Source organism: Girardinichthys multiradiatus, chromosome 20, assembly GCF_021462225.1.
Source record: "Girardinichthys multiradiatus isolate DD_20200921_A chromosome 20, DD_fGirMul_XY1, whole genome shotgun sequence".
NCBI classification, from domain to species: Eukaryota; Metazoa; Chordata; class Actinopteri; order Cyprinodontiformes; family Goodeidae; genus Girardinichthys; species Girardinichthys multiradiatus.
The window spans coordinates 31,038,420-31,182,098 of NC_061812.1; the positions used below are offsets into that span (position 1 = coordinate 31,038,420).

Below are 143,679 nucleotides of genomic sequence, written 5' to 3' on the forward strand. Positions count from 1 at the left end.
AATCTAGTTGCTAAGGTAGACTTTGTGTTTTATTTAAAGCATTTCTCAATTTTATTCTCTCTGCTTCTCTCAATTCGTTCTTTCCATAAAAATGTGGTGGAAAAAATTAGCATTTTAGAGGTTTGCTCAGGAATAAAAAGACAAAACATTAAACCTGTTTTTTTTTCCCAGTTTCATTTACTGTTTTTGCAACAATAAGCTACATTTAGACTAAAAGGGTTTGGGTGTAGTGTATTTCTTTGATACTTATCCATATCTGGAAAACAATAAAAGTAAACTCCATAATTTAAGAATGTGATAACGTTACTGAGATAAAGTTTCCAAGAAAGAAAGAAACAACAGGAAATACACCTCCTGTATTTGTTTATTGCTCTTTCATAGGGTGCCTTTATAAAAATGATGGCAAACAACCTGAGAGATTGCAACGATAACACCGCTTGAGAAGGCTAAAATGCTAAAGAGACCTTCATCTTCGATGGGGAGGAAAAAGAAAACAAAAAACAGGTAAACAAGCTGAGAAGATTGTTATAACTTTGATAGGGCACAAAGCTGCCATCATAACTCTCATCTTAAAATAAAAGGTCATATAAACAGGCCCTGTGTCACAGTATTAAAAACAGACATATTTTTGTTTAAGATTAACTCCTTGCAGGGCACCAAAGTCAGGGTGTAAATAAGGCACAGAGGTGTTAAATTGATAGAAAGGATCAAAATGAAACTTGATCAACAAATCAATACTTCCGGTTTCAAGTCAGACAATATATTTTATCCTGATAAAGCAGGTAACAAACCTCCATATAACATGACTTTGGACTCTAATGCAGTTTTTGCTTCACAGCATCCATATGGCAGTTTGTCCCACAGTTCCTACAAATGTAAATACTTAAACCATGATTTTAAAAAATGCAGCTCTAAAACTTAAATGTTCTGTAAGTGTTCAAATGGCTGCGCTCTAATAAAAGCCAGCCTGAAAGCTTCAAATTGTCGATCCTTAGTGAATGTGAACAGATTCTGTAGCAAAGAAGCCCAGTATGATGAGTCAGGCTTACTGGTCAACCCCGACTGCTCTTTTGGTTCGTTTCCGTGGCGATGTTTTTGGCGAAGGCTCTGGAAAATCAGAAGTAAATATCAAACTTACATAGAATCAAGTTACTGTTTTTAAACTTAAAAAAAAAAAAAACTACAGGAAAACTAATGTAACATAGCTGAAACTGATGCTGTGTATTATTATTTATTGCATATATAATAAAATGCAACATACTCATGGCATTAAGAGTCTCCTGAGGAATCCAGCTGATGTCTACATCGTTTACTCCAGTGGTACCCTTCTCTATTTTCACAGAAATCCTTTTCCTCTGCAGAAAACAAAGTGAAAAATATAATATTTTTTTAAAGAGGCCCTGCAAAAGCACTCATACAGCTTGAACTTCAATGTGTTTTACTGGGATTTGTAGACCAAAATAACATACTGCATGGTTGTGAAAATACAGGACAATCAGCGGTTTTATAGATGTTTTTTTTCAAATAAAAACTGGAAAAGTGGGGCACGCAGCCACTTTACTCTGATACCACTGAATAAAATGCAGCATAACCAATTATCATCAGAATTATCTCCATAAAATTCCAGATGTTCTGGGAAGGCCTCGGAAGTTTGTTAAAGAACATCAGTGAAGAAACAGCATCATGGAGACCAAGATACACAACAGAGGTCAGACATTTAGTTGTGCAGAAGCTTAAAGCAGTTAGGGATATAAAACAATATCTTAATATTTTTACATATCACAGAGCACTGTTCCATCGTCAAAGCAAGAGAACAGCATGGCACAACTGCAAACCTAACAAGATATATAGGGCTGTCCAGCTAAACTGATAGTCTAGGAAAGAAAAACATTACTAAAAGAAGCAGCCAAGAGGCACATGCTAACACTGGAGGAGCTGTAGAGATCTAAAGCTCAGGTGAGAGAACAACATTTATGTAAGAATGGTAAGAAGAAAGCAATTGTTGAACAACAATCCTAAGAAGTTCCATTTGCAGTTTGCAACAGTCATGTAGGACAACGTTTCTTAGTCCAGGTCCTTAGGGCCCACTCTTCTGCATGTTTTTCATGTGTATCTGCACCAGCACACCAAATTCAAATGACTGCATTCCCTCCTCAGCATGTTGCTGTGCTGCAGAAGCCTATTAATCACCTATTTATTTAAGTCACCTGTGTGGCAGCAGGGACACAACCACAAAATATGCTGGACAGCACCACTGATGTAGGAGACACAGCAAACATGTGGTGCTCTGATCAGGAGAGACCAAATTTTAACTTTCTGGCGTATATATAAAATACTACATGTGCATGGTGGTGGCAGCATCATGCTATGGAGATGCTTCCCCAAAAAACATTTATTGCATTTTCACACATAGAAGCAAGGGGGACTTCCTCATCACATCTACATCTGTAGATCAAGTTCATGTGAAGATGCATTCATCCACAAAATAGTGCAAATTACTAAACAAATGCATACCGTCCTGGTTTCCAGAACCTGATACATCCCAAAGAGTAGCAGGGCCACCAGTCCACCCAGGAACACGTACATGAACATTCTGCAAACACAAAACAAAATCACATCTTCCCCCTAATGAGTTACAGGCACACAGGAGCACAAAAAAGCCCGCATTAAAGAGCTGGTTGTTGTTCCATCGACAAACTCGGCAGGCAAATTATACTTTTTCAGTGAGACTTAAGGAAGGTGTGCACTTTGTTTGCTCATCTAGTTTCCCGCAGGCAGTTTGTGCTTCGTGCAGCAACTTAACACAGACATATCATCTCTTTGTGTAATTTTCACACTATTTTGACAGGTTGCTACAAGCCTTTTAAATATTCTGGAGGAGCTGGTGCTGTGAAGAAGAGCTGAAAGAACAAATAAGGGGAAGCTTGGAAAAATACTGTGATTCTAAATAATTTATGCAGAGCTGAGTTGCACAAACTGATTTAATTGCATTCATTTGTTCACTCACAAGGATGCAGGAATTTAAGGGTAGTGCAATTGCTTGTGGTCTTCCTTGTATTTCTGCACTTTGCAAACTTTGCAGAAGCACAGCAACACACCTTATCTACATGTTCAAAGTATGTCAGCGACAGGATATGACAGACATGTTAGTGAAAGGTCTTACGTTTCTCCATCAAGTCCCTCTTCCCGCTCCGTTATGGTGACTGTCTGGTTGTAAATGGCTGACTGGAAGATGTTGCCCTGAATAAAGACAAATGTTTGAAAGGAAATGCACGTCTGGTGTTGTCGGTATCAATTCAAACCCATCGAAGGATAAATCTTTCAAAGACAGCTCTTGATGTTACAGTTAACTAGGGATGCACGATATATCGCCAATAGCATCGGTATCGACAGATGTTAGTCGGTTTTTAACATATAGGTATCGGCCCATTAAGTAAAACTGGGCCGATATTAACAAGCAGTGCTTATTTGCATCATGTCGTGTTTGTGTGTGTGGGAGGGGGCTGGGAGGTGGTTGGCCATGTGGCATCGGTTTAAGCATGTACTTCGGTGAGAGTGATGCAACGCAACATTGTGGGGTCAATTTTTAATTGGTCTCGAAAGAGTAGGGAGACATAATAATATCTGTAAATACTGGCTCAGATTTTTTATTTTATTGGTGGATCCCTACAGTTAACCATAAATAAATTGTTGAAACAATGAAGTAGAACACATCCTGGCTGTTAAGCCCTGCTTTTTACAACATTTATACATTATTAGTAATCAGTTCATCGTGATTTTACATATTATACAGTCCTATATGGAGGGACAAAAGTGCCCCAGTAAAATAAATAACTTTTCATATAAAAATATTTTGATAGTTTATATAGAACTGTAATAAATATTTAAAATAAATAATTTCCTAAAAACATGTATGTAAACATGTAAAAGTATTAATCACAATCCAAAAATTTTATGAATTAATCCACAATTAATTTGAAGATTTCAATTTATTAAATGTTTTAAAGCATTCATAAAAATATAAGCATTCTTTAACGTATTTTAAATGTCCTTTGCAATAGTTTAGCCTAAAATAATATAAAACATCACTACAACTCATCAAATAGACTAACATCTGATTGGTCATTGGCACAGCAGTTGAACTGCTAACCAATCACCTTTACTGTAACAGTATTAGCCCTGCTGACTGACTTTGATAGGAGAGGCTGGCGGTGGTAATAAAGTCATGATGCAGCAACAGGATGATAAAGTAGCTAAATAAATATTTAAAAAATTGTTTCCAATTTTAAAATATAATGAATTAACATTTCCTCTCACCTCAGAATCCAGATAGTTAAGGAGGATGACCAGACCAAACGGCCGGCCGGCCATGGCCTGAGCTGGGATAAACGAGTACTCAAAGGAGGCCTGAGCCTGGGGCTGGACTACAGTGTTCAGGGGCAATGCTGTGAACTAGAAATGCACAAAGGATTAGGCAATCATTCATTGGCTATGATTAAAGAAATTCAATGCTGAATGTGTATTTTTTTTTTTTTTATCTTGGTATTCTAATAAAACAAAGCTCAACTAAAATACAGTGTAACCGTTAAATGAAACTTAATATGTTCATTATTGTGATACATTTACAAGTGTTGGACTTTTTGTAAAACTCAGGGAGATATTTTAGACACAATATATAAATATGTGATGATTATTCTACACGTCACTTACATTCTGAATGTAGAACTGAAAATCTTGGGGATAACGGAAAGAAGCCTCCAGGGACTGAACTGTGAAAGTCTGAACTCCTTTATTGGTGAAACCCACGAGAAACCTCACAATTTCATTGGCTGGAAACTCTGAATACATCACAAATACAAAGCCACTTCTTTTACCTTCCAATTTCATCACTTTACGAGTCATTTGTACAATATTTTATTTTATATTTTACTATAAAATTTGTAAAAAATACCCCACAACTTTAAATTTTTGAACAACCTTCGCCTGTGATGAAGACGATGATAGTGTCGGCATCAGAGTGTGAAGTTACAAGTTTTTCAGCCGCTTCATCCAAGTCATCTTCACCTCCGTCCTGATGGTGAACACAGAACCACCTCGTAACAGCGTGTACATTTCTGCAGCATGATCACAGACACTCTACTTACCGGGTTTTGTATCTGATCTTCTACAAGCATCTCGTCATCATCTTCCTCCTCGTCTACTGCAGCATCTGCGTCCTCGGCTGAGTCTGATTCTGCATAGACTGGGCCTGCAAGACATAAAGCAGCAAGAGGCTGGAATCGGAGGAAGGCTCCAGCTGGTTAAGCTTAGAAAGATGTGTTTTGGTATTCATCTAAAATATTAAATTATGCAAAATCCTGGTTAATAACAGATGATAAGAATATAATTTTTCAACTAACATGATTTTTACTTCAATAGAAGATTCTTTGTATTTATTTGTGAAATAATAAATGTTATTTATTTATTTCTTCATACAGAAAAAAGTGAAACCTGTAAGTTATTGCTTCAGTGTATATGAACTAAACATGGTGTCCATATTTTTAGCATAGTTTTGGTTGGGTCCAAAAGTAATTGACCTATGATTTAAAGTCATATTAATCATAATCGTGAAATAATTTACACAATCTGTTTGAAGCACCGAGGAATGCAGGTAGCCCCCTCCCCTATCTGCTGCTGTGCACTGCCAGTCAGCTTGCTAAAAGACATCCACAATACTTTTCCCTCACTTAAAAGAACAAATCTGATTTTTTGAAAATATTTTCAGAATAATCTCATACATGCCTAAGTTTATCTGGAAGAATCCAACTCTTTATTTGTGGCGAAGAGTTCAAACACTCTACAGAATGCAGATTTCATGTTTTATACAAAAATAAAACTATTGGAAAAGTTACACTATTCTAAATTGAGTGTTATACTGTGTTATTCACTGTTTATGCACCTGATACAATCTGCCGCGGTGAAATGAACGGCAGCAGAGCATTACAAGTCAAAACCAGAACATGGGTCAGTGAACGGAGAAAGAAACAAAGTGAGATTCCCTTCTTATCTATGGTGACGTGTCCCAGCAGGAGGGAGCTGCTGCCGGCTGCTGTTTCTAGCCCAGACCGCTAAATAAGCCTGGACAAAAATCCAGAAACATGAAGTACCACACAAAATAACTTTATTATAGGTTTCTTTTTACAAATATTTATAAGCGGTGATCATTTTCATTCAAATCGATCACAGATAAGTTGCGTTATAATATTGCTGTAATGGATTGATATAAAATACGCGCACATTTAGTAGTGGGAATAATTCATGCTGAGGAGTTTAGTGGCTGTGCCACGTCAATATGGACTCATTGCGTTTTTTGTTAACAGCGAACAAAAAGCGAGGAGAAAAGCGAAACTCTGCTTTATAGAGTGACTAAACACTTACCGACAGATATTAACCCACAGGGGAAGGCCAGCAAGAAAAGCAGCAGGAGTTTTGATCCGAAACCAAACATTTTTGCAGACTTGAAAGCTGACGTTTATAACACATCAGCGTCTGGGAGAAGAGAGGGCAGCGGGAGAGCAGGAGGTGGGAGAAAAAGAGCTGGACACGCCTCTAGAAGGCGTGTGATGCATTCAAAGGCAACTCCGAAATGGGATATACCATTTTCTTAATAATGTAATAATAAACATCTGTGATTGTTTGTGAATTCAATGTTTAAACGAATAATAATAAAAAAAGAAAATACAAACATAATAATATGCGTAAAACGATTAAACGATCTTATTTATATTCACTCATCCATTGTCTATACCCGCTTATTGTAGCAGGGTCGCGGATGGTGGTATAGGTGGTAATGGAAGAGGGGAAGGGTCCCCCCTGGACAGGTCGCCAGTCCATCACAAGACAAAACAAAGACACACATGACAAACAACCAAGCATCACTTTCTAATACACATGTTTATGAAAAGGCCTTATCATTCAGTCTGGGAACACAAGCAGAGAAATTTACATTTTACATTTTCATTAACAAAATAAAAATGAATAAATGTTTAGATTGCGCTGGTGAATAAGAAACACATTGCTCGGATTAAACATTTGGACTCGTTTTTACATATTCTGATAGGTATCAACAGCAGGACTGAATATGGCCATAATCCTAACATAAACATAAACATCCTAATGTTTGCTTGAATTCATGAAGCACCACAGAGGTAATTGTGATGTTTGTATTTAGGTCCTGGTAATGGTTCTTAGTTTGGACAACTGATGACTTGCACAAACACACAAAGATATGATTGGAGGCCTAAATTAGATTTATTTGATTATAGTCACCTGAAAACTCAGGTTTAATTTTGTTCCTAACTTGCAAAGACCATCATTAAAACTTACACTTACAGCTTATAACAGTTTCAGTCCACACTGGGATTTACTTCAGCACAGTCTCCTTGAAGCTAAATTTAATTGTGGTTTACCATATAGTGGAGTTCTGCTGGGAACGTTTGGCGGAGCCCTCGGCCAGGGATCTATTCAACTCCCACTTTTGGCAGATTTTTTACCAGATTCTCGGGGAGGTCAGAGACATACACTCCAAGTGGACTATGTTCTCTGCTTCTATTGTCGATGCTGCCGCCCATAGCTGTGGCCGTAAGGTCTGTGGTGCCTGTCGCAGAGGCAATCCTCGGACCCGGTGGTGGACACTGGCAGTAAGGGATGCCGTCAAGCTGAAGAAGGAGTCCTATCGCCTGTGGTTGGCTTGTGAGACTACTGAGGCGGCCAATGTTCATGCCAATGATGACTGTAGGTAGAGTTCTGACCAACACCGTATGAAATGTTAAAATACATCAGCGTCATCTCAAGTAAAGGTGCCAAACCAGTAATGCCACAGGAACATCGCTGTCCTAGAAACTTATATGTGGGGGCACATGTGTAACTCTAATAATTCAGTCATTTGAAATGGACATTGTACTCGTCTAAATTCTTAATGCCCACACATCCCCAATAGACTGTTATTTTCTGTCAAATTAAATTTTTTCTTAAGACTTAAAAGTTCACATCATCTGAGTCAACTGTTAGCCACGATTATTCAAAGAAGACTACATATTATTGAGTAAATCGAAAAAAACTATATAAATAAGAAAATGCACCATATTCCATTGTGTAGCCAAAAGTAATGTTTTATCTTGCTATGTTATTTTGCAGTAATTTACTGCCACATTAACATGTGTATGTACTGTACAGGCAATATGCATTTCAGAAGATGCTTCCAGAGATTCTCAGGCCTGACTGTCTATCTTGCCTGTTGTTCCTTTGATGCTCTCAGAGTCTAAAAAAAGCTTGTGGTTTTCTGCAAAAGCACACATCCTGTGACAGCCCTTTGAGAAAAAAAAAATAACACAGACGAGCCTCCTGCGAACCATCAGAGTGTGCAGGCTGAAGCATGCTTCACACTCTGTAGAGTTGTTCAGCTAAAGTAAGAATCAGTATAAAGAGTTGGAAGTTTAATTTTAAAGCATTTTATATCATGGTAGAACCTGGAAATCAGACACAAGCATCGGGTAAGTCTTGAAAGAAGAAAGTCAAATTAGTTGCAAAAGAGTGAACAGGAGATTCAAAAGATGAGTTTGATATTTAGGTTTAAAATTTCAACATAAAGATATTTAGTAATTATGCACATAATTTAAGAGACAGATTTATTTCTAAGGAATTCAATGCTAAAGGTAGAGAACTGTAGACTACATTGCGTTCTGCAGCAGGTATAGTCATAACATTTTGAGTGAACTTTTTATGTGTTAACCACCTACTTTACTTTTAAAAGTACATCAATAGCTCTACTGTTTTTAAAAGCTGTCTAATTTAATTGTTTTTTTAATGTCTCAAACCTCTCCAGTGTTACCAAATCTGAAATTGCCTAAACAGGAATCTCCACCAAACTTTGAGCCAAACATGCAACCACCTGCCAGTATTTTTATTGTGCAACTATTAGATTAAAGTTGTTTTATAATGCATTTAACATAATTTGTTATATGAAGGCAATTTTAACATAGTTCAGTTCGTTTTGTAGGTTTTATATCAAATATGTTGGTATTTTTTTTGTTCTGACACTGCATAGGGTTGTTTACAAATAAACTGTTTCCAAAAAAACAGAAAATAATGCAGGAAGTCTAAAAGTGAGTGAATATATTACCTCACAGCGACTGCGCTCTTATATAGTTTTTTTTCCTATGTTTGGTCATTTTAGTCAAAATAAACAGGCACTCAAATACAATTAATTAGTGAAGATTATTTGACCTGAACAATTACATAACCATCCTTCAAGCAGTTTAATTTATGTGTAAATGCTACACAGGTTATTTTAGGATTGATGTTGAAGTTTTATTTTTTACTCATATGGCAATCCAGAGGTGCTGTGGTGAAGCACCTTCAGCACCTTTGGATCTAATGAGTGCTTTTAGCTGTAACAAGGTCTAGACTGCTCCACAGAGGTGAAGGTGCCTTTGCAGCCTTAACTTCTAAACTTTGGACCGAACTGTCCCCACATATCAGACAGGTTTCAGCTCTCAGCGTTTTTAGGCCTCATTTTAAAACACATCTGCGCTCATTGACCTTCAATACAACATTAGAGTTGACGTTTTCATTTGGTTTAATATTTAATTGGTTTTATTTTTTATAGTTTATGTATATTTTGTGTTGTTATTCTTCGATTTTATGCATGCACCTCGGCCAATGCAGCAGTTGCTTTTATATGTTTTAGTAAACATGAAACAAAAATAAAAATAAGAGAAGCAGACTGATATAGATGTAACATTTCTTATTTATTACACATTTGCGTTTACGTAGTTGGTAAAAATGTTGCTAAATGCACACAGACACGTACGCAGCTCTCCCACACTGGTGACATTTTACATGAAAGGTCATGTCTGCATTGCAGTACATCTACAAGACAATCCGATGCATCTAGGGTTTATAAAGCACACAACGGAAATGTTTAAAATCATGGCAATCCTGTTATCACGTGAAAAAAAACTTTTAGTTTCCTATGACAGCAAACACTGACATACTGTTACTTTAGAACCTGTGTTGTAGGTTCTCATGATTATTTACAGCATCAAATTAACCTTTAACTAACAACATAATGCGGTCTAGATCGGCTTGTAGTTGTTTATTAGCTTAGTGGTCATGAAAGAGGTCACGTCCTACTCTGAAAACCAAATACTTTACTACACTCAGAAAGATAAACACGATCGATATATTATTTACTTTCCATTTTTGCCACACTGTGTAGCAAAGCAAGGCCAGAATAACTATTTTCCAATAGACTAACAAGAATTAATGTTTAATAATTTTTTGAGGGACTCTTTCACATCCATTCTTCCTGCCAAAAAGCTCTTAGCTCTGCAAGATTCATGAGTTCCCCTGCACACACCACTCTTTTGAGATCTGTTTTTTTACAGTTTTAATGATATGTGGGTCATGGGAAAACCTTCAGAAAGTTTTTTTCTGTCAAGGCCCTCCGCTGTTTATTTTATAGCACATGTAGTAATCAATATTGTGTTTAAACCTTTTTGTGAAGAGCTTTTTACAGATAATGGTAGTAACATAGCGACTATTAAAAACGTACGTTCTATCTTATTCAGGCTGAACCCTGAGTAAAGTAGTCTTTTGGACTGTAAAAGATTGAGTTTACAGCTTTTGCTAACTCCTCATGATAAATGGTATACTTTTGCAAACCAGAAAAACTAAAAGGTTTGAATTTCACATAATATAATTTTAATATATATGAAAATATAATCAACACATGACAATAAGGTAAATTGAAGCTTAATATGCATGAAATATTTTTAACCTCCCATTTTTCCACACTTAAAATAACTGTCATGTAATGCAGTAGTGTTGCAGAACAAAAAGGGTATTGACTTAGGGCAGTAAATGTCGGAGCAATTAACAACACAAACCTTTTCGAATGGTTTTTGATGTAGGAAATAAATTAAACATGCTTTGGTGAATTTTCTTTCCTGCAACACCTAAAAAAAAAAGTTGCTTGCACATCCATGCTTGCAAAAATCTCTGTGAAACCACATCTTCTGATGACATCCAGTCAGAGCTGTGATCTAAACCATGTTGTCAGGATGCAAACTGAGTGCATGACGTTTGTCGTAGTGTTGCTTCTTTTCATGCAGTATTTATTCATCTGTGTCCTGAGGCTTACTTCGAAATGTTTAGAAGGATTTATATATTATACTACAAATATAGTTTTAAAGTCATTTTTAGAATGTAGGATAAATAATTAATGCAAAAGCAAATTAGACTGAGAAACATTAGAATCCGATTCATGTCAGCTTCACAGTGCAAGATAATGTGTCATAGCTGAGTTGTTTCATACTTTGCATGCTGCCCAGGCATACTTTATGCATTATAATAAATGTGTGTATTGGGGATTCTTTTCTTTTTGTTTTAAATGATATGTTCCCTCTACACATAATGTCATTCTTTCTAAAATTTTCGAAAATAGACTTCGGTTGATGGTGTGATGCAGTTGTGGTGAACACTACGACCTCACTGAGCAGAGTGGGTATTTCTTTGTGGTGGCGCAGTTGGTAGCACTGTTGCCTTGCAGCAAGAAGGTCCTGGGTTTGATTCCCGGCCTGGGGTCTTTCTGCATGGAGTTTGCATGTTCTCCCCATGCATGCGTGGGTTCTCACCGGGTACTCCGGCTTCCTCCCACAGTCCAAAGACATGCCTGTTAGGTTAATTGGTAACTCTAAATTGCCCTTAGGTGTATGAATGACTGTGTACGTGGTTGTTTGTGTGTTGCCCTGCGATGGACTGGCGACCTGTCCAGGATGTACCCCGCCTCTCGCCCATAAACTGCTGGAGATAGGCACCAGCTCCCCTGCGACCCACTATGGAATAAGTGGTAGAAAATGACTCTGACTTTATGTTCTGCCTGTGTGTCTTACAGGGTCTCCTATTGCACCAACTTCTCCGAGCGGTCCAAATACGTTGGGTAAATATAACAACTATATACACATATTCAGGGTACATATAGTGGATGGTAAAATGGATGATTTTGCTCCATAATAGCTAATTGTTGTTACTTCAGCCTAAAATTATAATATGTCAAATAAAACAGTAATTTATAGCTGTTGCACTTTTCAGATTTTGTCTCATTGCAATCGCAAACTTCAATGGTTTATTGGGATTTTGTGTGCCGAAACAACATATTGTGGTGCACAATTGTAAATCAGAAGTAAAGTTTTAAACATTTTGTAATCTCTTGTAAGCTAAAAATGAAGGTGTGCTTTTGTTCTTAGCTCACTTTAGACTTCTGAACACACCATCTCCGCTACAAACGTGGTGGGGGAAGCATTATGCTGTGGGAACCCTTTTCTTTAGCATCTACAGAAAAACTGTTAGATGCTGAAAAAAACTTTAGACTGTGGTTGAGGTCCATCTAGAAGTGTAAAGCTGGTAAAGAAATAGCGCAAAAGACTTGTGGCCATAACTGTGTGATAGTGCAAAGCATTGACATAAAGCATTGATATATGCTATATATATATATATATATATATATATATATATATATATATATATATACACAAATGGCGAGGTTCTGTTAATATATTCAGGTCATGACCTCAAGCAGACACTGGGAGCTGCGATAGAGTGGCTGGGATGAGAGTCAGTTCCTCTAGGTCTGAGGCCATGGTTCTTAACTGGGAAATGGTGTCTTGCTTTCTTCAGGTTGGGGTTGTCTTTACCTGAAGCGGAGGAGTTTAGATATCTTGGTAACTTGTTCATGAGTGATGGTAAATTGCCGCGGGAGATGGACAGACAGACTTTGTCTGTAGTTATGACAGTATTGCTCCAGTCTGTACTGGAGGAAGAGCTGAGCCAATAAACATAGCTCTCAAATTACTGGTCCGTCTACATTTTGACTCTCACATATCCATCATCTCATCTTGAACGTGAAGAAAACAAAGGAGATGATTGCAGATTTTAAGAGAAACAAGTATGGGTCAAACACAATTTGCATCATAGGAGGAGTAGAGGTGGTTAAGGAGTGTCAATAGCTCAGTGTTCACCTGAACAACAGACTGGAGTGGCAATACAGCTGTGAAGCTGTCTACAAGAAAGGACAGAGCAGACTTTCTTCTTGAGGAAGCTTAGGACCTTCTGTGTTTGCAGCAAGATGCTGCAAGTTTTCTGTAAGTCTGCTGTGGAGAGTGTGATCTCTTCTACCATCATCTGCTGCGGTAGCATCATCAAAGCCAGGGACTAAAAAAGCTCAACAAACTAATAAAGAAGGCTGGCTCTGTTCTGGGGGCTCCTCTAGAGCCTCTGGAGATCATTGTGCAAAGAAGGATTCTTCATAAAATGAAGAACATTATGGAGAACCCTGAGGATCCTCTTCATGGGACTGTTGTACAACAACAGAGTGTCTTCAGTCAGAGGCTTCTTCAGATCTGCTGTAAGACGGAGCGCTACAGGAGATCATTCCTGCCCACAGCCATCATTATCTACAACGTCTCTTTGAAGAAACCTGTATAATATGATCTACAACAACATTTAATTTCCCTTTGGGATTAATGAAGTATTTTTGAATATGAATTAAATTGATTACCTCATGATCATGAGGTGAGCAGCTGCGTCATCAGTGGGAGGCTTAGAACAGAGCTGCTGCTCCTCCACATCAAAAGAATTCCGTTGAGGGTGTTTGGGAATGTGATCAAGATGCCTGCTGGGCACCTCCTGGACCAGGAACCCCTGCAACCTGATTGTAGATGAGTAGAAGACAATGGATGGATGTATGGATTAAAAAAATGTGAACATCATCAATCCTTTTCCTTCATTACAATTATGCACTACCTTCTCTTGGTCTATCACATAAAATCCCAGTTAAGTACTTTGAAGTTTGTCATTGTAATGTGCTAAATGTGAAAATATTGGATATGTTTGCAGGGTAAAGATTTTGCTAGGATTTCGTTCCTTACAGTTGTGCATCTACTTTTCCACAGAGGATGAATGGTTGAAAACACAAGCAAACTTGATCGTCCTCAGTACAGTGCTGGTAATCTCACTACTGCTAAACTTGTTTTGGTGTTTGTCAAAGGTCTGCTCAGGTAATCATATAATTTTTTCTTTCATATTTTTTCATACATATAAGGAAAAGAGAATTCTTGTACATAATGGTGAATGTATGATTATTCATGTTGCAACAGGAAAAGGAAGATATCAGTGCAGGAAAAAACAAAGGTATGTAGCTCATGTTGTATGGAAGCAAATTAAGTCACGATGTTTTTCTTTCCTCTGATTAAACAAGAAAAAAACTCACGGCCAGTTTTCATCTTTTATTGTGAAATTCAAGTCGGAGTTCAAGACAGATGGAGGACAATCCAATTTATGGAAATTTAAGCTACATGGATGCAAGTAGGTACTCTGTGTGTCTTTGTGCGTGTGTTAACATGTTGGAAGGTACATTTGTACAGTTAGCTGCATCAACTATGATGTTGTCGTCCACAGGTGTAGGTGTGTACACAGACGCTGCTACTCTTCACCCATCATTGAGCTCTTCATCTTTAAGGAATCCTCAGAGGGTCAATCCTGACTCACAGGTAGAGCCTTTAGGTTCTCAACTAATCAAAGTATTTATCAACCAAATACTGATTTTTTTGTTTTTGTTTTTTTGTCTCTTTCCAGTCCAAAAATCAGGAATGCTATGCTAACCTAACCCTGAAGGCTCCCAGGCCACAGTCTGGGCGCATCTCTCCAAAGATCCAGCTTGCCGTTATGGGACATTCAGAGGAGTCAGAGGAGCCAGAAGAAGCAGAGACAGAAGATCCTGTTAACACAGACGATGCTGTCTCCACCATGTCTGATCTGTATGCCTCTGTGCAAACTCAGCGAGCAAAATTGGTGGACGCTGAGGACGGTGAAGACTATGCAAACCATCTCTAAGGCAAACAGATCTGTTGATACTCAGACGATGATGGAGGATCTCAAAGGCTTGACCTGCCACCACGGGAGGGCACTATTTGTCATTGAATTGAACTGAGAGCTTGTGTGTAGCTACATCTCTCTAAGTGTTATTCAGCTTCAGTCAATCTCAGGACACATGGGCAGACAGGTCATTACAATTCAATCCAGTACAATTTAATTATAATGCATTTCAAGGAGATTTATGATAAAAAGTCAGAATTATAAAAAATTTAGCTATCTAATAAAACCAGCAGGTTGAACTGAAACAAAGAGAAATATTATATGGATCTATTATTTCAGTACATGTATAATTGTATTAATTTCATTAAGAGTAGAATAACCTTTGAGTGAAACTAATCACTTCTTAATGATCATTACTTTAATAACAGTTTCTATGAGAATAACACCTGTAAATACAAATTCTTTGTGTACTTTTGGTAAATTGTTGGTTCAATAAAATGATATATTTTAAACTAAATGATTTGATTATTTAAGAGTGTGACAAACAGCGACAACCAACAGCAATGAAGACATTCATAAATTAGCAATAAAAATAAAAGGTTGTAACTGATAAACACAACAATCTTTTTTTGGCACAAGAGCAAAGAAACGTTTTGAAATTTTTCTATGTTAGAAAAATGTCAGGTAAACTTAACCTTGCCAATTACTTGAAGCAAACAAAATACTTACTAACAAACTAACTAACCACAACATCCCATAACCATAAACTACCATAAGAACACTGTCCTACCTTGACCTCTCATAATGGATGGATGGAGACCAGCAGAGGAAAATACATTCAGAGCTTTTACTAAAGACAAAGGACAAGAAAAGCAATATGAAAAATCCTGCAAAGAAAGAAAACCTTTTATTTAAAGCCATTTAAAGGAAACGCAGGCCAGATTCTACTACACACAGGGGTAGTTTGGGTTTATCAACACTGAAGCATCAAGGTGTCAGCACAGTGTGACTTTACAAACTGTACATAGGTGTACGTTTGACCATGATAGCTCCTTTCTCATAGCTTGTTGATCAGTCTATTTGCAGTTAAAATAACCATCTTATTACTGTCGGACATTAAATCCGACCGAACTTTCCTTTTTTGCCATAATTATTTTTTTGCCAACTGCCAGAATTATGAGGGAGAAAAATACTTTTTCAAATATTTGTTTCTTACATTCTGAAGTTTACGCTTCTGATAGGTTAATACAGAACATATGAGTTAAATGGAGGCACACCTGTGGATGAATTTTAAGGCAACACCTCAAATGATTGCTTGTGTGACATCGTGGGAAAGTCATCAGAAATGTGAAACATTGGTATTAACCCCAGAACAAAAGCGAAGAGCCAGATTAGAGTTTACAAAAAGTCACTCATGGACAAACACATGCAATTTTGGAGCTTGTTGAAGGATTCCCAAGGCTTAAAAGAGAACTCTACTAAATACTATCTAAATGTATGTAAACCTTTGAATGAAGTGTTAAAAATGATCTCTCTCCTTATTCTGAAATTTAGCAAATATAAATAAGGAAATCTAATAAATATTAGGGATCCTATACTAAAACAAGAACATTTTTGTCAGAGTTAATGTGTTTCTTTTTAGACAGTGTATGCAAATATTTGCTTGTTGCAAATGTCTTAATGTTTTTATAAGGTGGGTGTCCAAACTGAAAATGCTTCCATGCAATCAGGTGAGTGTACAGTGCTCTCGGATAAAATGTGAAGATTCTGATAAAAATAAATTTTTCAACACTAATTTTTAGGTAAAACCAAAAAACTTAATTTCAAAAGCATCAAAACAGTGAATGAACACATATGGCATTATGTAGCAAACAAAAAACATTGTAAAAAAAACTTTAAATATGTTTTATATTTTAGATTCCTTATAGTAGCCACTCTTTGCTGTGATGACAGAAATATTAACCTTTGGTTGTCTCTCAGTGAACCTCTGGGAAGTTCTTTCAAGACTCTTTGGAAAACCATTTCAGTGTTCTCCCTGCAGATGTGTGGGTCCTCACCAGGTACTCTGGCTTCCTCCCATAGTCCAAAAAAAAAGATTGTTAGGTTAACTGGTCTCTCTAAATTGCCCTTAGGTGTGAATGAGTGCGCATGGTTGTTTGTCCTGTATATCTCTGTGTTGCCCTGCGATGGATTGGCGACCTGTCCGGGGTGTACCCTGCCTCCCGCCTGTAGACTGCTGAAGATAGGCACCAGCTCCCCGATGACCCACTATAGAATAAGCCGTAAAGAAGATGAATGAATGAAAGAATATCTATCTCTATCTCTCTCTCTCTCTCTCTCTATCTCTCTCTCTCTCTCTCTATATATATATATATATATATTTTTCTTCAACAAAATGTATTATCTTTAAAGATATTTTGAATTGTGTATCAAAGATTCAGAGCAGTGAACCTGACTGCAAGGAGTCTCACAGGACTGCTTGCTCCTGTTGTGAATATTCTTTTATTTATTATATATGCTTGGAGTAAGAGGACAAACTGATTATAGTTACGGTACTCTGAGAGATCTCTCATTTAATTGGTTTCTCTCCAGGTTCTGAGTGTTATGATTCTGGCCCGTCTGCCTGCTCTGCTCTCACTCATGCCATCAACTCATCTGCTTCACCTGTCTGCTGCTGCGCTGCTGCGCAATCACCGTCATGCCACACACCTGTGGAGCTGCAGTTATATACAGCCCTCTGACAGGCAGACGGTGCCAGATTTTCGAGAACATTTGTGAGTAGTTATCCAGCGTTTCTTCCTGACTGATCTTGTTCTCTGACCTTGCCTCGCCTCACGAATTTGGCCTTCCTGCCTGCCCCTTGTCTGACGCCTCTAGCCCTGGAACTCGACTCTGTTTCTGTCCCTGGATTTACGCCCCAGCCAAGCCAATGGTTTATTCAGCCTGAACCCGCCTGGCTCTCAAGTCCGCCTGGAATTATTGTCAAGAGGACAATCGCAGCTCTCTGTGTTCCGGTCACAGCTTCAGCTGATTCCCCTGAGGATTTGGATCAGTCGGCAATCCGACTTCAGTCTGTTGGATTCTTCCTCATTAACTGTCTGGATCTCATCCTCTTCTGGATTCTGCGCCTCATTCCCAGACTGAGAAGTGATTCGTTGAAGCTGACTGTTGCTCTCCTGGTTTCTGATCCTGAGTTACTGAATAAACCTTTTTAACTTTTCACTTTGTGTTTGGCTGAATTTGGGTTCTGTTTCAGGCCGTGATACTGAGCAAGAAACTTGAGTCTGATGTCTCTTAAGCAACTGTAGGTAGTGTTGCTGTATCCATGATTAAAATAAATACAATTGTCCCAGTAAAAGCAACAAATATCATAATGCTACATTTTGATTTGTGTAGTTATTAACTGTGCTGAGGATGTGTAACTCCATGTCTTGATGAAATCTGCTGGGCGTCATTAAATAAATGACATTTTAGCAATTGGCATTTTACACTAAATTTAAATATCTGGAATCAATCTGGACAATATGTCCTTGAACTGAAGTGTTGGAGAAGAAAGCTGATGTGATATTTGCTCTGTACAAAGAAATTGAAATGAGCAGAACTGTTCCTTCTGCACATTAAGATATCGCTAAGGAACTTTGCTACTAATTGTTATATTTATGAAAAATAAAGCCAAAGACTCAAAGAAAAGCTGCAGATTTTCTAAAATCAACATTGAAGTGAGTATGAGTTAAAAATTGCTGAGTTTCAAACTTGTGCAACAAGTGTGGCATGATATATATAAATTAATTGGTGTCTTTAGACTCATTTGTGAGTTGCCGGAATGTTTGTTTAAAACTCATTTCCATTATATATACAAGTCGATCAAATATCTTTAATTTTTTCTTTGAGTTATTGTGGGATCCAAATGCTGCAATACTGCAGAATAAAGACTCACTGGGGACAAAAGTTGGATTAATTGAAATACAAAGTTGGCAAGGCATGATTTCGACAGAGTTACAAAGATGCAAAACTGACAAAAACTGCATGGCTGAAAAACACTGCTGAAATCAAGTTAAGAAAAACATGGAAAACTTTCATTTATAACCATCTGAGTTTTGTTTCTGTTGGCATTACTTCCTCTCGGTAACCAGCTATCTTTGTATTTATTTGCTTCACTAGCTGGTTACCGAGAGGAAGTAATGCAAACAGAAACAAAACACAGATGGTTATAAATGAAAGTTTTTAACATAATTTAAAACCAACACCAACTTATAAACATAAGTACAAACTGAAAACCATTTAAGTACAAATATCCAGTTCCATCACTTTTATCAGTCCCACCTTTGCTGCATAGCAAATGTAAGTGCAACTAATATAAAAGAAAATTATGTCAACGTTATATTTGCATCAAAATCTTTCTGTAAGAAAATATGCCACAAACATCAGATTTGGATGTTCAAAGTTTCTGTTTTTTCTGTTCCATCAAAGCTTTTGACGGTCTAAAGGACCTCTGCACTGTCAATCACTCAGAATATTAAGACACATAACCCATTTCCCCTTGTGAGGACCGGTCCAAATGTCCACATAATGTTGGTGTTTTGTCAGGGACAGACAAAAGTTAGAATTAGAATTACCTCTTATGACTTGGGCCAAGCATTTTGAGTGTCCTCCCACAAGCTTTTCACAATAATTTGCTGGAATTACGGCCCATTCATCTTGGCAGAACTGGTGTAACTGAGTCAGGTGTGTGGGCCACCTTGTTAGTGTCAATATCAATTTGAAAGACCCATCTGTGCCTTCCTTGGAGTAAGAGGACAAACTGATTATAGTTACTCTGAGAGATTTCTCATTTTAATTGGAAGTTTATTTATTTGAAAGTTGTTGCTTTAAAATACAACGATGTTAAATAGAGGTGTGCCTGTTCTTGTCAGACTGTGGGATTTTTTAACAGGCAATTTATAGAAATAGGCTAAATAGTTTCAACTGTAAAATACTTAAGAATCGCCGTCCCAGAGAAGTAGTGTTGCAGTAGTTTAGCAGTAACACTTTTAGCCCAGCAGGTGTCCATAGTGCATCTAATAGCTGGTTAGCACATTAAACTTAAAGAAGAAGTGTTCTCCCGTCATGCATTGCTCTGCCAACGTATGCAAACAGGAACATGGCCATCGGTTTTTAACGTCGGTGTTTTTTAATTGTCTCCTCTGAGAGCTTCACGCAGCCTGTGACAGTCCGTGAAACTGTCACGGAAGGAAGCCCACGGTAGAGTCCAGCAGCGGAGCGTTCAGACTCTGAAAGCGGCGTCGTGGTTGTTGTTCATCAAAACCCAGTCAGGTAACGGCCGGTTAGCTCAGTGCTAGCACAGAAAAAAAAAAAGATACAGTCAGTAAGAATAATGTAATTGTTATGGCGTTCATTTGGAAATTCGACTTTTTTACTGTTATCCGGTAAATGACACATGAAACGCACATCCATGTTCTCCTTCGAAACCAGAAGAGATGGTCTTAAATGGGACGAATATAGTTTCCCCCCTCTTAAATAAGAGCCTTGACACGACTACATAATTGATTTCCACGTCATGACCCGAAAACCAGTTCCCACACATTCCTGTATATGCCTATTATTTTTTCCACCATAAAAAGGAAGTTATAAACTGACACTGACGTTTAGGTGTCGAGTAGTTTGGATTGACAAGAGTGCCAATGAAAATAAAAATATTGTGTTCAATAGAAAAGCCACATTGTTGTTGCCTTTATACTGCAGCTTACACTGATTCAGTTGTGTGTTTGATAATGATTAAATTTCAGCTGAAAGCTCCAAACAATCCGCAGCTGTTTTCTAAAACGTTTTGATTGAGTTGCACCATTCAGGCGTTTCCTGGCTGGCACCAATTTCTTTGAAGTCTAAATAAAAATGGAAAGTAAATAAAAAAAAAAGGATTAAAATAAGTCAGCCAGACAAAAATTATACGTTTTAAATAATCAACTTTGCCTCAAAAGTCTTGTCTCACATCTAGTTTTTAGTTTTACCATTTTAGGAAGTACAACATATAACCTTTCTCAGAAGACATGAGGAGCCTGCAGGGCCTGTGAGGTAAAAGGACATCAGTTAAATGGGTTTTATTGCTTTTAAAAAGCAATAAAAGCAGATTAAAAGTATTATTAATTTCTAAAATGCACTGGTAACCATTATGCCAAATTAATTTCATCTGATATTTTCAGGTAAAGTTTTTGGTACAATTTTAAAGTAATCACTGACTCAGACATAGAATGTTTATCTTATTTAGTTGAAAATGAATTTAGGTTAAAAAAACAGTTTGACTTATTTAAGTAAGAAAATGTAGATGTAAGCAATAAAGTTAAAGGAAAAACTACTGCCAAAAGCCAACATTTACAGGAAAACCTGTACATTTTGTTAATATAAACTCCTGGTTCACAAACTAGTTTTAGGCCAAGCCAGTCTGTAAAGAAGAAATACACACATGGAAAATACAGAAAGGAAAATGGTTTAGGTTTGGTAGCACAAAAAACAAGAAATAACAATTATGCACAATCCTTTTCCAAATTTCCCAGTTTTCATGGGTTAATATCGCCAATATGTGAACTAGTTTATGTCTTTTGATGCGCTTTGCCAAAGCAATAACATTCTTAGGAACCACCATCTCTGAGGACCTGAGATGGTCTTCACACATAGACACTGTACGGAAGAAGGCCCAGCAGAGACTGTTCTTCCTGAGGCAACTTAAAGAAGTACAACCTTCCACAGGAGCTTCTGGTCATCTTCTACACTGCCATCATTCAGTCTGTCCTGTCTTCATCCATCTCAGTGTGGTTTGGTTCATCCACCAACCAGGACAGGTCCAGACTGCAATGAACAATCAGGTCTGCAGAGAGAATCATCAGGGCTGACCTTCCCTCCATCCAGGACTTATACAGGTCTATAGTCAGGAAAAGAGCTGCTAAAATCTCTGCAGACCCCACACACCCTGCACATAAACTGTTCAGAGCTTTACCTTCAGGCTGCCGTTACAGAGTACTGTTTACTAAAACCAGCCGCCACAGAGACAGTTTCTTCCCCCAGGCTGTTTCTCTGATGAACATTTAATAGAGTACAAAACAACTGCATACTGAAGTTGCAAATGTACCTTTGTATATGTATATTTGTATATATGTATATTTAAGGACATAAAGATATATGCATAATATATCTTATAACGGATTAAAAAAAACCAAAAGAAAACCCAGAGAGCAAAGTGTAACGGAGTCAAATTCCTTGTTTGTATGTGCGAACTTGGCAATAAAGCTGATTCTGATTCTGATTAAAGAAGACTTTTCTTCACCCTTTTACTATTCATAAGATGGGGATGAAACAAATAATTACAACTCAGTTTGTTTAAAGAAGTACAACTATATGAAAGCTCAATATTTTTGCAGTATTTCTTTGCTGCATAGAATCACTTTTCTCACTTTTGATAGTATTCAACATTTGTTTTAGTCTAAAAGATCTACTAGGCACAATGCTGCAGCATATCTTATTAAATTACTTTTTATTTGCTAAAGAAACACTGATTTGCTTCCCTTTTTTGTCCATAGCAATTTTGTTTTGCACTTTTTTTTTTGCAAATGACCAAGACATGTAGGCATACAGAATGAAATCTCCTGTAGGAATAAGTATTACTAATAAGTTTAAAATGTCTATGAAATGCGTCTGATATTGGCACACTCCAGAGTTTCAGTTGATGTCATTTTCTTTTAGCTCCAAATATAAACCTATTTAGATCAGAATAATCAGGAAATTGTCCTAACCCTGCAGTGTCTATTCAGAAAAAATATCTTAATTGGATAAATGATAGAAGACTGTAAACATGCTCGTATAAAGTCTGAAGAAACCGCAGCATTGTGTAACAGTAGTGTGTTTATAGATCTCCTGACACGTGAAGCAGCTAAAAGGGAAAAACCCCTTATAAAATAGTGTTTCAGCTAGCTTACTGTATACCTGAGCAGGAGTCCCACGGTCTTTTTAAGTTTTTGATGTGGGCTTGTGGTTTGTAATGTGGGCTACTCAAAACATATTCAGTAGTGCATTAGGTGAAGTGTTTCTGATATGCTACGCCTCTGGGGCCTTATTGAATTTATAAACATAAAAGCAAAAGAACCATTTCCAATTTTTCCCCCAATGGGTAAAATTTTTGAGTATCAGGAGCAAAGTGACATGCAAATAAAAAACAAATGATTCACACATTAATAACAATGACCATAGAATTAGAGTTCATCAACTATACTGTAGATTTGTGACAAAGATACAAAGTAAAAAACTAGAATAGAAGTGTAACTGTACAAACTTATATTTATTTTCTATATTTGTGTATATATAGGTTATTTATAAGACATTGGAGAGGGCAACAGGAATGTAAACAGTTTATTTTTTCAGTTGGGAGCCGTGCTGGTTGTGCAGCTGCTTGAAGGAAAGACCTATGATATCGTTCCTTAGTGCACTGTCACTGAAAGACCTTTTAAATATATAAAATATTACTTAATATCCAAAAACTGATTGTTTAATAAATGTTAAATGGGTTAAACTTATATAGCGCCTTTCCAGTCATACTGACCACTCAAAGCGCTTTACACTAGAGCCACAGTCCCCCAATCGCATCGACAAATGTCCACAGATTCATATACCGAAACGCGGATCGGTAGGCAACTTAAAGTTAAGTGCCTTGCCCAGAGGAACATCGACATGTGGCAGGAGGAAGCTGCCACATGTCGATACCACAGCTTATGGAATGCAGGGCGACTACTCTTCCCACTGAGCCACAGTCGCTCCGTGGGAAGAGTGACTGTGGGGTGTCCTCATTTTTTTTTTCTGTGAATCCAAATTTGAGCAACTACATGAAATCAATACAAGACTTAGAAAATGGAATGGAATATCCTTATTTTATCACAAATGGAATATGGGCTAATGTGGTTAAAAACTTCATTTGGTTATTTTTTTCTTTATGTGTTGTTTACCTTTGGCCTTAAAAGTAACTTTAAGAATCTGACTGAAAATCTGTGAACGGTGTGAGGTTTTCCTGACACCAATTTATCCTGTTTTAGAGGACTTTCATATAAGTTGCTCAGGTTCTGTGTTCTGCTTCCAGAACCATTGATGTCTGTTGTTACAACTAAATGAATTTACATTGCAGAATCAGTGTGTGCTATTTAGGTGGTTGGAGCCAAAATGACAAATTTAGACAATTAAGAAGAAGGTAGTGAAAGTACAGTATTTTTTACAATGCACATTGTATCCATCACTTCTCTACGTTTCCCTACAGTTGGATAAACTAGCTGCTTTTTTGCAAGTGTGTACTGGAACAGAGTAGTGTCTTTTACTTTTTAAATTTAAATATTTGTTTTACGTTTGGCAAACATGTAAGACAGAGGGGATTTTGAATCTTAAGCACAGTATGTTTGGGTATGTATTAAATATAAGTTGTGCTGGACCAAATTGGTAAGAAATTAGCAAAATGATTAAAAACTGTTTAGAAATGTTTAGGCTAAATATTCTGTATATGATGAGTTTTCTAAGAAAAACATAACAAAAATGAAATCATGATTAGAGATGCGAGAGGCTTTTCCTCGCTGATACTCATTTCCAGTTTTCTTTGAGGTCTAACATGCAGATTCCAGTTTTTGACAATAAATTTTTTTTCTAAGGACTAAAACGCATAAGTGATACAGTGTGATGCAGGTTATACAAGAGAATTTGTATAAATGAAGGGATTGCAAGATTATCCTAATTTATGCATCAAAGCAAATGTCCCTAACCTTCATCTGATTTGAACTTAATAAAGGGACATCAATATTCACAGTTGGTTGATGCATGTATAGACTGAAGATGTTGGGAGTTCTTATTTTTTATGCATTTTAATGAAGAAATGATCAGAGCAGTCCAACCCAAAACTGGTCAATTCTGATCCCTACTGGATTTATAGATCTGTCTGGATATGTGATATGTGTTTATCATTCGATCGCCCCCTAGACCCCTCACTTTGTGCCACTTGGACTTATCCAAAGAGAGGGAAACAAACACATATCCAGATTTTGTCATTGGTCTGCATGTTGACAACTGTATATCGATAACTCCATGGTTCTGTTGGAGTGATTGGCTGCCTGTGGGCGGATTCTCGCGGTGACTCTTCCCCAACATGCCAGAAAGCTCTCAGCTTGCTTCCTACTCCTCTTGAAATAGACCTAGAGGCAGTGTCTGTACCATTGTAGCTCGCGGAGGAGCCTAAACTCTCCAAGCTGCTTTCTTGCCCTAAGGATATTATGAACCTACTCCCTCATAGCCGCTACCAGTTTCTGGCTCTTCCTCATTAGCAAAGGAATGGCAGGAAGATGCATTCTGTGTCCAAGTCTGCAGCTGAGAAAGCTAGTTATTTCCTGGCTGTCATTTTATTTAGCACTATAATTTGATTTGATTAATGCGTGTTTGAGCAGTGTTCCTCATGACTGCGTAGGCCATAATATTTCTATACTAAAAGTCTTTCTTTCTTGGTCTTATGTAACATTCTAATGCTCTGGGAACCGAAGTTTGGGTTTTCCTTAGCTATAAACATTAAACAGGATCAGAAATAAATGCATGAAATATGACTGTTTATTGAATCTATATATTAAAAATGTAAATTATCTTTTCAATGAAATGCTAATTCATTAAAATGCACTTTTAATGTTTTAATGTTGGTAACGTACATTAACTGAACATCAATGGTATTGATGACATTTTCTTAGATATGGATAATGACTAATGTACCGAAATAATGGTTCTAATTTCATATTTATTGCAATGAAGATCTGTGAAAACTTCCTTTCAGTGTGTGAACATGGCGAGTCCAAGGACCAGAAGAGTTCTGAAGGAAGTGAGAACCCAAGATGAGAATAATGTAAGTCCTCCCCCATTGGTGTATTTATGTGATTTGATTTCATCCAAGAAAAAAATCTCATCTTACCTTCCTGGAAACAAAATGCAATTTACAAAGAAGCTTGTATTTGTGAAGCCTTCAGTGATGATCCTTTCAGCAGTGCTCAAATAAGCCAAAAGTCATTTTAGATGGTCGATATTTGGTTGGCCCACATCTTTGGCAGAGATCTTTTTTCCAGGGATAAAATATTACCTTTGAACTTAGTACAAACCAAGAAGACTTTTATTGCAATCAGTGTTTATTCTGAAATACAAATAGTTGAGTATCCATATTTGAATGCAATATTTTCTGCAAACTAGCTTCTAAAAAAAGCTAATGCACAGTGTCAGGTTATATAATTACCACCTTTATTGATTTTTCCAATGACTGTTTTCTTCGCAGCTTTGTTTTGAGTGTGGGGCCTTTAACCCTCAGTGGGTTAGTGTCACATATGGCATTTGGATCTGCCTTGAGTGTTCTGGAAAGCACAGGGGGCTGGGAGTGCACCTGAGGTAAGAGGGCTAGAATACATCATGGTTTTGTTAAAATGATTAATCTTTAAAATCTGCCTTGCTCACATCAGATCCTTTGTGATTTTCTTGGTTTTTCAGTGTTTGCTGCCAAAGCATATTGTTATAATTAGTCTTTGATTTGTCTCCTGTCCTCAGTTTTGTGCGCTCGGTCACCATGGACAAGTGGAAAGACCTTGAGCTGGAGAAAATGAAAGCTGGTGGAAATGGAAAATTCCACCTGTTTCTAGAACTGCAAGATGATTATGACCCGAACTGGACCTTACAGGAGAAGTACAACAGCAGAGCCGCTGCACTCTTCAGAGACAAGGTGAGCTACACACACCCAGAGTTTTATGACTGGAATGTAATGGATCTGATCTGGAAAGGAAAGGAAACAGCATCCTGTTGCACTTTTTTCTAGCGTTGGACCCAAATTCTACAACAAAAGTGATATTTAATATTTGTTTGATGGAAATAAAACTGTAAATATTAACTGAAGACAAATGTCATTAAAGGTCAAACTTGTCAACATTCTACATTACTTGTTTTATAAATTCAGTGTATTGCAAAAATACACTGAATGAAAATGGTCCCATTTTTTCTAATTACTACCACACACTTTGTTGTATTGTTGGATTGTACATGATTAACCAACACAAAGTAGGACATAGATGTAGAGTGAAAAAAAGGCTCCACTGTTTAAAAAAAAGAGAACATTTAAAGTATGTTGTGCATCTGTGTTCAGCCCCCTTTAATCTGATACCTCTAAAAAAAATCAAGTTCAACAATACTCTATTGCAGAGAAGAAGTTTAAAGCATCCAGTAAATCTAATCTTTAGTTATCTTGCAAGGAAGAATGGGCAAAAACTTTACTGTACAAAGCTGGTAGAGACATACACAAGACTTACTCGATGATTCTATGAAGTGTTGACTCAGTGGAGCTAAATTCAATACAATTTTACGCCAGACATTTTAATAAATTTTTTTTATTATGCATACTTTGTCACCTTGTGTTGATTTGTCCCAAAAAATTTCTCTGAAGTACATTAAAGTTTGTGGTTGTAACATAACAAAATAACATGATAATAATAATTTAATGGATAATACTTTTGTAAGGGACTATAAATAAAGTAATTTTTTCTTTTGCTCCGAAGAGTTCACTCTTGATTTACTATTTTAGGTAGCAACATTAGCTGAAGGGAAGGAGTGGTCCATTGATACATCCTCCGCCAGAAACTGGACTCCTCCTCAGCCAAAGTCAAGCCTTTCATCCTCTCACCGGTAATTTAATTGGAGGATTTGAACACATCAATGCTGGTTGTGATTGACACAGACCAGCCATTAAATGTGTGAGTATGTACTGTTTAAATCCAGATCTGGAGGTTCAGGACAGAATCCAGTCAGTTCTAACGACAAAGCTTTCGAGGATTGGTTAAGTGACGATGTCAACTCTTATCAAAGGTAAGATTTTCTTCTGTCATTAAATCCTTATTTGTTGTGCATCTGAAGTTATGTGTTGGTAATTTATGTAACATGGCTTTCATTGTTCTTCAGTGGGGGAGGCTACAGTGGGAACCAAGAGAATCGTTATGTTGGCTTTGGCAACACAGTAACCCCGGAGAAGAAGGATGATGACTTCTTGAACAATGCAATGTCTTCAATTTACTCCGTAAGTCATCGTACATCATTTTTAAATTTGTCTTTTTCCAGGCTGTACTATTATTCATAATTTATGTATTTGCTCCCATTTAATGTGGATTGTTGCTGTGTTTTGCAGGGCTGGAGCAGTTTTACTGTTGGTGCCACCAAAATTGCTTCAATTGCCAAAGATAATGTAATTGAAAATGTTTTGTTACGTTGGGACTTAGAAGTAACGCCCCTTGAAGACCTGTGAAACTCATTTTATTTCTTTTTCTTCTGCTTAAACAGACATCAAAACTGGCAAACCAAGCAACGTTAAAGGTAAGAAGAGCATCTCAATTAGCCTGTTAAAGCCAAAGTTTCCCTTGTGCTTTTCATTCGATTGCATTGAAATACTCCCTTTTAGCTTGGGGTTGTTGTTCTCATGGACGTGTAGTATTCTGTTGACTATGTATTATGCATGTTAAACACTTTGTAGCTATAATAATAGTGTTATTACTAATATCTCTCTGCCCTCCCTGGATGTAGATAAGGGGCTATAAAGCACCCCCTGAACCGGTAAAGCAGTTTATAGCTGCATGATGCCTTCTTTGCACATCATTTTATTTCAGGCTGCCCCATTTTATTTATTTATTCATTTTTTAAGCAAATTTTAAAGCTAGAACCATTGTGCATAATGTTGCTAAATGACATGTTAATGTGCTACCGCTTGTTAACACAAAGCATTGCTCGTATTGGTGCCTTGAGTTTATGTCCTGATATAGGAGGCATATTGGGACATAAACGGTAATTTTCGATAAGGATTGCAAAGAATTCCCACCCTTATTATGGATATGAGCTACTGTTCACTCACTTCCATATATAATGGGTTATCTATTATGCATGACTTTTTTTTTTGTCTTTTACAGCCCCCTAACAGAGATGTAAAATATAAAGAGGTGTAATGGCATGTGAAAACATTGTGTCCCCTGGATTTGCCACCTGGATTTTTATGTTGCCCTGCAGTGCACTCAGAGCAGTGCACATTGTACATAAAAATAATAAGTTATTATCCAAAGGTTCCACAATCCAATGAATAAATAATTTGTTAAATATTGTCACATTTAATGGTCAACAGTCCATGATGAAGTAATTTACACTCTCCCTGTTGCTCATTAAGTAGACCCTAACTCAGTGGTGTCAAATTTGTCAAGTCCTTGCGGACCCTGACCCCCCCCCCAAATTGAAAACACTACTTTTTTTTTTTTTCCTGCCAAGTTATAAATTAAACAAGCAACATCTTAATGGCACAAAGTCCAAATGGACCCCGGCTACACTTTGGACACCTAAATCAGTATAAAAGCAGTTCTGCCTTTTAAAAAGGAAGCTGATGTGTTTTCTTTGCACCATTACACCCTCTAGAGCTTTTTCAGTGTCATTGTGAATGCTCGGTGTTTGTGTGCAACTGAAGGACAAAGCAGCTCAGTGTTTTGCACTAATGTGGATCTTGAATTATGTTTTTATTCAAGTGAACTCTCCTCTCTGACTTCCAACTAGGCCACAGAGTTAGGACAGACAATAAATGAGAATGTTATCAAACCTACTCAAGAGAAGGTAACATTGATGTTTGAAGTTGTTGCTTTGGTGGTGGGCTGCTGGGCTTTTTAGACAAAGACAGCTTCAGATCTGAATGTACTCTTTCCTCCACTGCTCCACTCTGCCAGTTTTTCTGCTCAATGCCAGCTTACATTAAACGACACAATCTGAGTTTAATTACAAAATTGTATTTTCTGCCAGTGAGTGACAAGTGTCCGACCCTGAACTGGTTAGCTGTGGATATCTGTCTGTACAGTCAAACTTTAATTACATTAGGAGGTTAAGAAGGTGACATTTTAGGATGTATTACTGTCTTATTTTTAGGATCTCTGAATAAGATTAGGAGGTTTTTTTTTCTTTTCAAAAAAGAAATGAGGATGAGGTATCTACTACCTAATCATTGGTACATTAAAATAGTACTATTTATAAAAAGCAACAAAAAAAAGTATAGTGGTAGCAGAAATGGGCAATATGAAATTTAGTGGTAATAACAACTGATCATTCTTAGAAGATTAACTTTAATTGGCTGTTTGCAAACAGTCTGTGTGTAAGATACCTTAAAATAAATGAATCCTTAGTTGCAGTGGCATAATCTCACACAGAAGGAATTTCCCCTGTTCTTTACACTTTATTTCTTACGTTCTCCTCATAATGCGTCGTGGCAGGAAAAGCTAGGGGCCTCGTCCAGCCGTGTTTGTCACAGTTCCAATTTCTGACTTATGAGGACCAACACACGTGTTAAACATGAATGGCGTGTTCTCCTGACCTTCCCTTTCTGAAGAGTGGATAAGAGAAATGGGCCTCTGTCATATAATATTTATACTCAAGGAAATCAGGGGGTCATGGATTACTTACTAAAACAGATCCTAGACCCTCTGATGCTTCAACTATATTTACTTTATAGGAATTGTTGGGGGTGCTAATAATGTCACATGTGATTTTTGAAAAAAAAAATAAAAAACGTTCCTGGAGTGAGAGTTTTTTTGGCCACATGATTGAATGTATTTAAATTGCAGGCTGGTGTTTCCTTTTTTTATGAGATTATGCAACTACAATTAAAGTTTGATTTATTATACGGCAAAGTAATTTTGAACACAACCCAGCTTAACATCTCTACAGTCAAGTCAAGCCCCAAACATACCAACAACTTTATAGCTTGAAGGTATTCATACGTGCTAAGAAATGATTCATTCTTCCTTCAGATGTACCATTTGAAGATGGTTCATACTTTCGGGTTATAATGGTTTATTGGTGTGTGGTCGGGATTTGCATGACAATAGACTTCCTCTCAAAGAAAAAGCCATCACATGGTGTGGTTAAGGACAGCGTTTTCTATAGAGCTGCTTTTGCATAACAACTTTAACTTTGACTGTTGAATGAGTAGGAGCTACATCTACTTTCACACGCAATTAAATAATTGTCTTTAATTATCAAAGTTCAGAAGGATATCAAGAAAGGTGGAGATATCCTAATTCGGCATAAACTGTAGTTTATTCAATTCGAAACCCAGTGATTGAGAAAAATGCTTCTGTCTTCTAATGTACTGTTGGCATTAGTAATTCAAGCTGTCTGTAATTGTTCTCTCTGCTTTTTTAGAACCTTCTTGCTTTCGCCGCCTTAATTGGTTGTGCTGTTAACCAAAATAAATCACTTTTTCTCATCCAAATGTGACTGCTTACAGTTTATTGTAAACCAGTGCTTCTGTTTTTTACTGTTTTTGATAATAATTTGGCTCATCCAGGTCAAAGATGGCAAATTGATAGATGAAATGGCAGTCAGCATCACTGGGCTGGCAAACAAGGTAGGATGGGCAGTCCTCTGCCACTCTATTGATGCAAAACCAGTCTCCTGACTGCAGGTGGGTTGCCCACACTGAATAGTGTTTTAGTTGCACCTTCACTTTAAATCCAATCCTGTTGGACAGGAACAGTTCTGAGTGTCTTAGGAGGCTGGTTTTGCAGTGACAATGAAAGCCTGAACAATGCTAATGAAATGTGATCTCTTGTTTTTCTTGCTGCCATGAATATTCTGGCGGTGAGTACACTGTAGACCAGAATTTATCCTGTAATATTATTAGAACCATGTTTATCTTCTCAACAGTTAACAGTTAATTCACTAACTTTAATGTGTTTATATAAATAATGATGTTTCACTTTTAAATTCTATTTTGCATTAATGTTACAACTTCGTCATGTCATGTTTTTCAAAACTTGGTTTTGCTTTCTTTTAGGTTCAGGGAGCTGGCGCTAAACTGACAAACCTGTTTTCTGGAAAACCGCAAGATGGGTAATTTAATTAACTGATATTTTTGCCTCCAAATGAAGGTGGATTTTAATTACTTAAAATATAACAGAAAAGCTAACTTATTTAAGTAATTCAGTTTTAAAAGTGAGACCCGTGTATTACATTGAATAATTACATGCTGATATTTGAAGTGTTTCTGTCAATTTCACAGAAATAAGAATATAAGATAAAACCAATAAAGGATATTTGATGTAAAAATGTCATGTTATGACAGCATTTCGGCCACATAATCATGAGGATGACTTCTCACTTGATGACCTGTCCCAGCAGACTGTCATTGGCAACCATCGCAATGAGAGTAATCCACAAAAGCTCATTGTTTGAGAGGTTCGCTCTCCAGAGTTCTGTGCCCCCGCATATTAATGAAAGGTTAAGAGCAACTGTGACACATACCCAATAGAGAATTTCTGGATTATTGGGAAGAAAAAGATGAAAGATACTAGAACCAACAATGCAGACTAGCTGAAGGGCACTGCTAAAGGAACCTGGGCTTCCTTAACACCTCAGCAAAGCCACAGGCTGATTTCCTCCATGCCACGCCGCATTGTTGCAGTAAATATTGCAAAAGGATACCTGACCAAGTGTTGAGTGCAGTTCATGGACATGCTTTTCTGTAGGTATAACATTTCTATAATAAAAATAACTTTTATAGGTCGTATGCTATTGTTCTGAGAAACTGAATTTAGGGTTTTCATTATCTGTAACTTATAATTATCAATATTAAAAGAAATACATTTTTCAAATATATCACTGTGTGTAATGAATTGGAGAAATTTAATTTCCGACATAAATAAATGTTTGAATTATATTTGAATAGATTCAAATTCACCTATAGTTGTTGCCTGTCCACTTTGTTGCTTGAATCAGATATAGTCTGATGTGCCTTTTTAAAAAAATAAATAAAATTGAATAAAGTCGGGTATGCAACAGAGAGAAAATCTTTCCCCTTTTGTATACCACAATGCAAGACAACCCACCATACTGTTTGCCCAAGCTGACACACACCAAAACAATTTGATATTGTAAAAATGATCTAAAATCCTCACACACAGACCTAACATACTTGAATCCATCTTAAAGAGTCATACAATGAATTAACATTTCTTTGTTTCCTTTTATGCTCAGCTCTGGTGGAGAGAGCTACCAGAACATGGATGCCACTGAGGGGTATCAAGGCAGCTCCAGTCAACCCGTGTCAAGGGATTTCTGGGAAACTTTTGGCAGCAACAGCTCTCTAAAGGAGAAGAAATCCCCCAGCAGTGACAGCTGGACCATGGCAGATAATTCTGCCAAAAAGAGCTCTGACAGTTGGGACAACTGGGGCTCTGAAGGAGCCTCCAACAACAAACACAGCACAGAGGAGAGCTGGGAGGCCTGGGACAACAACTGGGAGAATGCGGATGGTAAGACAAAGAAGAGTCCCTCAAAGCCTGCTGAGGAAGCCTGGGATAGTGCCGGCTGGTGATTGCCTCACAAACTTATATCACCTAAACTTTTTTTTTTTCCTTTCCACCTCTTCCCTCTTTATCTCCTGTTGTTCATTTCATTTGTACTTTCTGGAAGAGAGTTGCATTGGCTTAACTCCTATATATGCATTTGGAATGAATTTATTATTTACCCAAGACAGAATCGATGAAACTATATTTTATTAGGTAATGCCCCCATCTTAAAGAGTCATGCCTGATCAGTGTAGATAAATACATGACTTACATTATGGACTACCCAAATATTGTGGTTGTAAAGTAAAATAAAGCGGTGTGCCAACAATAACAGTGATTTGGCAACACTGTTGTTTTCTAACAATAAAATTAATGCATTATGGAAACAAAACTGGTATTGTAAATATGAGTCATTGTAAATATTACAGTATTGTTTTCTGTTTAGTCAGATTAGCCTTTTTGACCAATTGATGCCCATTTAGACCCTACAGTTGTTATTGATTTATATTAAATTACAATAAACCGTCATTGTAAGAGGTTGTCTACAGATAAATTTAATATGTGGAACACTGGTGTTCATATATCATTTGTCATGTTGGAAACATTGTTTTCCCAAAAACTGCATTGAGGAATGTGAGAGCTGCAGAATGCTTTGTTGTGCTAGCAGGACAAGAAAAGGAGACAACGGGATCGTTTGAAAATGAACCTGCCGCAGGCTAGTGTTGCTAAGTTACAGCACAGACCTCAATTACATATGTTTTAGTACAAGTTAAATTCATTCCTTTCCTAATGTTAAGAGAAAATGGTTTCTCAATGGATGAACAGTTTTTACTGTTTCTGTATATCCAGTTCAGCATAGAGTGAGCTTGTGCACTTAGGGAGTGATGAAACCATCATTACACACCAGACAAATTATGTGTATTACCTCATTTTCATAGAAATTTAAACAAGTACAATTAATAATATGATCTACTCATCACATGAATTTTCTATATTTCTTTTAAAGCTATGAGGGTCTGTTTGGGGCCTTTTGTGCGTTTAGTCTTATTGTTGTTTTCACCTTCATGCTCAGTTTTGCGTTTTTCACAAATTTGTGATGATTGATACAATGTGGCAATACCGCTCCATCTTTAATGCTCAGGTCAGATTTGTTTTACACAAACCTCGTGTTAGAGCAGACCTATCCTTTTACCCTCAAGTTTATGTTTTGAAGATTTATATTATGGAGCTTTGGAGAAAAAAAAATCAGATTCATTATTAATTATTTTAAGTGACGTTTCTTGTTGCAGTGAAGCACTCAGTACTGTACATGCGAATGAAAGTTGTTTCAAAGACTGTTTTCATGAGGATGGTGTTAAAGCAGCCAATCTGTGAGCAAAATACCTGTGACATCAACTCAGGAGGTATTTGTATATTTCATCTAATATGCAGGAATTTAATTTTGGACATGTGGTCACATTTAAAGTTAATATTAAAAATGATGCTCATTACAGCCCATATGCATATATTATCATTGTTTTTAAACACTTGAGTTATTTTGATGGCAAATTGCATCGGTTTACTTGCACTCACTGATCATAGAAGCAACTGGATTATCCTTATACGATTAAAAAAAAAAAAAAACACTAGTTTCATAAGGACATCATTCTTTTAAGAAAATTTCATTGGACAGCTCATTTCCTGTGTGGGAAAAAATTTAATTTGTATCAATATTTTTGAATTGGATTTCTTGCACTAGTGTGCAAGAAATCCAATTCAAAAATATTGATACGTCTTTAGTATGAATCCGTTACAAATTGCCAGTGGGTTGTTAGAACTGTTAAGATACAGTCTCATTAGGCCTAAAGATTTGTTATGATAGAAGAAATGTCGTCCAAATCCACTTTCCTACCTCTGAGGAAGTCATTTGATTACTGTTTAATTTGTTTTTGGAGAACAATCTTGTTTTCTGAGTCCCTCAGCTTTCACCTGTTGTTCTTTTTGTGTGTATGTGTTTAAAAAATGTGACTGTATGACGACTCTCGTAGTGATGTTTTCAGTGTAAATTCTGCGCTGTTTAAAATAAGAAATCCTTCCTGTGACATTCGTCTTGCTAAAACTCTGCAGTCGTGTTTATGTACACTCAAGCGTGAAAGCCTTAAACAGCCTTGGTAACTTCCTGTTGATAATGATGGATGTTTGCTTGTGTTTCTCTCTCTGATGCAGTGAGGTGTATATTTCAGTAAATGTTGCCCTTAACGTCCGCTATATTACTGAAACAATGTGAAGACTCTGGTACTTCTGTTGGGTTTTTCCCCCCTTTTTTGTGCTGTATTAAGGAGAAATAAAACCTCGTGATTTTAAGGGAAGACTTTGTGCTGAGACATGTCACCTTTTGCTTTGTTTTTAAGAGAGGCACAAGAGCAGTAAACCAGCAAATGTCTTGTTTGGCTCACTTTTTTCATGAATAAACTACAGAATGTGCTAAAAAAAAAATGCATTTAACTACTTTTTGTATAAAGTTGGGTTTTTTTAATTAATAACTAATTATTTTCCACATTATGGTAATTTAATTTATACAGTTTCCCAGAGCATCAGTTGATCTCTTTCTGTGCCTGTACAACATTTGAGATTGGGTATGTCTGTTTAGCTGTGAAACTAATCATGTCAAAATACTATTTTTGATGTCATGCATGATATTTAAAGTGGATATGAATACACGAAGTTGTTTCCTCGGTGAATTAAAGTGCAGTTGTCTGCTTGTTTCACCAGCAGCATTCCTATAAGGTGAGCCTGTGTTACCCATCACTTTAGGGCTGTGGATATTTTTTCCTGTACTCATGGTTCAGTGTAAAATAAAACCGTATCGTGAGTGACTCTGTTGGAGTGTACAGTCATTTCTTTAGTTGACGTGGCTGTAGCTAATTACAGCTTTATAAATGCAAACATTGTGTCAATATATATTTCAAAATTTCAGCAATAAAGATCCAGATTTTAAATGTAATATCTGCAATACGTTTTATGTTCAAATGCAAATATTTACCCCTAAAATGCTCAAACTACCATTATGCACTCTGTGTAAAAAGGTTTAAAGGTGGGCAAGATTTCTGTGGAGAAAAAAAATGAAGCAGATACAAGAAAACTTTAAACCTGATGCTGTAAATTCTAATTGATGGGGACTATATCTTTATATATATATTAAAAAATATGGAAGAGTACTGATCAAGTAATTTACCTTAAAAAAAAAAACTTTTGTGATTTACAATATGCAGTAGTAAGAAGGGTGTCATACTTCTTCACAATCTCTGCAGCATCTGTAGATTCCCTACAAGCAACTGAAGTTAGCCTCTGAGATGTAGTAGGGAGCGCCATCACCTGAAGGAAGTTCAAAGTAGAGCCTCTGCAGTGAAGGAGCTCAGCAGAGTTGCTTTAGGCATCATACTAACATTTTCACATTGCAACCACAAAAATGTATAAGCTTTATATGGGCAAAACCAACATAGATTACAATATAAATGTGAAGTAGGAGGAGAATTAGACATGGTGTGTATATATATTTTCATTTTCTTAAACCTAAAATCTGAAACACGTGCCATATTCAGCACTCAAGGGCTCCATTTGTACGGGGTATGTCTACCAGCTTTGCATTTGTAGGAACTGAAAAGGTTGTCTGTTCTTTGTAAAATTATCTAAGCTCAGTCGGATTGAAATAACTTATATAAAGAGCAATTTTAAAATATTGATGCAGACTGTTCTATTGTAGCTCTGGTTGTATGTTTTTGGTTGTCCTGCTGAAAGGTCAAATCTCTGCCCCTGTCTCAAGTATTTTGCTGCCTTCCAGGATTGCCGTTTTTCACCTCCATCTATCTTCCGATCTGACGAGCCTTTTTGACCCTGTTGAAGATGAGAATCCCCGCAGTAAGATGCTGCAACAACCATGTTTCAAGGTGGGAGTCGTGTGTTCAGGGGGATGTGCAGTGTCAGTCTTAGCATTTTCCATGTAGACCCAAAGGTCCAGTTTCGTCTGATCACAGCACCTTTTAGCATGTTTGCTTTGTGGTAAACTGCAAACAGGACTTCTTATGCCTTTTTTGTCAACAATGGCTTTTTTGTTGCCACTGTTCCATAAATGCCAGATTTATGTAAGACACGACTAATAGTTTTCTTGTCAAATGTTGTCACCTGAGGTATAAATCACTGTAGCTTCTCCAGAGCTGTTCTTGATGATGGCTTCTTTGGTTATTTTTTTTCCCTTTCCCAGCCTGCCAGGTTTACAGTTGGTTTATACTCTGTTTTTGGAGAATGGACTGAACATTGCCTGGTATATTGTTTTAAAACCTAATCCCACTTTAAATTTTCCCACATATTTATCCCTGACTTGTCTGATGTCTTCCTTGGTCTTCATGATGCGGTTTGTTTATTAATGTTTTTTACTTTGTGGTCAAGGGTATGAATACTATTGCAAGGCAGTGTATGTGTAACTTTGTTTAGTTGTGATTCTATGTATATACCACCTCTGTGGTGTGTTATAGGGGGTTTGTTCTTGTGTATTTTGGTATAAAAAAGCTTTTAAGTTATTTTGAGTTTTGTTTTGCATTTAGTCTGGTAATTTGGTGTTTTACATCCCAGGGAGCCTACATAATAACCCCACTTAAATAGCTATTCAATTTATGTGCCTATTAGAGGCAGTGACGGGGCGGTCTATAGAGAAGTACGTGTGTACGAATGAGGGCGGGGGGATGTCAGTGAGCGCACCCACATGCTTAAAAGAGGAAGGGTCTGCCTCATTTGCAGACGGTGACATTTACATTGTGTCACGCCTACTAGGCGTGGAGTCGTGTCTCCGTTCCACCAGGCTCTCACTGGGGACGGAGGGATTACCGAGTGGACCATAGATGGCCCGGACACAGGGTGAGTAGCACGGATGAATGAAATTAGCCCGTTTGTATGGTTTGATTAAACCCAGAGAGGGGGAGCTAGAGGGTATCATCTGCCTCCGTGACAGGGCTGCATCCTGTCAGTAATGGAGGAGCGGACAGGATAAAATGGATGACTGGAAACATGAGCCGCCTTTTGAGGAATAACGCTGCTGCTCACTTTAGCAGCGAGAATAATGAGCAACAGCATCACTTTAACACAAGGGGAGTAAATATCTCATTCTTAATGCTTGACAGCGGGGCGAGTTGTGATTGATTTCACCACAGAACACAAGCAAACCTTTGCCGCACCAGTCTGTAGGCTCTTTGTGGTTATCATTGATCCAGTCCAGCCTGGTCGATCACCTGTAATCGGCCCCAAACATTTCTATAACTTACGTGCTGCTAGATTTCTACATGGGTAAAATCTCCGCTTTTATTACGAGAGTTACCCGATGAAGGTAGCAAATATTAGGGCATGAAATTTGCTGATGCTGCGCTGTAGAGCATTAACTGACCCCAACTGCTTCCAATACATCCTCGTAAATGTAGATATTACAGAGAAAATTAAATCTATCTCAGTGGTCTTCTTATAAACGCCATGTGGCCATAGGGGGCGCAGCTGCTTCGTGCTTAACTTTTGAAGGAAAGTTTAGGCGCTCCATAGTTTCCCCCCGTGAGAATCTCTTTATAGCCAGGGAACCCCCACTAACCACATTTCTTTTTAAAGGAATGCTAAAATGGCGACAGAAACATCCGGGCAGCAGTGAAAAGCAGCTGGTGGGAGACAGAGCAAGTCTTTTGAGTTGAGGCCACACTGTTCAGATTTCCTTTCAGTCTGGAGCTCCCTGGCGACTGTTGCTAAGATACGGCAACAGCGCGTGCAGCCAAATTAATGTTAACGGGTCGGAGAAAAGAAAACAAACATGGCGGCAGCCTGGTGTCTAGAGACCGTACAGAGAATGGGAACCAGTTTCCATCACTTTACTTTGTTGGTTGTCATCTTCATGTCGGTTAATGACATCGTCCAAAAGTTGTCTGATTACTGCAAAATCAATAAATTACTTAAGTACAATCCGGTCTGACAACATGAAGTAGGGCAAAAGAGCTCGAGCAGCAACACATAATGCCCAGATCTAAAGTAATGTAGTTTCTGACATGTGTAAAGGCTTATAAAGCCATTTATGAAACTTGGACTCTACTGAACTACGGTGAGAGCCAATATCTAGGAATTGAGAATACAGAACTATTCACTGTGCTGCAGGAAAACTAATCCAAAAGCACATCTTAATGGCTAAAGCCACAAGCATAATGAAGGTTTTGAAGTGGCCTAGTCAAAGTTTCCATGCAAAACTGATTAAAATGCTGTGGCATACCCTAACAGGTCACTGATGCCAGAAAAAAAAAACTCTTCAATGTCACGGAATAAAAACAATTCTGCAAAGAAGAGTGGGTCAAAATTCTTCTACAGAGAAATAAGACTTATTGCTAGTTACCACAAAGGCTTGAATGTAGCTATTAGGTTTAGGGATTGAATCCCTTCTAACATAGAGCCAGGTTGGTTTAGATTACTTTGTGAAGGGAACAATTTAGTTTTGTATTGACTCAAATTATCTTTGTCTGATATTGAAATCGGTTTGATGATCAGAAAGAGCAAAATCAGTAGGCAAATACTTTTTATAGCACTGTAAATCCTTTTGTGTTGAGGAAATTTACCCATGAGTACCAGTAATACTTTGTTTTACTCATTACAGTTATACTAGTTAGTTTATCCTAGGCTGTTCTAAATTCTTTTCAACAAGTATGATTATGAGGACCTCACCTGAAGGGTCATCTGCATATTCACAGCCTACCAAATACTGCATCCAAGCAGCCTTTTGTGATTGCAAAAGTGCACACATTAATATGGTGATTATGACTGAAACTTATTAATATTTATACCACATCCCTATTTCATTTTTTAATATCAAGGTTCTTTTCAGTATGGGCCTTCACTAACTAAAGGACGAGTGTGTAGAACCATATCAACTGATAAATGTGATGTTATTCTCATATGCAACACAATTTTATGCACCACTCTCCACTGGCAGCAGAATTCAAAAGACCTCTGAGGCAATGCTAGAAATAAGTTTGAGAAATGAAGCAAGGTCTCATCTACAACAACGCAGAATTTGCTTCAGGAACTGATGACAAAAACTTGATCAATTAGTGTTTGAAACAGGCTAGTGCTGCAGGAGAAGATGATTTTAGGTTGCGATTTGATCTAAGCTGACCAAAGTATGAAGAAGTTTTGTTATAGTTGTCCAAATTTCATATACCTCCTTATTTTAGTTTTTTTCTTTGCAATAAAAACACACAGAGGTGAGATTTTTAAATAATCTGTTTTAACAATATTCTCATATTCTTTTATTGATGTTAATTATGATACTGAGGTTTCAGCCTAGAGTCAGTTGGCCGTAAACACATTTAATCTTTTATTTTAGAGCCTGAAAACCAATAAATCTTGAACATATGCAACCCACTGTATGTACCTAAATCACATTCATCCTTCTCTTTGATTTTCAAAATGGATAAGTAATTTTAAAACACACTTTCCTAAAACTAAAAGAGCCTTTTGAGTTTCTCCCACTAAACAGGAAAGCACTGCCGTATTTAGATAATGACTTTGCATCCATAATAGTACTCTCTTGCAGTCTGTCACTCTCTATGGCTGTTGACAGAAAATATGGGCTGCTTTATGTACTGTCTTCTGAGAGGAGTAGAACAAGAAAACATCTGAAAAGAAGGAATATAGTGATTTCTCACCAGAATATCAATGTAATGTTTGTGTCTTTGTTCACTCAGGGAAAAAAAGCAGGTCTTTCCTCACTGTATTTGTTGTTATTTTTCTTCTTGTGCTCGTGGTCTGGTCTGTAGTTTATCTGCTGTGTTTGGCTCCACCCTCTGACTGAGAGCATTTTTGTCCCTTTCTGGCCTCAGCCAACCCAGTCACAAAAATCTGGGCTGGACTTGAACATCTGTAGAGGCCCGCGAACAGATGATGAACTATGTCACACAGGCTTTGTGGTTAAGTGGATAGTTGAGCGGAGTAGGAAGTATGTAGTTGGGCTTAAGGGTAAAACATGGAGGGATTATGTGGATAAAAGTGAGACTTGCACAATCACTGCATGACTATATAAAGTATTTTGGTGACAGTTGTTTGGAGAAATAGGAGGGCTGACGTCAGTGGGCATCAAAGTAACAGTGCTGGATTAAACCAGAGCAAAAACTGCAAGGTCTAAACTGAATGCTGTCAGAATGTTAGGATTCCAAATTACAGTTTTTTCTATTGATGCTTTTTTCCACTGTTAAGTCTCCGAGCTAGTTGGCAACATCCCAAGGAAAGATTATACTTAGCCTTAAAATCTTTATTTGATTTAGAGAAACAGTTCTGACTTTTTAATGACATTTAACGCTTGTGTTTGACATTCATGACATTTTGGTATCTGGTAAAGATGAGAAGACATTGCTGAAAAAAATGATTTCAGATTGGATTGTGAGTCATGGCAGTAGACTACTTTAGCGTCATCTACTGCCATGATTTAAAGCCCTCGTGTTGCATTTCACCCAGAGTTCATCTGTTATGCTTTGTTGTGACAGATAATTCAGAGAACATACTTCAGTAGTCCCATGGCTCGGAGATATGGAGATCAAAGCACTCAGGCATGCTTATTATTCACGACTTGACAGGTTGAATTTTTATTCCAGGATGTTTTTATGATATGAAGCTAGTAATGATGCTGAATTCACAAAAGAATCAAATCTGCTGGAGGACATTTTATTTTTTTTCTTAATTTTAAAATGAATCTAAAGACGAGCTCGTCAGACACCTCAGTCACTGTAAACTGGCAGGTGAGGATATTTATAGAACTTCCATCTAAACTCCTCACAAAGCTTGTGGTGCAGTGCTCAATCATACTGCATCACTGAGGATTTTCTGTCGAAGGCAATTATTGTTTTTTTTTTTAATCCAGCAGCCCAGCATTGATAGAAATTATTCTCGAACCTTTAAGCCATACAAAGTGTTTTTTATTTAATCCTGAAAGCAATCAGAACGCACAGAGCCATTTGGAGAACAGCAGTTTTTTCTCTCTGTTCCAAAAAACAGTTTTCAAATCATCAGCCGAGCCTGTCATCTTTCATTTTTTTGTGCTCTCCTTCTCTCATGCTCTCTGTCAGAATAAAGACAACTCTCTTATTTGTGCCATAAACCTGGCCCCTGTTGTGCTTTTCTTTCATGTTTGTTACAAAGCTGTTGTTGCAGGTTGGGAAATAGGTTTGACTTTAAGCAGTGATTAAATGTGAGAGTAGAAAAATGTTGCCTCCATTTGAGATGCACCGATTCTGATTTCTTTTTAATAACTCTAGTATAAGAATATGGAAATGTGTAATTACTGTGAGTCGTCATTAATTATTTATATTATTAGCAGAGGCATCATCATAATATGTCTGAGTGAGGAGTTGCTGTAAAATAATAAATATCAAACTAAGACAAAGACTACTGTGTTGACATTTTAAACTGTCTTTGGAATCTTAATTAATTGCTGAGTATTTTAGTGATCCTTGCAAAACAGCAGACTCCCTGTGTATCCCCAAGAATATGTAGATCATTATCTTAACTGTGGGATTTCCAAAAAGCTGCCAACATTTCCAGATTTAGCATGGTCCCTGTTACACAGAGACGGAAAGAATAAAGCAAAGCAATTTGCTTTACTCCAACCAACCTTTCTGTTATCTAAAGCTTCGCTCTCTATAGAATACTGCAGCTTGAATGTACTGCAGACATATTCCGACTTTGAGATGATACAGTTTGCTTTTAAAAAGATTCATACATCTCTGAGCTTCCCCTGACTACATTTTCAAACACCTCACTGACACCGCTAATAGCTAACTTTTGTTAGTCTTCTTCCCCCAATGACAACTTCCACACTAAAGAGTGTTTTTGTCACCGTAACCTAGCGGTGGTTGATATTGTTGTATCTCTATGCTGTATCCTCTTAGGATTTCCCTATGTAAAGCTAAACGTTGCTGTCCTTGTGCCACACAAGAGTGAGTTATACATCAAAATTAATGAATTGGAATTTAACTTAATCAGGTCACCAGTTTGTAACATTAAGTTTTTTGGTAATAAGTAATCATTCAGATGTCATTATAGGGCAGTGGTTAGTTGCTTCAGACGAAAAATGTCCTGGGTTCCAATCCCAATGGGCTGTGACCTCCTTGTGTCTAGTCAGCATCTTCACTACATTCATGCATGGATTTTGATTGGGTACTCTGGTCCTCCCTGCACAATCCAGAACATCCATTTTAGGTTAATTGTTCACTCTAAGTGCATATGAATGGTTTCATTCTTTATGTATCTGTGTTACCCAGAAATAAACTGATGATTAGTGTGTACACTTCTTTTCACCTATTGATGGCTGGAGATACTACCCTTCTACCTCCAATCTTGCATGAATCAAGCATGTATCGAAAATGAATGTTTGGGTTGATATAAAATGAATTAATTAATAATTGAATGGATTGTAGTCTTTCTCTGATAATTTGGATTGCTACATATAGTATATATATATATATATATATATATATATATATAATTCATATAATTATTTTTAAAAATTGAGTGATTTTCAAAGTAAACCATGTGTGTAATTGTAGCAAATGCACAGATAAGCCTTTTCTGTGACGATAATGATTTCTGGTTTTCTTTAAAGTCTTGACCTGCCAATCTAATTTTAAGTAATTCAGATTTTTTAATCTAAAGACTAGAACGCATACAAGAAAAATATATGACGCGGTTTATTTGATAAAGGCTGCATTTTTAAACTTAGCATAAAAAGAAGAAATTAAAAGAATAAAGGCCAGTTTTGCATCACGGCACATCCCTGAAAAAGTGTGTCGATGTCTATATTGTTGGGTTATATTCTATGTAGATGTAAAATACTGTCCGTTCTTAGTTTTCTTGCTTTTAACGCTTTGGGAAAAGATCAGGTTTTTCAGTATTTGACCTGTTAGTCATCGATCAGAAGAAAATTGGCCCGTTTTGTTATTTAGCCAGTTGATTGGTGCACCACAATATAAAAGCAAACCATTGGCTAAAACCCAGTAAAAATAGATCTGTTAACTCCTTTCATGTTTCCCTATGGTACACTTCTGTTTTTTATCTTAATTACAAAGTTTTGTCACAGCAGTTTCTTCGGGGTATTGTATTCCATGTCTGATGAAGGGTTGCTCCTCAGGGTGGTTGTGATGTTGTTTTTCTTCTTTGGAGAAGCGCTGACCGCTGTTAAAAACATTTAATTTTTATTTCTGATATTTATCAATGTAATGTCATTTCTTTAATTGTGAGACAAGATAATGTTACTACCACAACCCCCGGTTGATCTGGGGATCCATAGATCAGGGTGTGCATTCTTTGTGTCTGTTTGTGTCATTTTGGGTGGGTCTTATTCTGGTACCTTATTTTTACTTTTGCAAAACCAATTGTTCTTCAGAAAAATATGAAGAACTTTGAGATCAGATGATTTGAGGGTAATTCCAGTTTTGGAGGGATGCTGTAGCTGAGGTAGCTTACGTTACAGGGCTGTAAGGCACTGTACGTGTTTAGCACTGCTCTCAACCTGGAGTGTCGGCCAGAACACCACTTAGGCCAGGATTCAGCTCGGGATGGGATGTTAGACAGAGGTGCAGCAGTCAGAGTAATGAAGACAGGAGGCAAACTCTTTCAACTGCTCTGTATTCCGAACTTAGGGTGAAACAGCTTACAGGTCTTTTACAGCAGCGAGTGTTCCCTGTATAGGTTCAGCTGAGTTCATGTCCATTTACATAGTGTGCAGGTGTGTGTGGGTGTGGTTTCCTAGAACAAACAGAATACACAAAATAAGTTTGAGTAGTCCTATCATTACACATTACACCACATCATTACACATTACATAATGAACGGAGTGGATACAATACAGCTAGCTCGGACTTAGCAACAGGCGAACAACATAAAATAGATAAACCTCTAACTGCTCATATAGTCCCCATAAACACCCAAAAATCCCACAACTTACTTGTCAACAACGCACACATGAGGAGAACACACCAACAACACCAGGAAAATCCCTCCCTCTGGATTAGCGCAACAGTTCGTGCCGAACTTATCCACCGAAATATCAGTAACTTTAGGTACAGAATATTGCAGCATGAACATTAGCGCTCAACACAATTCAAACCAGCTATACCTATGTAACATTCAGTCTTTTGTACAGCCGCCCCCAAATGTATACAATACATTTGCTCTACACAAAGACTTTACAAAGGACGACCTCATGTCCGAGGGTCACCGGCCTCGTCAGGTATAGCAGGGAGGATCACCAGCCGAACCACAGGTCGAGTATAAATTCGGTCCTTAATTCTCACATCGGCTGACCTGATGTGGCCATCAGGACCGGGGTGAATCTTGATGACGTGTCCCACGGGCCAGAGAGCCCTGAGTAGCTGAGGATCCACAAGCATGGCAACAGCCCCCTCTCTAATGTCTTCTCTAGAGGTTTGCCATTTCTGACGGGGCTGCAACCCAGGTAGGTACAGACGAATAAACCATGCCCAAAAATTATCAGCAAGCACTTGTGCCTGCCTCCACCGCCGACAGCCCAGGAGCTCATCCCCGGAGTAAACCACCTGCGGTAACGACCCATCTCGCCGCCCCATAAGCAGGCAATTTGGCATCACAGGATCTGTGTCTCTGACATCGGATGAGACATAGCCCAGCGGCTTCGAGTTGAGGATCCCCTCTACTTCCACAAGTACTGTACGAAGGACCTCTTCTGTGACCGGCTGTGCTCCAACCGTAGCGTACAAGGCTGTTTTCACCGAACTGATTTCTCGTTCCCACACCCCTCTAAAGTGAGGAGCTGCAGGCGGATTGAAGTGAAATTGGATCTTATATGGAGCCAGTAACTGCTGAAGTTCCACTGACATGGCTGAAAACGCTTCCCTCAACTCAGCATCACCTCCTCTGAAATTTGTGCGCTGGTCTGAATAAAGCTCTGATGGGATCCCTCTTCGGGCAATAAACCGCCGCAGGGCCATCAGAAAGGAGTCTGTGTTGATAGAAGTTAACACATCCAAGTGCACGGCTCGAACAGTCATACACTTAAATATTATCCCCCATCTCTTCTCTGATTGACAACCCACTTTAACTTCAAAGGGCCTGAAGCAGTCAGTTCCGGTGGAAAAGAAGGCTGGCTTGAAGAGGCGGAGTCATGCTACCGGCAGGTCAACCATCTTAGGAACAACAGGCCTCGCCCTCCATCTTTGACAATCTGTGCAAGTTTTCTGGAAGCACCGAACCGCTTCTCTGCCTCTTAGGATCCAGTATTTGCACCGCATCGCTGCAAATACTCGTTTTGGTCCAGGATGCCGTAGTCGGCTGTCAAAGTCCTGGATGAGCAGCCTGGTTACTGGATGTGATGGATCAAGAACCAGCGGGTGAAGGTTGCCAAAGGTTATGGCTTCAGCTCTACGTAGACGGCCACCCACTCTTATCAGTTCCCCGCTTTCCTCCAGCTCTGGAGACAAGGTTAAAAGACGACTACTTCGTTGGACTGGTTTCCCTGCCTTCAGAAGGTGCAATTCATCAGGGAAACTTTCCCGTTGGGCTCTCTTAATTAGAAACATCTCTGCTTGACGGTAATCCTCAGCATTGGGACAACTACCCTTGGCCCCCCCATGAAGCTCCTGGACAGTTGCATCGAGCATCTCCTGCCATGTTTCATGTCGAATCTCATGAGGTGGGGTTGCGGAGGTCACAGCACATAAGGTTGATTTGTGAAGCTCAGATGCATCTGGGAAGGCTTCAAGGCTACTAGTTGGATTCTTTGGCCATTGAGTTTGTGGTAGACGTAGGATGGGAGGATCTTGACTCCATCGGTTTGGTCTTGCCAGCTCCTTCAGTGTATTACCCCGCGTTATGTCATCTGCAGGATTTTGGGCAGATTCCACATAATGCCAGCTGGACAGAGGGGTCAACTCCTGAATCTCAGCGATACGCGTGCCTATGAAAACCTTGAAGCGGCAGGATTCAGATCGCAGCCATGCAAGCACCGTTGTAGAATCTGTCCACATCACTGTCCTCTCAATTGGCAGAGACAACTCATTCTCCAGCAGCTTGCAAAGTTGGGCTCCCATAAGTGCTGCACATAGCTCCAGCCTCAGAATGGAGTGCAGTCGTTTGGGAGCTACCCTGGAGCGGGCCATCACAAAGGACACATGTATTTGATCATTTTCTCCTATCATTCTGAGGGACGCCACAGCACCATAAGCCTGCTCCAATGCATCACAAAACACATGCAGCTCTCTCTGTTTCAGCTCCATTGTTGCCTCAGTGGGTAAATATGGTCTAGGGAGACGGATTTCAGGGAGACATTTCAGCTCCTGTTCCCAAGTATCCCACTGTTGCAGGAGGTCAGGTGGGAGCTGGGGGTCGTCCCAGCCCCGATTCTTCTCCCACAACCATCTGACTAACATCTTAGCCCTGGTTGTGTAGGGTAGTATTGAACCCTAAAGGATCGTACTGACTGGCCAGTACTCTGTAGATGATGCGCATGGTAGGAGTTGCATACTGGACTTGACGGTGCTTATAGCCAAGCATGTCTGTAGCAAAGTGCCAACTAAGACCGAAGGTTGATCCTGGGCTCTCCGTCTTACTTTCTGCAAGCCAGAGCTCAGCACTGTCTGATCGATCTTCTTTAGGTAGGTGACTAATGGCACATGATTCATTGCTGGCCCATTGCTGCATAACAAACCCAGCTGATGACAGGAGGGCTCTCAGTTGATCCACTAATTCCCTGGCCTCCGTGGCTGTTTGCACACTGTGGAGACAGTTATCCACATAAAAACATCTCTATGGAAGTTCTTACCTCTTGCCCTGGCTGACTGTGTTCTTTGGCATGCCGTTGCAGGGCAAAGGTGGCACAACATGGGCTGCAGGTAGTGCCGAAGGGTAACACCTGCCATTCATACACTGCAGGTGGGTCATCAGGTTGCAGGTTGCGCCACAGGAAGCGCAGAAGAGGGCGATCTTCGGGCAGTAAGCGAACCTGATGGAACATAGCCTTTATATCACCACTTACTGCCACTCTATGCTCATGGAACCTTAAAAGGACCCCGAGCAGAGAGACCCCAAGGATTGGGCCAGGTAGGAGGTGGTCATTCAGATTTTGCCCTTGGTGCTGGAAGGAGCTAGTCTATGCTTGCCATTGTGGCTGACGAGGTGATGAGGGATATACCACGCTTCATTTTCTCCCTTCACCTCTCTAGGTTCCACTTGCAGCATATATCCTGCCTTTATCAGTTTCTTTATTTCTGATTGGTATATCTCTGCTTTCTCTGGGTCTTTGCGAAGCCTTTTCTCAACACCTCTCCGATTTGGCATGACAGCTGCAGGTGTGGCCTGCAGGAGGGGCATGTCTCTGCTTTGCAGCAATGGCGTGGCATAGCGTGAAGTGCCATCGACTTCCACTAGTATGGTTTTGGTCTCCAGAAGGCTCAAAGCCTGATTATCTTGCTTGGAGTGTGTCACCATTTTATCATTCCTAAGAGGGATGATATCTGTTCTCCAGAGCTTCTCCACATGTCTCATCAATTCACTCACTTGAGGGGGGACAGAGGTTACCAAACACTGCTGTGACCTCTCCAGCTGGTGTATGATCCTAGAAGGACCTTGTAGCGTCCACCCCAACCGGGTATGAATAGCAGTTGGGCCTCCTGGAGGACCCAGTCGTACAGCCTCTGTAGGAGTTATGAGGTGTGGGTGATCACTACCTATCAGAAGCAGAGGTTTCACCTTCTTAAAGGGCTGGATCAGTAAGCCAGTCAAATGCCTGTACTTCTTCTGGAGTGAGTCAATGGGGTAAGTGTGATCTGCTAGGTCGATACGTTCCGTGTTGAAAGCATTATGTATACGGTACTGGATCCTCTGCCGAGCTCTGGGGGAAATGGTAAAGGAAACACAGGAACCATTCAGTGTTTGAACATCCTGTCTGATTGTACGTAGGTGCAGGGACTCCGGTGTGCCCTGCAGTCCCAATTTCTGGGCTGCTGGAGGCAAGAGCATACTTCTTTCGGAACCACCATCTAAGACTATATGTTTCCAGAGTTCTGTCTCCATGATGGAGAAGAACAGGAACGACTTTCAACAGGACTCGACTGCCCTCTGTCGGTCGATCGAGGTACTGCACCCCTGTTGAGTTCTCCCCTCTCTCCTGGCTTATCGAGGCTAGTAATGGGCCCTTTGCTGTCTCTGTGTTAATGTCATGAAGAACTTGTAAGCGTCGACCCTGACACAGGTTACAAGGCTTCTTCACGTTGCACTGTGCAGCATAATGGGAGCGTGCACAGCGCCAACATCTTTTGTTGTTCCTTATCCAATCCGAGACTTGCTCCCTTGACAATTTACTTATGGCTGTGCATCGACTCAGGTGGTGCACTTTAACATCACAAAACGCACAGTAGGGGGGAGATCTGGTTTGATTTGGTGAACTACTTGGTGGTTTCGGTCTTTGATTTAGGCTGTCTGCGCCATGTAACACAGCCACTGAGCGTTTGCCAAATCTTCCTTCCTCTTTCTGGCTGCTTGGTTTCTCCCTTAGTCCCCTAAGAGGTAGTTGACCGTCATAATCTTGACACCAAGACTCGTATTTTAGCCAGTCAGCCAAATCAATATGGGTGTGGTTACGCCCAGAGTGTTTGAACATACATCTGCGGAACTCTGCTCGCTGCTCCGGGGGTAACTTATTAAGCAGAGGAGCAACGTGTGAGCCACAATATAGCTCCACTTCACCCTCAGGACCAAGGGTCTTCAACAAGCCAACTAGTGACTGGGTCTGGAGAGAAAATCTTTCAAAGGTGAACACATCCCCCTTCGAATGTCAGGTGAGTCCATCACAGTGGCAATTCTCTTCAGGGCTAGTTGGAGAGGTTGTCCAAACTTCTCATTTAAAGCCATCATGGTATCTGTGAATGGTGTGGGGGAGTGAAGATATGCTTCTGCTACCAGTCTGGCATCCTCCAATTTCAGATGATCCATCAAAACTTGATATTTAAAGAGCTCTGGACTGTCAGGTGGTAGTAAGTTCTCCAGCACCGTCTTCAGGTGTGCAAACTCACCAGGATTTCTGAAATAGGTTAGGGATGGTTGGACGTGGACCATGATAGGCTGTATCTGGGCTGAAGCTCTGTGAGGGTGGCTCAGGGTTCAGAGCGGGTGTTCGGGGTACACTAGGAAGGTGTGGAAGAGCTGGTTGGTGCATCGGTTGTTGAGGGAAAGCAGTCTGAATGGCTATAGGTCTATAATTTGTGGTGGAGCTAAATCTCATGGTCGATGGAGCTGAAGAATAGGGTGGCATATTCCTCTGTGGGCTTCCAAAGGGGGCATGACTGCTGACTTGATGATCACTCTTTACCTGCTGATAACCTGCCGCCATTTGTCTTACTAATTGAGCTGACGACGGACTGTGATTGGCTAGGAGAGCCGCACTTCTCAAAATCTGAAGTTCACTCATCATCTTGTCCAGGCGCTCCACAACAGGTGGGTTAGTGGGTGTTTCCTCCTCCTCTTCAGTCATCCAAGGTGGGGGTGGTGGTAGGGGCCACTCTTCATCTTCACCATCAACGGGTGGGTCAAGAGGCTTGGCGCATGCTGTTCCCTCCAGTTGTTCATGCTTAGCCTCCTGAGCAGCATTCATTATCTGTAACATGCCAGTCTGTATAGCTCTTAAATCTGCCAGATCTGCTGATATGCGCTGTTGTGACTGCTGAAGGAGAAACCTTTCATGCTGGAGTTCTTCCACTTCTGATCTTAAAGCCATAGCTTCTCTCTTGGTAGGAGGTAAGATTTTATGGGGGTTGGGATAACTCCATAATGGTACCTGCTTTTCCCCGAGGACCCCTGATTGGGATAACTGCTCCTCTTGGTGGATCAGACTCCCTCCCGTACAGTGTCTGACAGGGTTGCAAAAATCCAATGCCTCAGAATCTGTTGGGGAAACATATGACGTGGTGAGGGGGGTCTTCTTGGCCAATCCCTCTTGCCGAGTCATCCACCCCCTTTCCCTTCTGTATTGGTGAGAACTGAGACCTTTGACATCAAGCTCATAATCCTCATAACGTTGTGGGAGACGAAGCTGGCGTTTAGGACGTCCACCATTAGTTCTGTAGTCCTGATCTTCATCCATCTTTACTGGGGTAAGGCAGTGCATCCGGCTCGAAGGACCATTAATGTGGCTGAGGTAGCTTATGTTACAGGGCTGTAAGGCACTGTACGTGTTTAGCACTGCTCTCAACCTGGAGTGTCGGCCAGAACACCACTTAGGCCAGGATTCAGCTCGGGACGGGATGTTAGACTGAGGTGCAGCAGTCAGAGTAATGAAGACAGGAGGCAAACTCTTTCAACTGCTCTGTATTCCAAACTTAGGGTGAAACAGCTTACAGGTCTTTTACAGCAGCGAGTGTTCCCTGTATAGGTTCAGCTGAGTTCATGTCCATTTACATAGTGTGCAGGTGTGTGTGGGTGTGGTTTCCTAGAACAAACAGAATACACAAAATAAGTTTGAGTAGTCCTATCATTACACATTACACCACATCATTACACATTACATAATGAACGGAGTGGATACAATACAGCTAGCTCGGACTTAGCAACAGGCGAACAACATAAAATAGATAAACCTCTAACTGCTCATATAGTCCCCATAAACACCCAAAAATCCCACAACTTACTTGTCAATAACGCACACATGAGGAGAACACACCAACAACACCAGGAAAATCCCTCCCTCTGGATTAATGCAACAGTTCGTGCCGAACTTATCCACCGAAATATCAGTAACATTAGGTACAGCCGCATGACGTCATCACTACTCTAACCACGGTATCCCGTAAGGGACAAAATAACATTAAACAGAATATTGCAGCATGAACATTAGCGCTCAACACTGAATTCAAACCAGCTATACCTATGTAACATTCAGTCTTTTTTACAGATGCCATTGGATCATTTCCAGTATATATACCATATTACCTTGTCCGTAGAAGGCAGTCTTCACTAAGGCCACAGTTTAATGACTATAGCTCATTGTTTCAGTTTACCAAACCATCTATACATCGGTTCTCCTAATTCACTGGTTCTCCATTAATTCTCCTAAAATCTCTGTTGATGCTGATCAACAGAGATTCTCTTTTCTTTTTTCCTGTAGGGTGCTATAACCATAACAAACAGCTATGCCGCCACCAGCTGACATTGTGAAGGTTGCGATTGAGTGGCCTGGTGCCAATGCTCAGCTTATAGAAATGGACCAGGTGTGTATTGGAGAGAAATGTGAAATGCCTTCTTTAATTATCAGCCTTCATTTGCATGTGGAGATATTTTGGTTGTTTAAGTATTTTTAGTTATTTAAGGTCGTAAAAACCTATATAACAATTGTGACTGCTAAAAGAGAGTTAATGAGTATCAAAAGCTGTTTTCTCTGTTATTGTGACTGTGACAGATTGTTCTGTTTTAGCCATTCATCATTATTCTCTGTGTTTTGTTTTTGCAGAAAAGACCCCTATCCTCTATAATACGGGAAGTATGTGACGGGTAAGAATTATTTCCTCCAGTTTTTTATTTTACGTTTTCCAAATGATTTAAATTGTTGCAATCATTTAGTTTTTTAGCAAGCTTAGAATAAACCAAGCATGGGGATCAGTGTTGTAATTGTCCCTCAAGGATTGTTATCAAAAAAGTGTTTTTTTGTGTACTTTGTACAATCTAGTTGTTCAATAAAAAAATGATCTTCACGCCAACTGCAAATCATGTACACTATACCGTCAGAAGTGACTTAAAACGTAATTTAGCAACATCCGCTGTTCTTGCAAATAAGTGAAAGCTCTAAAGAAGTAAGCAGCCTGACTGTTGCTTTAGGGACTTTGCTTAGTTAAAAATTAGTTTTTTGTGTTTATTTTCTAGTTGAAGCGTTTATTTTCTAGAAGGTGTACACTCTCTTGTAAAGCCTCAAACTTAATGTATAGTAGTATGTAGAGAAGTTCAGTTTTGGTTTCATCTGACCAGATCAGCTTCCTTTATGTGTGTGTGTTTGGGATCACCTGCATGGTTCTCTCAATTGGGCTACAGATTTGTGCGACTACTCCAATGGGCCTCCTAGCTGCTTCTCTGACATGTCATAAAATCTGAATAAAATACACTAAGGGTTTGAAGTTGTCCCGAGCCAAAATGTAGTTGAGGGGAATGACTACATTTGTAAAGTGCTGCATGTGCATTTGAAGACTCTTTAGGGACTTTTTTTTAGCTTCTGATTTAAAGTTAAACAGCAGCTAAAGAGTAAAAATGTTGTACCTCTATATTAGTTTAAATTCAGATTTAAATTTGCGTGGGTGTTCTGGTCAGTGTTTTAATAACTCTTGTACCATTAAAACTGCTTTTGGGGAAAGTAGATGCTTATGTTTTAGGTTTCAGAATTGTTTGCTTTGAACTTTGTGATATTTGCACATTTTATCCCACCAATCCATCTCCAAAAATGCCAGCATCTACCCACTGCCTCCCTCTGCCATTGGAAGCTGAAAATCCTTTTACTGTTAATGCCCACTGAAAAACTCGCCTTCACAGTTGCAGTTTGCCTCTTGTGTAAATAAATTTGCCGGAGGGAATGGCCTGACTTTGGTAACCTTTTGTTCTTTCACGCTGGAGTATGCTGCACTCTGTAGCATTCCCACGTTTTGTTGCTCGCAATTACTTACTTACAATCTATTGTAATTTGTATCAACTTTTTCTCTATGTTTGCACCCTCAGATGGTCTTTGTCGGGCTCTGAGCAGTTTGCTCTCCGTTACGCTGATGGTCCTCAGCTATATATCACTGAACAGGTTTGGTTCTTTGTTTTTTTTTTTCACCTTGTGTTGAAGACATTGTGAAGCAATATAGACCATAAGCTGCCCTTTTTAATATTTTTCAGAGCCGTGGCGACATTAAAAATGGGACTATTCTTCGATTAGCAATTTCCCCAGTAAGTTGGCTTTGTTTATAAACACAGTGCTAGATCTTTTAGCCTACTTCATGTTGTCAGACAAATTGTGTTTAAGTGATTTCTTGATAGTATGAAGTAGTGAGTCTTGGTGTGGCTCTTGATTTTTTTTCTATATATGTGTGTATATATATATATACAGGGGTTGGACAATGAAACTGAAACACCTGGTTTTAGACCACAATAATTTATTAGTATGGTGTAGGGCCTCCTTTTGCGGCCAATACAGCATCAATTCGTCTTGGGAATGACATATACAAGTCCTGCACAGTGGTCAGAGGGATTTTAAGCCATTCTTCTTGCAGGATAGTGGCCAGGTCACTAAATGATACTGGTGGAGGAAAACGTTTCCTGACTCGCTCCTCCAAAACACCCCAAAGTGGCTCAATAATATTTAGATCTGGTGACTGTGCAGGCCATGGGAGATGTTCAACTTCACTTTCATGTTCATCAAACCAATCTTTCACCAGTCTTGCTGTGTGTTTTGGTGCATTGCCATCCTGATACACGGCACCGCCTTCAGGATACAATGTTTGAACCATTGGATGCACATGGTCCTCAAGAATGGTTCGGTAGTCCTTGGCAGTGACGCGCCCATCTAGCACAAGTATTGGGCCAAGGGAATGCCATGATATGGCAGCCCAAACCATCACTGATCCACCCCCATGCTTCACTCTGGGCATGCAACAGTCTGGGTGGTACGCTTCTTTGGGGCTTCTCTACACCGTAACTCTCCCGGATGTGGGGAAAACAGTAAAGGTGGACTCATCATTTATGTTTTTTGGATACAATCCGGGTTAGCACCCGAACATCCCTTTCAGACAGCTTCCTCTTGCGTCCACAGTTAATCCTGTTGGATGTGGTTTGTCCTTCTTGCTGGTATGCTGACATTACCCTGGATACCGTGGCTCTTGATAAATCACAAAGACTTGCTGTCTTGGTCACAGATGCACCAACAATTTGTCCTCTTTTGAACTCTGGTATGTCACCCATAATGTTGTGTGCATTTCAATATTTTGAGCAAAACTGTGCTCTTACCCTGCTAATTGAACTTTCACACTCTGCTCTTACTGGTGCAATGTGCAATCAATGAAGACTGGCTACCAGGCTGGTCCAATTTAGCCATGAAACCTCCCACACTAAAAGGACAGGTGTTTCAGTTTCATATATAAATATATATGTGGGAAGAGTATGGAGCTATTACAGACAATTTGGGTTGGATAGCTTTTTTCCCTTATCAAATGAAATCATGATTTGGAACCTGTATTTTGTATTTATTGTGATTTACTGAGAGTAAGAAACGTTTAAGCGTTGCAAAAAAGAAACTAAAATTGTAGAAATCTCTAAGGGTCACAGTATTTTTTAATAGCATTGTATTTGCTTTTGATTTGTTAAAGGGTGTTAAACATACATTTGCATAAAACATTAATAATTAGGTTTGTTAGTTTATAATCAGTTTTTTGCTAACTAGCAGCCCCTACAAAATTTAAGCACCTATTGCCACACTTCACTGTGGACTGCACTTAAAAAAATCACCGGACGTCCTGTGACGTTTTGGTACAGATCTTTGCCAAATTAGTATCAAACATGAAGTGCACAGTCTGCTTTCTATAAGAGTAAGAGGAGTTGAGGATATCTGTACCGTTTAATAGCACTAGTCTCTGTCTCTGTAATCATGTGTGATTACCTGCTTTTTCAATCCCACCCAGCATCTAAGTCCACTGAGACTGGAGTTGATGCCTCCATCTCCAGTTTAGCAAAGGTGCTGAGGATTTATTTTATTTTTAGATGGTATGGCTGCCTTTGCTACATCAATTTATGTGTCGAGTTTATTGCTATATGCTAGCAATGTGTGAGCATTCACAAAGCCAGCTGGATTGGGCCATGAAACACACGCAGTTGGATGCAAACACAAGTTGTAAATGTGTTTGTATTGCTATGCCTTTTCAGCAGAAAAGACACATTTAAGCTAAACTGCAGGTTGTAAACATTAGCTGTAAACCATCATAGATTACCTGTTCCAGTTAGTTACACCCTGAGCAATTCCCAACTCCAACTCTCAAGGGTTGTTATCCTGCATGTTTTAGACGTGTTCCTCCACCAACACAACTGATTCAAATGTCTGATGTACATCTTCTGCACACCATTAAGCCCTACAGGGGAATTAGCAATGAACCATTCCTTTTATTAAGGAGTGATAAACCATTAAAATATCTAAAACATACAGGACCCTAGCTCTTGAGGGCTAATGTTTAACCTCACACTTATTCAGGTAATCAGGATGTCCAAGAACTTTTAATGTATACTTTATGACTTCCTCTTTCTCTGGGATTTAAATATGACATTACACAGTGCACCATTTATTTTGGCCACTACTCAAAATTGGAAAGACAGGAGAACATTTCATTCATGTAAAGCTGCTGTGAGTTGTTTTACATAAAGGCGTGTTTCGACTAGGAGGCCTGAAATGGTTTCCCCCAGAGGTTTTTTTCCAAGAATCTTAAAATGCGTTCTGGCCATTTCTTGTGCACATTTTAACTGTGGGGTCCAAAAACATAAATTACGTCTACATATGCTTAATGGGTCACTCTGATTTTTTTTCTGAGACTCTCAGAACTACAATCAGCTTTATTGGCCAGGTTTGGCCCATTTTGCTATCAATGTACAGACATTTGTAATATAGACATACAAATCTGGTGGGATCTCAAAAAGGATTTTTTAAGAGAAATTTGATTTGTGAAATTAAAAAGCTGTGATTTTCAAACTACAATGGATGATTCTGTTAAAGAGATTACACTTTAAAACTTAAAGTTTCATGGAAAGGTGTTACTTTAAAATACTTTATATGAATTTTACCAATGCAAACTTCCTGTTTTCTTGGTTTTGAAGTGGAGAGGAGAGCTCTGGTCAGGATTACAGCGTGATGTTGTATAGCCATAACTTGTGGTAATTTTACAGCAGTTACAGCCTAAAACATAATTAAAGTAAATAACAAAAAAGTTCTACGTTCTGAAGAGTGTGAAGTAGGACCCAAATGCAGGCAAGAGGATGGCAAGATATTACCAAAGCTGTAACATGCATTGGAGGGAAATGCGAAGGAGCCATAAATGGAGAGCAACAATAGGATCTGACAATGAGTGACTAAACAGAGAGACTTAAATCTTTGGGAGGATGATTACTGGAGTGCAACACAGGTGAGCCTAAATACTGAAAGTGCTAGAGCTGAAGAAAACCTGACCAGGAGAAAAAGCATGACTAATAGGCACATAATTGAATACACATGGAAAAATATTTGATCAGAAAAACTAACTTACATGAGAGAACACAGTGAACATAACCAAACACAAAAATAACGTACCAAAAACTGAGAATATAAATCACAAGACAAAGCTGAAAAAATCTGCCCCAAATGAGTAAATAAGGGACTCTAGAAAGTACCCTAGTTCCTGGAAAAGGTTCATGCAGTCAAACTGTGCCTTATTTTAAAAAAATGGCTACAAGAAAAAAGCTTCTTGTGTGAACTTAACCATGTCTACAGTTAGGACAATGGGTAAAATAAGAAAGTTTAAAATAACTAGAATTGTGACAAACAAGGCTGGCAATGGCCAAAGAATGATGGAATGCAAGGCAAAAAACTTTTGAAACTTACTATTAAGCAACTGCAGCCAAACTTATTGGGATATTGGGTTCACAGAGTTTCCATAACAATTAGTTATTTTAAGGCTTTTGTAAATATCTTTACCAGGGTGCCAATATTTGTGGAGGGTGCTGTAGTCATTGCTGTGGTGTCTTTGTTCTCTGCTTCAGAATTCCCAGTGGAAGAAGCCTTTATAAAACGAAGTCATGTTGATAAGCCCGTTAAACCAATGTGATAATGTAACAGCAATGTCAGTGAACTTTTTGACTTCAACAGGCTCGTGCCGCCCGTCAACTCTTGGAGAGGATTCAGTCGCATAGTATTGATGCTCGCCTTGAGGCTCTGAAGGAGCTCGCAAAGCTGTCTGCAGATCCGACCTTTGCTGCAGAGTTCATAAATATGGAGGGCATAGGGACACTGGCACGGCTTGTAGAGAGTGGCACCCAGTAAGTATTGAGATTTAGCTATAAGCCACTCATTCCTGTTTAAAAAATTAATATATATATTTTATTTTGCATATTTCAATTTTTAGGTCAGACCTTTTGAAAAATCTGGACTAATTGTGAGTTTTCTCTCTTAAGTTTTGGGGAAATGTTGGCCTTTACTCTCACTGCTTTTCTGGAGTTGATGGATCATGGCATTGTATCCTGGGATCTTATCTCCCTCTCTTTCATCAAACAGGTGCTACGCCCATTTTACACAAACTCTACGTACATGTATTCACTGTTTGGAACTTTAAGATTTGTCTGTTTAAGATTTTTCTGTTTATCTGTGTTTTTTCTTACATTTTTTTGCCTTCTTTTAGACTCAAATGCCAGGAATGTGTGGATGATGTTGCCTAGTAACTCAGCATTTTTTAGAGCTTCTTCAGTGTGTATGTAAATAGTTTTCCTCAGTAAACCTCTTTGCAGCCTTGAGACTCACTCTAAAGAGCCTTTTTGATTAAGTTTTTTTTATAAGAATATTAAATTTTGTCTTGGTTCTAGGTTCACAATTAAAATATAAAGTTTACTTTCTAATGCTTCTGCCTGTCATCAGATTGCAGGCTATGTGAACCAGCCCATGGTGGATGTGTCCATCCTGCAGCGCTCGCTGGCCATCCTGGAGAGCATGGTCCTGAACAGCCACAGTCTCTACCATCGAGTGGCCCAGGAGATCACCGTGGGACAGCTCATCGGGCACCTGCAAGTGTGAGCACACACACATGCACAGGGGCTTCCTGCACTCTGTTACTGGGGGAAAGGGGGAAAAATGTTGTAGGATGAGTTGTGTAATAAAACTGATGTACTATAAGATTAGGAATTCTTTGACGACACTGGAGATAAGTGTCTTTAATGCAAGAAAAAGATGAAGAACACTGAAATCATCAAAAAGTTTGATTAAAACTAGGGGTGTAACGCCACATGTTTCTGCATTGAACTGCCGCAGTACAGAGATACCTCCCATAGGTACGATGAAATATAGATCAGTCACAGGTGATCACTACTCTCATTTAGAAGAGATTTGTTTTTATTGCTTTTTTTGAGTGCCTTAACTGAGAATGAGTAGATTAAGTTACTGTATTCAGCGCTCCACACTAAACTATTGGAGGAATGATGGTTATGAAGACATGCTGGAGGCCATGGACCCACATGATTTTTTTTCAATCTGCTGTGTGCAGATTTGCTTTCACTCTTCAGTGTATGCAGCAGTGGAGAGAACGAAATATGGAAAGCTGGGTCGTCATATATTAGCTCAACTAATGCAAGCCTGTGGGGATATCATGCTCATTTTCACCCACTTGTTCACAAGTTGCCCTGGTGCTTAACAACGCCTGGGAGAGTTAAAAATATGTCATTATATAAAGAGTCAAGTATCACCAAAGACCCAAAGGAAAAATCTCCACTAGTTTCTTAACAAGCGCCACCTAGTGTTAATACAAAGTCACACAAGATGAGTATGCAAAGGTTTATTTTAGCTCTTTTTTTTTTTTTTTATAGCTACACAATTTTGTTCTGAACTACCTTTTATTTTGCCTGACTTTAAGGCCAAATTAACTGAAACACTCATTTTAAAAATTTTGTATACGTTTTGTTATTAGAAAGATACGGTTCCATGACATGTGGCCAATTGGACACAGCTCAGTTCTATTCAAACAAATTCAGTTCAACTCAGTGTGTTTATTCAGCATCCAATTTCAACAAATACTGTATAAAGACACTTTACAAGACAAGTGGGTCCAATTTATCCAATTATATAGAAATGGACAATCCATTCATTCCTACCAATACACTCAAGTATTATAGTCGGATTTGTGCTCAAAGATATAGAGTCCAGATCAATTTTTAATTAAGCCAGTTCATTCCAATCCAATCATCCAGTCAGATGCAGATCAAGTTACATACAATCTAATCTGATCCTTATTATATTACAACAGTCAGTTGATGATAAAATGCTACCTGGTAAAAAGTTTAGTTTAGTTCAAACTAAATTAAGTTTTTTTCAGATTTGTTTTCATTCTGAATTTAAAAGTAAATTTAGCAGTATCCAAATCCTGCTTTGCTGTACATAACCTGCTACCTTAGAGCCCACATTACAAGTCTGCTTTGAGTTATCAGTCTCTGCCTGTCTGTCTTAACTCCATCTCAGAAGTGCTGCAGACCAGAGTTAGAAGGTTCCTGTTAACAATAATGACTTTCTGTTATAATTTTGAAAAGATTGCCATGGGTCTATGTGCAATGAAGGTGATCTACCTTAGAAATGTAATATTTGCAATGGCTTTTAGTGCTGGGTTTGGTCCTTTGGTTGTAATACATTTCTACTGAGACAAGTTAGTTGCGTCATAGAGAATCTTCTAAAAACTTGCATTAGTCCCTAGTTTTTGTTTTGTAGACAGAGTAGCTGCTAGCCTGTAGTTTAAAGATCCTGTATATTTGTGGAGCATGATGCTTCTAACTGGTTGTTGCACTCCTGGATATTTCCTCAGGTCAAATCAGGAAATCCAGACCTACGCCATCGCTCTCATCAACGCTCTTTTCCTGAAAGCGCCAGAAGACAGACGGCAGGTCAGTCAACTTTTCGCAACATAGTGGGCTGCAATATAGAAAATGACTTAATACTTAGACAAGACGACTCTAATTGTACACCGCTGTTATGTTATCATCTTAAAGAAAGCCATTTATACATAGACTGCTGTGGCTTTGCGGCTATAGAGCTGTAGATATTGGCTCGCTGTGGCTGGTAATGTTTGCATCTGTAGATTAGTTAGAGCTACATTCATGGAAACACGTCTGTCAGCAAGCTCTTGCATTTTGGATTCTGTCTGGTAACCATTGTTGTAATAATGTTGTCACTTATTAAAGCATCCACCTTCCTTAAAAATTTGTATATTTATAATCACGAAGACTTTTACGTTAGCTGTGACTGTTTTAATTATTGATGCACCAATCAGACTTTTCCCAGATGATATCGATTTCTGGTTTTCTTTGAGGTCTGACTTAAAAATTTAGATTTTTACCAACTGATACATATTTTCTAAGGAGTTTTCTACATAAAGAAAAAGGTTCTTTGATAGAGGTAGTCGTTTTGAAGCCAACAGAAGGAATTACAAAATGTTTCACCTTCATTCATCAGTGCATACAAGCATATTCAATAAATTAGAATATTATTGAAAAGTTCATTTTAATTTATTTCGGCAACTCAGTTCATTAAGTGAAACGCATTATATAGATTAACTGCACACAAACTGATGTTTACAAGCCTTTATTTATGTTAATTATGATGATTTTCTTCCTACAGCTAGCTAATGAAAATATGGCATTTAAGATTAGAATATTGCATCAGACTAATAAACCGCCCCCCTCCTTGAACCGCCACCCCTCCTTGAACCGCCACCTTAACGTGGTGGAGGGGTTTGAGTGCTCAAATGATCCTAGAGGCTATGTTGTCTGGGGCCTAATTGCCCCTGATAGGGTCTCCCATGGCAAACAGGCTCTAGGTGAAGGGTCAGACAAAGAGTGGTTCAAGAATCCCTCATAAAGAACAAAATATCGAGGCACGTGACGTCGCCCGGTACGGCGGAGCCGGGGTCCCACCCTGGAGCCAGGCCTGGGGTCGGGACTTGTCGGAGAGCGCCTGGTGGCCGTGTTGCTCCTCGCTGGACCCGGCAGGGCCAAGCCCGAACGTGAGACGCGAGGCCATCCCCCAGTGGGCCCACCACCTGCAGGGGGAACCGTGAGGGACCAGTGCAAAGAGGATTGGGCAAAGAGGATTGGGTGGCGGACAAAGGTGGAGACCTCAGCGGCCCGATCCCCGGATGCTTAGGCTGGCTCTAGGGACGTGGAATGTCACCTCGCTGGGGGGGAAGGAGCCTGAGCTTGTGCGGGAGGTCGAGAGATATTGACTAGAAATAGTCGGACTCGCCTCCACGCACGGCGTGGGCTCTGGAACCCATCTCCTTGAGAGGGGTTGGACTCTCTTCTACTCTGGAGTGGCCCACGGGGAGAGGCGGCGGGCTGGTGTGGGTTTGCTTGTTGTCCCCCCAGCTCAGCTGTCTCGTGTTGGGGTTTACCCCAGTGGATGAGAGGGTCGTATCCCTGCGCCTTCGGGTTGGGGACAGGTCTCTGACTATCATTTCAGCCTACGGGCCGAGTGGTAGTGCAGAGTACCCGGCCTTCTTGGCGTCACTGCATTATTCTGCTGGGGGACTTCAACGCCCACGTGGGGAACGACAGTGACACCTGGAGAGGCGTGATCGGGAAGAATGGCCTCCCCGATCTGAATCCGAGTGGTGTTTTATTATTGGACTTCTGTGCTAGTCACGGATTGTCCATAACGAACACCATGTTCAAACATAAGGGTGTCCATCAGTGCACTTGGCACCAGGACACCCTAGGCAGGAGGTCGAGGATCGACTTTGTTGTCGTATCATTAGACCTTCGGCCGCATGTTTTGGACACTCGGGTGAAGAGAGGGGCTGAGCTGTCCACTGATCACCACCCGGACAGACTTGCGTGCTGCGGCCTGGGCTGTGGCAGAGGCAAAAACCCGGGCCTGGGAGGAGTTCGGTGAGGCCATGGAGAAGGACTACCGGTTGGCCTCAAAGCGATTCTGGCAAACTGTCCGGCGCCTCAGGAGGGGGAAGCAGTGCTTCGCCAACACTGTTTATAGTGGGGGCGGGAGACTGCTGACCTCGACTGAGGACATTATCGGGCGGTGGAAGGTGTACTTCGAGAATCTCTTCAATCCTGCCATCATGCATTCCGTGGTGGAAACAGGCTGGGGACTCGGGGTTGGACTCTTTCATCACCCAGGCTGAAGTCACCGAGGTGGTTAAAAAGCTCTGCGGTGGCAAGGCTTCGGGGGTGGATGAGATCCGCCCTGAGTACCTCAAGTCTCTGGATGTTGTAGGGCTGTCATGGTTGACACGCTTCTTCAACATTGCGTGGCGGTCGGGGACAGTGCCTCTGGACTGGCAGACTGGGGTGATGGTCCCCCTTCATAAGAAGGGGGACCGGAGGGTGTGTTCCAACTACAGGGGGATCACACTCCTCAGCCTCCCTGGTAAGGCCTACGCCGGGGTATTGGAGAGGAGAGTCCAACCGATAGTCGAACCTCGGCTTCAGGAGGAGCAGTGTTGTTTTCGTCCCGGCCGTGGAACACTGGACCAGCTCTATACCCTCTACAGGGTGCTCGAGGGTTCATGGGAGTTTTGTGTTTTGTGGACCTGGAGAAGGCATTCGACTGTGTCCCTCGTGATGCCCTGTGGGGGGTGCTCCAGGAGTATGGAATCGGGGGCCCTTTATTAGGGGCCATCCGGTCCCTGTACGAGTGGAGCAGGAGTTTGGTCCGCATTGCCGGCACTAAGTCGGACCTGTTCCCGGTGCATGTTGGACTCCGGCAGGGCTGCCCTTTGTCACCGGTCCTGTTCATAACTTTTATGGACAGGATTTCTAGACGCAGCCAAGGGCCGGAGGGGGTCTGGTTTGGGAACAGTGGATTTCGTCTCTTCTTTTTGCGGATGACGTGGTCCTGCTGGCCCCCTCTAGCCAAGACCTACAGCATGCGCTGTGGCGGTTCGCAGCCGAGTGTGAAGCGGCTGGGATGAGGATCAGCTCCTCCAAGTCCGAGGCCATGGTACTCGACCGGAAAAGGGTGGCTTGTCCTCTTCAGGTTGGAGGGGAGTTCCTGCCTCAAGTGGAGGAGTTTAAGTATCTTGGGGTCTTGTTCACGAGTGAGGGAAGAATGGAGCGGGAGATCGACACACAGATCGGTGCGGCTGCCACAGTAATGGGGACACTGTGCCGGTCCGTTGTGGTGAAGAGAGAGCTGAGCCGAAAAGCAAAGCTCTCAATTTACCGGTTGGTCTACGTTCCTACCCTCACCTATGGCCATGAACTTTGGGTCATGACCGAAAGAACGAGATCCCCGATACAAGCGGCTGAAATGAGCTTCCCCCGTAGGGTGGCCGGGCATTCCCTTAGAGATAGGGTGAGGAGCTCGGCCATCCAGGAGGAGCTCGGAGTGGAGCCGCTGCTCCTCCACATCGAGAGGAGCCAGTTGAGGTGGCTCCGGATGCCTCCTGGATGCCTTCCTCGGAAGGTGTTCCAGGCACGTCCCACCGGGAGGAGGCCCAGGACACGCTGGAGGGACTATGTCTCTCGGCTGGCCTGAGAACGCCTTGGGCCCCCCTGGAGGAACTGGAGGAGGTGTCTGGAGAGAGGGACGTCTGGGCGTCTCTGCTGAGTCTGCTGCCCCCGCGACCCGGTCCCGGATAAGCGGAAGACGACGAGTACAAGTACGAGTACGAGTACTAATAAAAATAAAAAAACATTTATACAGAAATGTGCGCTTAATGAAATGTATGTTTAATACCTGCTTAAAGGTTATTTTAAAAAGGTATTTTTATTCTGACAAACAAACCTCATCGAAACGCATATTCTAATTTATTAATTATGTACAGTCATATTGAATAAATTAGAATATGTGTTCCAAGCAGATATAAAACATATCTTTTTAAAAAGCCCACATTTCTGTAATAAAAATGATTTTTATTTTTTGTTGGTGTGAGGTAATATTCTAATCCTAACTGTCGTGTTTTCACTAGCTGTATGCAGAAAATCATGATAATTAACAGACATAAAGGCTTGAAAACATCAGTTTGTGTGCAGTTTATCTATATTATGCGTTTCATCTAATGAGTCAAGTTACTGAAAGAAATGAACTTCAACAATATTCTAATTTATTGAATGGGTCTATATATCGGTTGCATGGTGGCGCTGTTGGTAGCATTGTTGCCTTGCAGCAAGAAGGTCCTCTGTTTGACTCACTGCTGGGGTTTCTTTCCGCATGGAGTTTGCATTTTCTCCCCGTGCATGCGTGGGTTCGCTCCAGGTTCTCAGGATTCTTTCCACAGTCCAAAAACATGACAGTTACTGGGTCTCTCTAAATTGCCCTTAGGTGTGAATGAGTGTGTGCATGGTTGTTAGTCCGTTGTGTCTCTGTGTTGCCCTGCGATGGACTGGCGACATGTCCAGGGTGTACCCTGCCTCTCATCCGTAGACTGCTGGAGATAGGCACCAGCTCCCCCGTGACCCAGTATGGCAGAAGTGGGTATAGACAATGGATCAATGGATGATATTTCAACTGAACTAAATAGAATAAGACACCTACTGCATGTTTGTAGAAAAGACAAATTTACCAATACTGAAAGTTTATCATAAAATCTGATTTCCCTGCATGATTGTTTCTGTGCTGTAGTAACCCTTAACATACTGTATTTCATGCTGTTCTGTACAACACCTCAGTTTGTAATCTTGTTTTTCTGTTGCTTTGTCTTATATGTATTGGTAAGGTAAATAATAACATAAAAGAATCGGAAAGACAAAGTATCAGTAAATACAAAAAAGTAAACTTGCTACTATAAGTACCTCATAAACTGTGAGAAAGAATGTTTCGTGTTCTGAAGTTATTGTTTTTTGAGGACAAATACCATTTCACAACACTGTAAGCCTTGGAGAGATATCCTACAGCAGCAGAATACCAGACTGGGTTACTCTCCTGTCAGCTAACAGGATACTTAGGCTACAACTCACACAGAGCCACCAATAACAGAAAAAACAATATAGGCTGTGATAGGTCTCAATTTCAGCGCCAACATTTAGATGGTTGGGTCAGAATTTGGTGTAAACATAAAAATATGAATAATTTCTACCTTGTATCAGTGGTTTAGGCTGGTGGTGGTATTCTAAGGGTTTGGCGGATGTTTTCTTAGCACACCCTGGAACCCTTAGTACTAACTTGGCATCGTTTAACAGCACATCTTTCCTGAGTACTCTTCCTGACCATGTCCATCCCATTCCGACCACAGTGTACCCGTCTTCTGATGGATACGTCAATTCAACACATTTGGGGTGTGGAAATACAGGAAATCATGGATGTCGAGTGAACAAATCAGCTCCAACTGTGTGATGCATCCATGTAAATTTAAACCTTTTCTGAGCAATGTTTGGACACCCTGATGAATCGATGCTACGAAGAATTAGGGCAATTCTGAGGGCAAAAGGAGGTCAAACCGTTACTAGCAGGGTGTACCTAATATATGGACCAGTGACTAACTATATGTAGAAACATTTTTACATGCTTCTATATAGACAAAATATGGGCAAGAAAGCTTGTTTTTATCCCCTGACATGTCACTTTTCATTCAGTTTTGATCACATGGCAACAGACTATGAGCAGCAGCAGCTCATGATTTCAGAGTGAGTTTTTGCAGGAGACATGGATCACTTTCAGTAACATCAACAAGAGGTAAATCATTTCAAATTATATGTTGAACAAACAAGGATTTTAGTTAGGCAGTAGCTCCTGGATGACATGGGTCTGGCCTAAAGAAGGGTCCAGAAATCAAAGATATGCTTGATATGAATAATTTACTTAGATTTTAAGGTAACACGTTTATTTTTAATTTATAACGATGTAAAGAAATAATTAAAGAGAAGCAAAATATGGAAGTCACTGTTTTTTATGGAGGGCTGCACAGTGCTGGTAGCACTGTTGCAGCAAGAAGGTCCTGGGTTTGAATCCCTGCCTGAGGTCTTTCTGCCTGGAGTTTGCATGGATTAGCTGCTATAGACAATGAATGAATGGATGGGTGGATGTTTGATATGGAAGAGGGTTTGATGTGTGGACTTTTTATTCAGCGGCTACTACTGACCACTGGAGGGCGAACTGAGTCAGTTTTGATGCCTGAATAAGAGAAGAGGGACTAGATTTGACCAAAACAACCAAAACACCTAATCTTATATTAGTTTAAAATTATTCTCTAAATGAAGATTTAAAAGATTGTTTTCTTTATATGTTAGGTGTCTGTCCCATTTATTATTATATATATTTTTTTGCATTAACAAGGACTGAAAGTCTTTAAAAAACAGAGAAATGATTATTTGGATAAATGCAATATGTGCAGGGTACGCCAGCTGCTAAATCAGCAGCCTGTTTTTTCATGTGATGTGATTCATCTTCTTATTTCACTGCATGCTTGTAATGCCTGGATCTCACAGTCCGTGTGTTTGCACTTTTTGTTTCCATTACCGTCGTACCCATACCCCACCTATCTGCACCCCACTCATAGGAGGAGTATACTAACCCACTGGAGCAGCACCTTACTGTGAGTACACATCCTCTCAGCAGCTCATACCGCCCCACAGCCCTTCTCCTCCTTCACTTCGTAGCTCTTTTTGTGTCACGGCCAGCCATTGCATAATCTATTCATATTAAGATAGAACCACAGCTTGGTGCTACAGCAGGCAGAGTCTCCTGGCAGAAACATCTCACAACACATTAAATGTTATTTTGCAATACAACATCATTCAAGCCGCTAATAGAAATGTCGCTATAGGATATGTTAGCGGAAATTTAAATTTTGTGTTGTGCACTTCTGTGAAGTTACTTCTCTGCTCCTTTGCTGTTTGGTAAATCATCTTTTCTTATTTGATTTTCTTGTTGACTTGTGTGTATCCTCAGGAAATGGCAAGCACTTTGGCTCAGAAACACCTGCGGTCCATAATCCTAAATGTGAGTATCAAGCTCAGTAGCTTCATGTTGGAATATATACATGGTAGCAGTGAGGTTTTCCACTTGACTGAAGATCCTCTCTGTGAATAAAAGTTGGTTAGTTTTTGAAAAATCATGAGCTTCACTCAGAAAGCTGAGACCCCAAACCAGTAAATGTGATGTGGCACCGAGTCCATGAAGTGAAAAAGGATTTGCTCTGAAAATGATTTCTCTTGGCACTTGTCAGGAATGACCTGCCTGAACTGGCTGCAAATGTCATCAAATGCTGCGCTCCAGTTTCCTTGAGTTGTTCAAACTTTTCTTGGAAAAAAACTCTGCAATTCTTAACACTTCTTTAAACGAGCCTTAGTTACCTGAAAACAATAAAATGTGTGCTGTTTCCCTCCAATCCCCCATGCCACTTGGGACTTCTCATGAATAATGTGAGCACAAAGTTAAATACTGTCCTATTTTCAGAAAATTATGGAACAATTTAGCGTTTTGCCACATCAGAGTCACAAACATTAGGGTATTTTAGAGATTGGATTTAGGAGTGGATGTTGACTGGGACGTTCTTACGAATTTCAGTGGAATCAACCAACCAAAACTTTAATGATTAAACATAAAATAAAATGGTTGTCTGTTTTCAGCATTAATTAAAATAGTGTTGGCATTAAAAGTAAAGTAAGATAACACTGAAATACCATGTAAATGTAGTGCCTTCTTTTGAAAAAAAAAAAAACACAACTTAAAATGTTTCTTGTTTTCCTTTCATTTTTTTTTACATGTCAGTAACCTCAAATATGGGCAGTTCTATACAGGTGCTCACAGGGGCCAGTGCCCCTGTAGAACTGGTCCTGGCCCCTGATATGGCCTCTGTACTGAATACTAAATGACTTTCTTATGATGCTATTTGCTCTGTTCCCTTGGACCAATTTCATTTTTTACCATTACAGTTTTATTAAACTTGGAAAATATTGCCCAGCTTTTTTTTGTTTAATTCTTTTGTTCTGTGCCCCCATGAGAAAACACTGGCCCCTCACTGGCCCTCCTGGTAAATTTGGTCTAGAACTGCCTCAAATAATACAAATGTACTGCATTCATGTACTTTTTACCTGCATGACCTGCTGAGTTGGCCCTAAGTAGTTAAGCTTGTAAACTAGGTTCTTTGCTAATTTGTGGTTTAATTTTAGATTTATGTTAGTGTAAGTCATCCAATATTTTGTGTTTAACTTTTGTGGCAGCTCGGAAAGTTAAAAGCTCTTTATGGTCATTAAACTTCTGACAGTCCAGTGTAAATGAAACCCATCTCAATTATTTTCTTTTCAGAGACAGCCATGCCAAGGTTCTTCTTTAACCTTCATTATTTTTCACAGGCTTACCTATCTCTACTTATCTGCTGGCTGATTTCTCTCTGTGACAAGAAGTCCACAGCTGCTGCTACTATTTTACTGTCACTAAGTCTAGAAGAGTTGTGCCCTCTAAAAGTTATTACTTTGTTAGTTTTGCGGTAAAAAGTCCATGGTTAAAAAAATATATACTGCAACTGAGACCTCATTATCTCTCTGTTTGTGGTTGTTGTGCTGCTGGGAGGTGAATCTCCGTCCGAGTTTTAAAACGTTTCCAGCTTCTAGCAGGTTTTCTTCCATGATTGGGCTGTATTGATCTCTATCCATCTTCCCATCAACTCTAACCACCTTCCCTGTCTCTGCTCAAAAGCAGTCTCCTCAGAGCTTGATGCTGCCTTCACCAGCTTTCATGGTGGAGATGGTGTGTTCAGGGTGATTTGCAGTAAAATCTTTCCACTGCCCACAGTGCTACGCATGTCAGCTAAAAAATTCAATCTTACCAGGGCATCTTGTTCCACTTGTTTTCTGTGTTCCCTACATGGCATAATTCAATTGAGATTAAATTACACACAAGTAGTCTTTATTGGCTAATTTGCTAGGTGGCTTTGGTAAGTTAGAGTCGAGTGTATTTTGTGTTGTATTAAATAAAATAATTATCATTTTAGTTGTAAAATTCATGTCTTTGCTGGTCTATTGCATCAAACCCCAATAAAACACATTGATGTTTGTTGTTGTAACATGACAACATGTGAAAAGGTTCTTAATACTACATTGTTTTTCTTTATTAGAGGACATTATTGTTTGCAGTGTATGGAAACCTCAATGCTTTAATCAGTGGCTCTCTCTGTTTCAGCACGTCATCAGGGGAAATCGACCTATAAAAGCAGAGATGGCACATCAGCTTTATGTGCTGCAGGTGTTGACCTTTAACCTTTTGGAGGAAAGAATGATGACAAAAATGGATCCCAATGACCAGGTCGGATTTTTAAGCTAAATATTTACCATTCATACCCTTCACATCATCATAGTCTTCCTAAAATGTATTCAGGCACCACTGTATGCACGTGAGTGTAAAGAAAAACAACATGTTGGCAATCCGCTGTTGCATGTTAAAATGAAAACCATGGTTAATTAAATGGGAGGGGGTCTATGCTGTGAAGGTTTAATGGAGACATCCTATTACGAGAGTAGCACACGCTGATAAATTTGCTTTAAGTGTAATCAGTAGACCAGAAAATTAAGCTTTCCCTGTTTTTGCCAGTGCTTGCTGCAAGCCATCTGCTCAACGCTGATTGACCCATCTACTTTCTGGCTTCTTTCGTAATTTTGGTGCAATCATGGTAAATGTTTCCCTCTTTATGCTGATAAGCTGTTAACATTGTTGTTTTTTTGCCATCCTAGGCTCAGAGGGACATAATTTTTGAGCTACGTAGAATTGCCTTTGATGGAGACACTGATCCCACCGGTACAGAGAAGAGGAAAGCAATGTACACCAAGGACTACAAGATGTTAGGATTCACTGTGAGCTTGCAGTGCACATTCTATTCTTGTCAAAGGAAATATTAAACAACTATGCATAATCAGATTTAAACTGAAAAACAAAAGTGTTGTTTTCTTTTTCTCTTGCCTCATTATCTCTGCCTGAAACACAGAATCATTTAAACCCAGCCATGGACTTTACCCAGACTCCCCCTGGGATGCTGGCTCTGGATAACATGCTGTATCTGGCCAGGGTTCATCAGGATACTTACATCAGGGTCAGTGCTGGTATCAGACATGACTTTGACCTGCAAAAGGAGCTGAAAAGGCCGTACCTTAACTTGTCTTCCTAATTATGACAGATCGTCCTGGAGAACAGCAGTCGAGAGGACAAGCATGAGTGTCCCTTTGGCCGGTGTGCAATTGAACTCACTCGAATGCTATGTGAGATACTCCAGGTTGGAGAACTGCGTAAGTAGCTTTGTATACCTGCCTCTGTGTGTCGAAAATGTGAATACAAATATTAGGAAACTTATAAATACTAAATACTAATACTATAATTCCTAACTTATAAGTGGATATTAAACAATTAAAGATGAAAATTTATTCTCAATAAATGTTTTACACTGAAATAAAATAATTATTTCCTCAATAACAACCTTTAATAATGTAGAGATGCCCCATATAACAAGATCTTTAGTATTTTTCTCCAACATCTATTTGTATAAAAAACTTAATAGTAACTATGTCTAACTCAATATTTTGGAGAAATAAGCCCTGATATACTTGTTAGATTTTTAAATCATTAATTTTATTTATTGTAACTATAATAAATTGCAGTCAGCAACACGACTACAGAAGTGACATTTGAAATTGTCTTTAGCATCTTATATTAGTGATTTGTGTCATGTAAAGTGGCTAGCATTACTAAAACAGCATTTGCAGTGTGTTTTCCCTCGAAAATGTCCACCCTTCCATTATCTATGAGATTTCCAAAAGGCTGCCAATATTTGCAGATGCAACATGTGAATGAGATTAAAAGCTCAAAAGAATAAAACTGTGCAGCCTGCTGTACTCAGCCTTTCTGTTATCTCCTAAAAGTCCTGCTGTGTCTGAGAAATAGTTTCCTTCCTTCAAGCTTCTTAGACATTTCATGTTATATGTATAAACACATTGATACAGAAAATAGCTGAGTCAATATCCCTCAGTAACAACTTAACCCAATAGTGGCGTTAGCGTGACCCTTTTAGTACTTTGCCGTGGTGTGTTTATTGTCCGAAAAAAAGATCGGGTTTGTTTTTTCAGATTACTGATTAGCGCCGCTAAAGAATAAAATTTGCTGATTTTGATCACCTTAAGATTTCTTGGAACATCTCTGCTGATAAACCCTTCCTAATGCAGCAACCTTATTGCAAAACTGAACCCTTGGCAGTTTCAGGGCAAGGTCAGTGCAACAATGTGGTTTAAACCATGTGTAAACGGACTGATGACAGTTTACATGCTGATTATCAGGCAATGCCGATATTAGAGCAGTATTTGTGTGCATCCCTAGTATCTAGTTCTACTGCTGCATATGGTCAACCTACATGTTTTTACGTTGGAAATGTGTTTGTTTGTTCAGCAAACGAGGGCTGCAACGATTATCACCCCATGTTCTTCACTCATGACCGAGCGTGGGAGGAGTTTTTCTGCGTCTGCATCCAGCTGCTTAATAAAACATGGAAGGAGATGAGAGCCACAGCTGAGGACTTCAACAAGGTCTGAGATTACTGAACCCTCTCATTTCTATTCAGATGTACACGTTAATGTGCCCTTCTTTAGCCTAGCTTTCACCTTTTTATATTTAAGCTTTCTAAAGCAAACCTTGAAACATATGGTAATATTATATACACTCACAATGCGGATGGCAATCTTTCCAAACAGGACAAATGTGGTTTATTCCTGTTTATTTGTTCTGCCTACTAAGTTTAGAGGTGGGAAAATTAGCACCTTTGGCTGCCATGTACTTCAAACCACCGCCTTCCAATTATCTGGCTCTCCATTTTTTAAATGGCTTTAAACCAAAGTGTGCCTCCTCCGTGCTTTGAATAAAAAACATTAATGCATTAATGCATTATTGTTGATAGTAAACCGAAGCAGAATTAGGGATCCAAAAAGGGGAAAATATGTTCACTGACAATTAACATTAATCTCCTCCAGAACCCCACCGACACTGAGAGACTGGACAACTATTGTACTAGAAATATATTAAATGGAAATGCTTACTTTTTCCCTCAGACTCTGTAGTAAAAAGGCTCAAAAATACTGGTCAAATGGGCTTATGTAAATGGTTACGCATGTTACGCTCAAACAGCAGATGTAGTTGCCACAGTATCCTTTAAGAGTTGGTGCTCAAAAGTGGACGGTCCTGGACAACTTGAACTTCACAACCTGTGTGGTTGCCCTCTCGTAATTGGTTCCAACCCTGGCCCACAGTGACATCTGCAAGCTGCTCATGCCGAGCAATTACATGATACGACTGCTTGATCTCATGCAAACTCACAATGTGACCCCGATCAAACCTCATCAAATGCTGATAAAGCTGCCTAATTTGTCTATGAGGCATCTTCTGTGTGCAGTGACCTTCACTCACAGTTTTAATGACTGTAAAACACTCCAAAATCGGCCTCATAACACGATTCATCCCGGCACAGGCCACCACTTATGCTCATTTCAAACTTGCATTTTCATTGCAAAGATAATTATTTAAACATCTGTTGCTGGTCTGCATTTACACAAGATTGCATCTAAATTGGGCCATTGCTTTTGGGGGATTAATGTTTGGGCAGTGAGTAAAAAATTGATCATTTATTTGTATTATTTTTAAAACTGTAGAAAAATCCAGCCTATAATATGAGTACATTTATTCAGTGGGGATAAAAGTATTGTTTTTTACTAAATCACTGTTGCCACTCTTATTGGCACTATTCCTGATAAGTAAAATTTATTTATTTACCTCCTCTTAATGGTGACAACCACAAAGTGCTTTAACAGTAAACAAAGAATAAAACAAGAAAATAAAAATGAATAAAAAACATATTTAATCAATAAAATTACTGAAAAGAGTAATTTTTATTTATACTTCACATTTTTACTTTGATCAGAGGTTCTATAAACCTACATTCAATTGCTTTCTATTTCCCTGGGGTATAAATATAACATCTCAGAGGCCCATTTCCATTAGCCACTCTTCAAAATGACAGGAGAACATGCAACCATTGTAAGACAACTGTGTGTTGAGCTTCATGAGATAAAATGGTTTTAGGAAAATAACTACGTGCAATAGTTAAAAGCTTTAAAATAGTTAAAACTTCAACAAAGAAGGCTGGGTAAAGACCGAAGTTCATCTTGCCACCACACTGACTTAGGAGGATTGTCGGGGGGGCGAAAAATCTCCATCGCTTTCTGTGAGTTATCTTTGGATCATTAAGTCTCCATAACAACCATGAGGTTGTTCAGTGGTACGTTGCACTTTTCTGTGCAACGTACCACTGAACAGGACTTCTATTCATGTCAACTCATATGCTTTTCTTTTTGCTGCCTTTGACCCCGAGTCTCCCAACTTCTCATGCGCACCAATAGAGGCACACAAATGGTTCTGGTTCTTCAAAATAAATGTGCTCACACGTTCTGCTCGTCAATACCACAGAAATTAACCACATATGTTTAGTGTTTACTCCTCTGCCCGTTACCAACAGACCTTTGGCCGAGTACCGTTCTGAGGTACGGTGGTTGGAGACAACTGTTTTTAAAGGAGAATGATCCAAAACATCTGGCTAAATCAATACAGAAATGGTTCACCAGACACAAAATCAACTTTGTTCCATGGTTATCTCAGTCCCTAGACGTAAATCATCTACAACACCTGTGGGATGAGCGGAGGAACAGATAGTACCAGAGAGAATTCATATGATTTCAGTAAGAAAATGATATGATAATTGTAAGCCTCTTATTAAATAGCATTTTTCAATTCCAGTATTAAACCTATTGTCATTATGCTTCTGGTCCAGACTTGTAATGTTAGGTGAGTTTTTTAACACATGGTTATATTTGACTGAATGAGCTAAATCTGAGGGTGAGCACTGCCATTGTTCATGCTATCACACATGGCGCTACTAAGTTCAATAAAATATAAAGAAACATTTGCAATAATTTTGTATATTTTAATTATTGAACCTTAAAAATAACAATCAATTACTCAGATCGACTAAATTAGACTTAAAGAATCTAACGCTCACATAAAAAACAAGTCTAAAGAGTTCACATGCCAGCGTTAACCAAACGCTCGAGCCTTGCGTTTTTATTCCATCAGTCCTCATTGTTTAATGTGCTTGTGTAAACCCTCCTCAGGTAATGCAGGTGGTCCGGGAACAGATCACCAGGGCTCTGGCCATGAAGCCGTCCTCTATAGACCAGCTGAAGAACAAGCTGCGAGGCCTCAACTATTCCGAGATACTGCGTCTGCGGCAGTCAGAAAGGATGAGCCAGGATGACTTCCAGTCTCCGCCCATCATGTCAGTCTTAAACTTTACTGTGTAATACATTTGTTGTTCATAGTTTTTAGCAAAGCATAGCTGGTCATGTTATAGTTTTGCTTCAAATTATTTGCATTTGTTTTTTATATTTTATGCTGTGTAATAGTACAAACAGTTAGTCCACATGTTTTGTTCCTGTTCTTCATGCTGTGTTGTGCTGCAGAGAACTGCGGGAGAGAATTCAACCCGAGATCTTAGAGCTCATCAAGCAGCAACGGCTCAACCGGTTATGTGAGGGAAGCTGCTTCCGTAAACTGGGAAATCGTCGAAGGCAAGGTACTTACAGGAACACTAAAGTCATTTATCTTTTTGCAGTAGGAGAGTTGTTTTTCTTGATTAATGTTTTATTTTGTAGAAAAGTTCTGGTTCTGCCGATTATCTCTTAACCACAAAGTTCTGCACTACGGGGATTTGGAGGAGTCACCTCAGGGTGAAGTGCCGTTTGAGCTGCTAAGTGACAAGAGTACGACACACTTGTTTGTTTTTGCTAATTTGTTTTATCGTGTTAAATAAAATGATTCTTTCATAGGGCAGATCAAAGGAGAACATTCTCTAATTATTATATTTTTGTTTTCTTCAGTCCCTGTTTCAGATATCAAGTCTGTGTTAACAGGAAAGGACTGCCCTCATATGAAAGAGAAAAGTGCTCTAAAACAAAACAAGGTACTAGAATGTTCATTTATTTCTGGTCTTACATCTTTTGCTAACCCCTGACATTTGTGTATTGTTGTTGAATTTGTTTGATTGTGTCAGGAGGTGCTGGAGTTGGCCTTCTCTGTCCTCTACGATCCAGACGAAACGCTTAATTTTGTTGCACCGAACAAATATGAGGTAAGATGATTTTTGCAGGTTTTGGCTATTTGTTCAAATGTTTTGCTGCAAAGTCTCACTTATTAACAGGTGAATTAAATTCTACCATGTATTGTGTTTTAGCCTTCATCTGATGGCCTTGGTAGGATGCAGTAATGTTTGGATACTGGCTAATGTCTCCTTACCTGAACACAGTCAGGCTGATTCACTAAAGGTTTTGCATCAACAAAGTGCACATAAAACATAGTTTGTAAGTCCATCTGATTTCAGGCTTCCTACACAGTCTGGAAAGGTATGGAAAAGTCTAGAATTTGATTTCTGTATTTTCCATGCCTGGATACGTATCAAAACAGAAAATAAGAATGAAGAAAAGTATTTGTGTTCCCACGCTTCATTCTCTCTTCTCATTTTCTATAGGATAGAAACCTTCCATCTTTTTTATGTACTTTGCCTTTTTCTTACTGGAGTCTGTTTTTTCTTCTTTGTGCAACTATTTCCTTTCTTCTTTATGTTTTTTCCTTTCCTTTCCTTTCCTTTCCTTTCCTTTGCTCTCCTTTGCTTTCCTTTCCTCTGCTTTCATTTCATTTCTTCTTTTGTTGTATCCTAAAATCATTAATTCTTTCGATTTGTCTGTCCTTTATTCATTCCTTTTTTCTCTTTTCTGTTTTGGCTGCTTTAGTTATATTTATAATTTTAATATTTTGAAATGGACAGAACTGAGATCTTTAGAAAGCTGAGTCTAGAAAAGTGTAGGAACTCGGTAATTCGCAAAGCCCTTATATAGGATGATTTGCACATTTTGCCAACATGTTTACCTTCAGGTTGGCGCTACAGAGCGCTGTCTGCTAAAACCAGCCACCACAGAGACCGTTTCTTCCCCCAGGCTGTTTCTCTGATGAACACTTGACAGTCAGAGTTTCAGAACAACACAATGCATACTTGGACTGATCTCACATTATATTCCATTGTAAAGTCAATTGTGTATATATGTTCATTAAAAAATATATTCTTTATTATTGAGAGCAAAGTGTACCAGAGTCAAATTCCTTGTTTGTCTTTAGAAACTTGGCAATAAAGCTGATTCTGATTTTAATGCTGTATTATGCTTGTGTTTAGGGGAAAATCTATCCATATTTATCTAAAGGTTTGTTAGTCACAGCTTTAGGAAGAAGGATTCTATTATCAAAGAACAGCGTTATTTTAGCTGTGACATTCGCGTAGAATATGCACCAACAGCTGAGAGCTAGGAGTTCTTTCATCTTAGGAGAATAAACAGGAATCAAAGTGATTTGCTGCACCGACTCAGGTGTACTTAGGACTTCACTGTGTGCTCGAGCCAATGGCCAGAAGTTGCTCTGTTGAAGAAGACCAACATGTCCCACGAAGAGAGACACAACGCAACCACCTCATGATAAAAACCACTTAACTCACTCACAAATGACTTTCTGGACACTCTGAGGCCTTCAGAAATAGGATTTTAACATCCTATGAGCCTGGCAATGGATTTGAAGTAGTCTCAAAAGAATTTTAAACATGTCATTTCACTGTAAAAAAAAAAAAAAAAATACTGGAGGACATTCAGAACAAGCAAGTTAGGAAACCAAGCAAGTTTACCCCAAGAGCATACCACAACAGAGACCACAAACCCTAAAGGACCAACAGCAGGCTCTTGCTACTGTTGACATGTCTGTACAATGCAATGAAGCTCATACCAACCATGATACATAGAGGTGGTAGTGTCATGGTTTGGGCATTCTTTCCTGCAGCAGGACCTGGTCAGCTCCCTCTCATTGAATCCACTACGAACTTTACTGTGTATCAAAGGGGGGTTTGAAGAAAATGTGAGACCATCTTTAAAAAAAATGACAATAGAAGCAGATTTGGACCCTGCAACATGACAACGCCCCGAAAATTTCCTCAGCTAGAAAACAAATTTTATTGATATCGTTTGGAAAACAAGTTGAATTTTTGTTGTTTAAGTTCAATTAAATCACTTTCTTTTCCAGAAATACACATTTATATTAGAAATCGATATGTGAACCTTTCTTGATATAAAGCAGAATGTGTAATAGGGTGTCCTAATTTGCTCTCCTTACTGTGTGTATTATCTGGGTATAATCCCCCTCATAGAGCCACTGCGGTCAGTAAATTCAACTGTGAAGGATCCTTATTCACCAAAGCTCCTCTGTGTATATTTGTGTGTGTGCCCTCATGTGCAGTATTGCATCTGGACCGACGGGCTATGTGCGCTGCTGGGGAGAGAGATGGGCAGTGACCTGACACGCAGCGACCTAGATACTCTCATAAGTATGGAGATGAAGCTCCGCCTCCTCGACCTTGAGAACATCACAATCCCCGAAGCCCCGCCTCCAGTGCCAAAGGAGCCTAGCTCTTATAACTTCACCTACAACTACAGCTGAGTCGTGTGTGTGCTTCTGTGTGTGCTCAAATGCCATGCATGTATATGTTGATAAAAGATACGTTTACTCATCCTTTGATGAATTTAGCTGCTTACATTTCTAACAGTTGATTTTTTTTCTTCTTTCCAGAACTTTAAACAAATGTTTATGATGCAGTATGGTTGCTAGATTTAAAAACACAATGTTATAATAGCTTTACGGTGAGGTCAGAGGTTAAACTTTACTTAACAGTTGAGAACCCTGGCCGCATCTTCACTTTTCTGTTGTGCACAGAGATTAAATATGGCTGACATGGATCGAAACCTGCAGACGAGCTTTTACTTTCTTGGTAAAATGAAGGTGTTGTTGCTAAGTCAAGCCATGTTTGATAGCCATGGCAACTGGGAATGAAGGGGCTACTGTTTCAGTTTAAATCTTGCTGTGATGCTTTTCATCCCTTCATATGTACAGTAAAATGCAATCAACTCCTACATTATTGCCTCATTAATATCAAACATGTTGTACTGTAATTAGATGGCTAAGATGGACGTTTTCTCTGTAATGGTCTGTTTCTGCTATGAAATGAGATGTTCATGTGTTAGAGAACTGTCCCCAGAAATGTGTATCTCTGTTGAAGATACTCATATCCAAAGACCAGCATCCAGTCTAGTGGTGCACCCAAAACGCAAGAAATTGTAAAAGAAATGAAGTTTAAGTCCCGTGGTATGTAGTGTGGTGGTACTTAGAAAGCGTAGTATTGACTGAGGTGGTACTTGTTATAAGAAGTTTAGGAACCACTGACTCAAGGAACAGTCAGAATATGTTCTCTGAACCTTTGGTTCAGTCTCATGTCCAGCATGTTAAAATCTTAAAATGTATTGCCTTACCACTATAACTTGCCCTAGTATTATATGGAACATGTGGCATACCTGTATAATCTAGTTGTAGCAGACATAAAGATATTATAAGAGAGAATGTTATTGTCTGTGAAGTAGAGATCCATTAATCAATCGGCCAAAGATCGGAATCTGATAATTTTCCAGATTATGAAAAATCTTTTTTTTTTTCTTTCCCCTACATCAAAACTAACTTTATTGACTATATGGTTCATAAATATCACAGTGTTTTCTGTTGGATTTAAAAGTAATGTCTCACTCAAAGAACCTGCAGCTCAGTTTATGCCTTTTATGTGTTAAAGACTTTAGAATAAAAAATCTAAATCAGTCAAGATCAAAATCTACAGGTCAGACCTCAAAGAAAACTGGAAATTAGCTTTGGTCAAGAAAAACCTAATCAATTGCAGCTTTATGAAGTGGTGTTTAAAGGTGTTTTATAAACAGTTAACTAGAGTATACATAAATACACAGTATACAACTATAATATACCTCTGTAATTATGTCTTGTTAAACAACAATTTAACAGTGTTAAAAATCATTCAAATATTTTTTTCTCTTCCATGTTGTGCATATATGTGAAACAGGAAAAACCTTTTTTATGGGTAAATAATCACATGATGCCCAAGTTACACTGTCACATAAAATGGTTATTATTTCAGGTACTTAACAACTGTCTAATCACAGATGTACTAAAATGGCTACAACTACATCATGTTGGATGTAAAGTAAGTAACTTTTGAATTTGTTTTGAATATAAATGCTACATTAGGTCAGCATTATAGTAAAGTGGGACTGTGTTTTGACAGTTTAAAGCATGGTGTTTCATTGTGGGTTTGGATCATAAACACATATCTGACATTGCACAAGTGAGGGATGCTGCCTTTATTTGTTCTACCTATTTAGCAGTTGAACACATTTACTCACAATGCACAGACCAGCAGATTTAAGGAGGTTCTCTGCAATCTATTCATGGAGCTGTGCTAGGCAACACCATGCTCCAATAAAGTGCATGCAAACCCTCCAAAAACCAGATACATCTGTTACTGCTCATGCATCACATGAACACAGGATTGTGTGTTTTCAAGTGAGCGCAGTTGTTTGTTGTCACTTTCTATTTCCACATAGTATTTCCTGGCCCTGTACTTTAGGCTTGATGGCTGATGCTAAGCACTGCTACTATTTGTTAATGCACTATAGAATTATATTTTTGTAAATGACTACACATGTTTCTCATGAAATGGGGTATTGCTCTAAGAAGGGGTTCCTACACAGTCTGCTTTCCAGTGTTTCCAAGTTCTGGATCATTAAGGAGAAAAGTAAAATACGTGTTATTTCAGGCTTTTGTTTCCCTTTGCAACGTTAAAACTAAAAGAATGAATTTCCAAAAATAAATTGCTCAAAGAAGCAGAGTATTCTATTTTTACTAATAAAAGATGATCATTGCCATATTTTTAGTTCAGTTAAACATCTGATGAGCCTAGCTAATTTGCTAAAAGTTGCACATTAAATGTAGGTGGTTTTTCCAGTTTACCCTGAATTGAAACATCCAAGAACATCTAAGAACACTTTAATGTTTGGATTGCATCCCTAAACTCAATATGTTATCCATTCTTTGGGTATGGCCTCTACAGAATATATTCAGTAAATGTTTGTAGGTGAAAACGTAGTGAGATGTCTGGAGATTGAAGTCTGTAAAAGGAGAGTTTTAAAATTGGAAATGTGAAGGGACCCTGTCTATGAGTGTTTTTGCATTCAGTTTGTGAGTTCAACATGCTCATTATACACGGAACCAAATGCATTATATTGTTTAGTAAGGACGCCATTCCCAGAATCTACTGTAACTATGATGTCAGGTTGTACTGAAAACCTATGTAACTGTTGATGCTAATGTAACAGAGGGAACATTGTGTATAAGATTTGCTTTTTCCAAGTTTGGTTTTAATCTGATATTGGAAATTCAAGTAGTTAAAAAAATAAGTTCAGTTCATATCAGTGTAGGCCGAGGAAAACACTATCAAACTTAGAAAGTACATTTTCATCAGTTGAATATGCACTGTGTAAAAGATGCAGTTCCCTCCCGGCCTTTATGTTTACCAAATGTTTTTTTTTATTTTTATTGTAGTGAATTAGTGAAAAAAGCTGACCTGGTCTTTCTTTTGTTCATCCTGTCTAAAGCATAGTACTCTGAGCTCTAAGAGTCACCTTACCACCCATAATCAAACCAGTAACTAAACTAGGTGACTATGTTCTTACATCAACTACTGTTGCAACAAATAATCGTAATATTTTACATAACTGGGTAACTCTTGCCTTGAATGAACAAGGATTTGAAGTTTTTAGATCTGGTACTCTTTTACATGACTTACAAAAATGTATTTACACTATGTAGTTCTACTAAAGAATGACAGAGTTGTATACATATTTGAATATGGTATACATATATATAATTTTATGTATATACAGTAATGTCTTGCCTTATTGAAGAATTGTATTATGTTTTGCGTGAATAAAGAAGTCCTAACTAATGCTTTATGTTTTGATTCTTAACACTGAATTACATTACCTTGCAAAAGTATTGATCTTTGGTTTTCACATGTTGTCATCTTACAAACAAACACAACCTCCAACGTAATGTCCTAGTGTTGGTCTATGTGATAGACCAACACTAAGTAATGCATAATTATGAAGTGTTTTACAACTAAAACAAACTGCCTTCAGATGCTACCTAATTAGTAAATTGTATACTTTCTTTTGTCATTTAAATGTTGTATATTTTTTTTTATCTTGGCATAGAGCTATCTAGAGAGTTTAATATCCAGCTTTGATATGATGAACATTCAATGCCTTTGGAAAAATTACAACGTCCAGCCCCTAAATTTGGCCTCTCAATTACATTCCTCCTCCAGCAGGGGACATACTGTGTCTTGTGGCATCAGATGTCTAAACGTCATTAGTATTCTTATTGGTTTGGGAAAGAAACTAAGCCTTGTGGAAATGATTTATAAATATTTTTTTTAAATCTCAAAGCCTGTCAAATGAGGATTTTCAATACATTAAAACTCTTTTTGATGAAACAAAATATATAAGTAGATGCAAAGTATGTAATTTATGAAGCTCAAAAGGGGTCACTTTTAAATCACTTTTATTTTAAAACAGAGTGTGGGATGTTGCATCAGGGATGAGCTCACCATATGCAAGATGGACATCTCAGTCCAAGAACAAAGCAAAAGTGCTGTGTACATGAATCAATTTGACTGTCCATACAAGCAGAAAGTTCCTTCAGTGCCCGTCGTAACGCAGATTTATCAGCTTTGAGAGAGTATGCTCGAGTCAGTGGAAACATGTTGACTATAAACAGGACAAAACCCCGAAGGTCTGAGCAGCTCTCTTCTGTAAATATCCGTTCCTGAAATGTATGAAGCTCTTTTTAGTTTCAGTCCACTGGTCATTGGCAACTCGGGCTCAGTTGTTTCCCTTGTGTTAAGCAGGAGTATAATTGTCCAGTTTTATTTTCCTGGCACGGGGAGATAAGCAATCTTTACAGCACATCTCAACACAGAAACAAAGTCAATATATACTTTATGCTTATATAAAATAAATACAAATCTCTTGTTGCGCCATAACCTCTGTTTCCTTCATTTGTGTGAGTGCTAAAGTGTATATTTCATGTTCCATGTTATGGATGTGTGCCGGTTTATCTTGTCTGCATCAGAATGGGTATAATTATCTCAAATTATATAATATGATTCCAGCTTCTCTTTCAGGTCTGTTTGATCTTCATTACTCTCTTTTGTTTTCTGACCGATGATTACAGTCTGGGGACCCTTAATATCCACACAGAGGGCATTGTGATGCTTCCCTGCTCCTTCACCAGGTTCGGTGTCCCAGCCCTGCACCGCTAGCAGCAGTATATAGCCAAGAAGCAGTAGTGTGACCGCTATGGAGGTCAGCTCTGGGTTGAGCTGCAGACCGGGCTGGGTCTCTGGCACATCCTTGGTCCTGAACGACACGCACTGAGGCTTTTTGCTCTCCCCTGACCCTTGGTTGGCATGCTTGCCATCTTCACTGATTCCTTGATGTAAACACACTATGTAAAATGTCTCTGCCTGCAGGTGAGTCAGGTTGAAGCTCTGCGTGCCAGCAAGAATCCGTGTGGTGAACGTTGGTGTGTGGGAGTTGGAGTGCAGGGCCTGCCAGGATAGGCGAGTGGAGGGGAGGTTTTGTCTGTACTGCCAGGACAAGATAGCATAGTGTTCTCCAACCTCGTTCAACTCCAACCTTGCATCTATTCTGATGGCTTGAAATTTCTTCGGTTTAGTCACCACCCCCCTCTTTCTATTTTTCCCTCTGGCATGTACTCCTACCGTAACACTGCGTGTATCTGCTCCTAATGCATTCTCAGCCACACAGGTATACAAACCTCCCTCTCTGGGGGTGATCCTGCTAATCTCTAGAGTTCCCTCAGGCAGTAGCTGGTAGTGTTTGAAGAACTGGCAAACAGAATCATTTTGAGCTTTTGAGTGCTGGAAACTGAGGGCAGATGTGTGGTTAAAGCCATTAGAAGTTGTGTTTCTACAGATAGCAAAAGCTGAAAAACTTTCTGATGTACTGTTTGCTGAAGGGCCGAGTCTCAGGCCAGAAGGGGTCACCCAGTACAGTTCAGGAAGTGGCTCTGCAAGTGCTCGGCAGTGCAAAACCAGTTTCCCCCCTTCTTGAACACCAACATATGAGGGAAGGGAACTGGCAGGAATAGTTGGGAGGCAGGATGCAGACATCTCTCCAGAAGAGACCTCTCTTACTCTGCGTGCTCTCAGTTCTGGGGGTTCAAAGCACAAGGTTGCCTCGGGTTGGATGAAGCGTACTACCCGGGCTGCTTGGGTCTTCATTTGCATGTCCCTTTCAATTCGAGGATGAGAGGTGTCCCTGGCGGCCCAGTGGAACAGGCAGTCACATCGCAGTGGGTTGGAGTGTAGGCTGACCTCCTGAAGACTTGGCAGGGAGAGCATGATGTTCTGGTGCAGAGCACTTAGAGAATTAGAGTTTAACATAAGACTCTCCAGTCTGCTCAGCCTGACAAAAGCCTGAGGATGAACATAGGACAAACGTGGGTTATTGGTGATCTCAAGCTTGGTAAGCTCTGGCAAGTTTTCCAGGGAGGCTTTATCTATTGACACAAGCTCTTCCATGTTGTTCAGACCGAGCTCTTTTAGATTCACCATGTCTTTAAAGTCCCCTGTCTCGATCAGTTTGATGTGGTTCTTGTTGAGGTCGAGGAACTTGAGACCTGGCACCCTTTTCAGAGCTTGTCTTGGTACCTTAGTAAGATGGTTCTCATAGAAGGAAAGGCTTTCTAGTTCATCAAGACCTTCAAGTGCTTTTTCAGCCAAACCTCTCAGACCCATATCACCAAGTACAAGGCTTCGTAGGGATGTTAGGGCCACAAAGCCCCTCTCAGGCAGAGCCTCCACAGGGTTTCCCCCAAGCATGAGAACCTCAAGCTGTGGCAATGCTCTGAACCACAGAGGGTCAATCGTCGTGAGTCTGTTGTTATTGATGTGAAGACGGCGAAGGGAGTTAAGGCCATTGAAGGCTCCAGGTGCAACTGAATGGAGGTTATTATGGCTGAGAAAGAGTTCTTGTAAAGCTGACAGTGATGAGAAGGAGGCTTCTGGGAGGTGACTGAAATGATTTTCCTCGAGGTGTAGCGACAGCAGAGAAGGCAGGGGGGAGCTCTGGGTTATCATCCTAACACGACTGAAGCGGTTTTGCGAAAGGTCCAAGTCCGTGAGGTTGGAGAGCCCATGTAGCACTGCAGTGTCCAGCACTGACAGCAGGTTACTCTGCAGGCGAAGGGTATGGGTGTTCAGTGGTAAAGGCAAGGGGAGATTCGTCAGCAACAGATTGTTACAGTCCACTGTGGGGGCTTCATGGTAGATTGAATCTGGGGAGAACCATGGCTTGATCTGACACACACACCTCACTGGACATGGAACATACCACGGCAGTGCTGGTGGCAGGGAGCCCACAACAATGGGCACGCACATACCGCTAAACACAAACAAGAGACAATTTGACTGCAGGAGAGCTAAAGCTGGCCTCATAATCCTCCCAGGAGGTGATTCATACAAAGTAAGGAAGACTTTGTTATGGAGATGAAGGATGAATCATTTGGACAGGAGATGTGTGAGCAAACTGTAACTCTAAGGCAGATTGTTTGGTTTCACCACTCAGCATAACATTTAGAGTTAGTGGTTTTGAATACGTTTGAGAAATGTAAATGTAGATCTACTAATTAACACAATTCTTCTGCACAATGTGTGACTTTGCAGTGGCAACGGCTGTCGGCTGATGGTGTTCGTTGTCAGAAGGTCAGTCTCAGGTGCTGGCTGCAGGTGGATGACTCATTCCTTGGGTCACTGTTTTCAGAAACACAAGATCAGAAAGATATTCAATAAGAGACCATTTCTATATGGAAGTACTGTTCTGAGAAGTATTTGCCTACTTCAGATTATCAAACAAATTGCCTCACCAGTAGACTCAATAACAACATGAAGCAGATTAAAAGATTTCAAAAAGCAGCACATGCTAAAGAAATTTAAAACAGATGAGAAACAGTCATTGACATGTATCAATCTGCATGGTTACAATGCCAGTGTTAAAGCTTTGGGACTGCAGAGAAACACAGTGAGAGTCATAATCTATAAGTGGAGAAAACATGGAGCAGTGGTAAAACTTTCCAGGAGTGGTTGGCCTATTAAAATTATTCCAAGAGTGCATCTACGACTCATCTTGGAGGAGACAAAAAAAAAAAAAAAAACAGAAAAAAGTCCAAAGCACTGCAGACCTCACTTGCTTTATTTTAAGTCTGTGTTCATGTTTCAACATTAAGAAAGAGACTTGGCAAAAATTTTATCCATGGGAGAGTTCCAAGGTCAAAACCACTGCAGACCAAAATGACTTGTCTCACATTTGCCAAAAAACAAACAAACATATTGATGACTTTGGGAACCTATTCGGTTAACTGACAAGACAAAAGTGAAAATGTTTGCAATGTATGTGTGTGCCATGTTTGTTTGGTTTAGTTTTGACTTTAATAGGGAAAACAGTGTTGTGCTCTGGGACTGCTTTGCTGCTTTGGGACCCAAAATACTAGCTCTAATTGATGGAACCATGAATTCTGCTCTCCACTAGAATATCCTGCCCACCTATCAGCAGCACGACAATGTAAAAGTTATAGGTTTTGTATGGCCTAATCAAAGTCTGGACTTAAATCTGACTGAGAAGGTGTAGTGTTACAGAAAGGCCATTTTTGATTATAAAGAGTCATTGTGGCAGAATTAAACAATTTCACAAGGAAGAGTGGGCCAAAAATCCATCACACAGATGTAAAAGACTCACCGCCAGTTCTTATCTAGATGGCAGTTTTTGCTGCCAAGGGTGGCACAAGCAATTATTAGTTTAATGGGGCAATAACTTTTCCATATTCTGCCAACTTGGCTTGGATATCTTTTCCCTCAACAAACAAAATCAACATTTCAAAACTGCTATTTTGTATTTGCTTAGGTTATCCTTTTCTGATGTTTAAAGTTGTTTGATGATCTGAAACATTTGAACACACAAAAAAACAAAAACACAGGAAATCTGTAAATTATAATGCTCTGTAAATTATATTCTAACATCATCGTTTCCAAAGCCTTTAGATAACATTTGGATGCTAGAACATTTTGCTATAACAATGTTGCAGCATTTTGCTAATGAGTTTTTGAAAGCACAACTCATAAATACACACATTCTCTGCAACTCAGAACAGAAAAACGACAGAAACACACAATCAAGAATATTGGGTGTCCAAAAATAGGTTTCTCCCTTCAAAGTCCATTTAGGCAGAGGCAGAATAATAGCACATAAATGGCGACGATTGTGAAAGCTAAGCGACTGTGATTTAAAAAAAAAATGGTGTTGAAGTAAGGACACATACATTTATGTTCTGCTCCAATCTTTGCTGTTATTTTCCACCAGGAGTTATGTAATCATGCAACATAGTCATCAATATTTCAATATTTCACATGACATGGTCAGAGTGTAATGTTATGAAACATTAAAATTGGACCCCAAGAATCTTTCATGTCACCAATCCTCTGTATTTAAGACTCTAATGGGGACATTAGAGTTTTAAATACTCTAATAGGGTGAGTAGTTGCTGCTGAAACAAGCAAACACACACACACACACACACACACACACACACACACACACACACACACACACACACACACACACACACACACACACATAACTAGAGTTACATCAGCTTTTGGCAGGCTTTCATGTCAGGAGCAACTTAGTATTCATAATACAGAATTATCATTCTAACAGATCATAGATGTTTGGCAGCAATCAAAGTAGCCCCGTAATTGACTCACTTAGTTAAAAAAAATCAATGTGCCTTTCTCAACCTTATCTCAACACCAGATTTTAATAGGAGAAACCCAAACAATGTGTGGCATAATCTAGACTATTACTATTCAAAAAAGTTATATGATTGTTTTTTCATGAGACTTAAAGTGCTGGCTTTTTTCAAATTTTTATATGTATATATCATCGCAAAGGCTTATCCTTGTTGTTTTGGTCAAATTAAACTTATGCAAAACCAACTGTTGGTCCAAATCGCACACATGACTAGAATAAGACAAATAATTATCTGCATCAAGAGATATGGAAAACATCATACCTTTTCAATAACGTAGGAGCACTGCAGATTTGGATGATCTTGCCTCAGCTGTTGTACAAACTCAGGGCATTATATTAGTATGCAGATGTATGTAAAAGCCACCTGGATTGGTATTCATGAAATTTAAAGAAGTGAGAACAAGAAGATCCTGTCATAATGTTTTGAGGACCTAAACCTAAAGTTACCTGAAACAATGAGGTAAAGCCCTTGGCTTTGGTGATGGAGGGCTCAAACACCGTTTCTGTGTCAACGTAGAAGAAAACTGATTCTTGATCTGTTCAGAGACGTCACATTTTTGACAATTTATTCAGTTTTATCAATGGATATGATGTCCAGGTCATTTTAGGAAGAGACCTTATAAAGATACAAGCTTTATACAACCATGTAAGCTTTATACAAGCTTACAAAATTATACAATTTTGTAAGCTTGCGAGCCTGCTTGTATAGAGCAGTGGTACATATCTGAGCTAACTCAAAGAGGTAGTGGAAGTAGCAGAGGCTACCACCTCCCATCAGCCAATACAACAATTGGTTACCATGGAGACTGACTATGAACTGGTGGATGGACATTATCGCTGACCATGGAGTTGCACTGACTTTTTTGGCAAGTCCTCCTGCTGCCCGGTGTCAGCCAATTGCTGCTTTCCCCTCCCAGGTACTGTTTAAACTCCCACGTCTGAAGATACTACTTAATAGGTAACAGAAACACAATTTCAATTTATTGTATACTTTTGTATAGCCTTCCCAGAATAGTTGAGTACATTTTGGGATCTTATGTTTAACTTTCGTTTCCTATTACCTGCTTACATTACATGGAAACAAATATTCCCACCTTAGTCTCTTTTACAGCCATGTGTACATTTGTAAACTACCAAGCATGTTTTGCAAAACAGACTTTTCCCCCTGGGTTTTCACCTCCCATCTACAAGCAGCATTAGTTTTTAGTAAAAACAAAATATGGGAACTTTTGGAAAATGAGATTGCCACGCTACAGAGTGGCTATGTTCAAAAACATGTTATTTGTATGTTTTGTATGTATTTTGGATGGATATTCAGAGAAAAGATAAAGGCCAAATTTGTACATGACTACTTTCCTTCCTGTGCTAGAAACCAGAACAACAGCGAAGTCCATCATCCTTGCTTTGTTCTGACTTGGCTTCCATTAAACCTTAACTGTTGTCTTAATGACTAAGAGGAAATGGGCTGACAGTGTCAAAGAAAACATGAGCCACAATTGCACTGGGAGAATCTGTAACCTAACAAGGCTTTAGCCACACTTCTTAGCAGTCTTCTTGTTTTGAATTTTAACTCTATAAAATTCAATGCTATCGCCACTTGCTGGCATAGCATAGGCATTGCAGGATTTTCTGATGGGAATGATTCTGATAAATACATTTTGGAATATGTGTGCAGACAAAATCTCAAGTGGTTTAGTTAGACACTCAGTTTAAATTTCGAGGTGTGTTTTGTTTAAATTACTTGATATCAAGACAGATGTTCAGAAACAGACAATATTGCCCCACAAAACATCTACTCTTGAAAAGAAGAATCACATAATGATATAAATACGTGACGTAAATTATACAGTAAAATTTAATGGGTAGTCAGGGGGCATATTTTTTGTCTGGAAGATGCAAAGGATTACCACTCCACTTTATAAAATCAGATTTTTGTGCAGTTGCCTGAATTAAACTGAATTAATTTTAAAAGCCTCTTCACCTGCCCAGAACATTTGTACAGTCCTGAACATCAAGCTGCAAAAGGACATGTGCTGCATAAATATCCATTTGCATTGCAATAAAAGCCATCCATTCAATTTCTGTAATTAGGTTTTGTAAGTATTTAATTACCTCTCCTGACATTTCCAAATTTAGCTCATCCTATCAATTGGTGTGCAGAAACTCTGCATATGTGCAGTTTTTACGTGATGGAAGGAAATATAGAAATGTTAAAGCTTTGGTGTTTAGGTGTTTGCTGGTGGTTGAGAAAAAGTGAGGAGAATCTTTCTTTTAAAGTACAAAGTGTTTTAAAGATATTCTTTCAGTATGAGAGGTGTTCAAAAAATAATATAATTTAGCCAGCAAAAGGTGGGAGTTGTTTTAAGTGCTGTGTATAAGTCAGTTTGTGTGAGCTGTAACAGTAAAAATGAGCAATTTCATCCTCCTAGGATTCATCATACCCCTTCATCATCCATTTGCTTTAATCTCAGCTCATTCATCCTTTTACATGCAACCTGCTCAGTAATGGATTCATCATTTAATTTTGATCTGCTTTGCTTAAATCGCTTGTCCTGGAAAGCTCATAGCATTTACGGCCATTTCAGAAATGCCGAATCATGTGCTGTTAAGTGCCAGTAAAGTGTTTGAATTTTTCACAAAAGTAGAGTAAAATAGATGTGTATGTCTCAGTGGCTACCTTCATTACACTGTGCAATCTTTTTTAAGCTTAGATAAATGCAGTATATTTCTGCCCATTCGTACTCTGCAGACTCCATATTTCTGTAGAAACTTCACATGAAGCTTTACAAAAACCCAGCGATTTTCTGCAACAGGACTTTGCTCATTTAAAGAAAAATTATCAAAAGAAAGCTCAAATGACCATTTAGGGAATGTTGCTTTAAGGGTTGAGCTTAACTGAAAAAGTAATTAAATGTGACTCAGTGGCGTCTCCATAAAGTTTTTGCAATGGGAGCTCAACTGGGAGCTAATAATGATCTTGGGGTGCCATACCAGAACAATAAGACATTTTCAGGAATTCTATTTAGGTATCTCAGTACAATGGATGGGGGCCAGGAGGATATCTTCCTAAAAGTGGGACTATAAATGAAAACAAAGTATATTAACCTAAAATAAATAAATTCATGCCTAAAAATAGAAGCACATAAGACAATAAAGCCTTTCTACAGGGGTAAAAAAGTGTGACAGTCTGCTATATGCAATTAAATTAATTTAACCATTTCATGGGACAACATGAAACTTTTCCGCCATCACATTCCTGTAAGCTGTCTCTGCTGCAGAAGCAGGCTTGTGGCCATGAGATGTGCTCATTTCTGCAGATTTCTTAGAAGCAGACCACTTGCAGCCTCTCTCTGGTGCCACAAAATGTTATTTAACTAAGCAGAACTCTCCAGGACCTGTAGGCAGACCACAGTTCTGTGAGTTCAGGCTTAAGGAAAGGGGGCTCTAGGAATTGATCTCATCTGTTCAATGAACAGCTGAATCTAAAGGCAGCCTATAGGATACCTTTTAGCTCAAACTCACTTCTGATGCTTCATCTGTCATCTCCTTCATCTGCCCCCACTTCTGTAAAAGACCAAGAAATAACCTGAACCTTAGCCCAGGGCTCTCCAACCTGTGGCTCCAGGGCCGCATGTGTCTCAGCAGGCTCTCCACAGTGGCTCCTGATAACGTTAGCCCAAAATATAAAGGTAATTAAAAGGCTAGATTTAGCAGTTTTTCCTGTATCGTGTATTATCATGTATTTTATGTATTATGCAGTATCTGCAAATAAACATTTCACAGTAAAATGACACTGTTAGTGCAATTAATGTGTTTTTTATTTGTTTATTTGTCTTTACATTCCAAACTATGCAATTTTTTTTAATCAAAGAATATGTACCCAATCTTTTTGCAAAAGTTAGAATTTTTTTCAAAAAGAGATAATAAAAATCCAACTGTGATTATTTATTTTACCAATAAAACAAACACATTTTCTGGAATCTTTATTTTTAAAAATGGATGAGCAAAAATATTCTTCTAGAGTCATGTGGCTTTTATGGCTTTAGAAAGCCTCTTTGGGTTGTAATGCTTTTGACCACAGCTTTAACTTGAGTCAACAGTGTATTTGTTCCCTGTAGAGGAAAGCCAAAGGTTTTATGCCCAAGAGCTGTGGCCAAACACTTAGTTATGACCTGAGCTGCTTTGTACTTCACTGCCAAATACCCCTGTGTTTGCTAGGGTCATGGCTCAAAAATGATGATGATTATTATTATTATTATTACTTTTCATGGTTTATATTGTTTTTGAGTTTATTTTTAGCTAGTTGTGACAATACCTTACTCATACATCCAAATGTATAGTATTCCTTACAACATATCTACTCACAAAGGCAAACTCTTAGGGACCAATTTGTGAAAATATTTGTGTGATTGTCAAAGATGATGTAAAAATAAAGAAGCAAACAGAACTCGTAAACATCCGCTTTAAAAAGCAGATAAAGGGAGGTGTTTATTGGACATGTTAAACTAGAAAGGTAACCCCTAAAGAGACCTATTGCCTTCTGTCTTTTCCCACTCAGCTCTACCTTAAGATCAGTAGTGGGATAATTCGATGATAATCCGTTGCAATCTCCAAGTTCTAACCGAAAACTCCGAAGAAAACAGTGGGCTGAACCTACATGGGAACTATGATGGGGAGAACATAAAACAAAGTAATTTCTGATTAGTCACATTTGCACTCTATGCAATTCAGGATAAAGTCAGAGGCAAGCAGAGAGAAAATGGTTTAAAGTAGAGCTGCATGCAGGAAATGTTCCTGAGCAGTTCGTTTATGTGGGCTCTACAGCTCCAGCACAGAGCCTGAGCAACAGGACAGAATGGAGAGCAAGAATGAGGGATGGTATAACAGAGATAAAGGTGCTGGACGCAGACTGAAATAAAAAAGAAGAAGAGAGAACGATGCGTTGCTCTGGAGCTGAATTTGTTCCAACATGCACACAGACATCCTCAACACAAACATTTATTTTCCTACAAGCCTCTCCATTTCACTCATGCACACACTCACACCTGCTGTCCTCACCTTTAAGTGGATGCGCATACATTCAGTGCTGCATATGTGCATGTCTCTACGTGTGCTAGGATGTTCTCCTAGCACAAACATATCAACATGTTTCCAGCCTCTTACCTCAACAGAAGCATTGACTACATTTCTCGCTGTAGCTTCTTCTTTCTCCATTTGTTCTCTGTATTGTCTCTTTGGATGCTTCATTCGGAAAGGCACCTCTTCTCCTCTGCCTCTCCCCTCTCTCTGTCTCTGTCTGTTGTTTGTTTATCTGATAAGATTTCTGAAATATCACTTTCCTGGCTCTCCCTCTCCGTCTCTGGAGCAGAGGAGAAAATTGGCACAGACTGAATCTCTCTCTCCCTCTATCCCTCCAGCTACAGAGGAGATGAGGTGTGTTCTGCAGCAGCGTTTCTCATCTCTCCTTCTCTCTCTCTTTCTCTCTTCCTGCCTGCCTCAGTCTCGGCCTCTTTCTATTTTCCAATTTCACAAGCCAATAGAAAACCTCTTGTTTTTATAACAACATGCTGTTTTTTTTTCTGTTTTTTTTGCTGGATGAAATGTTTGTTTGGGGTCTTTCAATAGCATTGTGAATGCACACTGAACACCAAGCCACAGTGCTGGGTCATGCATACACACATTGGGAAAACCAGGAGACATATTATAACTTATGTGCAGCAATTATAACATATAGGTAAATCTTAATAAATTAGAAAATAACCCAAAAGCTATTTTTTTCAAAAAATCTAATGTATTTCGATCATTTTTTGTCCTATTTGTGATGATTAGATTTAAGAACTTTCAACTGTTAAAAACCCAAAGATTTGTGTATTACACAAATCGAATAAAAAAGAATTTTAATACAGCATTGTTATGTTTGACCATGTCATATTAATGGAAAGTTCGTTGGAAGGAAAATGTGGTTGAAAAAGGTGCAACAAAATATCAAGTGGAATCTGGGATTAGTGGAGCTTCATAAGTAGGAAGCAAAGCCAGTTGAATAATTTGGGAGAGGTTCACAACATAACTTTGGCTAGAGTCAGAATTCCAAGAGCCATCAAACTCGGTCATATCCAGAAAAGGGGCTACATCTGTTGCTTTCTTTCTCTGCATGTTTTGTGTTTATCCACTCCTGAACCAGAGACAACATCAAAAGTGTGTTATGTGGGCTGAGCACAAAAATCACTAGACTGTTGATCAATAGTCCAAAGTGCTTTTTTAGATGTAAATTAAGGTCCCAAAGTCTGGAAAAAGTGGAGAGTCACACAAGCTAAGTTGCTTGAAATCCAGTGTGAAGTTTCCACAGTCATGAATGATTTGGGGTGCCATGTCATCTGCTGGCGTTGGTCCACTGTGTTTTATTAAGTCTAAAGTCAGTGCCGCCATCTACCAAGAATCCCAGAAGCCCAGACCAAATATTAAGGGTATATACTAGAGTAGATAGACATACTTTTCTTTAGGTTAATCCCAAAGAAACTAAAGAAACATACATTTCTTAAGTAAATAACTTTTTACTGATCCTATGTAATATTTAAATATTTTCTTGAATTAACCAGATTTTAAAATCAATTTACAAATATAAAGGCCTGTGAATATGGATAGATTTGTTACAAAATAAAGAAATTAAATCTAGAGTATCAAAATTATTTAATGTCCTAAGATCATGTTATGCAGATTCAGCTAAATTAAAGTTTAGTGACAATTAATAAGTCATAACAAATCTTTTGTTAAGAGGATACTGTGAAGGTCTTTATAGAGACTACAAACTGATTTTGCTAGTTTTCTGGTTGTTAATAACATTCTTCACAAGTCTCCATTCTCTGTTTTTCTCGAATTCACAGCCAAAGGAGCTTTCAGTTTCTATATGCAACATTAACAGTTATGGCTATTGGTGGTAATTTATGTATGACAGTAATGTAATATGACTGCAAACACTGAGAGGCTCATGCTGCAGCAGCTTTGTACATCAGCAGCAGTGCAATAATTCTGCATGGAATAACTCATGTCATTGTGTTGGCTTTATGTTACAAATGAAGACAGCAGCAGGGAAACCTTTTACTCTGTAAGGTGCACCGGGCCTCTGCAATCCAAATTAGACATGATGAACACTTTGCATGCAGAATAGTGCAAGGTCACCTGTGGAAATAAAATGTCCACCATGCATAAGCAGTAAACGCTCTAAAATCGGAGCAGGTGTAACTTGAAAAGAAGGATTTCTTTTGCATGTTACAGCTGCAGTTACAGCAGGAGAGTGCATTTAAGTGCTGACAGTAAAGGTGATTTGAAGGCCTAAATAAGATTAATGCAGAGAATTTGTGATAAGTGAGAAAGCACAAACACTTCTTAAAATGTTATTGTCTTTCATATTTGTTGTAAATCACAGAAACACATACTCTGTTCTTTAGATAGACAAAATCTCATGCTAGATGAAGAGTGAATCTTATTATGCACCTTTACAAGAAAAACTGAGTGGTGATGTGTTTCAAATATGACATTTTCTCAACTGAGGTGATGAAATCCTCTAGTCAATATAACAGTTACTACATAATATGGAAGAAAACTGATGCTGTCATTTGTTTGACACAACTGCTGCAAGACATCATCTTCAGTTTGTCCCCACTGAAATTTTCAACTCTGTTTGTCTGGAGATTAAAGGGCAGTGTCTCAGATTGCAGCTAAACAAACATAAACATTTTGAAAACACAAGAGACCCCGCAGAAATGTAAAAATCATGGCTGTCCAACACTACTGAAGACTAATGTTATCTGGAACCTAATGACCTGCTCTAAAAATTACTGGGATGTTTAGTTTCATGTGAATTTGTCACCAGATCTACACTAGTCACAGTGCCTTGCAAAAGTATTAACACCTGTTGGAAAATGATAATACCACTAATAAAAAACTGCAGCATGTATTTAAATTCAGATCCCTCTGACTTGGATAACACTAAATAAAATCCAGTTCAACCAACGGTCTTCAGGAGTCACCTAATTCCTAAATAAATTTAACCTGTATGTAATTTATTCTCAGTATAAATACAGCTGTATTTATAATGAGATATTTATGCTATTTAATAATACTAAGTATCAGTATACATTTATCATAAAGTTAGTATTTATATGCACCCTAGTGTGACTGCGAAAAAGGTTTGTTAGAGAACATTAGTGAGCAAACAACAACACGATGAAGACCAAGGAACACAACAGACTGACAGGGAGAAAGTTGTGGAGACGTTTAAAGCAGAGTTAGGTTATAAAACAATATGCCAAGCTTTGAACATCTCACAGAGTTTTGTTTTATCTATCGTCTGAAAATGGGAAGCATATAGAGCAACTACAAAATTACTAAAAAACAGTCATCTATCTTAACTGAGAGGTAGATTAAGGAGAGAAGCAGCTAAGAGGTAAATGGGAACTCTGGAGGAGCTGCAGAGATCCACAGGTTAAGTGGGGGAATCTGTAGACTGGACTACTGTTAAGGATTCACTTCTGATATATGACTTCTATGGGAGACTGATCATTATTCAAATAAAGCCAATAGAAGTTCCCTCAGCAGGTTTCAACAGTAAACATGTGGGAGAAGGTGCTATGGTCAGATGAGAGTAGAACATGCAAACACTAATGCTTGGCTGCAAAACTAAAACTTGAACGCACTATGCAAACAATGCAACATGTTGGTGAAAGCATCATGCTGTATGGATTCAGTTCTTCAGCAGGGACAAAGAACCTGCTCAGAGATGATGGGAAGATAAATGGAGCTAATAACAGGACAATCCTGGAAGAAAACCTCTCAGAGGCTGCAAAAGACTTGAGAGGGACAGCGATTCACCTCCCAGCAAGACATCGTCCCAAAACAATGGAATGGTTCAGAATAAGATACATTATTGTGACAGAATTGTCTCTAGACTTCAGTATAATCAGGAATTATTCACAGATACTCTCAACCAGAAGAAAGATCCAACTGAGGTTTAGCTATTTTGAAAAGAATAATGGGCAAAAATAATAATAATTGGCAGCCTCTATGTATCTACATTGTTATTTTAATTTCGCTTTACAAATATGACATACATTGTGTCAGTCTTTCACATTAAAGCCCAAAAAATATATTATAAAGTTCTGTGGTTGTTACACAGCGAAATATAAAAAGGTTTAAGTAAATTCTGCACCTTTGTAAGTCAATGTATAATTATCAAAGCTAATTTCTGCTAATGTATCTTAATAAATGTTGATGTTCTCACTTCTACAACACATGCAATGCTTTAACCCATACATGTAAGCAGGTAATTATTGAAATTACACATTTGAGGAATGACAGGGGTGAAACAACAACACAAACGACTGATGATGAAGAGGGCTTATTGACATAAAAAAAACCCCAACAAAACTGCCTGTTAGGAGAGGTGACGTTTGCTACTTTGGTGGCAGCTGGAACAAGAAACACCCTCCTGAGACACTCAACAACATAAAACAGGTATTACTAATGGATGCTGGCAAGGGCTGGTACCGCGTGTGATTAATCATGCAGGGTACAAAGTCAATCAATTTAAAGTGCCTTATTTTTAGCCATGCAAAAGGCCAAAACATCATAAAACAGCAAGGAAGTTGGGTAACTAATAGCTGCGGTTCTTGAGTTGATGATGGCTTGGTTTTGGTATGGAAAATAAGCCTTGGAAATATATTTTCAGCACAGCACAATGCAATAGATTTATTCATATCATGTTTTATTTCCAATTAGGAAATCAATTACATCTGCTTTGGAAAGTTTAATAATTCCTTAACTATTTTGGATGACTTCAATGTTGTGGGCATCTGTCCAACATTTTCACATGGGGTTATAACAGGACATGAAATGAAAAGACGCCTACTGCTTTGGGGGCAATGAAAATATGCAGATGTTGAGTCACTGATACATTTAGAGGTTTTTTCACAGTGTGAAAACAAACAAAAACAGTGAGTGAGCTATGTCGTGCATCTCTGCAGTCTTGTTTAAAATAATGTAAAGAGCTATAAGAAAGTGTAATTACAGCAAAGCTGGGAGTTGATTACTCACAAATTACAGCTGGGTTATAATTGCAAGATATTTTATTTGGGTATTTTTAACCAAACATTTGGTCTGAAAAGACCCAAAAGAATTGCTCATTAATTATAATAATGTTAATGCCAATGGGTTGTGTTACTGACTTCAGTTCACACTAGAGAACAAGTTTGTTCACTTGAAATAATTTTAACATTTTAGCTGCTAAGTGGTTAGCATAAGCAAGTACCAGCTATGTTCAATGTTCACACTCTCACCAAAGAACTGGTCAATAAGTCCATATAGACAGGCAATATTCAAAACTACTGTTATACACTCACCACTTTATTAGATACATCTTGCTAGTACTTGGTTGCTGTGATGGACTTGTGACCTGCGAACCAATGACTGCTGAAAGTAGGCACCAGCCCTTCATGACCCTGTAAGTAAGAAGCGGGTTTAGAAAATGGATGAATGGAGGGAGGGATAGTACTTGTTTGGACCAGCATTGGCCTATAGAACTGCTTTAATTTTTCATGTCAATAATTCAACAAGGTATCAGAAACATTCCTGAGAGATTTTTATCTATATCAACATGGCAGCGTCACACAGTTGCAGATCTATTGACTGCACACCTATGATGAATCTCCCCTGTCACTACATCCCACATGTTCTTTATTAGATTGAAATTTAGTCACGGTGAAAGCCATTGGAGTACAGTGATCAATAAAATCAGCGTGAGATGATTTGAGCTTTGTAATAGGTTCATTATCTTGCTGGAGGTAGACAACCGCATACTGCAACAGCACTCACAAATTTAAACAATGCTCAATTGGTACTAAGGGACTCAATGTCTGCCAAAAAATATCCCCCACGCCATGACACCATCACAGCCTGAACACTTAAAGGCAGGATGGATCCATGCTTCAATGCTCTTTACACTAAATTCTGACCACACCATCTAAACACTGCAGCTGAAATCAAGGCTTATTCTACCAGGTAACATTTTTCCAATCTGTTTCTGTAAGATTTTGGAGACCCTGTGTGAATTGCAGCCTCAGTTTCCTGTTCCTTAGCTGACAGTAGTGGGACCACAGGTGGTCATGTGCTGCTGTAGTGTATCTGTTTGAAGATTTTATTCGTTGACAGAAAGTATTCTACCTACCTTGGTTAGAAATATTAGTTCAGTGGTGCTAAGGAAAAGCTAAACCTTCAAAATTGTCCATGTTTGGAATAGAATAATTCTTATTTGTCCCTCATCGGGGAAACCCCCAGTGTACAGCAGCAAAAGGAGAGGCAAATAGAGCTACATAAATAAACATATATATATATATATATATAAAAAATTAATCTATGCCTTAAACAACAACAGGAACAGAAAAAATCTATACAGTAAATAGGAAACTTAAATCAGAATATGAACCTCCACATTGAATAAAATGTATCTGTAAAAATTATATTGTACAGTAAATGTTAGTCTGTAAAAAGCCAACTAATCAGTTTTTCTCACTTTTTTTAGAGTGTAAGCACATTAAAAATATTTTTCTTCATGTTTTGATTTGGAATAGTATGTGCAGTTTTCCTAATTCATTTGCTTTTATACAAATTAAAGCTTTTGTAAGCATTATAGGCTTTATTTAATTTGTTAAGCTCACTGCTATTCCTTTAAACACAAGTGTGTGTTCAGCCTGTGTCTTTGCTCGTCTTACTCGTTTTTTTATCACATAAAAAGAAAACAGAAGATCTGATCTGCATTACAAATACACAGTGATAGTAAGATGGCAAAAAATAAGTTTGTTTACTGTTTAGTTAAGGGCACAAAAAGGAGAGGAAAAGTAAAGGAAAATAGAAGTTTGACAACTCAAATTAAAGACAATTGCAAACTTGGCTCTCTAAATGGTCTCCCTTTCATTTGCCTGATTCATTCAAGAGCCAACACACAAAAGCACACACACCCACATGCCCTGCTGACTGAAAGGCAGCAAGGATAAGTGGTAGCTCGCTGAAGAGAGGGTAGCGAGAGCATGTCGCCATGGCAACATTGGGGGTTTAATGCTTTCACTGGCGAAAGAGAATCAGCTTTAACTATCCACACATCTCCCCTAGTCTTCTCCCATCCTCATCTCTCCTCCTTCTTCTTCTTCCCCCGTCTCACCTTCTCTCCCTCTCTGTGGGTTTTCTTTTCATCTGACGTCAGCTTCCTGGGACATCTGCACAGTACGTGAGCATTCAAGTCACGTCTGGCGTTTCAATCTCTTCATGTCAGCACAACAAGTGATGTTCAGCGAGTGGTTGTCTGCATGTGAACAGACGCATTGATTTATTTCTCATATTTACAGAGTATGTGTAATTGTTGCATTCTCTTGAAGCAGTGTTAAAGTCATGAATAAGGCATTTTAAATGAAAATGATTATTTCTTCTGCATACAAACACACATCTTACTATAGAGTTCATATACTTCAGAGGACGGGCCTGACACCTACACACACATCCTAGTGTGTATGCAGAAATGTTAGGGATATGTGTTGATGTGAGGGAGAGCATGTCTCCCTCTGTCTGGGCATTTGGATTCTGTTCATAGGTGGGTTGTCCCCCCCAGCTGGACCTGAGAAGACTCAACAACTCAAGGACAACCGTCCTATCACATCAAAGCCCCCTATAATGCTGTGGTCAGATGGGGAGGCTGTGTACGTGAGAGTGTGCATCAGTAAAATTAAAGAGAAAAATGATGGAGCATTTGCTGCCATGGTGACAAGCTGAGCGGTATCTAATAGCAACAGGCTGTTGAGAAGCCCGACTTATCTGGGTGAGTAGGAAGGTGGGGGGAGGCGGGTGATGGTGGACAGAGAGGAGAGGGACAGAGATGGAAAACAGAACTGAAGCTTGGCTCAGGTTTTCAACACTATTCACATTTGAATTAAAAGCAAAAATGAACTTTTGTACACTTCTGTTTTATTATTAGATAAATACATCTATTATAGTCATAAGTGCTATTCTGCAGTAAATCCATTGGCTTTATCTTGTCTTTATATTTTGAGGTAGGCTTTTGAGCATCTTATATAAAATAAAACTGGACTTCACGTGACTGTTTAGCGCTATCTGGCGGTCAGACGTGGTGTTGCAGCTTATATATATATATATATATATATATATATATATACATATATATATATATATATATATATATTCCTGACCAGCTTTTTGCTTGTTATCAAGGTATTTTGAGGGGTTCCACTGACAGGAAGGCTTTCTTGCCATCACCATGATCTTTAGCTTCCTCCAAATATTCTACGACTAGATTTAAGCCGGGACTCTGGCTGGGCTACTCCAAAACATTAATAACATTTTCCGTCACAAGAGACATGCTGGTAAAATTAAAAGATAACTTAAACCTAAACTTGTCAGTGGTACAAAATTTTTTACTTTGCTACAGATAGTACAGGCGTAACTGTAGGTGTATCCAGTATTTTCAATGCAGCCCTGTCAGGAATGTGGACCAACCAATACAATGTGTTTTAAAACCTGAACATATGCAGAGTGTTAATGTGTGGAACCAAAGTGTTTTTTCCCACTTTCATAAACTGGATCATCTATATATCAGAACAACTCCTACGTAATTTAAACATTTATTGTATTAACAAAGGTCATTGTAGTTCTATTAAAAATTCCTAAATGACAACAGCAACCGTTTTGGAGTGATTTCATTGTTGCATAATGATTTTATTAATTGAGCAAAGCGATTCAAATTTCTTGTCAGCTCTATTCTGGTCAATTTTTGAAATAGTAAAATATACCAATAAGATCTAATAATTATTTACATTAAACATTAAAATACTTTGCTCACCATTATATAAAGTAAAAAAAAAACAAAAAAATGACTTTAAAGCTGAGTTATTTATAAATTTTTGCGTATATTTATAACCCTAATAAAAAGATAGAAATATGGTAAAGGTTTCAAAGATCTGAAAGAATCTGCAAAAAGTGCAGCATAATTTAATCCAAGTTTGGCCAGTCTACTTTATTTACCCTGTTGGACTGCATAGCATCATTAGTCTGTAAAATACCAGGATACTTTAATGAAAATCTGATTGACTTTGCAAGTTCATTTAAATTGGACAATCTTTAGGTCTTTCAGCAAAATAATTATCCGACACGTATGTCCAAATCAAAGGAGAAATGGTTGATCAAGGACAAAATCCAACTGGTCCCATGGTCTTTTCTGTCCCCATACCTAAACTAGATAACCTGTGGGATGAGCTGATTTAGGACCCAGAACTGTAGAGGTTTTACCTGGGCACGCACCTCAGGATGTTTCTTCTGTGCCCCAGTAAAATTCCTCATCAATATTTAGCAAAAAAAACAAAACAAAACACTGCAACGTTTGGAAAACAAGGTGCTTAAAGATCTATTTCAAACGTTTACAACAAAATCCAACTGTTAGGAAGGAAAATACAGACAAATCAGGAGAGACTAAAGGATAATGGACACTACTGTGCAGATGAGATTTCAATAGAAAACAGTTCAGAAAAGTAAAAGAATGTTGCATAAATGTTTACATTTGGAAGCCATAAGTTAGCCAAAATGTGAATTTGAACTCTAAAAGGTAATATGGTTTCACTAAAACATCGTGTTGTACTGTAGAAAATTTAAAGCCTGTGATTCAGAACACAAATTCAGCAGTAACTTTTGCATTTCTATGTTACAATCTTACATGTAGCTTTAGAGTTTTATTTGTGTTGGAGCCATGGTGTGACTTAAAACATCAAAAATGAACATCTACCGTGTTTTTTCCTTTTCTTCATTCTCTCTAAGGCTCAGACCAACACGTGAAGACAACAGGATAGGTTAAAATAAAGCAAAAGGGCAAAAGAGTTTGTTTTAGTAACAAAGAGAAAATATTATAAATAAGTATCCCCAAAGAACTAAATAACCATACCTTGATATATATGCTTCATCATCCTTATTATTTGTTAGGATGGACGGTTTCCCTCTGTTATGCTATGGCCGACATGAATCAATGATACCTTAAGGCTGCACAGTATGATTGATTAGTAGTTATCAAAGCCAAAGACATGTTCAATATTGCAGTTGCAAAGTCTGCGTTGATGCAAAGGGTGTTAGGCATGTGCATTTTAGCATATTAGATTATCATAAAAAGATAAAGTCTTATATTATTTTAAGGGTTTCAGATACTGCTTGCTCGACAACAAGTCTTTTCCATGACTTTGTAGACCATAACCGAAAACATCTGTGCCAAAAAAGTTGCTGTTTATTATGATTTTATGTTATATTACAATTTTCTGAGAACAAAAATTTGGGTTTTCCTTAGCAGCAAGACATAATTATTAAAATGTATAGAAAAAATGCCTAAAATATGACTGTGTGTAATAATATGTGGGGTGTGATTTTTGAATTTAATTTCTGACATAATCCTCATTGAGACTCAGGGGGACATTAAGGATAATTGAAAACAGAGAATAATAAGAAAAATGTGACTTAATCACAACTAATGTCATGATTTTAATATAGTAACTGCACATTTTCCTATTACCCAGCCTCCTATTTATGATGCATAAGTCCTGGTGAAAATGCTACTAATGCAATCAAAACACTTCGACATTCAGTTTGGTTTATTTATATTCCTTTTCATAGAAAGGTACAAACTTATAAAAGACAGTCAATACAATCCATTTAATCTTTATGAAAAAACAAACAAACCCAGAAGTATGTTTGGTATCCATCTTAGCATTAGGCTACTGATGCATGTTTCCTTTTTAACATCTTGTCCATTTTTGTTACATATAAAGAATACAATAGAGACATTTATTCATTTACAAAATCAGTTGATGCTGATTATAGATTAAGTGAAAATTTCAAATTAAACACATGCTCAGTTGATAGTGTGTAATCAACAGAGAACTACATAGAAAAACATCTCAGTGTGATAAATATGAAGCTCCAAAGAATTATTCATAAAAATATAACATGACTTTGGATTAGTCAGTGATATTGATTGACTGACGTTGACTGGGTGTGCAGTGACACTGTGTGGAGAGGAATCTACTCTGTATGAATCATGAACAAATGCATCATATCTGATACAGCTTAACTTGTGGTTAACCTGGGAGTAATGCTGTTGTTGTTAAAAAGAAACAGGGCAGCGCAGTGTGTGTCTGTGTGTGTGTGTGTGTGTGTGTGTGTGTGTGTAGAGCAGCCAGCTGTGTGGTTCATGCTCACTGAGGTAATTAGGTGGCAGATACAAGGACTTTAAAAATACCCTAAAGCTCCCAGGATAATGATTATCTGGCCGCTCAGCGGTGGTTAAAAAAAGGCACAGATATCACCCCCCTTCTTTTTTTCCTCACCTCTGCAGAGCTGGATGGAACAATAAAACCAAATTATGAGTCAGACAGGAACAAAAGAGGGTAGCCTAGATTGCTATAGAAGGGATTTGAGCTGCAGGTCTGAAAAAGTCAAGATAGCTCAAGTGTGGTCAGACAGGATAATAAGCTTCTGTGAACAACACCTTTCAATTATTTAAACAGATTCTTAATCTGATTTCAGTCTAGACTTTGCCTGGGCCATTCTAACACATAAATATTCCTTAATCTATCTAACCATTCCATTGTAGCTCTGGCTGTATGTCTTGGGTCATTTTCCTGCTTCAAGGTGAATCTTCGCCCCAGTCTCGTCATTTGTACCCTCTAACAGGTTTTCTTCTGAGATTGCCCTTTATTTAGCTCCATTTATCTTCCCATCAACTGAGGAAAAGTATCCCCTTAGTATGCTGCTGCCACCAGTATGTTTCACCGTGCTGATGAAAACATGTTATTTTGCGTGTAAGCCAAAACAAATCTCTGACCCTCCTTCCTGTCCCTGCTGAAGAAACATATCCCTACAGCATGATGCTGCCACCGTCGGTTTCCACAGAGTGAAAGAACAAGAGGTAGGGATGAAACTTTTGCAAGAGACTGTGTATTAATACCCAACGGTAACATACAGACAATATTTGCCCATGTCGTGATTTATCTGTACTTGGGTACCTCTTCTTGTCTGTAAAACTTTGATTGTTTTTTAGGCCTTTTGTACGTTTCTCCACAGGACATTACAACGTTGCTGAGAAAGACAGGCACAATAAGACAATGGCAGATTGTCACCTTGTTGGGTAAAATTGTCACAAAAAGTGCTTACTTGTTAAAAGAAATCAAATAAAAATATGACAGAAATAAATTAGGATCAATAGTAATGAAGAAAATTGTTACATGTTACAAGTAAGTTTATGTTTAGATTAGAAATTAAGATAATTTGCTCAGAGTTGGTAAAACTCCCACTATGCCTTTAAATAAAAGTCAACGTGATGTTATAAATCAATTTTGTCTGCATTACTACAAAATTCACTTCACGCAATATATAAAAATATGATTTCTATAGATTATGAAGGATGTCACATATACACCAATAAACAAGTTAACGGATTAAAAGACACATTAAAGCCAGGAGCTGGAGATTACATTAACCTCAGGATGATTTTCCTCACTCTTCTTACGGAAGCATCGCTCTTTCGAGTAACGCTCTCCTCGATGGATGTCCAGGTAGGGATGCCACTCCTCAGATGGTGAGCACAACGATTTCAGACGCTGTAGAAACAAAACAGTGAATAATACAAATCTGGAAATGCAGGAAAAAATGACAAATTGGACTTCAAATAATCACTTGCTTACACACCTTCCAAGGGTTTCCGTTAGCTTTTATCAGCTTATAAACAGCGACGGCAGGGATCCAGATCAGGACGAAAACCACCATGCACCACCCCAGAGCCAAGCCCCAGGATGGGTACTCAACATTTCCATATGTGGGAGGTGCAAAAGTTACTACAGACCATCCCAAGATAACCTAAACAAGAAGTCAACAAAATATTACTTCAGATGGAAAAAAAATGCTTGGATCGTTATCTGGATTTTGCGTTAAATGTTAAACAAAAGTAAAGTGCCGTGGGGAATTTTACAACCACTCCTTAGGAGCCAAACAAAAAAAAAAGTCAGGTCTTTTTATAATGTATTTCAACCTTTTTTTTTTTTTTTACTAGTATTTAAAAGCAGGTTTCAGATACACAAGTTTGAGTTTGTTTAGAATTTTCTTGAATCCACACAGAGCCACTATTATACATTCAGAAATACAAACTCCGCTAATATTTCAAATAAGTCCTTTAGCGAGCTGCAGAAAAACAATTCTGGTTGGATTTTTGTCCACTTTTCCAGGCCAGAATTGTGAACGCTCATTTAACTAGGTTGGTTTCCTGGCACTAACCTGACTTTTAATTAATAGGGTTGATGGTAGGACCATTCCAGAAGGTAAATATTAGCCTTCTTGAATCATTCCAAAACTAGTTTTAATGTGTTTTTGCATCATTTTGTTGAAACACCTGACTGCATCATAAGTTTTAACCTTCTGACCAAAACTGTTGCCCCTAGAAGAAAGAAAAACTTAGGTTCAAGCCTGCCATGAACTGGAAACTGCAGGAACACCAGCTCCACTGTCCACTGTGAGGAGAGTCAAACATCAACCAAGACAGAAGTGCTGTTCTAAAATCCACACCTTCAAGCTAGGCTGAAATTTACAGCTGCTCCTGTGGACTAGCCAAGTAAAAAAATAATGCTGTAAGTAAGTTGGGCAAATTGGAGGTGAGGCTTTAAAACATAAAAAACATGAGAACATTGTGTACCTTGACCATCATGATAGTGGTAGCATCATGCTGGGGAGTTGTTTGAAAACCACTGGCAAGAAGTGAATGATTGATGAATAAGGAAGGCTACTGACAAATTCATTAAATTCACTAGAAATCAAGATCAAAACTATTTTTGGAATGGATAAAAAAAGGATAACATTTCTGGGGTGGCCTGACCTCGACTTTAGTCAAAATATATTGACTATGCATACTAGCTGGTTTGGTGTCAGGGAACCAACCAATTTAAATGAGCTCTACCAATTCCTATAAGAACAGTGGTCCCGCCAGAGTTACGCTAGAAACTTCTTGATGGCTGCAAAAAATGTATGATTGTCAAATTATTTTTGACTACATGTCCTTGGTGAGTCAATGTAATCTTTTCACCTGCATTCTATATAACTACAAACCCAGATATGAAAACACATTGCATTTATCTGTTGTTTAATGATATTTTATCAAGGATTGAATATATTTATGTACATGAAACAGCACTCTGTGTTTTGATAGAAAAAAGATAAATCGAAGAAAACAGTTTTTTTTTTTTACCAGTATGATGCAGGGGCTGATAAAGAACCAACATGCCCTCCACCAAAGCCAGAAACCAAAGGATTTTTTTCCAACCATCATCTCGATGTCTTTAATAAAACGGTTTCCTCCTGTTAAATGTAAGACAAATACATTTACGTTTATGGATGACATTTTTTTTATAACTATGTGCACCTGTCTCCAGTGATCATATTTACCGTATACGTAGGAAATACCGACAATCTCTAAGAAAACCAAAAATAGCAGCACCCAACTGGCAACAAACTGGTCAATGAGTGTCACCCAGTATATTCCGGCCTGCAGACACGGATAGAACAGGTTGCTGGGTTTAAAATCAGCAAACAGTAAAAGAAAGCTGCAGTGAGATAGACTTACTCTTGTGACGCACGGCAGGCCCAGAAGGTAGAGGACTGAACATGTAGTTATCGTCAGTAAGGCTCGCTTAGATTTAAAGGCTTTGGGGAAAGCATCCAGCAGGCAGGTGGTTAACACTTCTAGAGACAAAAGATAAGGCCTTAGAAAACAAAAATCGTTCAGGTAAGGGGTTAATGTTCTTAAATGGCGTCGGAACTGAACGTCTAACCTATTCCTGCAAACTGAGAGTCCAGGCCAACAGTGAGAAGCATGAAGAAGAACAAAATGGACCACAGTGGAGAAATAGGAAGCTTAGAGAGAGCTCCCGGATAAGCAATGAAGGCCAAACCAAAACCTGCAGAATAACAAAATTACATCAGTGCTGCTAATTTTATACACTAGTCATCAGCCAAACACTTTGAAAGTCTGACCTTCCTTCACCACTTCCTCAACTGGTATTTTGTAGATGTGAGCCATATGACCCAGTATTGAAAATATAGCAAAGCCAGCAAACACACTGGTCCCTTTAAAGACAAGAAAACAAATTATGAAATTTTGACAAATTATGAATTTTGACAAATAAATTGTAAGCTGAGCTCCTACCAGCATTAGTAAGTGTCACAACAAATGAGTCTTTGAACACATTGTTGTGGAAGTTGTTATAGGAAGCGAGAGTCATGAGTCCTCCCCAGCCGATAGAGAGGGAGTAGAAGGTCTGGGTTGCAGCATCTTTCCACACCTATACAAACACACACACACACAGACACACACACACACACACACACACACACACACACACACACACACACACACACACACACACACACACACACACACACACACACACACACACACACACACTGCAGCTTAAAATGATAACACTATGCTGAGGCAGATAATGAGTGGTTGGACGCCTACCTGGGCTTCAGTCAGCTTTGTCAAGTTAGACTGGGTGCCGATGTAGAACTCGATCCCATCTTTAGCTCCCTCTAGTGTCACACCTCTGATCAGCAGGATCAAAATCACCGCATAAGGAAACGTGGCTGTGAAATACACAACCTTCACAGAAACAATATGAGTTATACATAAAGGTCTTAATGTACAGTCTTAAACTTCACATGGAATTTAGTCTAAAGTTAAAGTAAAAAAATATACTTAAACAAAAATGAACTGTCAAATCACCCTTTTTACATTTGAAAAGACAACAAATATTGGTTCTTTTCATTTTCAATAGATTTATCACTAATGTTGCATTACCACTTACATGCTTTCGCTATACTATTTATTTTACATTTAATTAATTACACCATGTCACACCATACTGTTTTACAATTTTTTAAGTTTTGTTTAAGGATACAAGTGTTTTAATTATTAGGTTGGTTAGCATACACAAAGCACTTCAGTGGTTTTTAGGACTTCCTTCACTTTCAAGTTCTTGAATAGGTTAAATAAATTGTTTATGTCCTGCAAGAGCCATGTGCTAAAATATAGTTATCCGTCTGTTTTTGGTTAAAAAGTTAATTAACACCTGTTATTTCACATATGTCCAAGGCAAGAAATAAAGAAACAACAAAGAGTGAAAATGTATACAACAGGTATGTGGATCATGGAATTAAATTATAGTCTTTATTTATTGTATACTGTTTTATGCAGTTACTGCTTCTAAATTTGTTTGAGTTTCAGCTATTGAGATCTTCCATCCATCCATCCATCCATCCATCCATCCATCCATCCATCCATCCATCCATCCATCCATCCATCCATCCATCCATCCATCCATCCATCCATCCATCCATCCATCCATCCATCCATCCATCCACCCATCCATCCGTCCATTCATCCGTCCGTCCGTATTGCAAAGGGATACATCCCTCCTCCCAGCATCAATATCCACCTCATTCTTGGGGTTCCAGATAGATTTCCATGCCAGATACATTCAGTAAGACGTGCCTGGAAACTCTTCGAAAGGAGGCATCCATGAAACATTCGTATCAGATGCCTGAACCGCCACAAGTGACTACAACCCTTTCAATCCAGAGGAGCAGCAGCTCAGCTTTAAAAATTACAACTGAATTGCAACTCCCCCAATATGGTTTAGGGATGTTGGTTCTAAAGGTGTGTGGTTTCAATGCAACTTGTTAAGGGACATTTACCCAAATGTCTGTATAATTGGCAGTGCAGTGGTGCAGTGGATAGCCCTCTTGCTATGCAGCTAGAAGGTCCTGGGATTTAATCTAAGTCTGCGGTCCTTCTGCAAGGAGTTTTAATGTTCTCCTCTGTACATGCATAGCTTTCCATAATTTTATTCAAATTTTTACTCAAAGCCATACATGTTTTACTTGTTTTAAAAATCATTAAAATAGTAAGTTTTGTAATCATTGCACCCTGGAAAAAGATAAGTACAAATTAATTATTAAAAACCTAAAATAAACATGACATTCATTCACAGGATCAACTGAACTGTATTTTTCATTGTGTAAGACGTGTTCTTTAGTCATTTTTTTAATTTCTGCAATTATTGACAAGCTTGTCCATAAGCTGAGTGTGTAGACATACTTTTCCTGATGACTTGATGCCTCTGATCAGAGCTGCAGCTACAAGGATGGAGCTCAACAGTAGACAAAGAGCAAGGTGCCAAACTACTGGTCCTGTTTCACCAAGGTCACTGGATCTCTGCAGAGCCACATTACTAAACATAACGAGAGAGACGTCTTTAGCATGCATTCAGGTCTACATGATGACTAAGTACATATAAGCTTGCTCAATAGAAATGTGTTGTTCTTACTCCCAGTAGTATTCGCTTGGGCTCTGGACTGCCTTTGTGATTATGTCAGATGAATTACAAGTGTTGTTTTGCTGGGTCCAGTTGGCCGTTATAACACCACTCACGTTGCAATATACTAAAAAGAGATGAAAAACTAGAGAATGGGTGAAATGTCCTTTAATTGGATCATATCATTTGTCTAATAATGTTTCCAAAGGGTTTAAAACCTTATAGAAATGTCATTCTCTACAATAAAGCCGATGCAACCATGACATTTTAAATAGGCACCTATAGGCGTGTCACTACAGTTAGTGTCAGTCTGGTTGGGGCAGCTGGACCACGGAAGAGGAAACTGCATGGAAGCAAACATGTAGTACAGGCTGTAGGCAATGATGACATTGTAGTAAATAGATATCATGAGAGTCACCATCACCATCCCTATGCCAACACCTGAAAAGAGGGGTGGAAAAACAAATGTTGAAATTATAAAACTTCCTTAAAAGAAATGTTTTATGAGTTTCAGGACTTGCAAAAGTATTTGATTGAGATTTTATGTGAAAGACCAACGCAAAGTTGCACATTATTATACAGTGAAAGAAACATGACATGTGGTTTCAATTTTTTGCACAAATTAAAGTTTGAAAACTGATTTTCAAATGTTTTCAGAGCCCTTTTGTTCTGATTCCCCTTGAATAAAATCCAATGCAAGTACTTGTCTTCAGAAGCCAAAATGAGAACAAAATGTAACCTTTTAACAAAGGATTGAATAGTGAATGATTTGTTTAATGCCAAATAAAATATATGGATTTTACTGCTATGATACTCTCTTATTGTCACAGTTTTTGATGCTTTTTCACCAGCTCAAGATTTCTCTGCATTTTTCAAGTCTTAAAGAAGATGGCATACAATCAGGAGCTGGGTTGAATTTAATAGAGTGGTTCATTAACAGCAAGTCTCATTAAACAGCAGATAGCATTCATTTGTAGTTTTAGGGTTGACCATTAACCACAAAACAACCTCTGTCTTTTAATTGCGCTGATATGAATGGAAGATGCTGTTTTCTAATCTCACCCTGCAGGATCGGCACTGCTCTCCAAACATTGATCGGACCCTGGCTGCAGAACTGACCAAAGGCACTTTCAAGGAAGAAAAGAGGAATCCCAGTCACCACCAGCATTGTGAAGTAAGGGATAAGGAAGGCCCCTATATGACAATGGCACAAGATAAAAAAAATGATATCACAATTAATAACAATATTGAAAATAATCACCAGTGGATTGGATAATGGATGGGATAATACCAATGTACCTCCTCCATTCTTGTAGGCCAGGTATGGAAACCTCCAAATATTTCCCAGTCCGACAGCATAGCCGATCATAGAAAGAATGTAATCCCTCTTGTTCGACCAGTTCCCACGTTCAGCATTTTCATCCCCAGAATCTAAATGTGGATCCTGCTCAATGAAAAGTTTAGATATGTAACAAACTGGTTATAATAATCATTGTGAAGCTTATCTCTAATTATTATACCCACCAGAAAAACAATAATTAAATAAATCGAACAAAAGACCCTGGTAACATTTTATTATTTTCCTTTTTTAGCCACCATATTTTCCTGTAAGAGAGGATTGCTGTAATCAAACTGAAATTAAATGATGAGGAGAACTAGTCACTTGTTCTCCTAATCTGAAGCAAGTTGGATTCAAAGTCAGAAATAGAGGCAGAATGTCTCCTTTTTCAGTTTTTTCACCATTAAAAAAAGGAAAAGATATGTTAAATTCTGGTTCAAACCTACCTGATCAACAATGACAGGATTCCTTAAAACTAAATCCTTAAAACCTTTCCAACCGTACTTCCTCATATCCTTCCACTGTTAGTTAAAACTCTGAATGAGAAAACTGATTCTCCCTCTTCAAGTTTGCTTTAATGGCTCTCCTCCTACCTATCACCTGCTTTGACCCTCCCTTTGTGGTCTCTGTTTCTGCAACCTATCCTCTTAAATAGGAAAATGATGGGTGATACTGAAGGAATTCATGATACAATTAAATCATCAGTGTTCACTCATTTTCAGCTGCTATTTTTTTTTTATTAACATTGCTCATTTGTGCAGCTAAATATAGTGTGTATGTTCTATCTCTTGCATAGAAGTAATGTTTTATAAATAGAGAGATCTGTTCATCAGTGTCTGGGATATCTCAACAGTGGTTTCTCTCAGGGTGTCTTCAGTACAGTCTAATACTCCTTTCTGCTGATGCATGGGGCAGAGAGCTCATTTTGGTCAATGACATCTACATATAATAAAGGCTTGTACACAGGTCTGGATTTTGCGTAGATGTGGTCACATTGTCAGCATATAATCACCACAGCCTGATGACGTAGCTGCTGTCTCATCACATGATTCCTAACATAGAGATCTCTCTGATTAATTTTAACTTGTGTCATTGTTTTAAATTAAGCAGCAGGATTTAAGGCTAAAGTGTTCTCATTTTAAATTTAATTTAAATTTAATCTTTTTAGAGCTATTTTCTGCCCAATCCATAAACCCGTATCGTTTTAATGTGAAGGATTAGATTCATAGCAACGTGCTGGAAGTGTGTAACAGGTATGGTGTTATAAAAGTAATATTGACTTCCACAAGTGATTTGGTCCTTAAACATTTGTATTTTTCCACAGGTTTTCAGGGTCAACCAGAGTTTAAAAAATGCAACTTGGTTTGTGAGTGATTACTAGCTGCAGCAGTCATGTTTATGTGTGCTAGTATAATCATGACAAATGTTTTCTGTTGACACTCATTGTTGTACACAGAAGAAACCTGCAGAATGCAGCAGACTGAAGGTACTGTCCAGGAACTCATTTGTCTCACTTCTGTGATTTATCGTAGTGTTTCTGTTGTTGTTTTTTTTTTGTGGGTTTGTTGACTCTTGTCTAAATTTATTGTAACTTGTTAACAGACAAAACAGAAGAAGCTGAGTGGAGTCCCATCTAAATAAATCAGTCACAGTGAGGTATTGCTGCTACAGTCGGGAAAACTCCTTTCCGTTGAAACATATTTTTGATGGTGGGTGTTTAGAATTCCAGCTGATACCAGGAAAATGTGTAATGGATAACAGGGATAAGCAGTAATGCGTACAAGACTTTGCAAATGTGTGCACATCCTTTCAACTTTTCCACATTTGTTACTTTTGTGCATTTAGCTAAGACTGTATATGAAATACCAATAACAGAGCCTAACTGTGAAATGGAAGGCGGGTTACAAGTGTTTTACTTATACTGGCAATACTGGCATAATTCTGGCAAGTGTTGTATGCATTTGTATTTAGCTCCTTAGTTATTACTTTGTAGAACCTTCATTGACTACAAAAGCAGCTGAAAGTGCTTTACTATAAAGTGTTTACCAACTTTGCACATCTAGAGACTGAAATTTTAGCTCATTCTTTTTTGCAAAAATAGCTCAAACTGAGTCTGATTAGATGTAGAGCATCTGTGAACATCAATTTTTAAGTGTTGCCACAGAATTGGATTTAGGTCGATACTTTTGTGGCACACTTAACAGATGAATATGCTGTGTTTTAAAGCATTTTATTGTTGCTGTGGCCATAGGTTGAAAGTTGTTGTCCTGCTGGAAGGTGAACATCAGTCTCAGTGTAAAATATTTTGCATCCTCTAAAAAGTTTTTTTTTTTCCAGGATTACGCCATACTTATCATCCAATTTTTCATCAAGTGCGATGCCCCCTCTGTCCCAGCTGAAGAAACGCCTTACCAAAGCATCTTCCAGCCACCACCAAGTTTAATTTTGAATGATGGTGTTCAGGAAAATGTATAGCGATTGTTTTCTGCCACACATACCATTGTGCATATGAGCCAAAACATTTGATTACAGTCTGATCTGACCAGAGCAGCTTCTTCTACATGTTTGCTCTGTCTCTGGCCTGTCTGCTGTGTTCTTTGGTTTTCATGATGATGTTTATTCACCGATGTTCTCTAGCAAACCTCTGAGGCCTGGATTTACACTGAGATGAAATCCCACAAAATTGGAACTATTTACAAATGTGGTGACTTCTGAAGTCAGCAGGTTTCAATGGATTTTATTTAGATGTTTAAGAGTTAAAGGGGTTGAATTAAAATGCAGGCCATACCTCAGAGTTTTATTTGTATATAACAAAGGAAAACTGTGATTCCTTTGACTTTGTGATTCCACAAAATTATGCTCTACTTTGTGTTAGGCTGTCACATAAACTCCACAGAAATACATTCAATTTTGTGGTAACATGACAAAATTTAAAAAAAGGTTAAAGTTTAAAGAAACTTTGGTAAGTCCCGCATCATCTAGATGGTGACACTAAATCATAAGTTCACCACTGAAACATTTGAGACAATCTGCTTGTTTGATTACATATGACAAAACATCATTATTAATACCCTAAAAATAGAAATTACAGGACCTCTGACTACCCTACCACTGGTTTACTGATCATCCAGGGATTAGTCCTAATGTAACAATGTATCACCAATAATTACATGGTTGATGGCAGATGCCACAAACCACAGATGTGGGTTAACATTCACATAAACAGTATGAACCAAACAGCCCAACAATATATACATTAATACAAACTGCAGTGCATTATTAGTGACAGACATAAACAAATTCCAAAAAAGTATCCAGCTAATTAAAAAAAAAATCATTTATTTGTTTGTCTCGTGTACAAAATGAAAACTCTATATAAAAATGTCATGCTTACAATAACTGATAATTTGTCCTGCAGTTAAAGTTTTTATCTATATACATATATGTTTTTAATGAACTGTCTTTTCTATATGAAACGGATTTTACTCGCACAACAAATGCTGCAACAAGAAAAGTATATGAAGTGTCCCAGTGTGCTGCAGCTGTAACTGGATGTTTTTAAATGCAGGAGACATTGTGGTAAAGTGTCCCATATTATTTAGCACCAGATAACGTTTATTATGAATTTAAATACTTCACATAATACTTAATACACTACTGATAAACATCTATAGGTTAGGGAGGAAATTACAGCTATTCATATTTTCTGCTGGTGGATCATAGCCAGGTTTTATGTAGAGCTTCAAAATGCAGACAGAATAGGCAAATCACTAAAAAAGTTCATTTAAACTTAAACAGGCTGTTTATCAGCTAATCAAGACAGAGAACCTGGCAGGACTGTTGAGATGCACAAGCAAGACTCTCATAATGCTCCGCCACAGCAGAGATTGGATGCAGAATGGATACCCTTTGAGAAGCCATCTTCACCGCATGGACATTTGTTCCCACCAGCCAACTAAAAACACTGATATCAATCATGTCTAAAATACATTTTTGAAGAGCACAACAAGGGTTTCTCTCATACTGAGTCCTATTTTGGACACTAATGTCTGTTTTAGGGCTATTTTAATTAATGGTGTTAGACTTCAATTTTATTACCTGCCTTTTTTCTAACTGTGTTTATTTTCACTGGTCTTAAAACCTGGCTATGATCAAGCAGGGTGAAATGTGAATACCTGTAGCTTTTTCCTAGTCTTTAGATTTTGATCGGGACTGTATATTATATATCAGAATTAACAGAGTAAACAATAAGAAATATAGGAGAAGACACATAAAGAAAAACAGAAATAAAAGGTAAATAAAAGGGTATAAAGGTCAATGATCCTCACAGCAAAAAAGGATCATGGTCACGGAAGTATCACGTAATACACAATATATTAAAGCTTCTAAACTGATTTATGAGTACAACATGTAATCATGATGAACCGACGGCTCTTAACTAAATTAAATCAATGTTTTCTGACCTTTAAAGGACTCTCAGTCTGAAAAAAATGTCTTAAGTTTCACATTTAAACAATCACATTTGTGTGCTTGGTGGCATCACATTATATCACTGGGTCTACACTGGTTTGGTTGTGGCACATTTCGCTGAAGAGTAGCCCAATTTTGAACATATTTGGTTAGATCTGGATGCTGGAAGCCTTGCGCAGACAGAGAGCAGACTCTAAAGGGATATCCTCCTGGCTAATCTCGTTCCCTTCCAGTCGCAGTGTTTGCAGTCTGGAGAAATTCGTCACATCCACGATGGAGCAAAAGCTTCCCAGAGTGAACTCTGCAACCACAGGACAAAGGATGGGTGGTAATGGCACACAAATCACCTAAATAAACCTATCAGCAATATCAGTACCCAGATTTCTGAAAAAATATAAATAACGGAACAATGACTTCTAAATTTATTAGAAGGTTCAAGAAATACTGTGAGACTAACTTAAAATAACACAAAATGTGTGTAAATATGCCTGAAAGGCCCTTTACCTTTGATCTGATTGGCTTGCAGGTAAAGATGCTGCAGTGTGGTGCTGACAGTAGGGATTCTCTCCAGTTTGTTGTAGCTCAGGTCCAGCTCCACCAGTCCGGTCACATTAAAGGTATTGGACGGGATCCCCTTGTTTGTTAGCTGATTGTGAGACATCCTTACATATTGCAGCTGAGCTAAACCCCCCAGGAAACCCTCGGGTAGAGAGTCAATGGAGTTGAACTCCAGGTAAAACTGGTGCAAATGTTCAGGAAGAGCATCTGGGATCTGCAGCAGGTAAGAAAACATTTGATTTGCATGCCGTCATTCAGACACAAGGTAATTCAAAGGACTTTGTAGGAGAAAAGAAAAAAACAGAAAACACAGATAAAGAAAATTCACATTAAAGACTAGAATACAAAAAACCCAATAACAATAAAATTACACTTTTGTATTGAAAAAAATAGGAGGGCAAAATGCAAATTAAGAAACTGAACAGTCAAGACATAAAATAATAAAATTAATGTTGGCCTTTATGGGAAAGCTGCAATAAACAATATCACCCTGCCATGCTCTGTAGTTCAACCTCAATGAGTCCCGTTGAGTGATTATCTCTAACCTTTCATTTTTGGCAAAGAAAACAAAGATGTATTTCTCCCTTAAGATGGAGGAAATTCTAACCCATCCACAGATTGCATGACTGTAAAGGACTTTGTTCTTGCGGTGCCACAGCAAGATAGAGCAGTATTTCATTGGTATAGAATTGGTAGGAGATGTTGTAGCATTCTAATAAAACTCAAGTAAGGAGGAACATGTAGAAATTGAATAAAAGTGCCCCAAAAATAAAGCCCTGAGGAACCCCAAATGTGATCTTTGTTCAGATTTAAAAAAGAAAACATTTTTACTCAGTTTTTAATCAAAAATTCAGACGTCCAAGTACCTTTATTAGTTTGTTGTTGCTGAGGTCGAGCAGTGTGAGAGATTTCAGAGCCTTCAGTGAGGTGCCCATGTCTGCGATGTTGTTGTCATGCAGATGCAAGATAGTGAGGTTGTCCATTCCTTCTAGATCTGTTGGGATTACCTAGACAAGAGCGAAAATAATTTGAAAGTCGGTTATTTCTCCTGTTACACGGCCAAAGCAAGGAAGAGAACGAAAAGTGGTAGTTTGGGAATATAAACAGTGTAAAACTTTACCTTTCCAATCCTGTTATGGTCAATCCTAAGGTCCCGTAGGGAGCGAGGAAGGTTTGGAGGAATGCTGGTCAAGTTATTGTGATGTAGAAATAATCGCTCCAATCCTTCTAGCTTTAAAAATACCTAAAATTAAATAGCGTTTTTGTAATAATGGTATGGAAGGTTAACATCTTTACATGCAGAGTTTTATATGTTGTTTGTAATTATAATGCAGTTAAAGGGGCTTTTTGGTTAAATCTAGAAGACACTACCTAGCTTATCAGAGAGAAGAGAACGTTGGTCTTTCCAGTTTGAGATTGTACCAACAGGACCACTTAAGGAGACTGTTATGTAACAAATGAAATTTAGGTGCTGAGTGCCAATAATGGCCGGTAGGAAAATGGAAACAGGACTTCTTAGGGAATACTACCAAAATGAGTTTCTTTTTGACACTCTTACAAACGCTACTTTTTTTTGGAGTGCACGAGTAGTAGTTTTACTGTTATTTTATAACCTAAGCCTGCTTTAAACAGAAGGTAATTGGTTGCGCTGGATTTTATTTATCAGTTATAGATTAAAGGAAAATTAATACAAAGACATGCCAAACTTTTTACATGTTCATTTGTAAAAATGTTGAAAATAATTTCCAATTTTTCTATTTCCCAATTATACACTACTTTGTGTTGGTCTGTCACATACAATCCCAACAAAACTGGCTGTAATGTAACGAGATGTGAACATTTCAAGGGGTATGAATACGTTTGCAAGCATAACTGTAGCAGACTTCAAGGCAAGTTGTAATGTTGGAATTACATCACAAAGTCTGTGGCTTTTGCATCCCAAGCTGATGTCTGTCTGCAGACCCCACTACTTAGTCCAAATTTGCTTCAGAATGTTTTAAATGAAGCAACATGGCTGCACATACAAAATATGTAAACTAAACTGAATTATATTAACTTCTCCCTTGGTTTTGGCTTTTCTCTTAAGAGAACCGTTTAAATCAAGGATTCGTTAGATTTTCTCCAACTGCAAAAAGAATCAATGAACTTCTGTAACACAGACAGGAAAAAACTCAAATGACACCCTGACAGACATCTGCCTGCCATCTGTCAGCCTTTCAGACTGGCATCACTGCACTCAAGCTCACACACACATCTGGGCATGTCTGTGTGATCACATGTGGGTTACCTCCTTGCTGATGGCATCAGATGTCAGCTGATTGTGATGCAGAAAGAGCCACACCAAATTAGTTGCGTTGATCAGAGCGGAGTCAGGCACAACTGAGATGGCGTTGTGTTGGAGGTACAGGTACTTGATGCGGGACGGAATGGATGGTATAGCGTTCAGGCCCCTCCCATCACAGTACATCGCCACAGGGAATGTCGGGGGGCAGTCACACTCCGCAGGACAGGCGCCTCCTGTTGTATCTGCCTGCAACGAGCCAAAATATTGTGCTTGGCCGTGTCGGTGAAACAGCCAGCCCAGAGGGTCCCATCCATAAGAGAAGCAGAGTGGAAGCAGGGCAGACAGCAGGATTATAGTCTTCAGACGCATTTTCACAAAGCACAAAAATCTTCACAGTTGCCTGGCACAGAAAATAGAGAGAATGCATTCAGAGTAAGTTTCCTCGGCAAACTGAATTAAATTGTGGAGATTGTTTTCACAAACAGGTTGATATAATAGTCAAAACACCAGAAAAGCCAATTAAAATACACTGACATGCCTTGTTCAAACCCTAGATTTTTATGATATAAAACAAAATGAAATCAACATAAATTATTTTGGGTTTTTCCCACTTTGAATGTGACATATATCCTGTATCGTTTAACTAAAAACTGCTGTAAAAAATAGAAGTTTAAACAACTTGGTGGCATAAGTGTGGACACCCCTAAACTAAAACTCCACTGAAAACCCTTGTGATTCAGTTTCATCGCTTTGAGTTTACCCCTACTATCAATTACAGTGATTTTGACTAACCAGAAATAAAGTTTACCTGTCCTTGTATGGTTTTTTTCTGATTTGCTCATTTGCATCTGTTAACTAAGACCATATCTTGTCGAGAGGTTGCAAAAGATCAAAAGGATCTCATTGTACAAAGGTCTCAGTAAGGATAAGATTACCAAAACATCCACAGTATTACATATATTTACACCACAGCTGAGAGAGTCATTAAACATTGTTGAAATAAGGAACAATAATGACATTACTAAAACTGCACTTTTCTCCCTAACTGATTGAAAGACAAGGCAGAAAAAGGACAGAAAGGGTGCTGAGTGGCTGGCAGCAGCACTGAGGGAGCTGCAAGAATTTCTGGTTAATGCTGGTTGTGTTCTTCATGTAAAAATATCCATTATTCTTCATCCTCTTCATGAGACTGTCCTACAACAACAGAGTGTCTTCAGTCTGAGGCTTCTTCGGATCTGCTGTAAGATGGAGCGCTACAGGAGATCCTTCCTGCCCACAGCCATCAGCATCTACAACGGTTCTTTGAGGAAACCCTCATAATGAGCTACAACAACATTTAATTTCCCTTTGGGATTAATAAAGTATTTTTGAATTGAATTGAATTGAATGTTTGTACTAATATCAGAGGCAGTAAGTTGTTCCTTTCATTCGTACAGTTTTGATTCAAAACCTTCAGCAGAAGATGTGGATTTTATTTTTTACTATTGGATGAGAGTCAGAGCACATTATCAAAAACAAAAATAGAATGGCCTGATCAACAGAAAATGAAAGTTTTGGAATGGCTTAGCCAAAACCCACAACTGAATCTGACAGATTATATGTGGGGTTGTCTGAAGAGGACTGTGGACAAGAGATGTCCTCATAGTTTCACAGATTCTGGAAACTACTGACTTGATAAGATGCGTGAAGCTGATAGACAAAAAGGAGAGACCAAGATGATTCAACAAAGTATTTGTTAAGGGGTGTGCACACTTATGTTATGTTGCAGCTCATTTATTTATTTATTTTTTCCCCTAGCATTCTTTTCAGTTAAACTGAACAGAATAAATGTGACAATAAAGGAAAAAAAGTTTTGAAATTATTTTCTATGGCCTTATTTTTTATGTCACAAAAACCTGGGATTTTTACAGACATTTTTATACCCTTTATATCCTCAAGCTGCTGTTCTCAACAAATGTTTTGCTCCTAAAAGGCTTTCATGACTCTCCTACTGGGGTTAAATGATCAATCAGAGCCATTAACTTTGTTTTTGGACATGTGAGTCCACAGAAAGGCACATTCTTAGCAGTCTTAATCCACAGGGATGCTAAAGTGGAAAAATATCTGAAAGTTCCAGATTTGCAAATGATTCTGAATGTTTTCTGGAAATTATGTTAGATTAATAAATTATTTTATTTGATTTTGTATAAACTCTTGTGAGAAGGAGGTCAGCTAAAACCCATTCTTTTAAATGCAGTTTTTGTTCTTTCATATTTTTTACGTTCATATGGCCATATATTAAAATGTTCTCAAGAGCAACTTGGACTTCAAGCACTTTAATGTGTTTAAGTGTGATGGTGTGTGTTTTATGCGTTTATTTAATTAATTTTCAAAAAGTATATTAATTTACCCAGTAAAAAAGTCATTGAGGTCAGTAAAATGTTGTACTTGAGTGCTCTGCCAATTGCACAATGAACAGAGCAAGTTACAACGAACAAACCACATTCAGAATGAATGTTTTCAGCCCAATCAGTTAGGTCAACAATCTACAGACAGATGTTTCTGCCTCTAAGTCATTGAGAAGGCCGTATGTTGGTACAGGCAGAAAGAGAAAATGCAGTGTTTGTGCAGTGTTACAAGGAAACACTGCACAAACACAGTGTTACAAGGAAACACTGCACAAACACTGCAGTGTCCAGTGGAGGACAAAAAAACTTAATCTGAAAGTCAGTTCTTTAAGAAACCAGACAATAAAACAACATAGGCATAGGACCTGAACCATGCCTAGTAACAAAATGCCCAAAAATACTTTGGAGCTAAATTGGGGCCATAAAGTTTGTTCAAAAGAAAGAAATTTGAACCTGAAAAATAAAAGTTTGTTCAAAAGAAAAAATTTGAACCTGAAAAATTATTTTGAACCTTCCCCTCAAAAATTTTAAAACTGGAAAAAAGTTTTGCAACTGAAAAAAAATGTGAAACTGGAAAAAAAAAGTTCAAAACTATTTTTCAGATTAAATTTTTTTTTCGCACTTGTGATATACTCCCGCCGCTCAGTCTGGCGGTTCTTTATGTTGAGAGCATGGGAAATCTCCAACACGGACTTAAAATGCTGTGCAAATCTGTCAAGATCATGTTTTCTCCACTGAGATGCGCGTCGTGTATTCACGTAAACTGCTTCTATCGGTGAAGCATGTTATCATTCAAAACCAATCACATGCATATAGAATATTGATGATGTGTTACAGATAATTCCAGTTCCCATGGTCCCTGAATGCAACAGCTGTGAATATATTGTTCAGCCGCTGTGTTGAGCTGTCAGTCATGATTCCGCAACCCCGTGATCTGAGGCCCCGACCCCATGCCAAAACAGGGCCAGAAGTTTGAAGCCAAAAAAATTAAATCTGCAAGTTCGAAAAAAAAAAAACTTGAATCTGAAAAGTAGTTTTGAACTTTTTTTTTTTTTTCCAGTTTCACATCTTTTTTTTTCAGTTGCTAAACGTTTTTCTAGTTTTCAAATTTTTTGGGGGGAGGTTCAAAATAATTTTTCAGGTTCAAATGTTTTTCTTTTGCCCCAATTCTATGGCCCCAATTTAGCTCCATAAAATCCTTCTAAAAGTTGCTTTACTAAGTTGTCCATAAGGTGTTGACACTACACTGATCCCCTCAGTTTGGGAGGATTTTTTATGTCTGAATAATTTATGGGTCATGAATAAGTTTCCTAACAGTAAAGCTTGAACTGAAATTACCAAAAAAGCAGAAAAAGTCCAAAGTAAAGGTGTGCAAGACCTTCAAGGAGCCTTGAGAACTTGCTGATCAAAACTAAAAAAAAAAAAAAAAAACACCAGAAAGTCTGGTAGCTTAGAGGAAAAGTTTAAAAAGGTTTTGTAGTTATTGTAGTTGTGCAAAAAAAACAAAATACAACTCTAGTATAATTGTATTCATTTATCTCCAGCCCTAATCAACCACTGACACATGCTCCTTACCTGATCAGAGACTGGACCTCCTTGTCCCTGCTCTTTCAGTGTGCTCAGGAGTGGAGAGGACAGAGAAAAACACTTTGTTTAAAGAAAACAACATTCCCCCCTCCCTGCTCTCCTTTCCGTTATGCCAGCCCTCACCCCACCCCTCTGTCTGTTCTCCATCTGCTGGTCACTTACTCCCCTTTATCCAGTCGCCTGCACCCCGCTCCGCTTAATTTAGGGCAAAGTCAACAGTGAAGCTCACATGCGTATGATGTGAGATGCAGCGAGTGTGAAGGATTGTTCCCATATGTGTGCCCCTCACGTTCCCCCTTTCTGTCAGCTGAATCTAACTGCTTTCAAACACTTTGGCTCATTGGATCAGATCATTACTTGCTGAGGGGAAAAAAAGCTGGTTTCTATAATAAAAAGGTTGAACCAAACCACACATCACTCATCTAACATGTTATGTTTGCAAACCTTGGCAGTGTCAAGAAAAAGATTAATGTAACATGTTAACAAACATAGCAAATAAACTCTGTAAAGGTATATAATAAGCACAGTGATTTCAATACCTTGCGAAGTTATACCTCTTGAAATAGTTTTTACTTTTTTCAGATACAATCTCAAACGTCATTGCTTTTTTATTTGAATTTTATGTGATTGACCAACACAAAGTAGTGCATAAATGATCAATGATTTTTAAACTATTTTACAAAGACAAATCAGAAAATTGTGCAGTGCATTTTTATTCAGTCCCTTTGAGCAAACTTGTGCAAAGCCGATATGTCTCTAAGAACTTTGAACATCTAGAGAGTGAATTTGTTCCCACTCCTCTTTGCAAAATAGTTCAAGCTTAGTCGGGTTGGCTAAAAAAGTATCTGGCAGCAGCATTTTTGAAATTTTGAGGCAGATTCTTGACTGGATTTAAGTCTGGGCTGTTCCAACAAAGGTGTCCCCACAGTATCCCCGCAGATTACACACAGGAGGGCTGGATTTTATTTAGATGAATCAGTGTAAAGGGGCTGAATATGAATAAATACCACACTTTTCAGAGTTTTATTTAATAAACAAATAATAAAAATAAAATAAATACAAAAACATGTATCATTTCCTTCATTTGGAAATGATGCACTACTGAGTTGTACTATTATATAAACCTACAAATTAAATTAATTAAGTTTGTTGCTATAATGTGAAAAAATGTGAAATAGTTTATTGTTATGAAAACCTTTGCAAAGTACTGTAGATTTTTCTGGTCAAGCACAGACTGGGGTGGACAGGGCAGATAAAACCTAATTTAGTATAATGGAAGAAAGGTGATATAAATTATAGGTATACATTTGGGGGTAGTTGGTTTTCCTGATAAGTAATGTGCCAACATTTTACAGCATTTGCTTTTGCTGATGCAGAAATAAAGAATGGGAAATAACACAATGTCTCCATTAATGGAGAATTGCAGCAGTTTCAAACGAGGACGTTGTGTTACAAGGAAAGCACAGGTTTGCAAGAAGCTGCTGTCGTTTCGTAGAGTAAATAATACTAAAGCATGAGATCCAATAAAGACATACAAATATTAACATTATTACAGTTTGTACAGTGCTCCATTAAGTGGTCCTATTTGTTCTTTTGCCTACATTTGTGCAAATTGTCTGCCAATCATTTGAAAACAAAAAACTGTTTTGATGTTGGATGGATTCAACTTTCTCCAACTCTCTGCAACACTTTTACATCTTGTGGAGCGTTAAATGGAAACAGCTGTCAGCCCGTCCTCTTATGGTGTCTGTCTGGTTTTGATGTGGGCCTCTTCCTGCCACTGAATTTTCTTTCAAACTGGTGCCCCATCTGGACCTAGGTTTTTATGCTTACTTTCTACTGTCTTTTATTTCTCCAAAAAGTAATAAATTTAAGCTTTTTATCAGTTCCTACATATGTTTCCATGTGATTCATTCTCTGAGGATAACATTTTATATGTACCGTATTTTCCGCACTATAAGGCGCACTTAAAAACCTTTAATTTTTTCAAAAAATGACAGTGCGCCTTGCAATCCGGAGCGCCTTATATACGGATCAATTGGTTAATTGGTTGATCCATACTGGTTGTACACGGCGCTCTGTCAAAATGTTTCAGTACGACTGGTAAACTACAAAGCCGCACTGCTTGCAGCATTACGGCTAACGTAGTCAGGGGCGTCGCCGAAGTAATAGCGGTAAACACCTGTACTGTGCTTACTCCTAGTCCAACACCACTTGTGTGTGTATAACGTTTGAATGTACTGTTGCAGGAATTGCCTGAACTATATGTGATTAGAAGCTCAGTGTGTGGGGTGTATGTTTCGTGTGTGTGTATGGAAGATGTTGACATTACTCCTCCGGACAGAGGTGGCGCTGTGTGCTGCCGTAGCTGAGAATCAAGAGTGAAGGAGTGACGTCGGTATTATTGTGTGTGTGGGGTGGGTAGAGACGGCGACCGGAGCAGCGGTGTATGAGTCTGTAAGCCCTGTGTTTTTACGTGCTGCAAAGTCATTAAAAAGAACCCCGAATCTCGTCAACAACTCAGTGTTTTGATGCTGTTTCTTCATGCTCAACTCAGCAACGTATGAGTGAGGGAGTTAACCCTGAGGAAACTAGTAACTTCGGCCCTGGAGAAAGCGTCTCCCCTGTGTCATCAGACTACGGTCAGGGGACAGAAACAGGAAAGGTTAACAGTACTAACGTTTGATTTAGTGCATCAAACTGTTTCTTTTACGTGTTTACTGAATCAGGGAAAAGTTCCCTTTCACGTTTTAACTAACGTTTGATTTCAACTTCAACTTCATAGACTCCAATGCATTCCTAACGTGCGGTTGGCTCTATTCAATAGAATTCTATGTAGAGGAGACCTTACCATGAGAGTGAATGGAGTTATCAGAACGCTGGTTTGTAGTGTATTAATAAAGTTTGACTGACTGACTTATCTGACTGTTTTGTTGACATTCTCTTTAGCACAGCTCCATCTAGTGGATGCATAACGCAACCCCAGTCAAACGTTTGACTGCAGTAGCTTCTATTCTATGCGCCTTATAATCCGGTGCGCCCTATATATGAAAAAAGTTCTAAAATAGGCCATTCATTGAAGGTGCGCCTTATAATCCGGTGCGCCTTATAGTGCGGAAAATACGGTACAACTGTCATAATGGAAGATATCGCTCTTATCCTTTTGCAGCTATAACAGCTTCAACTCTTCTGAGAAGACTTTCCACAAGTTTTAGGAGTGTGTCTTTAGAAATTTTCTATCACTCTTTCAGGAGCACATTTCTGAGGTCACACACTGATGTTGGACAAGAAGGCCTGGCTCACAGTTTCTGGTATAATTTGTCCCAAATGTGTTCTACGGACTTGAGGTCAGTACTCTGTGCAGTCCAGTCATGTTCCAGAGGTTCTTCTACTGGAATTAAGGTGCCAAGTCCAACTCCTTAACAACTCCACACCAAAATCCCCTCTACAACAAACTTTGCAATTGGTAAAATGTAAAAATAGAAATATCATGAAAAAGTTAAATAGTTTTGTCACTTGTGTCAGAAAGTAAAAATCATATTATGTAGATTCATTACTCAAGTTAAATATTCGTTCGTTCGTCGTCTTCCGCTTATCCAGGACCGGGTCGCGGGGGCAGCAGACTCAGCAGAGACGCCCAGACGTCCCTCTCTCCAGACACCTCCTCCAGCTCCTCCAGGGGGAGCCCGAGGCATTCCCAGGCCAGCCAAGAGACATAGTCCCTCCAGCGTGTCCTGGGCCGTCCCCTGGGCCTCCTCCCGGTGGGATGTGCCTGGAACACCTCCCGAGGGAGGCGTCCAGGAGGCATCCGGTATAGATGCCCGAGCCACCTCAACTGGCTCCTCTCGATGTGGAGGAGCAGCGGCTCTACTCCGAGCTCCTCCCGGATGGCCGAGCTCCTCACCCTATCTCTTAGGGAGTGCCCGGCCACCCTACGGAGGAAGCTCATTTCAGCCGCTTGTATCCGTGATCTCGTTCTTTCGGTCATGACCCAAAGTTCATGGCCATAGGTGAGGGTAGGAACGTAGACCGACCAGTAAATTGAGAGCTTTGCTTTTCGGCTCAGCTCTCTCTTCACCACAATGGACCGGCACAGCGCCCCCATTACTGTGGCAGCCGCACTGATCCGTCTGTCGATCTCCCGCTCCATTCTTCCCTCACTCGTGAACAAGACCCCGAGATACTTAAACTCCTCCACTTGAGGCAGGAACTCCCCTCCAACCTGAAGAGGACAAGCCACCCTTTTCCGGTCGAGTACCATGGCCTCGGACTTGGAGGAGCTGATCCTCATCCCAGCCGCTTCACACTCGGCTGCGAACCGCCACAGCGCATGCTGTAGGTCTTGGGTAGAGGGGGCCAGCAGGACCACGTCATCCGCAAAAAGAAGAGACGAAATCCACTGGTCCCCAAACCAGACCCCCTCCAGCCCTTGGCTGCGTCTAGAAATCCTGTCCATAAAAGTTATGAACAGGACCGGCGACAAAGGGCAGCCCTGCCGGAGTCCAACATGCACTGGGAACAGGTCCGACTTAGTGCCGGCAATGCGGACCAAACTCTTGCTCCGCTCGTACAGGGACCGGATGGCCCCTAATAAAGGGCCCCCGATTCCATACTCCTGGAGCACCCCCCACAGGGCATCACGAGGGACACAGTCGAATGCCTTCTCCAGGTCCACAAAACACATGTGAACTGGTTGGGCAAACTCCCATGAACCCTCGAGCACCCTGTAGAGGGTATAGAGCTGGTCCAGTGTTCCACGGCTGGGACGAAAACCACACTGTTCCTCCTGAAGCTGAGGTTCGACTATCGGTCGGACTCTCCTCTCCAATACCCTGGCGTAGGCCTTACCAGGGAGGCTGAGGAGTGTGATCCCCTTGTAGTTGGAACACACCCTCCGGTCCCCCTTCTTATAAAGGGGGACCACCACCCCAGTCTGCCAGTCCAGAGGCACTGTCCCCGACGCCTCTTCAATGTTGAAGAGGCGTGTCAACCATGACAGCCCTACAACATCCAGACACTTGAGGTACTCAGGGCGGATCTCATCCACCCCCGAAGCCTTGCCACCGCGGAGCTTTTTAACCACCTCGGTGACTTCAGCCTGGGTGATGAAAGAGTCCAACCCCGAGTCCCCAGCCTCTGTTTCCACCCCGGAATGCGTGATGGCAGGATTGAGAAGATCCTCGAAGTACTCCTTCCACCGCCCGATAATGTCCTCAGTCGAGGTCAGCAGTCTCCTGCCCCCACTATAAACAGTGTTGGCAAAGCACTGCTTCCCCCTCCTGAGGCGCCGGATGGTTTGCCAGAATCGCTTCGAGGCCAACCGGTAGTCCTTCTCCATGGCCTCACCGAACTCCTCCCAGGCCCGAGTGTTTGCCTCTGCCACAGCCCGGGCCGCAGCACGCTTGGCCTCACGGTACCCGACAGCCGCCTCAGGAGTCCCACAAGCCAACCACAGCCGATAGGACTCCTTCTTCAGCTTAACAGCATCCCTTACTGCCGGTGTCCACCACCGGGTTCTGGGATTGCCACCACGACAGGCACCGCAGACCTTACGGCCGCAGCTATGGGCAGCAGCATCGACAATAGATGCAGAGAACATGGTCGACTCGGACTCTATGTCTCCAACATCCCCCGGGATCTGGTCGAAGCTCTCCCGGAGGTGGGAGTTGAATACATCCCTGGCCGAGGGCTCCGCCAGGCGTTCCCAGCAGACCCTCACTATGCGCTTGGGCCTGCCAAGTCTGTCCGGCTTTCTCCTCTTCCAGCGGATCCAACTCACCACCAGGTGATAATCAGTGGACAGCTCAGCCCCTCTCTTCACCCGAGTGTCCAAAACATGCGGCCGAAGGTCTGATGATACGACAACAAAGTCGATCATCGACCTCCTGCCTAGGGTGTCCTGGTGCCAAGTGCACTGATGGACACCCTTATATTTGAACATGGTGTTCGTTATGGACAATCCGTGACTAGCACAGATGTCCAATAACAAAACACCACTCGGATTCAGATCGGGGAGGCCATTCCTCCCAATCACGCCTCTCCAGGTGTCACTGTCGTTCCCCACGTGGGCGTTGAAGTCCCCCAGCAGAATAATGGAGTCCCCGGGAGGGGCACTATCCAGCACCCCCGACAGGGATGCCAAGAAGGCAGGGTACTCTGCACTACCACTCGGCCCGTAGGCTGAAATGATAGTCAGAGACTTCTCCCCAACCCGAAGGCGCAGGGATACAACCCTCTCATCCACTGGGGTAAACCCCAACACGAGACGGCTGAGCTGGGGGGCAACAAGCAAACCCACACCAGCCCGCCGCCTCTCCCCGTGGGCCACTCCAGAGTAGAAGAGAGTCCAACCCCTCTCAAGGAGATGGGTTCCAGAGCCCATGCTGTGCGTGGAGGCGAGCCCGATTATTTCTAGTCGATATCTCTCGACCTCCCGCACAAGCTCAGGCTCCTTCCCCCCCAGCGAGGTGACATTCCACGTCCCTAGAGCCGGCCTAAGCATCCGGGGATCGGGCCGCTGAGGTCTCCACCTTCGTCCGCCACCCAATCCTCTTTGCACCGATCCCTCACGGTTCCCCCTGCAGGTGGTGGGCCCACTGGGGGATGGCCTCGCGTCTCTCGTTCGGGCTTGGCCCGGCCGGGTCCCGCAAGGAGCAACCCGGCCACCAGGCGCTCTCCGACGAGTCCCGACCCCAGGCCTGGCTCCAGGGTGGGACCCCGACTCCGCCGTACCGGGCGACGTCACGTGCCTCGATATTTTGTTCTTCATGAGGGGTTCTTGAACCATTCTTTGTCTGACCCATCACCTAGAGCCTGTTTGCCATGGGAGACCCTACCAGGGGCATTTAGGCCCCAGACAACATAGCCTCTAGGATCATTTGAGCACTCAAACCCCTCCACCACGTTAAGGTGACGGTTCAAGGAGGGGAAGTTAAATATTTTAATCTTAAAAATAAAGCCTTAAAATAAAGTTAAATATTTTAAGGCTTTATTTTTTGTAATTTTTAAGATTATGGCTTTTAGATAATGAAAACCCAAAATTCAGTGTCTCAGAAAATTTTAATATTACACAACATAAAAAAGGGTATTTAGGGTATTCTATATTGAGCTACCGTTGCCACTAAATAACATTGCTGTTGTTATATATGCGTTTCTGCAGGTGTAGAAGCGGTCTTCGAGGGTGTTTTGTTGTATTCTCTTCATCCTTCTTTTTCCTCCTCTATTCTTTTCTCCTTCTCTCCCTTTTTCCTTTTTGCCCCACCTCTCTCTCTTTCTTGATTCTTTTTTACCCTTTACGTTCCGTCCTCTGTGCCTATTGCAATTGAAATAATCCCAGAGCAGTCTCTAATTAAATTTTTTTAAATAAATATCAACTGGAGCATTATAGTGTTAGATGTAAACCTCCACTTGTGAATGTAAATCTGTTGGGCTTCTTCTTGTCACTCAAACAACAGTGTTACTTTGCTGGACAGGACAGAGTTAAAAAGAGAAAACAAAGTATATTTTAATATTGGGAACTCATGTTGTTACCTCCTAATCAGCTAATTAGCTCAAAACACCTGCAAATGTTTCCTGAACCTCTAGAGAGATTTGAGTGAGACTACTTCCCAACACCTGTCATCGTTTTAGCTGTTGCTTTGACCCACATGCAGAACACATTCAGGAGACAGAGGAAGGTTTAAGATGTTTATTGTAAAGAAAAGGTTTCAGGGATCCGGAACCAGGAACACTTCAACTGTGCAGGAAGGAGGACATGGAGGTTAGAATGACTCTGAGATATATGAAGATGTTGATGAGATCTTGTGCTTACAGTTGTTGAGTGGATGAACTGCCAGGGTGGAAAATGAGGTGGGTCTGGGAGTGGAGAGTTCATCCTTGAGTAATGAACTCGATCCAGGATTTCCAAGCTGCTTGCTGGAGGTAAGTGGGTTCCAGGAGGGAGACCAGAGCGATGCAGGATGGGGTTTGATGGTGAGCACGGTTGAGGGTTCGCAGGGTTTGCTTACCAGTATCTTGAGAGAGAAGCCAGAACGCTGTCAGCTGGGATCTTGTCCAAAAAGGGTGTTTGAATCTGTGAAGGAGGCTTGAAACCAGATGGTGAACTGGAGTGGGATCCAATGCACACATATAACCACTGCAGGTTAAAAGAGCGGGACACCCAGGAATGATCCTCAGGAACGAAGCCCTTCCAGTCAACGAGGTACTGCCAGCCACAACCCCACCGACAGGAGTCCACGATCTGTCAGATCGAGTAGACTGGGTGTCCCTCAAAGTCCCGGGTGGGTCGAGGGGGTTTGGCTGGAGGGCATAAAGTGCTGGTAAGACCCGGTTTAATCTGGGAGATGTGGAAAGTAGGATGGATGCTAGGTCTAGATGGTAAACGGAGGCAGACTGCGGTAGGGCTAATGATTGACTCGATCTCGTGTTGTCCAATGAAGCGAGGAGCAAGTTTCTTGGGCATAAACTTGAGAGGGATGTCACGGGATGAGAGCCAAGCCTTTTGACCTGGAGAATATTGTGGTGTGGGTCTATGTTTCCTGTCGGCATATTTTCGGTTTTGTTCAGCAGTGCGTTGGAGTGCTCTGACTGTGTTTGACCAGATCTGTTTACAATGACGGATATGGTGGTGGACCAATGTTACTGAGATGTCTTTTTTGTCTGAGGGGAAAATGGGTGGTAGATAACCCAGAGAAACTTCGAAGGGGGACAGCTCTATGGCTGCAGAAACGTGTGAATTATGGGCACATTTTTTCTACCCAGGGTAGAAACTTACTCCAATCTGAGGGGTTGGTGGAGGTGAGTCATCTGAGGGTGGTTTCCAGTTCCTGATTCATGCGTTCCGTCTGACTGTTTGACTGTGGGTGGTAACCAGATGTTAGGGAAACCTTAGCATGAGTGCTGAACAAAACTGTTTCCAAACCATTGAGATGAACTTCGGTCCGCGGTCCAATAAGATGTCCTGGGGGATTCCATGGAGTCTGAATACATGTTTCACCAGTGGTTGAGCGGTCTGAAAGGCAGAGTTAGTTTTCTGAGGGGAACCAGATGACAAGCTTTACAAAAACGGTCGATGACAGTGAGGACGGTGGCCATACCTTGAGATACGGGGAGTCCAGTGACGAAATCTAGAGCTATGTGTGACCAGGGTCGTTTGGGTATAATGAGAGGTTGCAGAAGACCAGCAGGCGGATTATGGGGTGATTTGTTGCGAGCGCAGATGGTACAAGCGAGCACATATTCCTTCACATCCTTGTGAAGGAATGGCCACCAAAAGCGTCTGGAAACAAGTGCAATGGTTCGGCTAGAAGCAGGATGGGCAGAAAACTTGGCAAAGTGAAACCAGTGGATCAGGTGGGAGTGGATACAGGATGAAACATAGGTTCTGTTGGGTGGAACGGGCCAAATCGAGAACTGCTTTAACTTTGTCCGGGTCGGAATGAACCTGCCCACCCTTAAGGATGAATCCTAAGAATGTTACTGAAGGTTTATGAAACTCATATTTTTCTGCTTTGACGAATAGTCTGTTTTCCAGATGATATGCGTTGCGGAGGTCTAGCTTGGTGAAAATGGTTGAGTCACTGGTTCAAATGCTGATGAAATGAGGGGGAAAGGATACTTGTTCTTAACAGTGATCTGGTTTAATCCTCTGTAATCAATAAAGTGCTGGAGGGACCCATGACGGATGATTCCCATGGCAAATGATCCGTTGATGTAGGTTTCCATGGTTTAACGTTCATGATGAGAGATGTTATACAGGTCCTTCTCAAAATATTAGCATATTGTGATAAAGTTTATTATTTTCCATAATGTCATGAAGAAAATTTAACATTCATATATTTTAGATTCATTGCACACTAACTGAAATATTTCAGGTCTTTTATTGTCTTAATACGGACGATTTTGGCATACAGCTCATGAAAACCCAAAATTCCTATCTCACAAAATTAGCATATCATTAAAAGGGTCTCTAAACGAGCTATGAACCTAATCATCTGAATCAACGAGTTAACTCTAAACACCTGCAAAAGATTCCTGAGGCCTTTAAAACTCCCAGCCTGTTTCATCACTCAAAACCCCAATCATGGGTAAGACTGCCGACCTGACTGCTGTCCAGACGGCCACTATTGACACCCTCAAGCAAGAGGGTAAGACACAGAAAGAAATTTCTGAACGAATAGGCTGTTCCCAGAGAGCTGTATCAAGGCACCTCAGTGGGAAGTCTGTGGGAAGGAAAAAGTGTGGCAGAAAACGCTACACAACGAGAAGAGGTGACCGGACCTTGAGGAAGATTGTGGAGAAGACCTTGGGGGACCCGCGGAAGCAGTGGACTGAGTCTGGAGTAGAAACATCCAGAGCCACCGTGCACAGGCGTGTGCAGGAAATGGGCTACAGGTGCCGCATTCCCCAGGTCAAGCCACTTTTGAACCAGAAACAGTGGCAGAAGCGCCTGACCTGGGCTACAGAGAAGCAGCACTGGACTGTTGCTCAGTGGTCCAAAGTACTTTTTCAGATGAAAGCAAATTCTGCATGTCATTCGGAAATCAAGGTGCCAGAGTCTGGAGGAAGACTGGGGAGAAGGAAATGCCAAAATGCCAGAAGTCCAGTGTCAAGTACCCACAGTCAGTGATGGTCTGGGGTGCCGTGTCAGCTGCTGGTGTTGGTCCACTGTGTTTTATCAAGGGCAGGGTCAATACAGCTAGCTATCAGGAAATTTTGGAGCACTTCATGCTTCCATCTGCTGAAAAGCTTTATGGAGATGAAGATTTCATTTTTCAGCACGACCTGGCACCTGCTCACAGTGCCAAAACCACTGGTAAATGGTTTACTGACCATGGTATCAGTGTGCTCAATTGGCCTGCCAACTCTCCTGACCTGAACCCCATAGAGAATCTGTGGGATATTGTGAAGAGAACGTTGAGAGACTCAAGACCCAACACTCTGGATGAGCTAAAGGCCGCTATTGAAGCATCCTGGGCCTCCATAAGACCTCAGCAGTGCCACAGGCTGATTGCCTCCATGCCACGCCGCATTGAAGCAGTCATTTCTGCAAAAGGATTCCCGACCAAGTATTGAGTGCATAACTGTACATGATTATTTGAAGGTTGATGTTTTTTGTATTAAAAACACTTTTCTTTTATTGGTCGGATGAAATATGCTAATTTTGTGAGATAGGAATTTTGGGTTTTCATGAGCTGTATGCCAAAATCATCCGTATTAAGACAATAAAAGACCTGAAGTATTTCAGTTAGTGTGCAATGAATCTAAAATATATGAATGCTAAATTTTCATCATGACATTATGGAAAATAATGAACTTTATCACAATATGCTAATATTTTGAGAAGGACCTGTATACTCTGCTGGACGGTAGAGCATCTCCAGGAAAAAGATCTATTGCACAATTGTATGGGCGATGTGGAGGTAAAGAGAGTGCTTTGGTTTTGCTGAATACCCGTCTCAAATCATGGTATTCCTCAGGTACCAGAGATAGATCAATAGAACTAGCTTCAGCAGAGGTAGATGGACTGGCCCTGGGAGGCACTGCAGACTGTAAACAGGAAGAGAGTTAGTGGACCAGGAATCGATGCGAAGTTTAGACCAGTTTAAATGTGGATTATGTTGTTGCAACCAATTGAAGCCTAGGACAACAGATGACTGAGAAATGGGAAAAATATAAAAAGAAATATGTTTTCTTTGATTACCCGAAATGACCAGTTCTATAGGTTTAGTCTGGTGGGTGATTCTCTGACAGACCCTTCCTTCAATGGCAGAAACAAGTAGAGGTGTAGGAAGGGGCTCAGTTTCGATCTGGGCTTGGGACCACGTTGGCAACCAGAAGCAGCAGCCAACGTGCAAAATTCTATTGAGAACTCTGAAACAGATACATTTTTCTGTCTGAGTGACCACAGATGGCGGGCTACGCTCGTCTGATCTGTTTCAGCTGAGAAGGTTTGCTTAAATTCTTGCAGAAATTCATCGTAAATACACCCAAACAGGTTATAATCTGTGAAGCGAGCTTCTGCACATTTTAAAGCTTTACCCGTTAACAGGCCAAGAATAAATGAAATCTTTACATCATGGGGAACTGATTGAGGTGAATGGTTGAACACTAGTGAACACTAAAGGAGGAATCCTCCACAGTTACCAACCTCACCTGAGAACCTTTCCAGGTTAGGGGAAATGACATCACGGGAGTGAGAGAGCTGCTATGAGGCCGCGGGAACAGCAACGCCATCTGGAGTAGAGGAGGGTTGGACGGTGAGGGCATGTTGTAGGAGAGATGCCATTTGTTCGAGTTGTTGGTTAGTGTTTCTTTGTTGGCCCATTAATGCACGCAGAGTGGAGTCATGTGATTGGATCTGGCGTCCAAAATCTAAAATGACCCTCCCAAATGGTTCTGCTGGGTCAGACTGGCCTGAGTGTTCTGTCATCGTTTTAGCTGCTGCTTTGACCCACATGCAGAACACACTCAGGAGACAGAGGAAGGTTTAAGATCTTGTCCAAAAAGGTTGTCTGAATCTGTGAAGGAGGTTTGAATCCAGATGGTGAACTGGAGTGGTATCCAGTGCACACATGCAACCACTGCAGGTTAACACTCAGGCGCTGAAGTGCTGACAGCAGGCTCCTCTTATATTGCTAGGAAGATTAGGCTTGATGGGAAACACCTGTCACACCTCCAGTAACCATGCTCTGGCGCCACCTAAAGGGAAACAAAGGAAGCAGCAGGCAGATAAGGAGACAGAGTCTCCCAGACCCCGACAACACCAGAATGAGATTTATCTGTGGAGCAGTGATCGCTGGGTAGTTTTAGCACACAGCACATTTATAGTTCCAATAGTACTGCACTGTTTAAAGTGCATGGTCATGTATTTCAAGACATTGGAACTTTTGCTAACTTCATGTGATTCAGCATTCACACTTACCAAATACGTAGGTGCACTTTGCCAGAACCATGTTGGACAAACTTTGGCCTTCAGAATTGCCTTAATTCTTCATAGCATAAATTAAATCCGGTGTTGGAAACAATTATTGAATATTTTGGTATATATTGATATGATAGCATTACCTCTTTGCTGCAGATTTGTCGACTGCATGTCCATGCTGCAAATTGCCTGCTCCACCACATCCCAAAGGTTCTCTACTGGATTGAGATCTGGAAGGCAGTGAAATAATTTCCATGTCAAAAACAACAACAAAGAACTGTTTATCATCCTGCTGGAGGAAGCAGTCAAAAGATGCCATGACACCAAGAACATCCTGAACCCTTGACAGAACGCAGGATGGATCCATGCTTTCATGTCTTTTAAACCAAATTTTGTCTCTACCATCTGAATGTTGCAACCAAAACCGAGACTCAAATGAGCAGCATTTCCTTTCTGTTATTGTTAACTTTGGTGAGCCTGTTTGAACTGACACCTCAGGTGTCTGTTCTTAGCTGACAGGAAAGGCAACCAGAGTGGCATTTTTACGGGACATTTTCTATTTTCTGGAGGATTGTCTGTAGACTTGAGATGTAAAAATCACAGTTTATGAACCTCAAGTATATTTATATAAATATATCGATAGATAATTAGATATATACAGTATTGTGCAAAAGTTTTAGGCAGATGTGACAAAATGGTGTAAACAAAGAATGCTTTCAGAACTATAAATAATGATTGTTTATTTTGATCAATTTACAAAATGCTAAGTGAGCAAACCCAAACATACAGTCAAAGTCATTAAGAACTATCTTCAGTGTAAAGAAGAACAAGACTTACTGGAAGTGATGGTATGGCCCCCAGAGAGCCCTGATCTCAACATCATTGAGTGTGTCTGAGATTACATGAAGAGACAGAAGGATGTGAGAAAGCCTCCATCCACAGAAGATCTGTGGTTAGTTCTCCAAGATGTTTGGAACAACCTACCAGCCGAGTTCCTTCAAAAACTGAGTGCAAGTCTACCTAGAAGAATTGATGCTGATTTGAAGGCAAAAGGTGGTACCAGCAAATATTGATTTGATTTAGATTTGTCTTTTGTTCATTCACTGCATTTTGTTGATTGATAAAAATAAATGATGAACTTTTACACAATACTGTATAGTTGATATATAGAATTAATATTTCCACTATGTTTCTGAGAAAACAGTTATACCGAAAACCGCACAATCATCATGAAGTCAGAGTGTACCTTTCTCCACATGCAATATTATTTTTGAATTTGCCAAAACGTTACTCAACTGATTGAATGTCCTCCAAAAGTAGCAATTTCATATGTTTTGCCATCAGCTTTACATCTTGGGCACTCAAGTATGAGAACATCAACTGAAAAAGTAATTTTCACTCAAATGATGTCAAGTTTTGTCTTGGTCCCAATGTTTAAGGTCTTTTCCTAACAGATAACAGATCAGTCCGGTAAAAAGCTTTTTTATCGTTACTTGATTTTTTCTTTGATTGTACACCATGAGGGCCATCTTGTTCCTGTGTGGGAGAGAAAAGGGTCTCTTCCTAAGTCACAATTCTTGCATTAGACCACCCTTATCTCCTACATAAAGTAGAATCACCATATAAGATTCAGATGTAGGGAGCTACACTGAAACTGTCTAACCTAGTATGCAGTTCCCAGGCAGAAAAAAATACATGTATTTTGGTTGTAGTAGTGATAATCTATACTTTTGACTCCAATGCAAGTGATGATATACATCCATGAGTGAAACTTTGGACACTTGTCAGGGTCCTAACAGTCCGGTCAGCGCTGAAGTATCTCTGAAAAAAAGGCTTACAAAAGTCTCCAGGCCAGAAAAAATATTTACGTTGTTTCTTCCTGACTATAGCAGTTGTGTTAAACATCAGTAAAAGCCTTTACACATCAAAAATGGATGGGACGAAGCCTGATGTCTGCATTGCATTAGACCGGTCCAGACATTTTCTTTTCTCCATGCCTCAGGGGGTTGTGGACACCAGATGCAGCAGAAGAAACCGGTCTGCCTTGCAAACCCATGTGCAAGTATTAATATAATACAATAATTTATTTACTCTTTACTCAGTGTCACGAGCCATAGAGGTAAATAATTTTCCAAATTTAACATCTAAGATGTGGTTTTATCATAAAACCTCATCTTGACCATGTCATAAAATGTTTATGTGATGGTCAGGTTGATAAACTGGTGAGTGTTGTGAAAAGAAAAGCTATATACATAAAGAACACAAAGGAAAGTATAGTATGTGGATGAGAAGTGAAGTGTGCAGCATTTAAACAAAGATAATTGATTCGCGTGACTTCAAAGGAAAAGGGAAAAAAATCACTCAAAAACATCCATCCCCCATCCTCTGAAGTATGTGAAGGACGGAAATGGGAGGTGCTCAGATGTTCATCTTTAAACCTTCTGCTGCCTCTTACTTGGATATTAATGAGGGGTTTTATAGACTTTTAAGATGTTATTATAGACGTCATGTCTTTGAGGACATAATACCATGTGGAAAACAACTGCAATAAACTATGTTTACACAGTGCCTGACAAAAGTATTCATTTCCTTAAGGTTTTACACATTTATCACGTTACAACAAACGTCAATGCATTTTATTGGGATTTTAAGTGGTAGACCAACACAATGTAGTGAATAATTTTGAAGTGGAAGGAAGAGGATACATGGTTTTCTAAATGTTTTAGAAATCAAAATCTAAAAAGTGTGGCATGCATTTGTATTCAGCCTCCCTGAGTCAATGGATTGTAGTATTTGGCGTACAGCTCAAGCTTAGTCAGAATTGACAGGGAGCATCTATAAAGAAAAAGCTTTGCCACAGCATGATGCAGACACCTCCATATTTGGATGTTTTCAGAGCAAAGTGCATTGTTAGATTTCTCCTAAACATAGCTCTTTGCGTGTAGGCCACAAAGTTTAATGCTGGTTTCAACTGACCAGACATCTTCTTTCATATATTTGCCATCTCCCTTACATGAATTATGTAAGGGAGTGGTTTTCTTCTCTACCCTTTCCACAGAGGTCATATTTGTGGACTGCAAGACTATAGCTGTCCATCTCTGCAGCTCCACCAGAGTTACATGGGCCATTGGTTGCTTCTGTGATTAATGCTTTGCTTTCCTTACCTGTCAGTTTAGGTGAACAGCCATTTCTTGGTAGCTTTAAAGTTGTACCATACTCTTTCAGTTTTCAAATTATGAATTTAACAGTGTTCTGTGAAATGTTCAAAGATCCAAATATTGTTTTGTAACCTAACCCTGCTTAAAAAAATTCTGCATTACATTATGTTGATCTATCACATAAAGTCCCAATAAAATGCAAAAAGGATTGTTTCTGTAAAGTGACAAAATGTGAAAAAGATCAAAGGGTTTAAAAAACATTTTCAGGCACTGTATGCATGCTTGTATACAAATCATTTACATGTTGTCCCTCAGGGTGCCCTAAAGAATAAAGTGGCAATAATACTGTGAAATCCATGGGTCATTCTAATAGCTAAAATGTGGTGTTAGGCAATTGCTTGTTGTTTACACCAGACTAAAGTAAAATAAGGCAACAGATGAATAAATCATTTTTCCTTTATTGGAAAGTATCAACATCTTATGTTTCCTGACAGAGCTTTGCCAGTGTTCTTTAATTACATAGGTTTCCCCCCTTTAAGTCTCTCATTTCCTGAGTTTTAACCCTAAATTTAACCCTAAAGTGCCTCAAACCAGCCTCAATCCCGGCCTTAGCCATAGGCTAATGGTAAAACTTTAACAAAGGTTTAATATTGACGGTGCTTGTGTGTGTTTCGTTAACACAAACACACACACACACACACACACACACACAAACACACACACACACACACACACACACACAGAAAGACATCAACCCCCCCCCACACACCTCCCCCTCCTGCATCCATACATTGAATAACACTCTACTTATTATTAAAACATACAAAGTGGTATGGCACGCTGAAGGATTTTTGAAGGAATTTTTAAAGAAAAGTTTTCAGTGATGCTCGGACACCGTGGCTCCTTGAGGTAATTTGAACTGCGGCCCTCCAGGGCACAGGGGCAACAAAACCATACAATAGAAAGCAGATGTCCATGTTCACACACATGCTGAGTCACACAGATGTTAAACGTTATGCAGCATCTCAAAGGTTTACTTATATAAAGAAAAACAGCTAATTTCCATTTGAATGTTTTAATTGCATCAACCTTGATGACATTTCTAAATATTGACTAGTTTAAATCAGCTGAGATTCTATTTAACAGATAGATATTAAACCTGCACTAAAATGTCCAGGTGATCAAACATGATGTTAGCAATAGCAAAAATATTTAGGTAGTATGAATAATACCTAAACAATTAGGATCATGAATCTAAGGTCAATTTCAACACTTTTGTATCTAAATAGAGGTATTCATAATGAAGAGGGTTGGTTTAATTTGTTCCCACTTAAAAGGTTATCATGTCTGATATTTATACATACTTTGACTAGATTACAGTTTCTTACAGGGAGCCACAATATCAGGATAATATGTAATTGTGATACTTTTGCTTGAAATTGCCATTACAACTAACAATCATACTTAATATAATTTTTCTGACACTTCTGTTCCTTTCATTGCGCAATGTTCCCACCAATCTCCAAGTGCTTCAGTATTGCAGGGACTAAAACAGAAATTATATAATTTAGAATATTCAGTTTATTACTATTCAGGTTATTCAACTCCACGGGCAGTTAGAGTTAATTCAGCATATATACTCTCTATAGGCAGAGAGTGAATGCCTGATACTACAAGTGTAGAATCCCACAAAATATTGCATACAAGGAGTCCATTGTGAATACAGTTTTACACAGACTATTATTGTGACGCCGTCAGTATACTGTGCAGCTCAAGTTTATTGTCATCATTTTCAGAACCGGTCCCAGGTATAAGCAAACCTTGCATCTGCTTGAGGCAGGGGTGAGAGCTTGTGCTCATCATTTGCTTTTATTTAATGAAGCAACACTGCCCTCTGGTGTACGAGACAGAAATTGCTATGCAGTAGGTTTGAGCAAAATGAGAACAAGAGAACAATTCACATTTTGAGTAAAAACTGGACTTGCTGTGCACATTGTTTACATTTGTTAATGTGACATTTTGATCGATATATATTAACATGTATTTCTGTAGATGCAGTCAATTAATGAGAAGCACCATACAGTTTAGTAGTCTAAAAAAAGATGTTTTACAAACCTTTTCAATAAATCTTTCAATCAAAGAGCACACATACTGATCTTTGCCCTGTGGTATATTTTATTTTCTCAGAAGCCATAACAGATGTTTTTTTTTTTTTTTTTTTTGTTAGGTATAGGAGAATTTCAATATACTTTAATGATAAATAACATCTGGTTTCTCCTCTCATCCGTCTCCTGTTAAAGCACTTGATCAGTTTTGAATATTATTCTTCCTTTGATAGATAATCAGAAAAAAACATGTCTGTAATTATTAAATTCAATAAAAAGTTGTGTTATTATTGAAGTTTTATGTATTTCAGGCCATTTTTTCCCCCATCAGATCACTTAAGGATATCTTTCCTTGAGTAACCCAAATCATCTTAAGTAATGATGAGACTAGAGATGTTTCTTATGAATGGAAATTGGAAGAACGTAGGTGCTCTTTGTTTGTGAAACTGCTAAAAAATTGCAAACTAATATTTTTATATGTGACCGTTTTATGAAAATTCTACATACTGCTTATCTGAGGAAGATTGATAGCTGGATTATTTTGTTCTCTCTGTAATAATCTCTTCAGATACACTCACTCTTTATTCATTAGAGCTGCAAAACTCTCCTGTGTTCTGCCCCTTTGTGGCCAACCTGTGTATAACACTGGTTAACGATAGTGTGTGTAATACCTTGTATCTCTAGCTGCGAAAGCCAAGACATTAATAGAACTGATTTAGTTCAGGTCAAAGCAAGTCATCCAAGTCTCAATGCTTACATGTTTTATGTCATTAGATTGTTTTTTAAATGCTGCATGATGACATCAGTTTTGAGAAACATCTCACCGTCATCAAAAATTTGCTTTGCAGAAGATGGTACTTCCTACAAACTTCGAACCTGTTTGGTTGGATTTTTATATGTTCCTGTGGCGTGCCAAAGTAACGTACCACACAGCTGGCATCTAGCAAACGTTCTGCCAAATAAAAAAAAAAAACAGAATTCACAATGAAGTTAAACTGCAAGAGCAATTTGCTAAAACTTTCCAGGAAACCTGTATGATGTGTGTACTTCACATAAACAATAACCCAATTATAGATTTGTGCAGCAACACGTTCCAAGCCTGCAAGAGCAGAAGACTCCATCTAACAAGTTTTCCTGTTAGTTAAGTTATTTACAAACCTAAGATGGCATAACTGGAAGTAAAAAAACATTTCCTGTAATGGGTTCAAGCTGTTGTCATAATTATTTTATGTCACAGTGCAGAAGTTGTTTAGCTCCCTGTTAATTATTTGTGAAGGATGCTTTTTCAAACAGATATTGACTAATTATTAATGAATAGATATTGAGATATTGTTTAAAAAGTAACCTTTTACTACATTTTAAAATGTAATACATTTTAACACTAATAATCTCACTTTACAGCATAGTGTGTTGCTCATCTCTAGGTCCACACTTAAAAAGGAAAAGTTAGCAGAACTCAAAATATGAAGGTGATAACCTTCAGAGAAAGTTAGGAAACCTAATCTTTTCAGTCCCACCTTTGAGTTTGACCCATAATTTCAAGCTGTAGCAACTGTGATTCCTGACCCTTTCTCACTCAAGCGAACATTTTAGAGGCTTGAAATTTTCAGTGTTGTAACTGTGAACTGCACTAACTTCAAAACTTTTTATAATCTTACTTTATTATGTTTTAAATCTCAATGATTCTCATATAGTAAGTCAATGACAAAAATTTTTGTTTTGGTGCATTAAGGTCCAACAAACTGATTTGAGGCTGGAGCTGCTTCCAATGCAGGACTTGTCCAGTGCAACAGTCATGCAGGAACTGCCTACGGTCTAGGATAGACCCTGAACCAAGAGAATCTGACACCTCCATACTCAGGTGATGCAGAAAAACAAATGTTCAAGTTATAGAGTGTGTTAAAATTAATATTGGATTTTTTTTTTCCAATTTGGTAAATGTTTTATTTACCCCAAACTGTATTTTAATCAATCTGTGATCACAAAATTATTTTGATCATTCAATTCATTCTGTTTGTCATACTTGTTGCAATTTGGGGTGGTCCTAATGCTCAAAAAAGCATTGATAATGCTCCTATTTGTGTTCTTACAACTGTAATAAAGTTTTCACTCATCTTAAACAGTTTTTAAGCATGTTTGTTCAGTGTTGAGTTGCCCAGATTAGGCTATGTTATTTTAAATATTTACAATTTTGAACCAGAAGTTAGGGCTGCACAGGGGTGCAGTTGGTAGCACTGTTGCCTCACAGCAAGAAGGTCCTGGGTTCAACTCCTGGCCAGGTGTCTTTCTGCATGGAGTTTATATGTTGTTCCCATGCATACGTGGGTTCTCTCTGGGTAGTCCGGCTTCCTGCCACAGTCCAAAACCATGACTGTTAGGTTAATAGGTCTCTCTAAATTGCCCTTAGGTGTAAATGAGTGTGTGTGTGTGGTTGTTTGTGTGTTGCCCTGCGATGGACTGGCGACCTCTCC

General features: G+C 39.3%; 7 protein-coding genes and 1 long non-coding RNA gene across 18 annotated transcripts; 3 read left to right on the top strand and 5 right to left on the bottom strand.

Moving 5' to 3' along the window:
- Positions 1-346: 346 nt before the first annotated feature.
- Positions 347-6,566, bottom strand: LOC124856303 (translocon-associated protein subunit alpha-like). Its single transcript, XM_047346636.1, has 9 exons — positions 6,418-6,566; positions 5,145-5,248; positions 4,978-5,071; positions 4,711-4,838; positions 4,318-4,452; positions 3,164-3,240; positions 2,515-2,593; positions 1,262-1,355; positions 347-1,107 (listed from the first exon to the last, which is right to left on the bottom strand). Exons 1-9 carry the CDS (start codon positions 6,485-6,487, stop codon positions 1,046-1,048), a joined length of 843 nt encoding a protein of 280 aa, XP_047202592.1. The 5' UTR covers positions 6,488-6,566; the 3' UTR covers positions 347-1,045.
- A 1,833-nt stretch (positions 6,567-8,399) lies between these two features.
- LOC124857250 lies at positions 8,400-15,420 on the top strand. The gene is made up of 7 exons (XM_047348439.1): positions 8,400-8,531; positions 11,936-11,980; positions 13,992-14,096; positions 14,196-14,229; positions 14,342-14,403; positions 14,497-14,588; positions 14,674-15,420. The coding sequence occupies exons 1-7, from the start codon at positions 8,498-8,500 to the stop codon at positions 14,929-14,931; spliced, it is 630 nt and encodes a 209-aa protein (XP_047204395.1). The 5' UTR covers positions 8,400-8,497; the 3' UTR covers positions 14,932-15,420.
- A 4,329-nt stretch (positions 15,421-19,749) lies between these two features.
- On the bottom strand, positions 19,750-21,642 carry LOC124856686. The gene is made up of 2 exons (XR_007035392.1): positions 20,362-21,642; positions 19,750-20,248 (listed from the first exon to the last, which is right to left on the bottom strand). It is a non-coding gene; the product is annotated as an uncharacterized LOC124856686 (long non-coding RNA).
- arfgap1 (ADP-ribosylation factor GTPase activating protein 1) lies at positions 19,788-36,160 on the top strand. 7 transcript variants are annotated; one of them, XM_047347421.1, is made up of 14 exons: positions 19,788-20,226; positions 25,748-25,816; positions 26,237-26,346; positions 26,503-26,674; positions 27,527-27,627; positions 27,721-27,807; positions 27,901-28,015; positions 28,124-28,180; positions 28,276-28,308; positions 28,516-28,545; positions 29,524-29,580; positions 31,304-31,363; positions 31,793-31,848; positions 32,992-36,160. In XM_047347421.1, the coding sequence occupies exons 2-14, from the start codon at positions 25,757-25,759 to the stop codon at positions 33,329-33,331; spliced, it is 1,278 nt and encodes a 425-aa protein (XP_047203377.1). In that variant the 5' UTR covers positions 19,788-20,226; positions 25,748-25,756; the 3' UTR covers positions 33,332-36,160. The 7 variants fall into 7 exon arrangements, with proteins under 7 accessions (XP_047203377.1, XP_047203379.1, XP_047203378.1 ...); XM_047347423.1 differs by lacking the exon at positions 31,304-31,363 and having other exon boundaries at positions 19,790-20,226; positions 31,799-31,848; XM_047347422.1 differs by lacking the exon at positions 28,516-28,545 and having other exon boundaries at positions 19,793-20,226.
- A 1,907-nt stretch (positions 36,161-38,067) lies between these two features.
- On the top strand, positions 38,068-82,005 carry elmo2 (engulfment and cell motility 2). Of its 5 annotated transcripts, none has more exons than XM_047347723.1 (22): positions 38,068-38,195; positions 52,454-52,582; positions 52,822-52,862; positions 54,072-54,144; positions 54,234-54,284; positions 58,216-58,385; positions 58,521-58,620; positions 58,978-59,129; positions 60,905-60,983; positions 67,550-67,585; positions 67,942-67,992; positions 70,174-70,296; positions 70,722-70,841; positions 70,973-71,077; positions 71,162-71,270; positions 72,421-72,557; positions 75,189-75,352; positions 75,537-75,649; positions 75,729-75,836; positions 75,954-76,036; positions 76,127-76,204; positions 78,403-82,005. In XM_047347723.1, exons 2-22 carry the CDS (start codon positions 52,505-52,507, stop codon positions 78,601-78,603), a joined length of 2,172 nt encoding a protein of 723 aa, XP_047203679.1. In that variant the 5' UTR covers positions 38,068-38,195; positions 52,454-52,504; the 3' UTR covers positions 78,604-82,005. The 5 variants fall into 5 exon arrangements, with proteins under 5 accessions (XP_047203679.1, XP_047203681.1, XP_047203682.1 ...); XM_047347725.1 differs by having other exon boundaries at positions 58,978-59,123; XM_047347724.1 differs by having other exon boundaries at positions 38,088-38,195; positions 52,480-52,582.
- Positions 82,006-82,603: 598 nt separating this feature from the next.
- Positions 82,604-93,391, bottom strand: lrrn2 (leucine rich repeat neuronal 2). Its single transcript, XM_047346452.1, has 2 exons — positions 93,111-93,391; positions 82,604-85,894 (listed from the first exon to the last, which is right to left on the bottom strand). The coding sequence occupies exon 2, from the start codon at positions 85,577-85,579 to the stop codon at positions 83,207-83,209; it is 2,373 nt and encodes a 790-aa protein (XP_047202408.1). The 5' UTR covers positions 85,580-85,894; positions 93,111-93,391; the 3' UTR covers positions 82,604-83,206.
- Positions 93,392-103,612: 10,221 nt separating this feature from the next.
- On the bottom strand, positions 103,613-112,341 carry slc6a14 (solute carrier family 6 member 14). The gene is made up of 15 exons (XM_047348761.1): positions 112,184-112,341; positions 111,698-111,842; positions 111,461-111,592; positions 110,678-110,839; positions 110,411-110,525; positions 110,182-110,314; positions 108,544-108,684; positions 108,229-108,364; positions 108,057-108,149; positions 107,855-107,980; positions 107,647-107,765; positions 107,469-107,568; positions 107,272-107,381; positions 105,726-105,893; positions 103,613-105,637 (listed from the first exon to the last, which is right to left on the bottom strand). Exons 1-15 carry the CDS (start codon positions 112,247-112,249, stop codon positions 105,488-105,490), a joined length of 1,896 nt encoding a protein of 631 aa, XP_047204717.1. The 5' UTR covers positions 112,250-112,341; the 3' UTR covers positions 103,613-105,487.
- Positions 112,342-114,454: 2,113 nt separating this feature from the next.
- On the bottom strand, positions 114,455-123,139 carry fmoda (fibromodulin a). Its single transcript, XM_047348762.1, has 6 exons — positions 123,012-123,139; positions 119,053-119,449; positions 117,886-118,008; positions 117,632-117,772; positions 116,712-116,979; positions 114,455-116,508 (listed from the first exon to the last, which is right to left on the bottom strand). Exons 2-6 carry the CDS (start codon positions 119,416-119,418, stop codon positions 116,357-116,359), a joined length of 1,050 nt encoding a protein of 349 aa, XP_047204718.1. The 5' UTR covers positions 119,419-119,449; positions 123,012-123,139; the 3' UTR covers positions 114,455-116,356.
- Positions 123,140-143,679: the final 20,540 nt, after the last annotated feature.

Excerpts from the sequence above, each read along its gene's own strand:
- elmo2 (XM_047347723.1), top strand. The coding sequence starts at position 52,505 with ATGCCGCCACCAGCTGACATTGTGAAGGTTGCGATTGAGTGGCCTGGT. Across the intron at positions 70,842-70,972 it reads ACAAGATGTTAGGATTCACT|AATCATTTAAACCCAGCCAT; the intron begins GTGAGCTTGCAG and ends CCTGAAACACAG. Across the intron at positions 71,271-72,420 it reads ACTCCAGGTTGGAGAACTGC|CAAACGAGGGCTGCAACGAT; the intron begins GTAAGTAGCTTT and ends TTGTTTGTTCAG.
- LOC124856303 (XM_047346636.1), bottom strand. The coding sequence starts at position 6,487 with ATGTTTGGTTTCGGATCAAAACTCCTGCTGCTTTTCTTGCTGGCCTTC. Across the intron at positions 4,453-4,710 it reads TTCAGTTCTACATTCAGAAT|TTCACAGCATTGCCCCTGAA; the intron begins GTAAGTGACGTG and ends GTGCATTTCTAG. Across the intron at positions 1,108-1,261 it reads GGAGACTCTTAATGCCATGA|AGCCTTCGCCAAAAACATCG; the intron begins GTATGTTGCATT and ends CTGATTTTCCAG.
- fmoda (XM_047348762.1), bottom strand. The coding sequence starts at position 119,418 with ATGCGTCTGAAGACTATAATCCTGCTGTCTGCCCTGCTTCCACTCTGC. Across the intron at positions 118,009-119,052 it reads CTGATGCCATCAGCAAGGAG|GTATTTTTAAAGCTAGAAGG; the intron begins GTAACCCACATG and ends ATTTAATTTTAG. Across the intron at positions 116,980-117,631 it reads GCAACAACAAACTAATAAAG|ATCCCAGATGCTCTTCCTGA; the intron begins GTACTTGGACGT and ends TACCTGCTGCAG.
- arfgap1 (XM_047347421.1), top strand. The coding sequence starts at position 25,757 with ATGGCGAGTCCAAGGACCAGAAGAGTTCTGAAGGAAGTGAGAACCCAA. Across the intron at positions 28,016-28,123 it reads CAATGTCTTCAATTTACTCC|GGCTGGAGCAGTTTTACTGT; the intron begins GTAAGTCATCGT and ends TGTGTTTTGCAG. Across the intron at positions 31,849-32,991 it reads TCTGGAAAACCGCAAGATGG|CTCTGGTGGAGAGAGCTACC; the intron begins GTAATTTAATTA and ends TTTTATGCTCAG.
- lrrn2 (XM_047346452.1), bottom strand. The coding sequence starts at position 85,579 with ATGAGGCCAGCTTTAGCTCTCCTGCAGTCAAATTGTCTCTTGTTTGTG.
- slc6a14 (XM_047348761.1), bottom strand. The coding sequence starts at position 112,249 with ATGAGGAAGTACGGTTGGAAAGGTTTTAAGGATTTAGTTTTAAGGAAT. Across the intron at positions 110,315-110,410 it reads CCAAGCGAATACTACTGGGA|TAATGTGGCTCTGCAGAGAT; the intron begins GTAAGAACAACA and ends CGTTATGTTTAG. Across the intron at positions 105,894-107,271 it reads TCAGCCCCTGCATCATACTG|GTTATCTTGGGATGGTCTGT; the intron begins GTAAAAAAAAAA and ends CTTCTTGTTTAG.
- LOC124857250 (XM_047348439.1), top strand. The coding sequence starts at position 8,498 with ATGGTAGAACCTGGAAATCAGACACAAGCATCGG. Across the intron at positions 8,532-11,935 it reads AAATCAGACACAAGCATCGG|GGTCTCCTATTGCACCAACT; the intron begins GTAAGTCTTGAA and ends TGTGTCTTACAG. Across the intron at positions 14,230-14,341 it reads CAGTGCAGGAAAAAACAAAG|TCGGAGTTCAAGACAGATGG; the intron begins GTATGTAGCTCA and ends GTGAAATTCAAG.